This window comes from Indicator indicator, chromosome 8 (genome assembly GCF_027791375.1).
Source record: "Indicator indicator isolate 239-I01 chromosome 8, UM_Iind_1.1, whole genome shotgun sequence".
In the NCBI taxonomy this organism is placed as follows: domain Eukaryota; kingdom Metazoa; phylum Chordata; class Aves; order Piciformes; family Indicatoridae; genus Indicator; species Indicator indicator.
This window is the reverse complement of record NC_072017.1, coordinates 3,911,644-4,046,560: the sequence shown is the minus strand read 5'-3', so window position 1 is coordinate 4,046,560 and position 134,917 is coordinate 3,911,644. Positions and strand designations below refer to the sequence as shown.

Sequence of the window (134,917 nt, the reverse complement as noted above, 5' to 3'; positions counted from 1 at the left end):
GAATGGAAAAAAATAGAAATGAGTAGATTCAGATTGGATGTTAGGAAAAAGTTGCTCCCCATGAGGGTGGTGAGACACTGGCACAGGTTGCCCAGGGAGGTGGTGGAAGCCTCATCCCTGGAGGTTTTTGCAGCCAGGCTGGATGTGGCTGTGAGCAACCTGCTGTAGTGTGAGGTGTCCCTGCCCATGGCAGGGGGGTTGGAACTGGATGATCCTTGAGGTCCCTTCCAACCCTGACAATTCTGTGATTCTGTCCTGTACAGTCAGTTTGCAAAGGAGAAGGAGGGTCCAGCATACAGCCAGGCTGCTCAGGCAGAGCAGAAAGAGTGGCAGCCCCTGCCTGCCCTGCAGGAGCAGGGAGCTCTCTGCACCCACCTGCAGCTCCAGAAGCCTCTGCTTCTTTTCCTTCCTGAACCAAGCAGAAATTCTCATATCATCCAGGAAAGCAAAGGAAAGGGTTTTGGCTTTACATACATTATAAATGCTTACACCTTCATACCTTCAAATGAACTGCAAAAGGGTGTTGTGTAGTTGAAGTTTGCCTGTTACTGACTTCCCTATGATGCATGCAGCAGTTTCTGACAATAAAAGTGTTTCTTCCTCAGAGTTCTGCGCCTCAGAAGCAAGAGGTGCATTGAATCTAATCTTCCTTGGGTGTGGGGAGAGATAAGAGACTTGGAAATACTCTTGCAAACTCTTGCACTTGTATAGAAAGAAATATGATGTGAAGTATTGAAGCCAAGGAAAAAATCATTTCACTAAGCTGAAGGAAGAATTCACTAGAAGGAAACATTAGGAAAACAACCAAAAGCCAAGCCCCAAATCCCCAAACCCTCAAACAAACGAAATTGAAACAAATCAGGTTTGGAAAAGCTTGAAGCTGTAAAGGATTGGAAAAGATCTGGGAAATCCTGATGATAAGGAAGAATTCTTTTCACTGATAGAAGAAAAAAAAAATCATTGGGGTGAAATGTGCTCAGAAAGAACCAAAACCAATTGAAAAACAAAACAAAACAAAACCCCAACCCAATTCACCACATGGAATTCAAACAAGCTGCTGTTGGAAAAAACTATTCCCTACCCCCACCCCCAGTTTGCTTTGAGAGAGTGCAAGCATTTGCTGTCTGACTTTCTGCTAGGAATGAGGGGGGAAAAAAAAGGCATGGAACTGAAATATTTTCCTTTTGATATAAAACTTTCCTTGCCTTTTACATGCATTACAAAGAGTTGAAACAGCAACAACTGCCTTTATCCTGCACAAGTCACCTTGAGAGGTACAATCTAACCCTGAATTTATTTATGGTGACTATCAAGTCTGACTATGAAAGGGATCCATAGCACTGAAGAATGAATATGAAGCACATTTCAGTGGAAGCAATACATTATTACATAACCTCCCTTTTGTTATATAGCCTCTTGTAACCCAACAGAGGGCTGCAAGAACAAAAAGAGAGGCACTGGCAGTAGAAGAAGACTTTTAGAAAGTCAACTGCAACAAGAGCTCCTTCTTAAGTTCTTGTAAGGTATAAATCCAGTACAGCCTCCTCTTCCAAAAAATCTCAATGGCATGGCTTCTGAATGAAAAGCACAGCTAAATGCAAATCTTCCAGGGAAGAAAAGGTCTAAAAGAAGAAAGAGTAACTCACAGAATCACAGAAAACATCTGATTGGAAGAGACCTCAAAGATCATCCAGTCCAACCCTCAACCCATCACTGAAGGGTCAACTCTAAACCGTGTCCCTAAGTGCCAGCTCCACAAGCTGCTTAAACACCCCCAGGGATGGTGACTCCACCACTGCCCTGGGCAGACCATTCCAATGTTTGGGAAGCCTTTCAGTGAAGAAATATTTCCTAACATCCAGCCTGAATCTCCCCTGGTACAGCTTGAAGCCATTTCCTCTGCTCCTGTCACTTGACACCAAGGAGAAGAGGCTGCCCCCTCCTTGCTCCAACCTTCAGGCAGTCAGAGAGCAATGAGTTCTCCCCTCAGCCTCCTCTTCTCTGGACTGAACAACCCCAGCTCCTTCAGATGCTCCTTGTAAGTCATATCAGAGATTTTTTTCCCCTTAAATGTTAGGGAATCTGCATTTCTCTTTGCCCATGCATGCCCATACTGGAGGGAAGCATGCTCAGGTGAGAGCATAGTCATCTGCTGGGGGAAGGAATGAAATCCAGGGTCCCTTGATTCAGATGTGAGTTGTCACACAACAATAGCTATTTCTAAACACTTAAATGCTTGTTCAAAAGTTATTCACAAACTCTTCTTCAGGTAATGATGTTCAATTCATATTGTGCTGAGATAACTTTGAGTCACTCCCTAATCACCTAACTCATGACAATTCCCTGGACTGTTTGTGATTCACAAGGGAAATATACCATGAAATGAACATGCAGCTCTCATCACACATTGAATGTACTCAAATTCAGGTGCATGGGCAGTATTTTGATGCTTTGAAGAGTATGATACAGTTGCATGAGCAAGGAGGATGGAAAAGTTAGAGAGATTTTTTGATTTTTTTGAAAGTATCAGTGATGGTTACTTGAAGAAATAATCCTTAAAGCATCACTGATGTCTCTCACAGAAGACTTCTCTCACTTACTTGGGTTAGAGAGGATTTCCTGTGAATGAGGAACTGTTTTCATGTTCCTGCATACAATGAGCTTTGTGCAAGCTCCATAGAATCACAGAACTGTCAGGGTTGGAAGGGACCTTAAGGATCATCCAGTTCCAACCCCCCTGCCATGAGCAGGGACACCTCACACTAGATCAGGCTGGCCAGAGTCACATCCAGCCTGGATGCAAAAACCTCCAGGGATGAGACTTCCACCACCTCCCTGGGCAACCTGTTCCCATGTCTCACCACCCTCATGGGGAAAAACTTCTTCCTAACATCCAATCTGAACCTACCCACTTCTAGTTTTGCTCCATTCCCTGCAGTCCTGTCACTACCTGATAGCCTAAAAAGTCCCTCCCCAGCTTCTTGTAGCCCCCTTCAGATCCTGGAAGGCCACAAGAAGGTCTCCTCAGATCCTTCTCCTCTCCAGACTGAACAGCCCCAACTCTCTCAGTCTGTGTCCGTAGCAGAGGAGCTCCAACCCTCTGCTCATCCTCATGGCCCTTCTCCAGACATGTTTCAGCACTTCCAGATCCCTCTTGTAACAGAGGCTCCAGAACTGGATGCAGTAGTCCAGGTGTGGTTTCACCAGAGCTGAGCAGAGGGGGAGAATCACCTCCCTTGACCTGCTGGCCACACTTCTCTTGCTGCAGCCCAGGCTCTGCTTGGCTCTCTGGGCTGCAAGTTCTCACTGCTGGCTCATGTTGAGCTTCTCATCCCCCAGCACCCCAAGTCCTTGTCTTCAGGGCTGCTCTCCAGCCAGTCCCTGCCCAGCCTACATCGGTGCCTGGGATTGCCCTGACCCAGCTGCAGGACCTTGCATTTGGTCTTGTTGAACTTCATGAGGTTGGGCTTGGGCACACCTCTCCAGCCTGTCCAGGTCCTTCTGGGTGATGGACCACTTTTAACCCTAGTTTAACACCTTACTAGAATGCTCATATTTCTGGACTGGCAAGAAAACTGTCTGCTGTGCTTTTTACTGAATTCCTGTTAAAACCAATGTACATATAAATCACAGGGGTGGGGGTGTTATGCAGTCAGGTATTCTGAAGTTCAAAAGTAAATTGAAAGCATCAATTCTTTAAAGGTAAGGCAGGATGGAAGCCTGTCTGGATTAGAAATCAGAACATTTCCCAAGATTTCCCCCTTTAAAATCCAGTCCAACTATTTAAACATACAAATAGGAGACCAAATTTCCAGGAAATTTGTGACTTGCCATGAAAATAGTTTGAGTTGCCTTCTGAGGTATTCTTGGGTGATTTCCCTCCAGTTAAAGTCATTATTTTTCTTAGCCACTTCCACATTTTCCTTCTCTTTGCTTTTCTGTGGTGGCATAAGCTACAACAGATGTGATTTCCATAAGTTTTTGCTCTTTCCCTTACATGATTTTCTTTTTTCCTTTCCTGCTTTGTGTAGGGATTTCTCCCAGATACCATTTGAGTGGGATGCTAAGCAGACATCCAGGTTATTTTACAGCCTCAACATTGAATTATATTTTTAAAGCTTTTGCTCAAGATGGCAAAATATGAACAAAGATGGTCCCTGAAGACTAAATAATGCCTTCAGGATTAACTGTTAGCACCATTCCTCCATCAGGTAGATGGAAGACAGTTCTCAACACAGTTGCTGTGAAAAAGATCTTTGTCTTTCCTGCAACAAGACCTGGCTATGACCCATTGCAGTGGGAGGACAGAACAATGGCCTGACATGGGACAGCAATGTGCCCTGGTGGCCAAGAGGGTCGGTGGCATCCTGGGGTGCATCAAGAAAGGTCTAGGGAGGTTCTTCTACCTCTCTACTCTGCCCTGCTGAGACCACAGCTGCAATCCTGTGTCCAGTTTTGGGCTTCCCAGGTCAAGACAGACAGGAATCTGCTGGAGAGAATCCAACAGAGAGCCAGGAGGATGCTTAGGGGACTTGAGCATCTCCCCTGTGAAGAGAGACTGAGAGCCCTGGGGCTGTTTAGTCTGGAGAAGAGAAGATCTGATCAATGTCTATCAATAGCTGAGGGGAGGGGGCCAGGCTCTTTTTGGTGGTACAGAATACCAAGATAGGGAACACTGGATACAAACTTGAACATGGAAGATTTCAGCTCAACATGAGGAGAAACTTCTTTCCAGTGAGGGTGACAGAGCCCTGGAACAGGCTGCCCAGGGGGGTTGTGGAGTCTCCTTCTCTGGAGACTTTCCAAACCCACCTGGATGCAGTGAGGTTCATGCATCCCTCATGATGCATGTGGGGACTACCCTAAGTGATGCTGCACTGGCAGGGGGGTTGGACCTGATGATCTCTTGAGGTCCCTTCCAATCTATGTGCTGCTTCCTCTGGGTCTTCAAGCAAGTTTATAAATGAGCAAGTCAGTCAGGAGAGAGGAAGGACCTTCCCTTCCTGCTGTGCACCTGCACCATCAAAGGGTGATCTGCAGGGTGCTTACCTTCCTCAGCCAATTTTCAGTGCCTCACTTACTGTGTACCATGTCACAGATCCCCAGGACCCCACAAGATGCAAGAGACAGAGAGCCATTAAGCTTTGCTCTCCTACAGTGGTCCTGCAAATTGCCTGCTGGTGTTGAAGGGAACCACACAACCTGAAGGTGAAAACCAAAGCCACTTAGCAAATCAGACCTGAAGTGAGTACCAAAAGGTTTTGCCTCAAGAGAATCCTGCTCTGCATTTGGGTTGCTGTGAGTTTCCCTTAAATCCAGGCTTGACTGGTGGCTGCCTCTGGAGAGTCTTCTGGTCACTGCCCCTCAGAGCCTGAAATGACTCCATGGCAGAAAGCCTTGGAAGTTCAGCAAGGTGGGAATGCAACCCACACCAGCCTTCTTCAGCTGTCACCTAGGAGGGCTTGCTCTGCAATGCAAACAGAAGTCTGAGCTGCTGAGGCACAAGGTACTGGCAATTACCAGTGTGATCAATAAGGGTACTCACAAATGAAGCCATTAATCCATGTGAATAATACATGGATCTTGTACGAGATGTGTTAGATCTCTTACATGTATCTTGTAACTACAGGTTCAACACCTGTAAGTTCCTTCACCTTTAAGAAAGTTAAAAAAAAAAATAAATTTGAGATTTATGAATGTTCCAGGCAGCAGTATTTAATCTGTGGTTGCATCATGGCCCACAGTGAAACAGAACAAATTATTTGTTACAGGAAAATGTAATTGGATGCAAGGATGTAATAGTCAGCTGGTGCTTGAGCAGTTCTAAGGGATTCAGGTATAATTATTACCATGAGAAATCAAATGCCAACAGCCATGAAAAAAACCATAAATGCCAGAAGTAATTATTTTGTGTGGAAAGGGAATAGTTTATCCACCTTCATGAAAAAAAAAAAAATCCAGTCAATAAAAATAGGTAGAAACTCTGGACAGAAAAGGTCAAGATCTGTAATGGGAGCTAGGGGGGGAAGTAGTAGCTGAGATGTACTTCTGATCATAACATGCGTACACTGAAATGTTACTCACAGCAAACTCTAATCCAGTTGGGATTATTCACAGAAGCACAGAATTAACCAGGTTGGAAAAGACCTTCAAGATCATCAAGTCCAACCTATCACCCAACACCATCTGATCAACTAACCCGTGGCACTCAGTGCCTCATCCAGGCTTTTCTTAAACACCTCCAGGGATGGTGACTCCACCACCTCCTCAGGCAGCCCATTCCAATGGCCAATCTCTCTTTCTGGGAAGAATTTCTTCCTAACATCCAGCCTGAACCTCCCCTGGCACAGCTTGAGACTGTGTCCTCTTGTTCTGCTGCTGGTTGCCTGGGAGAAGAGCCCAACCCCCACCTGGCTGCAACCTCCCTTCAGGTAGTTGTAGACAGCAATGAGGTCACCCCTGAGCCTCCTCTTCTCCAGGCTAAACACCCCCAGCTCCCTCAGCCTCTCCTCACAGGGCTGTGCTCCAGACCCCTCCCCAGCCTTGGTGCCCTTCTCTGGGCACCTTCAAGTGTCTCAACATCTTTCTTGAACTGAGGGCTCAAGAACTGTTCACAGCACTCAAGGTGTGGCCTGACCAGTGCTGAGCACAGGGCAGAATAACCTCCCTTGTCCTGCTGGCCACTCTATTGCTGATCCAGGCCAGGATGCCATTGGCTCTCTTGGCCACCTGGGCACACTGCTGGCTCATGTTCAGCTACTATCAAGAGCACCCCCAGGTCCCTCTCTGCCTGGCTGCTCTCCAGCCACTCAGTCCCCAGCCTGTAGTGCTGCAAGGGGTTGTTGTGGCCAAAGTGTAGAACCTGGCACTTGGATGTGTTAAATCTCATGCCCTTGGACTCTGCCCATCTGTCCAGCCTGTCAAGGTCCCTCTGCAGAGCCCTCCTACCCTCCAACAGATCAACACCTGCTCCCAGCTTGGTGTCATCTGCAAACTTACTGATGATGGACTCCATCCCCTCATCCAGATCATCAGTAAAGATATTGAACAGGATGGGGCCCAGCACTGATCCCTGGGGGACACCACTAGTGCCTGGCTGCCAGTGGCACCATTCACCACCACTCTCTGGGCACAACTCTCCAGCCAGTTCCTAATCCAGTGCAGAGTGCTCCTGTCCAGGCCACAGGCTGCCAGCGTGGCCAGGAGTTAGCTCTGGGGGATGGTGTCAAAGGCCTTGCTGAACTCCAGGTAGACTACATCCACAGCCTGCCCAGCCACCAGACAGTCAACTGATCCTGGAAGGAGATTTAGCTCTGATGATGACTGTTTCATTCCCAGTGAAGTGATTAAAGCAATGTGGATATGTGTGCATCATGCTCACTAGCTTTGAAACATGAGGTGCTGTCAGCATTGTCACCTGGAGACAAAGCAGCTACACCTCAGGCACAAACACTTCAGCTTTAGCAACAAGTGTAAGGTGTGAGCAGTGCAAGAGGGGCAGTCCTTTCAGTCAGCTCTTTATCACAGTCTGCTAGGATCAGAATAAATGGAAATCATCTGTCTGGCAGGCAGAATCCTAACAGAAAAAGGACAGAAAGCAGCTCTGAGGAGAGGGACTTGGGGGTGCTGGTGGACAAGAAGCTCACCATGAGCCAGCAGTGAGCACTTGTAGCTCAGAAAGCCAACCAGAGCCTGGGCTGCATCAGGAGAAGTGTGGTCAGCAGGGCAAGGGAGGGGATTCTCCCCCTCTGCTCAGCTCTGCTGAGACCCCACCTGGAGTACTGCATCCAGTTCTGGAGCCTCTGTTACAAGAGGGATCTGGACATGCTGGAAGGTGTCCAGAGAAGGGCCACCAGGATGAGCAGAGGGCTGGAGCTGCTCTCCTATGAGGACAGACTGAGAGAGTTGGGGCTGTTCAGTCTGGAGAAGAGAAGGCTCTGAGGTGACCTTCTTGTGGCCTTCCAGTATCTGAAGGGGGCTACAAGAAAGCTGGGGAGGGACTTTTTAGGCTATCAGGTAGTGACAGGACTGGGGGGAATGGAACAAAGCTGGAAGTGGGGAGATTCAGACTGGAGGTGAGGAGGAAGTTCTTCCCCATGAGAGTGGTGAGAGCCTGGAATGGGTTGTCCAGGGAGGTGGTTGAGGCCCCATCCCTGGAGGTGTTTGCAGCCAGGCTGGATGAGGCTCTGGGCAGCCTGCTGTAGTGTGAGGTGTCCCTGCCCATGGCAGGGGGGTTGGAACTGGATAATCCTTGTGGTCCCTTCCAACCCTGACTGATTCTATGATTCTATGATTCATGCAACTTTAGGCTGATAACCATCAGATACTGAAGTGGAGCAAGGGACTTAATCCTGCAGTCAGGGAGAAACTGCTGACAACACGAAACATGTACATGGTACTTTGAGGCTGTGCCTAGGAAAATTTTCCGCAGATCTTGAACAGAAAGTAGTGGAATGTAAATAAAATTACTATTGGATGTAAAAAAAGGAAAATAATGACAAGGTCTGACTAATCCCACTGGTCTGGAATCTAACATGCAGTTTTCCTCTCAGCTTCCTTCACTCTAGCAGATACTCCAACGTGACCTGGACAGGCTGAGAGCAGGGTGCAGGCAAACCTCATCAAGTTCAATAAGGACAAGTGCAGGGTCCTGCATCAGGGGAGAAATAACAACAGGCACCAGGACAGGTTAGGGACTGCCCTGCTGGAAAGCAGCTCCACGGAGAAAGACCTTGGAGTGCTGCTGGACAGCAAGTTCTGCATGGAACAGCAATGTGCTCTTGTGGCCAAGAGAGCCAAGGGGATCCTGGGGTGCATCAAGCAAGGTGTGTCCAGCAGGGCTGGGGAAGTTCTTCTACCTCTCTACTCTGCCCTGCTGAGACCACAGCTGCAATCCTGTGTCCAGTGAGGGTGACAGAGCCCTGGAACAGGCTGCCCAGGGGGCTTGTGGAGTCTCCTTCTCTGGAGACTTTCCAACCCCACCTGGATGCATTCCTGTGCAGACTCCCCTAAGTGATCCTGCTCTGGCAGGGGGATTGGACTGGCTAATCTCTGGATTTCCCTTCCAGCCTCTGATATGCTGTGATACTGTGAGTCCCTGCCCTGGGTTGAGCAGGGACAGAATGTATTTTACCCCAAAGGAGTACATAGAAACACTTGCATAGAGTTGGAAGTTAAATGGGAATACTATTTACAGAAGCAAACAAAGGTCCAAAAGGCATCAAGGTGTAAGAATATATATGATCAGAGTAGACCTCAGCTATGCAGCAAGAAACAGCTTGCCAGCAAGGCTCCACTTCCACACTGCCAAAAGCAATAGCAGCAGCAAGGATGGAGGGAGAGAGCTATGTCCAGAAGGTTTGCTCCTTGTATAGGGGGATGCAGGATATAAAAGGGAATAAATAATTACAACACCCTGTTTCCTCCCTCTGGGATGTACTGCCCACCCCTTTGGGACTATCTAACCCTCTCGAGAAATTGATCTCTTTAGTAGGGACACTTAATCCTTAACCTACATCAGTCCCTCCACAGGAAAATGGTTGCTGTTAGGGGACAAGATTCTGTACTGTTAATAAGAGCTTTAAAAGCACCTACAGAAGTTATTAGAAACAAGTTCTTCTTTGCCTTACAACCTGCAAGACTCAGTTGTGTGTGATTCATAGCAGTGCAGCACTGCATAAATCTGCTTGCTCCTCTTTTATCACTTCCTTTTCTCCATCTCCAAGGCACTGTAGACCATTAAAAAATGTATTTGGAGCCTAGCAGAGGAAACAAACGTCCTCCTTGCTTGAATTACTTAAATCACCTTAATTGGGATACCAATTAAATGATTAGCTGATTAGTCCAGAGCACAGTGAAAATGAGACTTCTCAGAAGTGATCTATGGAGTCACATTGTCTGCTGGAAGGTTTGAAGTCAAGCCTGCAGCTCTGAGGCTTTCTTGGCTACTGCAAGGAATAGAAGCCCTTGTTCAAAGGGAAAAATGAAACATCAGCATACAAGGTAAGAACCAGGGCAATAGTGGTGGCCTGTCTACTGTGCTGACTAGGTAATTTCCTAGATAATTAGCTAGATCTTTTTATTTTTAACTACATTAAGCAGATTTAGGAAAAGCTGTCTGCAGAATTAGCAAACCTTCATGCAGCCCTAACAGTCACATCCAACTGCATGCAAAAAAGATCTGGACATGCTGGAAGGTGTCCAGAGAAGGGCCACAAAGATGATCAGAGGGCTGAAGCTGCTCTGCTGTGGAGACAGGCTGAGAGAGTTGGGGCTGCACTGTCTGGAGAGGAGAAGGATCTGAGGAGAGCTCCAGCAAGGCTGGATGTGGCTGTGAGCAACCTGCTGTAGTGTGAGGTGTCCCTGCCCATGGCAGGGGGTTGGAACTGGATGATCCTTGAGGTCCCTTCCAACCCTGACAATTCTGTGATTATGAGCATTAAAACTCTATGTTTGGAAAAAATGCAGTCTTTGACACCACATTTTGATGTGCAGTGTGACAGTCACAAATTGTCCCTGGAGCTCTATGGATTTGCTACCATAAGTGAAGTAATTCCTCTCTCTAGCAGGATGTGGGCCATGGAGTTTAGCAGAACACTTTGCTTTTCTGGCTGGCTAACCAAGCAGGCTAGGGGGGCAGGCCACTGAATATCAGAAGATCTCTGCTGATAATGAAGCTGCTGAGTGACAGGAAAGATGAAAAACACCATACAAGTCTGGCATTGACCACAAGGCTAAGTTACAAACAAAAGAACATGCTGGGAACAAACCCTGGAGCCAAAAGGAGCTTCCAAACTTGCAGGAAGCAGGGCAGGATTTTACTCCAGGATTTGAAGTGCACCACAGCAGGCAAAGCTGAAAGATGTGGCCTCACAGCTATGCTGAGCCCTTTCCTCACCTAGGGATGCTCATTCCCATTCTTTTCTTCTAGCTAGCACTTCCTCTTTGCTTTAGCTCAGCTGCTTAAATTCAGAAACTAAGCTGGAAGTAATAATAAAATAAAAAATAAATACATAACAATAATAATAATAAAAAGAAATATTTTTTTAATAAAGAAACAAAATAAAACCACAAAAAATCCTTTTCCACAGGGTTGCTTTCTAACACCTCATCCCCCAATCTGTATTGACAGCTGGGATGTAAGGAAATCCACCACCTCCCTTGCAAATTTATTCCAATGTTCAATAGTTTGAATGGTGAAAAAAAACTTTTCTGGCATCCACTCCAAATCTCCTCAGTAGCAACTTGGATGAGATCAGTAATAAATAATAATGCCACACACCAATACCAGCTCAACCTAGAGACTAGTGATAAAAATCACACCATAATTCAGCATTACCCAATGCAGCAACCTGATATCCTGATCCATGTCCCTGAGGTGATCAACATCACCGCAGGGAGCATAAAGAATCATTGGAATCACAGAATGCTAGACAGATGTATGTGGAGTCTGTAAGGATTTACAAGCACAGCCATGTAAGCAATCAGACCAACACTGTAAGCATGCAGGATTTAGCTCATAAATACCAAAAAAAAAAAAATCACAGAATTAACCAGGTTGGAAAAGACCTTCAAGATCATCAAGCCCAACCTATCACCCAACACCATCTGATCAACTAAACCATGGCAGTAAGTGCCTCATCCAGGCTTTTATTAAATACTTCCAGGGGCAGTGACTCCACCACCTCCCTGGGCAGCACATTCCAATGGCCAATCTCACTTTCTGGGAAGAATTTCTTCCTATCATCCATCCTAAACCTCCCCTGGCACACCTTGCCTGGAAAAAGAGACCAACCCTCACCTGGCTACAACCTCCCTTCAGGTAGTTGTAGAGAGCAATGAGGTCTCCCCTGAGCCTCCTCTTCTCCAGGCTAAACACCCCCAGCTCCCTCAGCCTCTCCTCACAGGGCAGTGTTCCAAATGTGTATGACAACGTTATTTCAAGAGGTTTTGCTCGCATTTCTCATTACCTCAGCCCATGCTGGGCACCCCAAAGGACTGCTGGTTCATGCCCAGACAGCAGCATCTCACACAAGTGTCCCCTACCCCCCCACCTCCTCCCATGGGATGGGAAGAACAACCAGGAGCAAAAGGCAAAGCCCTGTTGGCTGAGATAAGAAGAATTTGATAGAAGAGCACAAAGAGAGAACAACCACCAGGGAGAACAATGCAAATAATGAGAGTGCATACAGAGAGTGATAAAAAGGCAGCACTGACCTCAACAGCCAAGCCTGGCTCATCACTCAATCCTGCACTGCCATGTCCCAGCCGCCTGCTCACAGCAGGTGGTGCCCTGGCCCTTCCCTTATGTAGTGGGCATGTAGGCTATCAAATACCCATTGGCTAGTTCAGCTGCCTGTCTTGGCTCTGGGCCCTCCCAGCTCCTTGCAAAGGGTGGAAAAAAAAAAGAAAGAAAAAACACCACACAAAAAAAAACCAAACCACCAACACCAAAACAAAAACCAAAATAAAAAAACCACCACACCAAGCAACCAAACACAAAACTTGGTTGCTTCAGACCTCTCTATATTCAGTGGCCTGTCCCCATAGCCTGCTTGGTTAGCCAGCCAGAAAAGCAGCCCTGTGGAAAAGGATTTTTTATGGTTTTATTCTATTTCTTTCTTTAAAAAAATTATTATTGTTGTTGTTATTTATTTTTTATTTTATTATTACTTCCAGCTTAGCTTCTGAATTTAAGCAGTTGAGCTAAAGCAAAGAGGAAGTGCTAGCTAGAAGAAGAGAATGGGAATGAGCATCCCTAGGTGAGGAAAGGGCTCAGCATAGCTGTGAGGCCACATCTTTCAGCTTTGCCTGCTGTGGTGCACTTCAAATCCTGGAGTAAAATCCTGCCCTGCTTCCTGCAAGTTTGGAAGCTCCTTTTGGCTCCAGGGTTTGTTCCCAGCATGTTCTTTTGTTTGTAACTTAGCCTTGTGGTCAATGCCAGACTTGTATGGTGTTTTTCATCTTTCCTGTCACTCAGCAGCTTCATTATCAGCAGAGATCTTCTGATATTCAGTGGCCTGCCCCCCTAGCCTGCTTGGTTAGCCAGCCAGAAAAGCAAAGTGTTCTGCTAAACTCCATGGCCCACATCCTGCTAGAGAGAGGAATTACTTCACTTATGGTAGCAAATCCATAGAGCTCCAGGGACAATTTGTGACTGTCACACTGCACATCACCAGAACAAGAGGACACAGTCTCAAGCTGCACCAAGGGTGGTTCAGGCTGGATGTTAGGAAGAAATTCTTCCCAGAAAGAGAGATTGGCCATTGGAATAGCTGCCCAGGGATGTGGTGGAATCACCATCCCTGGAGGTGTTTAGAATCAGACTGGATGAGGCACTCAGTGTCATGGGTTAGTTGATCAGGTGGTGTTGGGTGATAGGTTGGACTGGATGATCTTGAAGGTCTTTTCCAACCTGCTTAATTCAGTGATTCTGTGATTAAAGTGTGGTTTCAAGGCCTGCATCTTTTCCATCTTTTCCTAACCCAAGCCAGGAGAGCATGGTTTGTAACTCATATCCCCTCTTCAGTATGCATCAGGTTCTGTGGTGCAATCCATTTTACCATCATCTTACACTCATGGCTTGCTAAAAGTACAAACTTGCACAACCCAGTCAGGGCTGTACCATGTGTATAAAGTGTGGCTGTTGCTGCTGGTGAAACCCACATGGATCTGTGCTGAGCTGCAGCTGTAGCACAGGAGAAAACAAATCACTGGCTGGATTGTAGTGATCTATGGCTGTTGCCCTGCAGAAATAGATGGAAAGAGTGGACAGAAAAGGAGTGCAGCCAGCAGACAAGAGGAACTACTGAAAAGGGTCCAGCAGGAAGCCATTAAGATAATGAGGGACCTGGAACACCTACCTTAGGAGGAAAGGCTGAGGGCTGGGTCTGTTTAGCCTGGAGGAGACTGAGGAGGGGAGGATCTCATTAATGCTTATAAATATCTAAAGGGCAAGTGTCAGAAGGATGGAGCCAGACTCATCTAAGTGGTATCTAGTGACAAGGGGCAATGGGCACAAACTGGAACACAGCAAGTTCAATGGCAAAATAAGGAAAAACTTCTTCACTTTGATGGTGGCAGAGCACTGGAACAGGCTGCCCAGAGAGGCTGTGGAGTCTCTGTGTCTGCAGGCATTGCAAATCCACCTGGATGTGATTCTGGGTGATTTCCTCTGGGTGATCCTGCTCTAGCAGAGGGGTGGGACTTGATGATCTTCAGAGGTCCCTTCCAGCCCCCACCATTCTGTGATATTCCCTCTGTGGTGCACAACCATTTCTTTCAGTGTTTTAGAATTAGAAGACTGAAATACATGCAGACAAACTTGGTTTTATCTATACCCGTATAAGCCTTCCTAGCTTCTTTTTTGTTGCTTGTCTTTATTTGTTTGGACTTACTTAAAGTTTGAGGGTTTTTTTCTTCAATCAAGTCTATTCTTGACTTGTCTTATAATTCAGCAAGAACCAAACTGAAATTTTCAGAGCAGTTAGGTCACTTGGAGGGCAACAGAAAACAACATCAGACATATACTGGAAGAGTGGTCAGGCACTGGAATGTGCTGCCCAGGGAGGGGGTTGCGTCACCAACCCTGGATGTGTTTCAAGGTGGTTTGGATGTGGTGCTTGGGGGATGAACCTTGTAGAGTAGGGTCTGGGTTGCACTTGGTGATCCTGAGGGTCTTCTCCAACCTGAATGTTTCTGTGATTCTCTGCAAATATTACTCAGGCCACCTGTTGGCTTCATATTTATACACAAAGCATTCTGCTGAAAAGAAATCCTCGTTTCTTACAATCTGACTTGTGCATCGAAAAGCTTCCTGAACAAGAACTCACTGTATTATGAACCATGTCCTGCATTGTTAGGAATCCCTCAGCATTTCAAAGAGCATAAAAATACCCTTTGATACTGCTGAAATATTCAGGGGAAAATAATACATATATATAGTAAGTGAGGAAAACCATTTTCCAATGGAGTAATAGCTGTCTATGGGCAGTTGCTAGTAAGAGAGCACTGCAAATATATTTCACCCTCCAACCATATTTTGTCTGCATACATTTTTGCATCCACAAAGAAGGAATTGTATAATGAGGCAAGCCAAACAGACTGCTGCTTCACCAGTAGCTTGAGCCTTACTTTTATCTTGGCTTTAGGATGCTGCCTTGCTTTATATTAGCAAAATATATTTATATTATATATTAGCAATCCCAAGCACAAATCCAGGCTGGGCAATGACTGGCTAGAAAGCAGCCCTGAGGAGAGGGACTTGGGGGTGCTGGTGGATGAGAAGCTCAACATGAGCCAGCAGTGAGCACTTGCAGCCCAGAGAGCCAACCAGAGCCTGGGCTGCATCAGGAGAAGTGTGGCCAGCAGGGCAAGGGAGGTGATTCTCCCCCTCTGCTCAGCTCTGGTGAGACCCCACCTGGAATACTGCATCCAGTTCTGGAGCCTCTATTACAAGAGGGATCTGGACATGCTGGATGGTGTCCAGAGAAGGGCCACCAGGATGTTCAGAGGGCTGGAGCACCTCTCCTATGATGACAGACTGAAAGTGTTGGGGCTGTTCTGTCTGGAGAAAAGAAGGCTCTGAGGTGACCTTCTTGTGGCCTTCCAGTATCTGAAGGGGGCTACAAGAAAGCTGGGGAGGGACTTTTTAGGCTATCAGGTAGTGACAGGACTAGGGGGAATGGAATAAAGCTGGAAGTGGGGAGATTCAGGCTGGATGTGAGGAAGAAGTTCTTCCCCATGAGAGTGGTGAGAGCCTGGAATGGGTTGTCCAGGGAGGTGGTTGAGGCCCCATCCCTGGAGGTGTTTGCAGCCAGGCTGGATGAGGCTCTGGCCAGCCTGATGTAGTGTGAGGTGTCCCTGCCCATGGCAGGGGGATTGGAACTGGATGATCCTTGTGGTCCCTTCCAACCCTGACTGATTCTATGATTCTGTGACTACAAGGTGCTTTCTGAAAGGGAAGAAATGAAAAGGGAGTCAAATTCATCCAGTGGCTCCAGGAGGTGTTATTTGCTGCATCCAGTTCTGATGCTCCCTCCCCCCAGTGTCAGAAGGACATTTTGCTGCTGGAACAGGTCCAGAAGAGGGACACAAAGATGGTCAGAGGGCTGGAGGACCTCCCCTATGGAGAAAGGCTACAAGAGTTGGGGCTGTTCAGCCTGGAGAAAAGATTACAGGGGGACCTTATAGTGGCCTTCCAGTACTTGAAAGGGGCTACAAGAAAACCAGGAAGGGACTTTTTACATTGGCTTGCAGAGACATGACAGGAGGGAATGGATTGAAGCTTGGGGAGGGCAAATTCAGACTGGAGATTAGGAAGAAGAAAATTCTTTACTGTTGAGGGTGGTGAGACATTGGAACAGGTTGTCCAGGGAAGTGGTGGGCTTGTGCTGTCAAAGCATTAAATACCAAAATACAAAATGTGCTATATTTAAATTAACTTTAATAATAAGAGGTACAAAAAGATAATGTTGAGCAGTATCTTTGCATGTGGTTAATAAATATTCTCGAAGAGCAAGCAGTGACACATTCAAACAGAAATCCAGTTATCTCTTTTACATTTTAGAAAAGTTAACAACTTCTTCCAGTTAAAACAAGGTCACAAATTACAGAGTAGTATCATCCTCTTTGAATTATTTATAGCTATGAAACCTACTAAATAAGTGAACTGTCACCCAAGAAGGTTGGCTGTGACGTTGATGTTTGAGGTTAAGTATACTTACATTTATCATGCAGGTTCTTGCTCTGTGCATATTGGACTGGTGGTTGATTTTCTTTAAAATTATTGGTTCCATTCTTCCTGGTTTCAATTTTATATATGTATTTTTTTTTAATTATTATTTTATTTTTACGTGTTAACATACTGGAAGCATCTGGTCTCAAACTCCTATTCAAATTCATGTCTAAGTGACTCACTAAAGCAGGTTTGTCATACAATGCATAAATGCTCTCTGACTCCAGCCCAGCTGAGAATTTGCTACCAGTGTCTGAATCAGACTCTGAAGTGTTTTTCCTTCTTCTTCTTTTTTTTCCTCCCTTTATTTTTTTTTTTTTTTTGATCAAGCCTAACAAGGTTTAGTGTAATCACTTCCATTAAAGTGCCTTCAAAGGTTTCCTAATGAAGTGACTCTTTGGAGGGGAGAGGGTTGAAGGGGTGCTGTGTAGGACCTGATTCTTTAGCAGTTTATAGATACAGTGCACATTGTACATATGTATTCTAATAGATGTAAAGTACTACATTGCATTCCATGCTAATGCTAAGCTACAGTAGCCTAGAAACTGATAAATTCAGCCAAAAAAATGAACATCTAAGAAAGAATATCAAAAGCAGGTGATCAAAGAAATATCTTCTTCCATTCTCTACTTCCATCCATCCTCGACAGCATAGATAGATGGATGAAGTACTGGAAAACCAACACACCACTTCAACCTGTTGAAGCTCACCTCTTTAAGTATCAGATGAGTAGAAGTACTCAGTGCAGTCATAAAAAACCTTGAATGCACAAAGACACCCTCCAGGCCACCTGGTCAAGTGAAGTATTCACAACGTTATGTAAGGAATTAACATCTGAAAGCAAAATATAACTTTTAAATCATTCAACCACAAAAAAATATATTCATATATATTTAGGTAGACACTGACACTAAAGGAAGAGTAGACATCATCTGGCATATTTTAAAACACCCTCCAAATTCCTTTTTGAAAGTGCTGTCACCTATTCCTAACTCACAATGTTCTTAAAGGCATTAACCAACACCAGGAATGGATCAGACACTACATCCTTTAGTTCAGTATGGTTAGCTCTTCTTCTAAGGGCTTATTTTCATGGGTTAAAGCACTGAGCATCTCTGTCCCAAGGAGAGCCCAGGGCTGCTCTCAGGGGTACTCCACTTCTGTCAAATAACCTTACTGACTTCAGTGACAGAGATGACCATCCTAGGGATGCCAATCAGCTTGGGTTTAAATCCAGTGCAGATTTTGCCCTGATCTCAGTCAGAAACACCAAGCCTTCAAAGTTTGGTCTCTTACAGTAAGATGTAATCACAGATTCCAAAACGTGAGTTCAAGGATTCACCTAGAAAGAGCTGAATCTAGAAAACTGAATGGTTTAAAGTAGAGGAAAACAAACTTTTAATGTGATTAACATCTGCCATTCATTGAAATCTACTTTTGAGCTTTTAGCTTCTGCTACTAAAGGTCTAAAGGGATGAAGTATTCTAGCAGAGTGCTTGTCACTGGGAAAAAGTGGAAGGAATCCTAAAACTCTGCTGCTTTCTAGAGATCCACCCCTTTACTGGAGGCTGGAGAGCGAGCCAGCTTTCATATAAATTTACTTAATTACTTTTTTCTAATGTCTTCAAGACAAAAACTTTATATATGACATCAAATTATTACACATCAAGGGATTCTGTTTAGATGTGTTTAGACATTTGTATATTCCTCATCCGCTGTGTTTTTTGAATGAATTATCTGGGCTCATTTTAAAATGATTTCTTCCTCTGCTTTAAACCTCATTGCACTGCTTTCTAAATCTTAACATTATGTGTCTATGCATAATCAGGCATAGGCTGATGATAGCTTCATATTCCATACTGAGATCCATATGCCATACTGAGATCCATATTCCATACTGAGATCCATATTCCATACTGAGATCCATATTCCATACTGAGATCCATATTCCATGTCGATGCAAATTTGTTAGGGAATGGAAATGTTCAGAAGCATAGAATTCATCTACTTAGTGAAAGGCCAAGGCAAAAACTTGTGCACCACCAAGTAGGAATGAGAGGGATGGAGGAGAGATGCTGACTATCTGTGCTTAAGTGAAAGTCACATCTCTAAACAAAAACTGGAATTAATAAAGTTCTACTTAATTCCTGAAGCTTCTTTTCCTTCTCTGCCCTCGAAGGGCCACATGGTTGGAAGCACACAACATTGCATGGTTTTCACAAAGCAGGCAGCAGAAGCCTCAGTTTCGAAGGCACAACTCATGTCTCTCAAATTCAGCACGATTATACAGGAAGCATTTCAATTTTACACTCTGAGTTAGTTCTCCTACAACTCACATATAGCAATGAAGGCTCAGAACTGAAGCTGAGACAAAACCACACATTACCTGCCTCAATGGCTTCTTCCTCAAACATCTCGCAGTCTACCGACACTAACAAAGCCATTTGCTGCTTCTCTTTCCTATTTCTTACCTCACACATCCCTTCCTCCTCCCACCTGCTTCTGGTTCTTTTAATGCAGTTTATGCTCAGCCACTTCTGAAAAGCCTTGCTACAATCACAGGGAAGGGAAGGAGTTTCAGCAAGGCTCCTGCTTGGGGTCAAGTGAAGCTCTTTCCTTCACTTTTCTGTGCCTACAGGCAGACTAGCTCCTCCAATTAGCATAATGCTCAGTGGTACAAGTAGTCTCCCACACTAAAGCTCCTCCCTCAGAACATCCACCAATTAACTTTTTAAAACAGTGCAGCAGTTACAAGTTGAATTAACCTAGATATGGAGAGCAAAGATAATTCCATCGACTACAACAGAACTGAGAGGTTTGGAAGCCACAGTTTGTCAACTGTCCAGCAGACAGCCCTGGCTGATGACCCCTGCTGATCTCTACAGCTCCAGGCTGATTTGTAATTTACTCTTAACTTCCTGACCACATGCTCTCAGTACTACACTGGAAATTGATTTCATAAACCTCATTCACAACTCTGGTCCTCCCAATCCAAGTTTACCCCATAGCATTATATCATTCTATTTATTGTACTCATTTCTTAAGTCATGTGAAACATGACACTCTGACCCAAGAAAAATAAATTACATTAACATGTCAACAAAAAATTTCACTGGTAGATTCCATGTGCAAGCCTTTGATTAGTGAAGTGACTTACATTTGCTCACTCACGCTCTCTCTCTCTGCTTGAAGTAGTTAAAACTTGGAAGTTTTGCTCAAATTAACTGAGACTTGGCACACTAGGTATTTGGCACATGAATTTGTGAGACCAGCTCTAAAATCCAATTACACTTCTACAGGAAGAGAAGGCCTCACTCTTGCAACCCGCTGTTCCCTGCACAATGCATACTCAAATTCACTTAATTTGCAACCTATGCATAGTTTACTCCCTCTGAGTGTTTTCAGCAGGGAAACAATAAAGCAGGCTCCTTCCTCCCGCAGAACTGAGTTTGCTTTAACACAGACCAACTAAAACTAAAGTAAAAGTGAAACTTCTCTGGAGCTAAGGCATTCAGAAGCCCTGCTGATGCCCACGATAACCATGTTTGGGTAATTAAAATGTCTTATTTCCAAATGAGTGCATTTAGATAGTATTCAGATGCTTTTCTGTATTAGTGAGCAATAAAGGTAACTCTGCAACACCTGCTTTCTTGTCTGACTGACTCTAAGCATAACACAAGCATAGAGGAAAGGGTCAGTGAGTGAGAAAACAATTGTACTAGTAGCAGCAGAGCTGCCTAACACGAGACAGCATCAGCCTTCTTGTGCAAGCTGAAGATATGCTTTCTGCATGCAGCTCTGAATTACACAGATGTTCTCTTCCAGAGAAGAAGTCTCATTGGAGGAGCCTTGTATTGGTAAAACCTTTGAGGGGTGCCTTTCTTGGATTAAGGATGCAAAATCCTGCCTTATCAGGTAATCTACCATGCCTCTGAGCACACTCACGTCTGTAGAGGGGAGTTCTGACTATAGAGTGCCCTGTATGGAGCAACAGACAGCATTGTTGAAACACTGTGAAGGGTTTGGAGTACCTGGGCTGTGGCTGAGGGTGAAACACAACCTCTGTTTCTTCTTAGCCCAGTCCAGTGAGGTTCAGAGAGTCCCTAGATCTTGCTGATGTGACTAGAAGGTAAGAACTCCCACTCGGTCACAGGAAGGAGACCTCAGCTACAAAAAACATAACCAAGCTACTCAAGCTCAGGAGCAGTTTAGCATGGGCCTCCATTAAACTGTACAGTCAGAGCCCTTTGCCAAAAACAGAGTTAAAAGTGAAGGGATTTTTCTACAGTTCTAATATTTACAATTCTTTGTACATATGTACATATTTATATATGTATTTATTTGTTCATACCTAGACAGGATGTGAAGTTAAAGGGATCATTTATAATTTACAAATTAAACATTTTAAAAATACATAACCATACCATGAAAAAAAAAAAAAATCAAAACCCCCTTTTGTGTTGTTTTTTTTTGTTTGGTTTTTTTATTGCTTGCCTTCCAGCCTTATGCTCATAATCAGACTATTGCACACATCTCCATGTTACATGGAAAATCTAAATTTATATATAAATATGTATGAAAATAAGGATATCTTTATATTTTAATGTTCTGAGTAAAGTGCTCTTTTTTTTTTTTAACTACTGTTGATGATAAAGGTTTCATCTGACAGTTTAATTAGATGGACTTCAAGGGATCGACACCTTGTCCATGCTTCTCCCTTTCCTTTATAACTTACAAAATGTCTTTGTTTTACCCATGTCAGCTCTGGCCTTAACTATTAATTCTATTCATAATATGCATTTGTGACCTTGGCATCTCTACTGTTACACAAAGTACAAAAACCAGAACCACATAAAAGGCAAAGAAAAAGCAAGAAAATAAACCAGCGGATGAAAGCAGTGTGTCTCTTGTCTTTTTAACACATTTCCATGTCTTAAGATACTCTTTTTTTATTATTATTATTGTTATTATTTTTTTATTTGATTTTAGAAATATTTGTACAATTCTGTTAAACTCTGAACATCTCTATTTTATGCACTATACTCAAGTACTGTACAAAACTGCAATAAATGACACTATACGACTACATTATGTCTCTACTAGAAGACATCATCATAGAGGTGTATCTCATTCTAAAGGTCAACTAATAACTGCTAATGTATGTGTGAATCAAAAAGAGTTTTGACTGGCCAAGTAGACTGAAATCTAAATACAGTACACAATTCTTACTGATGTCATGATTTACCAGGCCTTCCTTCAGGGGCGTAAAGGATCTTTGCAAAGGCTCAGATGAAAAACAATTTTACTGAGCAGTATTAAATGTTCATAGAAAACTGCAAACGGCAGCTCCAGTTTTGGTTGTAGTTGTGTGTATGGAAATACAGGTGATACCTACTGATGATGCATGACTTTTTTTTTTTTTATTTAAAAAAATAACATTCAAATCTTAGCAAAACCATTTCTAGTATACAAAGTCGTTGTAAAGTCATGTCAGCGAAATGTTGAGTTGCAATTTACAGAAGCAGCAGTAAAATTTTGTTGTATGGACAAACTTCCTGACCTTAAATCATCCTGGGTTTCATTTCCTTTGAGAACAACACTTCCTGGGACAGAGACAGGTAAATATTTGAATGGCAGGTTTCAGGGTGACATTAGGCAAGGAAAAAAAAAAAAGAATGTACTACATTACTGATACACTTAACCCTGAAAAATTTGAGTGCTCTTCTGAACCTGACAATAAACCAGTTAAGGAGAAAACTAAAAAGCAATTAAAAAAAAAAACAAACAACAGACAAAAAACAAAGAACTTTGCTGCACCAGACAAGCTGGCTTAGCAACATAGAATCAGTCAGGGTTGGAAGGGACCACAAAGATCAAGTAGTTCCAACTCCCCTGCCATGGGCAGGGACACCTCACCTCACATCAAACAAAGCAAGCAGTGGAAAGAATAAGAAGCTCACTAGCAGAAGTTGGTTGATATTGGCAATTTGATTTACAGTTGCTTTTCCCTGAAATCAATCAGAAGAGTTCATGAACAGCTTTGAACAGGACGGAAGTAAGAAACTCTTAGCTTTTGCCACTTTGTCAGCCTCAGTAGTATCTGGCAGAGGTGACCTCCGTACTGCATTATGTACACGGGTACTGCTGTTGTATGAAATAATCACACCTCTTGGTAAAAAAAAAAAAAAAAACCAAAACAACAAAACAACACTTTTTTTTTGTTTACATGACAGGCTTCTCTTTCGTGAAAGTAGAATTAGTCACTTCATAGAAAAATATTTTAACTTTAAATTAAAAAAATACTGTCTCTAATTATGTAGGACTGTACCTTTCTGTTCGTCGTACGGAGAGAATATAGTTCTGTCTGGTTGAACCCTAGTTTAACACAACTCCCCTGGGTAGAACTTTTTTGTTTTTCAAGAGCTGGCTGTATTCGCCGTGGGTGCTGTCTGTTTACAGACCCGTGAATCACCACTGTGTCCCTCCTTTGGAGACACGCAGAGAAGACATCTATATACACTCTGTACATAATGGGTCACAGATTAGCAGTTATTAGTCGTACTGTACATAGCGGACAACCTATCTGATTAGAATGATGCTTGAAGTCCTCAGTGCAAGTCAGCGCTTAGGTTGATGGTGCAAAGCCAAGTAAGACGGGCTCCCTGTTTAAATATGTTGCCCAATACACTAAATTGAAAGTACCAAATAAGACTGGAAACACTATTCTAGACATTCTGTCAATTTTGCTAACGCTGTTGAATGTCTTCTTTGCTTCCTGTGGCTTCGCCTCTGGTTTTGCCTTGTTGGGTTCTGCAGTTGTAGCACTCTTGGAGATGGTTGGTAGCACTGAGTCCTTGGTAATATTTGGAGCATAGTTGGCAACAGCCACTGCATAGGCATTGTTTTTCTTAATGACAGATGCTTTTTCTTTTTTCTATTGGAAAACAGCATGAAGTTAAATATTTAATGGGTGTTTGCCAGCAACAGACTTTGTAAAACATCATTTCAAACATTCAAGAAACAAATGAGTCTGCGTGAGCATGTTAGAATAAACACCAGGAACCCTGTGCTGACAAATGCAAACATAAAAGCAAGACACTTCCAGTCTATCCCAAAAGAAGGTAGAGGGAACATAAGAATGCTCTAAAAGCATGGACTTTTCTACCATCAAATGCCCTACTCAAGTTTTCTGAGGAAGGGTCTCTCACAGGAAAACTGGGAAAGAGCTGGTCTTCCTCTAGCTGCTTTGTATCTGGCTCCTTACAACAGAACTGCAAGATCTCTAAAATGTTCTCTGCTAAAAGAACTAGAAGGAGTGAATGCATGGACTGGAAAAGGGAAAAAAAAAAAAAAAAGAAACAGATTACCTGGCATTGTAATAAAATGAAGATTAAGCCATATTTTCCCACATCAATCTAGCAACACTATTATTTGAACACGAGTGAGGAATTCTTGTGACAGATGTACTCCAATTTTTCACTTCCACTGGGGGGTATCTACCCAGTTTCCAACTTTTGGTTTAAATTAGCTCCAGCTTTATATTTTTCAGAGCCAATATACAGATCTTGACATCTTTGTGGTTAGATGTTGTGCCTCAGTCATCTTGTCTCAGGAGATGGGGTCACACAGAAAAAAAAATTGGGATGGGGTGGGAATTCAGCATTGTTTCGCATTGACTGGACTGCAACAAAGAGCTGATCAAATGTGTAGCTTATCCCTGCACCTGTTTTCCTGTGAGATAAATTCCATATTGAAGCACTTAGATGGAAATTTCCATATAGCATGAACACAGATGACTGTCACAGAGGAAACTCTTCATTTGGTGAAGAGTAAGCCTGGCTTTAGGTGCACAGCTGCCTTCAGCAAAAACAAGAGCAAATTACCAAACCAAATCACAAGAGGAACACTCTAACTGATCTATAATCCTTTCCTTTCAGACACACTTAGCATATTTTTTAAAGGCACTTGTAATACCATTACTGAGATCTGCATTGTAAAGATGTATATGTTAAAAGTTAGCTTTTTGTGTAGTCAGGTTGAAGAAAATAGAGAACTGGGCATGTGGATGAGAGATAAATATTAAAATGAAATGTCTCATTTTGTCCTTCCCAGGGAAGGAATTACTACATAGCTGTTAAACAGCTCCCAGTCCTGAGATCATGAGACCACGCTGTTCAATTAATTTAAAGGAGTAGCCAAATGATGATGGGAGAGTTTTTAAGGGCTCTCTACATTATTACAATGCCAGGGCAAGGGGCCAGTCTGAAAAGCTTCACTCATGACATGCTGATAAACTTGTAGTGACTCAGCATCTGCTTCCAGCACAAGGGAACAGATCCTGCAGCTATGGATAGCTCATACCCATTCAGAAATCAAAAAGGTTTATAAACATTGAACTTCTGATTCTGATTTCCCTTTACCATTAACTGAACACTTTGCTTCCTTATGCATTGTGCTTTATCATTCAAAGTGGTGAGAAGCTACCAGTTAATTAAACTTTGCTTCATGACTACTGTTATCATCTCTAGGAAACAAATCATATTCTGTCCTCTTTTAGGGAGAACCACAGAAATCAGAATATTCCTCATCAAGAAAAAAAAAAATTAATCCCACTGGTAGAATCAGGGGCTGGGAAAGGACAAAAATTATATATTACAGTAAATCAGTCAAAACAAGAAGTCAGCTTGAAGATTTGCTCTGTGTTATTAAAATCCTCAGCTGTAATGCTTGACACAAATTTAGGTGTATCACCAGTTCATTTTGTTCACAGAGTATGAAATTCTCTCAGGTTGAAATTTCTTCACGCTCTCATTCCTACACTGCTAGCAATACCAGAAAATTAAGGCTTGACTGTGTTTGTCAGCACTCAAGTGCATCAACACATCATAGGTGAAGTACTCAGAATTTGGTACAACTGCTTTTTAAATTAGTTTAAAAATCAGTGTTGCTTGAGGGTAAGTTTCCAGAACCTTGGAAAGGTTCAAACCCTCTAGATTCTGTTATCAATAGTTTCCACATTCAGTTGTTTTTCTAAGCCTCAGTTACCACGAAAAATCAATCTACATGATATTTTTCTGTAACGTTTTTCTTATTGCCTACTCAGTCAGATTAAGTAATAAAAAAATATCACCAACCAGTATAATCTGGATTCAATTTTTGGAATAACCAGATAAGCAGCTGTATCTGAGGAGTCAGGAAAAAGTCAAGACTGTTGCCAACTAAATCTGGATTATTGAGACCAAGACTAGCTAGAACAGAGCAGATATATTTCTGATCAGGAGAGAAGTTACATCTACATTCTTTCGATTGAATGCATCATGTTTTGGAGGGGGTTTTACCCAGCCAATTTTATCAAAATAATGGAATCCAGCTGGTTTAGTGCCACTGACTGACAATAGGGCTACTGCCTGCTCTGGTAGCGGGGTTGGACTAGGTAATCTTCCGAGGTTCCTTCCAACCCCTAACGTTCTGTGATTCCGTGATTCCTTAGCACTTACCTTATCATTCACTACACTCTTTCCATCCCAGGCCCATCCTCGCTTTGTGAAATAATTTACAGTTGCAAATTCAATGAGTGCAGAGAACACAAAGGCATAACAAACAGCAATGAACCAATCCATGGCCGTCGCGTAGGCTACTTTGGGGAGGGAATTCCGAGCGCTGATGCTCAGCGTTGTCATTGTCAGCACAGTGGTGACTCCTGTGAGGGGACCAAAACCAAAAAATAACAATAATCAGAACATCAACAGTTTTGAATGTGAAGAAAAATGCAGACCAAGAATCCTTATGGTATGGTTGTGAAGCACAACGGAAAATTTGCTTATCTAAGTTTTGGCAAACTGCCAGGGTCATATTAAAGGCTGCATATGGAGTTTCCTTTGAAGTACTTTAGATCGATTTTGTTGTCTAAACTTCCCTTTTTTAATTAGCTGAAGAGTGTACTTACAGGAGATAGATAATATTTTTGGGTTTTTTAACTGTCAGAACAGGTAAGGGATGAAATTAACAATTCCTTAATGGGATCATGCTGGTTTGCAGAATTACAGTAATAATGATGAATATGTTAGTGTCTGGTGGCTGGCTTCAGGTGTGGTACTGACAGCACCACACAAACTGGTCTTTGTTAGTAGAAAAAATGATTTCTTTTCTCTTTGCCAGTAGCTGTCTCACTAAGCATCCAGTGGTGCAGCTGAAGATGCAAACAGGTTAAATTCTCCTTCAGGTAACAAGGATCCTTTCCAGAACAGCATATTGATTTGAAATGCCAGAGCATTCTAACTGTGTATTATGTGTCTGTCAGAAAACAAGACTTGGTGATCCAGGAAGAATGCTCTTTTGCTGTGGCAGTTATTACAAACACTTCACAGTACTTTGTCCATAATAAAGACCCAGTAGGAAGTCAGGGATCACAATTCAAAAAAATCAGAAAAAAAAAAAAGAGAGAGAGAGAAGACAATACATAGGAGGGAAGGAAACAAAGACCATTTTTCTGAATCAGTTTTAGCAAGCAGAAACCCACAGCCACAACTGCAGTCTCCATCCCTTAAGTAAATCTGTTTTCTCACCTCAGGCTGAATCACACTTTGACAAACTAAACTATTCCCTTTGTGGCATGCCATTAAAAATGTCTCCAGAATGAAAAGCAACACAATGTGAAATGCTCAGCACTGATCAGCAAACCTACACTCCATTATGGCAGGCAAAGGAGATGCAGAAGTATTAGTAAGAGCAGATCACAGCTTCAACAATTACACACTCATAAAAAAATTGTTGTAAGAGGATTCTTCCCAAGAGAAAGTAAAAGTCACTCTGCCTAAGCCAGATCCTTCACTGTCACCAATCTGTCATCTGGGTTCAGCGAGATTGACCTAGCTCAAATTTTCCTTCTGCTCTGGGAGAAGCATTTTTAAGCACTGCATCAGAGGGAAGAGAGGCAGCAATTACACCTACTCAGACCTCCTCAGGCTTTGTAATTTCCATCTTTCCTGTAAAGCATCTCCATCTCTGAGGGTGCTACAAAGGATGTCAGAGCAAAGCTGAGTGGACTCAGCCTCAGTGCTGTTCTCCCTTGATGTGCTTCTAAAAGCCTGTGCAGCAGGGAAAACAAGGACCAGAAACACCCTGCTGAGTCACACAGGATCCAGACACCTTAGCAAACATCATTCTGTAATTGCTGGTTTTCAGCCTCTAGAAATTAAAGAAGTGGATTTGGTCTGGAATCAGCCTGTGACACTGTGGTGATCTCCTAGCACACAGAGTGAAAAGGAAGCTATCAGGCCATGCTGCATGACAATGTGGAGCCAATGAATTTGGTAAAGAATTTCTTCTCTCCTAACGCTTACACAACATATGGCTTAATTATTTTCAGCACCTCAGGGAAAAGGCAGTCTATCTTACATTTAAAATTATCACATGCAAATGTTAACACTGTTCCTGAGCTGCAGACTGATCATTTTAATTTATAGAGAAGCATCAGTAAAGTGATTGTCTTCCAGAGATAAGGTGACCTTATCCACATGTAAATATATACAGTTACTGGTCTGTTTAAGTCCTAACTTTTACAATAAACTGATCTTCTGGGAGCTCCATTGCCTCCTCCAGAAATCTAATAGAACATTAACTGCTGACCTATTCTAGTCTCAGTTAAAACATCACAAATTTCCATCTTGTATCTTGCTACCAACTGACAGTTTCTCTAAAAGAGTTCAGTGAGCCACACCACTTTGTGACCCAAATGCTAAGCAACCAGGGCACTGTCAGACAATTGCCAAGGCTCTTTCATTTACTCTTTCATTCCCTAAATTCAGGGATGTTCAAGCTACCACAGTCACTGTACCTGAGCTGAGCAGGGGGGAAATAGGACAGCAAATTGAATCTCTAACATCTGTCAGTTTAGTAATCTATAGCATTTCTAGACTTGCTGTTCTTCAGGCAGAAGACAGAATGGCTTTGCACATGTGCTCTTGGGGCCAAGAAGGCCAATGTCATTCTGGGGTGGATTAGAAGGGCTGTGGTTAGTAGATCGAGAGAGGTTCTCCTCCCTCTCTACTCTGCCCTGGTGAGGCCACATCTGGAATATTGTGTCCAGTTCTGGGCCTCAAGAAGGACCTCAGGGAACTGCTTGAAAGAGCCCAGTGCAGAGCCACAAAAATAATGGAGGGAGTGGAACATCTTCCTTATGAGGAGACACTGAAGGAGCTGGGGCCCTTTAGGCTGGAGACTGAGAGGTGACCTCATTCATGTTTATAAAGATGTGCAGGGTGAGTGCCAAGAGGATGGAGCCAGGCTCTGCTGGGTGATGCCCAATGATAGCACAAGGGGCAATGGTGGTAAGTTGAGGCATATAGGAAGTTCCATGCAAACATGAGGAAAAAACTTTTTCCTCCACTGTGAGGGTGACAGAACACTGGAACAGGCTGCCCAGGGGGGTTAAGGAGTCTCCCTCTCTGGAATATCAAAACTTGCCTGGATGCATTCCTGTGTGATCTGCTCTAGGTGATCCTGCTCTGGCAGGGGGATTGGACTGGATAATCTTTTGAGGTCCATTCTAGCCCCTAACATTCTGTGATTATAGTTCATTTGGAAAAATCAATATTATCAAGTCTTCTTTACAATAAAGGACTAAATCAGCTTCAAATCATTCCCCCTGGTCCTACTGCTAGACACCTTTAGGGAAATTCCCTCTGCAGCCTTCCCATAGGATCCCTTCAGGTATTGGAAGGCAGCTCTAAAGTCCTCCAAGAGTATTTTCTTCTCCAGGCTGAACAGCTCCCTCAGCCTATCCTCATAGTAGAGGTGCTCCAGCCCTTGGATCATCTTTGTGGCCCTCCTCTGGACTTGTTCCAACAGCTCTGTGCCCTTCTTAGGCTGGGGACACCAGAACTGGACACAGTATTTGAGGTGGGGGTCTCAACAGAGCAGAGTAAGGGAGCAGAATCCCCTCTCTTGCTCTGCTGGCCACAATCCTCTTGGTACAGCCCAGCACACAGTTTGCCTTCTGCATGAGTGCCTTGTGTCACAGCACTGCCAGCTCACAGTGAGCTTCTCATCAATTAATACACCAAAGTTCCTTTCTCCAGAGCTACTCTCAACTATGATGATGATCTATTCAGGCCAAGACTGGAGCTATGTGATTACCTAGGATATTTTTTTCTTATGGTTCTGCTTTTCAAACAGCATCTGCTCACTGGAGAGAGGATATCCATCTCCAGAGCTGTAAATTCCACACTTTGCACTGGCACTAAATTTATATTTGTTCTGTCTTGTTTTGGATTCCAGGACAGATGGATACCAATTCAAGATGTGATTAAAGTTAGACAGCCAACTTTGAGCAAACAATTCATATCACTCAGTACATGACATATTGTCATGCAACAGCAGAAGAGGCAAACTGGGGAAAAAAACAGAAATGCCTAACTAAAAACATACACTGGAAACTGGAGGAGCTAGCACATCAATAATGAAGTGATAATCTGTCATGAGGACTGGTTTATGCCCATATTTGTGTGCAAAAGTCAGGCTACTCTTTGACAGGGATACGTTCTTTTTGATCCTCATTTCACCTCTTAACGAAATCACAGAATCGTAGAATGGTCTGGGTTGGAAGTGACCTCTGAAGGTCATCCAGTCCAACCCCCCCTGCAGTCAGCAGGGACATCCTCAACTAGATCAGGTTGCTCAGGGCCTTGTTGAGCCTCACCTTTAATATCTCCAGGGATGGGGCCTCAACCAGCTCCCTGGGCAACTTGTTCCAGTGTTCCACTACCCTCTTGGTACAGAACTTATTCCTAACATCCAATCTCAATCTGCTCCTCACTAGTTTGAAGCCATTGCCCCTTCTCCTGTCACTCCAGGCCTTTGTAAACAGTCTCTCTCCACCTTTCTTGTAGACAGGCCACTATTAGTTCTCCCCAGAGCCTCCTCTACTCCAGGCTGAACACCCCCAGCTCCCTCAGCCTGTCCTCATAGCAGAGCTGCTCCAACCCCCTGATCATTTTCATGGCCCTCCTCTGGACCTGCTCCATCAGGGCTCCAGAGCTGGACACAGTACTCCAGGTGAGGTCTCACCAGACCTGAGTAAAGTGAAGAATCACCTCACTCGATCTGCTGGCCACACATCTTTATGTATCAACTGATTTTTCTAATTTGAACAAGTGTTAATCAACTCAGTCATGTCCCAGCCTTCTCACATTAGAATGTGGACATCACTTTTTAAAATGAAAGGCCTAAACGAGTTACCAAAGGACACTGCTGTAACAAAAGAGGTCCTCCAGCTTTGCAAATTGTACAAAATTCTTAAACTTTGTTCCATTTCATGCTGTTCCTTCCACTATTTTATCTTTCCATCACAGCTCTTTGCAAAGATACACACATAATTGTTGAAGAATGTACCACAAAAGCACTGATAAATTACTTTTTATTCCTCCCTTTAAATTAGAAAGCTAATTCCATTGCTTTATTATTTCACTCTTTCTTTCTTCTTTACAGTAATTACACATATTGTTAGGTAATTGGACTGCTCAACCTGCTCTAAAACTGAATAGATTTATAAACACAAACAACAGCAGAAAGACAAGCCTGTTGTCCCTTTTACAAAGACACAGATTACTATTTCATTTTATCACTACAAGAGTAAACAGTTGGAGGTCTAAACAAAAGCTTACAGATTCTGGTGATAGTGTAATTTGAAAGTATTCTACCAAAACATCTGGCTACACACCATGCTGTTGTGTTTTTTTTTTTCACTTACACAATGCCTATGTATTATTTGGGAGTATGTTGATCCTGCTTAGACACCAGGAGATAATTCTCAACAACCATTAAGAGAAAGATTGTAGCAAATAGCTGAAGTGCTCTGTCTACTGGTTTTGTTTAAAAAGATTCCCCAACCAAAAGACAAAAGGCCAGATGTCTTTTTAAACAGCATGAGAGGTCAAGGACAGTGGTCGGTTTGAACACTCAGCTCTACAAGGTGCTGGGCTATCTCATTTAAACTCCACTGTCACCTAAAGGTTGGACCAGATGATCCTTTGGGTCCCTTCCAACCTGGCATTCAGTCATTCTGTGACCATGACATACTCTATTTCCAGAGAAGTTGCATCTAGTCAGTCAGTTAAGCTACACAAAGCTGTTGTGAAGTCAGAGCTCATGTTGCTTTCCTGTACATACCAGTAAGAAGCAATGCAACAGTTCCCCATCAATTGCCAGCCAAGTGAATTCCAAAGCTGAACAGCAAGTGCTATTTACCCCATCTCCAGTGAAAGCTGCACATCATTATGCCACTGCTGAGCCCAAGCCAATCTCATGAACTTCAACGAGGCCAAGTGCAAGGTTGGGACAATCCCAAGCACAGATACAGGCTGGGTGAGGAGTGGCTTGAGAGCAGTCTCAAGGAGAAGGACTTGAGGGTGTCAGTTGATGATAAACTCACCATGAGCCAGTAATGGTCACTGGCAGCCCAGAAGAGAGCTGTGTGCTGGGCTGCATCCAAAGCAATGAAAGCAGCAGGATGAGGGAGGTGATTCTGCCCTACCCTGGGTGATTCTGCCAATGAATTTGGACTCAATGATCTCAGGAGGTCCCTTCCAACCCCTAACATTCTGTGATTCTGTGAAATGGCTTTTTGCTTCAACATATAAATTAATTAATTGATATATGTAGAGAAAAATTAAAGCAATAACTAGCAAGACACAGGGATAAGAATGAAGCATAAGAATGGATGATCACAGTGTCTTGGCAAAAGAACATAGCTACATGAATTTAAAGTTCTGTGTCTTGGACAATGTACTAAAAAATAATACAGCTATTCATTTTTGTTCTTGCCTGCTTCAGGTGTCAAAGAAGATATAGATATAGGTGAAACAGATACAGGTGAAACAGATATAGGTGAAACAGATATAGATGATATAGATATAGATGATATATAGATACTCAATCTAAGATTCTCATTCCTACTCTGTGTGAGTTGAAAACCACAGGTAACTATAACACTAAGAAAACTAATTTGTGATTTTTCTGCCACCTGCATCTAATCCTGCTATTCAAATATATGTGATGCTTCTCAATGTTATGACCCACTGAAAAACCAAGCAAGAATTCAATAAGCTGCACAAGATTAGTTTTGCTAATACTGCTGACACCAAATGTGTAACAATAAACACATAACTAAATGAAAGAGATTGTAATCTTGCACTAAATGAGGGCATTACCAATCAGCCTTATTTCCTTTCATTAAAAATGCAATCAAATGCTTTTCACATTTATCTGCTAGAGAAAACACATTCAGGAGTTATTTAATTAATGATGATCAAACTTCCTTCTCCCAATAATTTAAAGCAAGGTTGAAACAATATAACATTATGCCATCATTCATTTGGGATAGCTTAGGTCAACAATATTAAATAGAGGCCATAAGGAAAGGGATTAAAGAGCTCAACTAGAAAAGAAGCTTCATTATACCAAGCCCTTAATGTTAACCTAGAAGTTGAAACTACAACGTGAGAGAGTAGAAAGGGGAAACAAAAGTAACTCCTTTCAAACATGAAGTAATAAATGCCAAGTGATGCTTTGAATAACTAGGAGAATGTTTCTTTGAAAGGGACACTGCTCCAGTAGTTAGTCCCTTCCAGGACTTGGGAGCTCTCAAGCAGATTTCCTGGGCAGTATGGTTTTGTTCTTGAGGCCATTCTACCTACTTTCCTTCAAGACATCCTGAAAGAGGGTACTGTTCATTATCCATACTATGCTAAACTCACAGGGATGTAAATCACAGAATCAATCAAGTTAGAAGAGACCTCCAAGATCATCAAGTCCAGCAGCAGGCTAGACCTCTAAGATCATCATAAAGCAGCAGGCTATCATGGAGATAGCACTTATTTAAACAAACAAACAAACAAACAAATAAACAAAAAAACCCACAAAAAAAACCCACAAAAAACAAACAAAAAAAAAACCCAGTGAAGTAACCCCATAAATAAAGTAACCCAATAAAGTACTTATCTAAAAAAAGAATAATAAAGTGAACAAAAAAATATGAGCAAGAAAGATGCATTCAGGAAGAGACACAACATCCCAGAAAAAATTATCCCAGTGCCTTGTCACTGATGTAGTGTGGTACTGTTATGGACAACACAGGTACAGAAAGTGCATTTTTGGAAGAGAAGATCCGAGACTTATTTTGGACAAAGCAGTTAGAATGGCCTAAATATATAGGAGGGGGTACAGAAAAAGGTAAAGGTAAAAATATGGATGGATTTAACAGTGTGTACTTGCAAGGCTGGAAAAAAGAAACATGCAGTTTGATAAGCAAAATTGGCCAAATTCATCCAAGATTTTCATAGAACCATAGAATTGTTAGGGTTGGAAGGGAGCTCAAAGACATCAGGTTCCAACCCCCCCTGCCATGGGTAGGGACACCTCACGCTAGATCAGGTTGCTCAGAGAAACAATTTTGAAGAAAGTTAAAAAAAAAGGGGGAAAAAAAAATAATCCAACCCCCAAATCTGCCTGATAACTGCCCAGGCAAACGTGGCAGAATCCTAGTCCAAATAAAAGCACTGATCCCTTTCACCTGACTCCCATAAAGCTCATATTCTAACCTGCAACTTTTCCACAGTACTTTGTGTGGCATTTTCTCTACCAGGAGAGCCAGCAAATGTTTTGCTGTGCATCATGTTTGGCCTATTTTTTTGAAGTGTTGCATGGTATTTGCTGATGACTAATCAGATGATTTTATGCAGCATTTCTGATGGCTGAATTCACACAGAAATTGCTTTCTTTTGGTTCTGTTAGTCTTTTTTTTTTTCTTTAAAAGCAAACAAAAGGATTTAAAGTTATGTAAGGAAGATGTTTGTTACTTTGCTTTAATATGGAGCAAAACCTTATTGGAGGAGACAAATTAAGTATTTTGAACTGCTGAAGATGTTTGCTGGTTTTAGAGTACACTCCAGTTTGAATTAGTGAGAGTTTTGTCCAGATCCCCAGAAGAGGGTTTCTTTTAAAGAAGTGCAGCCTGCAAAGTTTAAATAATTCTACAAATTAAGATGTTCAAATAATTCTACAAAATAAAATGTAATTTAATTTTCAAATATATTTTGAAATGAGTTCATCTACCAAGGACCAGAATGTCTGGGTAATATCAAGGTAAGTAACACACTGCAGAAAGTAATATACATTTACTTTTTAAATAGAAACACAATAATCTTTTTCCAACCTGTGAAAATATTTTCCTCTTAAAAGAGTTAAGGATTATGACCAGCAGGTCAAGAGAGATGATTCTTTTCATTTACACTGCTCTTGTGAGACCCCACTTCAAATACTGCATCCAGTTCTGGTGTCCTCCTCATAAGAAGGACACAGAGTTGTTGGAGCAAGTCCAGAGGAGGGCCACAATGGTCCAAGGGCTGGGGCACCTCTACTATGAGGATAGGCTGAAGGAGCTGGGGTTGTTCAGCCTGCAGAAGACTCCTGAAGGAACTTATAGTTGCCTTCCAATACCTGAAAGGGTGCTGCAGGAAGGCTGGAGAGGGAGTTTCCATAAGGTGTCTAGCAACAGGACAAAGGGGAATGGTTTGAAGCTGAGGGAGAGTAGGATTAGACTGGATGTCAGGAAGAAGTTCTTCAGTACAAGGGTGGTGAGACTCTGCAATATGCTGCCCAGGGAGGTTGTGGCTGCCTCCTCCCTGGGGATGTTTAATGCCAGATTGGATGAGGCCTTGGGCAACCAAGTCTAGTGGAGAGATGTCCTCCACCCATGGCAGGGTGATTGGAGTAGATGATCTGTAAGGTCCCCTCCAACCTAAGCCATTCTATGATTCTAAGACACATGGATAATTTTCTTGAATGTGCCAATTTGCAAAACCTTTGGGATTCTCACAAGATCCATAATCTGCAGCTGGGAGCTGTTTGGACTAGTGGCATCACATTCTACAAACACAGTAACCAGAATGAAAAAACAGCCTTCAGAAAAGCTGCCTAACAGCTTCAGAAAGCTGATGTTATTCAGTGTACTCACCAAAGACTGTCCTGGCAGGTACAGATTCTCTGTTCAGCCAGAATGACACTTGAGAGAGAATGACAGTCATGATACAGGGGAGGTAAGTCTGGATGACAAAATATCCAATTTTTCTCTTCAGGTGAAAATGAGCTGTCATTACTGTATATTCACCTAGGTGCCACAAACAAACAAAAAAAAAAAACAGTGAAACAAAATGTTATCATCTTAGAAAGTCCATTTCTTTGGTACAAGAAAGTCTGGTATTTTTATGTGGTCCAAATGCACAGAAAGTATTTTGTAGTATAAACTATTTTGCCTTACAGCAGACAAAAAAAGTTTTTCAGTTCAGCTACATCTTATTTCCACTGAGCTCCAGGAAATAGCAGCAGTCAGGAACTTAAAGGAATTCTTGTATGTCCTGATAAGAACTTCAGTCCTGCAGGCTTCTATATGAAAGCAACTCTTTGTGTTAACACAAAGGCACCCTGAGAACTTAATCTGCAGCCAGAAGAGGGGGGTCCGTCACAGCCTGACACATGTAGGAACACAGTCTAGAGTCTAATTCAGTGCTTAATGCCAAAAACATAATGGAAGGAAAAATGGTTGCACACTTCACCATTTAATAGATGAACATTGTCATTTACCATAGGAAATGAAACCAGCCTTGGGTTACAAACATTAGAATTCAAGACTGAGCTCCAGACAACATTAAAAAGAGTCACTGGGGACAAGTTCACCTCTGTGAACACCAGTTATTAACTCCAAAGAACCAGTAAAGTGCTGCTATGTGTTACTTGTACCAAACAGTAAGAGACCATGTCTGATATCTCACATTTCACAGCAGTTTTTTATTAGTAGCCTTCTAACACCACCAGCAATGATCATGGTCTTCACAGCTGAGTGCTTTCTTCATCAGATTTATCTTTTACCAACCTGTACTCGATTTAACTGTCTCTTTTCCAATTGTTTGGCCTAAAAGATCATACTGATTCAATCTTGAGCCATCTGGTGCCACCTGCACCGAATCTGAAGCATTGTAAGTCCAAATGTATGTCACTTCTGAAGTTGTGTAGGCATCTGTGGGAAATAAAATAAACTACTTTGTCAGTAATTTAAATTAAAGGGCTTTCATCAACACTCATAGAATTAAAAGAGCTACTTGTTTTTCAGAAACAAAAACCTCTAAATGACATGGTTACAAATACATTTGTCTATTTAACATAGCTTCAGTGCAGGGTAAATTCCTGTTGCAGCATGGGAAAGGGGAACTCATTTGTGATCTCAAGCACAATTTATTTCTATTAAATTGCAAGCATCCGTTCTACACTGTTAAAACACTTGTTAGAGATTAATTGCTATATGCACCCTAAAAATCATGGTAACCCACATGAAAAGAACAATTTGCAAGATTTAGGACACAAAACAGTGTTGTCCTCACTCTCCATTGTCCTCACTTTGCACTTCAAGAGTGTATCACAAGCATTTTATTAGCTGAAGTTCACACCTAAATATGGGAAGCCAAATGCTGTGACAATGCCTTTCACGAACTTGTAGTGGCTCTGTGCCTTGCCCTGCATACCCTCTTAAATGTCACTCAGTGGCATCCTTTTGTGGGACATGCTGACATGAAATAGGCTGCTCCCAGTGCATTCATGAGCAAATTTAGCCTAGGGTTTGTCAAAACAAACTAGAGTGAAAGCAAATCAACACTGTATTTTAAATAGCATCAATGCCTCTCCACTAAGTGAGAATGAAACAAATCGAGGCTGTCCTGCAAGTTTTTCCACTTCACTACCTTACTAATATCTAATGAAAGGAAAAAGGTAAACCACTGATGTGTGTTCATTTTCATTACATTTTAAGTCTTATAACCATAATTGTAGTGAAGCAAAAAAAGAAAAGCAACATGTCTGTTGGGCTGTAAACATTTTCATTTGAGAAATGTCTGGAGGCCCAGAAAGAAGCTTCTTCATGCAAGCAGCCATACCTGCATGACTAGCAAGATCTAGCAAGTGAGTAGCATGCACAGATTTTTAACAGTTCCCTTCTATCTTTCCAGCTTCCCACAAGAAGACCTCTGTTCTAATGCAAACCAGCAGTGTTGCCATTTGTCATTTGATTTGTGCCCATCTTCTCCTGTGTTGGTTAGACTTTTTCATAAGGATAAAGAAAGGCAACCTATCGAAAGCTACAGCTTCTCCAATACATTCAGATTGGCTTTTGTGTATGCAAACCAAAAATAAAAAATTGAGGCATCTGTCCAGGTCAACAATCTTCCTAGCAGTGTAAGATTAGCAGCACATGAAAAGCTGTGATGAATATATACCACTGGCAGACTTGTCTTAGATAAACCAAAATCCTTGAGTTTCTTGCATATTTTTTTCTATCACTATTCATCATTCAAATTCTAGAATAAAAGATGAAAGAGGTCTAGAAATGAGTTCTAGGTAAAGAGATAAAATGAGTGTGAAGCTCTTCAAAATGCACAGAAATAAGTCTCCTGGATGTGCCCATAGGCTGGACCACAGGTTGACTATGGGGGAAATTAAAAACAGCTTTTCTAAAATCACTTTGCTCACAGTCTGAATTCTCCTGTCTGCTAGAAAACCAGAAACCATGGGAAGATAACAAACAACAAATTAGTAAGGGAAGGAGCACTCATCAAAACAAATCAGAGATTTAAAAAAAAAAAGTAGAAAGAAACTGTTTACATGAAGTCTAATACACCTAGTCAGAAGGGTTTCCAACTTAGGAATGCAAATGAAATCATACTATAAAGTAGCCTCTTAGCCTAAAAAGTGCCAGTTTCATCATTACAAGTTTTTTAAGTTGTTTTGAGGCTACATAGGAGGCTTTTTAACTCCCACACCTTATAAATCAAACATACCTCTCTGTGCACATGTATGTAAACATTATTAGTCAGGAGCTGATTTCAGTTGCTTCTCTGATGTGGGTTAGTTAAGCTGTATTATGTATTTCAAATATAATATTTAAGGGGGGGGAAAGGCTTCATGACAGAAATATTATTAAATCAAATGATTTTGTATTTCCATAGCTAAGTTTTCCCTCTAGTGTGGAAACATTGTCCAAAATAGGCTTGATTTAATTTGCTCCAAACTCCAAGGAAAAGGGTAAGTCAGGGTTCTGGAGAGAGCATGCACAGTGCTCTGACAATGTTCATCTGGTTCATAATGTCCTCAGTGGCAGCACATCACCTGTTTTGTAACCTGTGGTGGCTGTAATTGATGTAAGATCAGCCAGAATGTAAAGGTATCAACCAGTTTCCTCAAAAAACAAAACAAAATCCTTTTTTTCCTGGGCCCAGCAGGGAACACAGGCTACAGCCAAAGCAGAAAAGAACCCCTTTTAGTGTACAAAATGTAGGCAATATGATGTGATACTAATTCACAAATAAAAAGAATCAGGGCTGTATTATAGGAAAATGAAGTTATGCTGCTGTTAAAATAAGACTAGTGAGATCAATGTCCACCTGTCTATAACATGAGTGATTTTTTTTTTTTTATCACAAGAAGCCATTCGTTACTAACTTCATTGACTAAGAATGTAAGAGCCACAGCATCATTAACAATAAAGAGAAAAATGTTTCAATAAGTGAAAACAAACATTCATTTAAATCCTTAATCTGCTCTTCATTAATACTACACAGGCCAGGTGCACCCAATTCTGCATTCATCAATATGGTTTGCATGCTGGGATTAAAAGCAGATCAGCACAGTGGTAGATAAGGTGCATAGTGATTATTGGGAACTGGAGTCAAGAAAGCTTTAAAACACATTAGAAGACACAACACTGATAGAGAAAAGAGATTTTGCTGTGCCAGCATAGAATTTTACTTTTTTTTAAAGTACCATCCTGTGTTTTCAAACAAAGTTTTCCTGAAACAGAGTAATGCTGAGCAATGTTAGGTATTGACCAGTCAAACTCCAGACTTCTTGTTACATACTTACAGCTGCCAAATTTCAGTGGGCATGAGTGAGCATCCATAGGGAAGTCCTCCAAGTGCATTGGACATTCAGCTTGGACTGTAAGCCTAAAAGGCATTTAAGTCAGTTAGAAGGACAAGAAAATCAATTCCACGGAAATGAACAGAGTTCATGCTGATTTAGGAGATGAAACTGAAATGCTATATTAAACTAATTAAAATTTAAATCAGCTCTTGCTTCTTCCCTTTTATGTGTTCCTTTGGAAGGCATTGACTTATCACATCAAAAAAACCTGAAAGAGCTGACCTCGAAACTACAGCAAAGGCCATTTAAATGAAAAGATAAATTATGTAACTGCAGGTTGTTAAGAACAGTCATTTTATTCTCATAATATCCCGAGGTACCTGTGTGATTATAAAGCTCTCAAAGGCTCATTACAGAGGCACATACAATGCAGTTAATTTGACAAAAGACTGCTCCACAGTTTTCTGAATTCACTCTTTTTTTCACAGTTTGAATGGAAGATGTAGGGGGAAAAAAATAACATTTGTGTTCTTTCAAAGATTGCTCTAACTCATTCTCAGTGAATGTTGTGATTCTTATTTTATGTACAGGCATGACAGCGTGTTAACTTTGCACTCAGTTTTCCTCATTTGCTGAAAAAATCCCAGCAATTTCCTCCTATCAAATATAGAGATTAATATGATTAAAATTATTTTGAAACAGATTGAAGAAAGTTTTGGCCAGGATTTTCTTTCCCTTTTTTAATTTAAAAATCAAAAAGAAAAAGTTAGAGAAAGGAAAGAGAAAAGGGGAGAGGGGAGAAGGGAGAGGGGAGAAGGGAGAGGGGAGAAGGGAGAGGGGAGAAGGGAGAGGGGAGAAGGGAGAGGGGAGAAGGGAGAGGGGAGAAGGGAGAGGGGAGAAGGGAGAGGGGAGAAGGGAGAGGGGAGAAGGGAGAGGGGAGAAGGGAGAGGGGAGAAGGGAGAGGGGAGAAGGGAGAGGGGAGAAAGGAGAGGGGAGAAAGGAGAGGGGAGAAAGGAGAGGGTGCTGTACAGAAATCAGGCTTAAGAGATGCTGTTGAGAGTTTAGGTGCTGTAATAGAGGTAGAAAACTCAGGAACATGTAAGAAAACTGATCTAGCTCATAATCAACCAAAAGACTTTAACAGAACTGGAAGCAAAAAGCACCATTTCCAAGCTTTCTTTCTGAAACAAAGGAGAGTCCTCCTGGGACATTATTCAATCATTATCTGGGAAAATCACACTGAGTAAAAGCTGGAGTAGAGAGCAGAAGACTTACCTCATGGTGTACAAGAGAGTGCCATCATCTTGGATTCGGAGAAGCTTGTTTGGCATTGTCATGTTGTGAGCCACTGACTTTTTCCCATTGTGAAAAAATGTATCTGGGGTCCAGATTTTGCTGGCCATTAAATTGTTCAATCGGAGAATGTTCATGGGGCCCTTAAACTTTAATCTCTCATCCTTCCACCGCTGACGGAAGAAAACATCTATTGTGTATTCCTGTCGGGAAATAAAGAGAGGCTTTTGGTGACACAGGGAAACACCCTTTGTGAGGCTCAAAACAGCAAAGCAAAAAGTCCCTTGGTAAAATGGTCAAGGGAAACCAACCACCCACCACATGAAATTGTATCATACTGAGAATAATGAGCAGGGAGTCAACTTGTTGCTCTCCTTCCCGATTGCTGATTAACGTTTCCAGTATTTAGATTTCTGTACCTGATGCACACAGTATCACAGTATAGCAGGAAGGGACCTCAAGAGATCATCAGGTCCAACCCCCCTGCCAGAGCAGGATCACACAACAAGGGATAGAAAGCAGTTGTGGTTGAGAACTGTGACAGGTGCTCGGGGAGCTCTTTTGTCAGTGTTGTAAGGGAATACTCACAAACTAACCTAACAAGCACAATTGTCACAAATCCTACATTTCCACACTAAAACTTGCCATTTTTCTAATGAAGGTTATAGTCACTCAAACACACGTTAAAGCTTTACAATAGACTGAAAATTAATTGCTTGGGTTTCTTTAATGCCAGTTGCTACTAGCTCTAATAATGTTTTAGTAAATATATGTGGGAAATACAAAAGTATGCCCTTCCAAAACATGTATTTTTTGGCATTAATTTTGATCCTTGTCTCTCATCTCTGCCAGAGGCAAGCAATTTGCCCATTTCTCTATGACAGATCACATTCCACTCTCCTGTTTGATTTGCTGAGTTATATGTTGTTTTATTTGCTAAATATCGTGTGCCTTAAAATCTGGTTTACAAATTCCAAGTTATCCATCTGGTCAGCTGCAGACCAGGGAAAATTACAAGATATAACATCGTGGAGGATCAGGAGCAGCAGGAAAAGTGCTTGAAGCAGGGGGTTTATATGAAATCTGGCTAGAAATACTGGGTAATTCAAAGGGAAAAAATTGCCCTAAAAATCTCCTCCTGGTTTCTGTCTGAAGATCTCTGCCAATAAATCATTGCTATGTATGGTTGAGACTGATGTTTGAGGTATAAAAAAGTGGAAAGAAGATCCTGATGGAGTAAGACACTGAAATCCCACTGAAATTCAACAGGAGTGATAAGTCCTACAGTTTCCTTTGACAAATACCCCTGCACATGAATGATTAGGATATAAATCTGAAGTTGTTGTAACATTTCCATCAATTTCAAAGGTTCTGGCTTCTTCACTGTCGTCCAACATATCAAAAAATAATTACAAGAAGCATGAACCAGGAAGAAAGCAGACAGGAAATGCCACTAAATCAAAACAGCAACATTTCAGCCCCCCAAAAAATCATATCTGATGCATGGCAACTACTTAGGAAGTGAAATAAGCAGGGACGAAACTGAGCTGCAGCCTTGAAGGATCTCTCTGATAAATCTCTTGCTGATCCACAGGTAATTCCAATCTCTCCAGCCAATCCATGCAGGAAACCTTTATTTGCAGCCCACCTCATTTAGAAGATGGAAACAGAGAATAAACCAAGGCTTGGTGTGAAAGATCATGAGCACCTTCTCTTTCCATTCAGCACAACACCAATACAATCTCAGATAGTTCTTAAATATCTTTCTACAGACCTCACTGCATTTTTCAAAGGCAGTACTGGAAATTCAGTTTTGTTTGAAGAGAAACCAAAGCACAGAGATGAAATTAAACTTGTCCTGGTCCATTTACAGAGTGATTTTGAAGAGCAAAATGCAATCCATACCATTTGCATCCCAGTGTTATATTCACTGGTCCTGTGAATTTATCTCCTGAGATAAATGCATTCTACTTATGATTCTTCAAATCCCTATGATGATTATTTTGCAAAACAAATTAAAATCAAGGAAATTATGAAAGTATTTTCAATATTACCAGTGTCACAAACCCAGCATTTATCAGCATAAATACTTTTTAACTACTTCTTATTCCATGTATGTGCCCCTTTGTGGTAAATGCTGTATGATGTTTACTTTCCATGCAAGATTAGCATTCTGTTAGAAATGCAAATCTGGAGTCAAGAAAAAAGAATTCGATTAATACTTCTAATAACTATAACTAAAGAGGTCAATTAGTAATAATTAATAATTCAATCAATACCTGATAGTCATTTCACAGAACCTGCCAATATTCTCATATATAAGAAAGTCTGTGCTGTCTCAGGACATTAGCAAACCACTCTCTAGTACATAGTGCAGTATCTCTACAAAATCACAATAGGATACTTCCAGAACTATAAAGGATTCCTGGGATCATTCCTAGACCAGAAAATGCTTCCTACTGATTTATACTTTCATAGCTGGACTTAAACACAGTAAAATTAAACAATCTTTCAAATATGTATTCATCTGGCATGAAATTTTAAGTACAGTGATAAGAAGGACTTATGTCAGAGATTCATAGAATGGTTTAGGTTGAAGAGACCTTAAAAATCATCTAGTTCCAACCCTCTGCCATGGGCAGGGACATCTTGCACTAGCCCAGGTTGCTCAAGGCCTCAACAAACCTGGCCTTGAACACCTCCAGGGAGGGGGCATCCATGACCTCCCTGGGCAATCTGTGCCAGTGTCTCATCACCCTCTCCCTAAAGATTTTCTTCCTTTTCTCCAGTTTAAATCTGCCCTCCTCAAGCTTCAATCTATTCACTGTTGTCTTATCACAACAAGTCTTTGTAAAAAGTCCCTTCCTGGCTTTCTTGCAGGCCCCTTAAGGTACTTGAAGGCTGCTGTAAGATCTTGGAGCCTTCTTTCTCCAGGCTCAACAGCCCCAACTCTCTCATTCTGTCCCCATAGGGGCAGTGCTCCAACTTTCTGATCATCTTTGTGGCCCTCCTCTGGACCTAGTCCAGCAGTTCCATGACCCTTTTGTTCTGGGGACACCAGAACTGGACACAGTGCTCCATGTGGGGTCTCAGCAGAGCAGAGTAAGGGGCGAGAATCACCTCCCTTGTCCTGCTGGTTACACGTCTCTGCCCGGAGTGAAATTCCTTCACCATTTTATTCTTTGACCAAAGAATAAAATGGTGAAGGAATTTCATTCTTCTCTTAATAAGCAGTTGTTGTGCATAACAGTAAAAAAAAAAAAAAAAGACATTAGTACCTCTGGGACAAGTTCTGTCTGACCTAAGTATAAGCAATCTCTCCTCACAACACAGTAGCTGTGATTTTTTGCTAAGGTTAGATTTGCATGAGAAAAGTTCAAACAACAAAAAGTGTTCCCTAATCCTCTCAGCTCATGGTTGGCAGATCTTGGCAGTCTTTGCATCTGGAGTAAAGATGGAAGTGTTCCAAAAAAATCTCAAAAATTGTGAGTGTCCATTAGCAAGTGGTATGGTCATGGAGCAGACCAAACATTTTATTAATCACTCTCTGGAACACAGCACTTTTTTTTTCAGTGAATAGTTCCATTCAGAGTTCTTCATTCCCTACTTGTAAAGGTCTTTTTCAGTCAGTTCTCTGAAGACAAAGTTTGCCTTTTCCTTGACCAGCATTAAAACTACTAACTCACACACAGACATAAGCACAGCAGCAAATTTAAAATGCTGTAAAACATAAAACTTTCATAAGGCAAACACAAAAATTTAAACCCTAAGGAAAGGGAAATAAAACATACATCTTTTTATTGATTCCTTAAAGACAGTCAGAAATTCATTTCCAAGATAAACACATAAGATTCATAGACCTAAATCTCACCTAGCTCACAGAGGGGCTGTATGTTAGGATTTATTTTTACAGGAGTGCAATTTCTTAATGTTAGTTCTTAAAAAACACATTCTTGGTGTCATATCTACAATAAGGCAATGTGTGATTTTTCTTTCTGAACTCATGTATTTTAATTTATCAAACTTTCTCTAAGATTTTGGAACTAGCTTTTGAGTGAATGCTGAAAAAAACTTTATAGTGGAAGTATCCAATCACAGGATCACAGGATGTTAGGGACTGGAAAGGACATCTGGAGAGCTTCAGGACCAACCCCCCTGCTGGAGCAGGACCATAGAATCTAGCACAGGTTGCACTGGAACAGATCCAGACAGGGCTTGAAGGTCTCCAGAGAAGGAGACTCCACAACCTCTGGGCAGCCTGTTCCAGTGCTCTGTGACCCTTACAGTAAAGAAGTTCTTTGTCCTGTTGGGGTGGAACCTCCTGTGCTGTAGCTTCCATCCATTGCCCCTTGTCCTATCCCAGGGCACAAGTGAGCAGAGGCTGTCCCTTCCTTCTTGACACCCAGCCCTCAGATATTTATAGACATTTATTAGATGCCTTTTCAGTCTTCTCCTCTCCAGACTAAACACCCCCACGTCTCTCAGCCATTCCTCATAAGTGAATGCTCTAGTCCCTTAATCATTTTGTACCCGCTCAAGGGACTTCAGTCCTTGTAGCTCTCAAATCATTAGTTTGTTGTCTTGGTCACTTCAGGACAGGTTTAAGGATAGAGGCAATGGCATACACAGGGGCTAACACACTTTAGTCTGCAATAAAAACCCAAATAGCTCTTGAAGTACACCATTGGATGGCATGGCTTTATCTAGGCCTATACACTAGACAGGACAAATAATCTTTCTTCCATCTCCATCTGACTTTCTACTTCTGTCTTTCTGCTGAATGAGTTCAAGGACACAATTCTCCTCTCCTTAAAAATCCAGCATTCCCAAATGCTGACTGCTCCAAACACTGACTACTCAGGCTCTGTAAACACCTTCCCTAGCTGTGTATCTAACACCAAATCTCACAACACACCCAATATAAACTGAACCTATTTCTTCTTTTCCAAAACTTGCCTTCTGATGCATACAAAACACAAACCATGGAAGGAAATAACTGATGGCCAGAAATTACTTTCAGGTCTTTGGGAGGTGCAAATCTTACACATTGGTGAACAGAATTCTTGAAAATATTCTGAATACACTGCCTTATGAAGGAGGGTTGTGGTTTGAAACTGCACTGCACTTCTGCTTACTTTTTATCAAAACCCTTAACAACCCTGGAAAAAACTGAAACTCTCTCCCATCCTTGCATTTCAAAGGATTATGTACTCTTTTTTAAATACAGAAATAATGTCTGCCAGATAGATATGACCTTTATTACTATAAAGAATATGTGGTAGATTTCTAGGGAATTGTAGCATGATTTTCCTCTATTTGAGGAACTCATTTTGAGCCTTTTATTTCTGCTTTTGCCTGCCAACTTCAGTCATTTTTGTCTAAGCATTTAATCTAAACATGAGGCACTTGGAAAAAAAAATCTGGAAAAAATGTGCTCAACCAGCTTGAATGATGGTGTCTAGGGAAGAGAATGTCTTCCTATTTATACCCATTTATGAAAAGGACCTTCTCTGAATGATTTTTTTCTCCCTTTCTTTCCACAGACCTGATGTAGAGTGAACTCTGAGTCCAAAATAAACTCTGTGAAGGGATAAGAGAGGAATGTGAAAGATACAAATGGGCATCACTTAGAAAACAGGATCCAGGATGTTATTCACACTGCTGCCACTGAAAATACAGACACTTCTCATTACCCTTTTTGATTCAGACATGGAGAACAAACAACCCTGAAACACAATGGGTGGCTGGTGCCAGGGACAGGAATCAAAACAGGAGGCACACTGACAGCTGTTGTCAGTGAAGGGCTTGGAGACAATCTCTGACAAATCAATCTCCAATACTGATCCACTTAGCAGGATGCTGCACAAGGGAGCAAGCCTTCCCAACAGAATAAAAGGACAGAAACTCTGCAAGAGATCATGTGAAACATTCTCCTTAAAATTTCAGCCTATGGATTTAACTTGCAAATGCAATGCCCTGAGTTTACAATAAAAGGGACAGAGCAACCAATTTATTGACTTTTCAGAAACATATAAATGATAAAAAGACAATTTAGAGGCTGCCCAACAGCCAAGTAAGCCAAGTGTATCATTTATGTGTTTTTTGCTCTCCAGTCTTGTGTTACTCAGGTAAACTAAAAGCTACAGTAAAATCATTGTAGTGCTTTTTATTTTAATCTTTGTGAAAAAAAAATCAACTTGGTGAAACCCCTTATTCTGTTGTGACTTACACATCATACAACCCCTGTAAAGATTCTCTCCTGTTCAGGAGCCACAGCTAATAATTAGACTTTGACACAGGGGAAAACAAAAAAAGGTTCATACAAAAAAACCCAACCCAACCCAACCCAACCAAACCAAACCAACAAAACCAAACCAAACCAAACCAACAAAACCAAACCAAACCAAACCAACCAAACCAAACCAAACCAAACCAACCAAACCAACCAAACCAAACCAAACCAACGAAACCAAACCAACCAAACCAAACGAAACCAAACCAACCAAACCAAACGAAACCAAACCAACCAAACCAAACGAAACCAAACCAACCAAACCAAACGAAACCAAACCAACCAAACCAAACGAAACCAAACCAACCAAACCAAACGAAACCAAACCAACCAAACCAAACGAAACCAAACCAACCAAACCAAACGAAACCAAACCAACCAAACCAAACGAAACCAAACCAACCAAACCAAACGAAACCAAACCAACCAAACCAAACGAAACCAAACCAACCAAACCAAACGAAACCAAACCAACCAAACCAAACGAAACCAAACCAACCAAACCAAACGAAACCAAACCAACCAAACCAAACGAAACCAAACCAACCAAACCAAACGAAACCAAACCAACCAAACCAAACGAAACCAAACCAACCAAACCAAACCAAACCAAACCAACCAACCAAACCAAACCAAACCAACCAACCAAACCAAACCAACCAAACCAACCAACCAAACCACCAAACCAAACCAACCAACAAACCAAACCAACAAAACCAACCCAACAAAACCAACCCAAACCAACCCAACCAAACCAACCCAACCAAACCAACCCAACCAAACCAACCCAACAAAACCAACCAAACCAAACCAACCCAACAAAACCAACCAAACCAAACCAACCCAACAAAACCAAACCAAACCAAACCAAACCAACAAAACCAAACCAAACCAAACCAAAACAACAAAACCAACAAAAATACCCCCCCAAAAAATCAAATGTAAAATGGAAGGAGGAAAACTGAAAAATTGACATAAAGAAAAGCAGTTCCCAGTTCAGTCACTCTCTCTAAAGAACCATCTTAGGTTGTACTGAGAGATGCTGTAACAATGCTTGTGGTGATTTCTGGATTTGATCTTCAGCCTTCACTGAAAATTTCTGTTCTGGCTATATTTGAAAAATCAGAAACACTTCTTGAAAGTCTAATTGAAAGCTGAAAAAATGGAAGTGTCTGTAGGCATGAGCTAGCTGAGTATGACCACGTCCAGAGAGAAATGTTCATGTTTCTTGACTGTAGAGTGGAAAAAAAAAAAAAAAAAAAAAAAAAAAAAAGAGATCCATCATCAAGAAACTATGGAAAATCGTTGGGTAGAAAGAAATAGGGCAAACCTGTTTTTGTAACCACAGTAAACAGAACTCCCCACAGACAATGAGAAGCTAAGGTTGCAAGCTGAAACACAAAACTTTCAGAAAGTTTGTTCATTTTAACATTCAAGCAAAAACAGTTCAGGTCCTGCCACCTACTACCTGTGTGTTGTAGAAAAGCAGGAAAGACTGTTCCCAGTGACAGTAAGAAAGCAAGCTGTGAGGCAAAATTTAGTGAAGTGTTGGCAAGGCTTTCTTCATTGCATACCTTAAAAACCTCTCAGTGCCTAAATGCGTCATCTTACACAGAGAAACTATTCCTTGAGGAGTAAAAATGTTTTGCTTTTTACCTTTTCTTTTGGGGGGGGGAGGGGGAGTTTGGTTTGGGGTTTTGTTTCTTTGTTTCTTAGTGTCTTTTGTTTTTTTTCTGGTTTTGTTGTTTCATTGTTTTCTATCAAGAACATCAGCACTTAAGGCCATCTGGGAAATTTTAGAAGCCAAAGTGTCAGGGGAACCTATTAAAAAAAGCAAGTCTGAGAAAAAGCTGTATAAGCACCTTCCTTGCAGTGCTAAAACCAGAGTTAGCAGCATATATATTTATAAAGATAAGTCAATTTCCCAGACCAAGTAATTAATATTGAAAAGACAGTCTAATTATCACTTTTAATGTTTAAATTAAATTATTTCCATTTTGGTATCTTACAACTCAGAATCATAGAATGGTTTGGGTTGAAGGGACCTCCAAAGATCATCCAGTCCAACCCCCTCCCCCTCCCTGCAGTCATTTGCTGTCTGCCCTCACACTTCATAGAATCATAGAATGGTCTGGGTTGGAAAGGACCTCCAAAGGTCATCCAGTCCAAGCCCTTCTGCAGCAAGCAGGGACATCCTCCACTAGATCAGGTTGCTTAGAGCCTTGTCAAGCTTGACCTTGAATATCTCCAGGGATGGGGACTCCAATTATCTCCCTGGGCAACCTGTTCCAGTGTTCCACATCCCGCATGGTAAAGAGCTTCCTCCTAACATCCAGTCTAAATCTGTTCTTCTCTAATTTCCTCTCATCCTATCACTCCAAGCCTTTATAAACAGTCCCTCTGCAGCCTTCTAGTAGCCCCCTTCAGATACTGGAAAGCTGCTACGAGGTCTCCCCAGAGCCTTCTCTTCTCCAAGCTGAACAACCCCAGCTCCCTCAGCCTGTCCTTGTAGGAGGTGTTCCAAGCCAGAATTACCATTCACCTTAGAATATTCAAATATTAAATATTTTCATTTAATTAGCCCCTTTTATAATAATTCAGCTTCAGAATTCATTAGAAAATTCAGATATTCTGTGTTATTCAATTGTTGAGTTCAATTTTGGGGTTGTTTGTTTTTCTAAACAATGCAGCTTTTCTTCTCTTAGGCTAATGTCAAAATAAATTTGTATCACTGATCTGTTTGGAAGCCTATAAGGCATAGCATCATCCTACTGAACTTAAACATTTCAGAGAAATAACAGCTCAAAAAAAGACACAACAGCGCAAGTAAAATCTGATCCTGTGTTTTGGGTTGCTTTCCTTGATTCTCATTAGTTTGCAAAATGAAGTTGACATTTTCTCTTGTATATTGGCATTTCCTTGGACATTAAACACGGTGGCTGACACACAATAGCATTTTTATAGCACAGCTGATATAGATACAGCAATATTTTAGTCACAGCAGTTCATGTGAAGTGCAGTTTGCAGCACAGTTCTGGCCATGATTCAAGGTAGCTATTTGGGGCAGAACAGAGAGAGTGGTATCTTTTTAACTTAGTCATATAACATTAGTCCACAACAAAGATGAAAAGGTCTTGACTCTTAACACACATCAAAAGGTTTTGGCTCTTAACACACATCTAGAGAAAAAAAAAAAACAAAACACTCAGCTTTTCGTTCCTAAATTCACCAATCAGATTTCCCTAGACTTAATTATGATGGGACTTTTGTGTTTTGGTTTTTAGTTGGTTGGTTTCATTTTTTTTTTTCAAAATAGTGATAGTGTAGAACTGCAGAGAAAAAGAATAAAACCCCTCCATTCTATAAATCACACTAAGGCATGAGACAGTATGCTACCATTAATGGGGACTACTGCACTTAGTGAGGAAAGCAGGACCCTCACAAGCTGGTATCAATTCAACAACAAAGGTTAGAATGACATTTCATCAGCTTTGTGATTCAACACTGCTCTGCAACAATCATGTCCTTAGCTCCCATCCACTCATCATTTTCAGCATGCCACCTCCCTCTGCCATACTGTAAACATATTCCTCATCTCCCATGGCATTGAGTCCCCTTCTCATTTCCAACAGGCTTTTCTCCTAAGCACTGTTTATTCTTCACAGAATGCTAACCAAGGGGAAAACAAAAGAGCAACAACAAAAGAAAATAGATAATGCAAAGGGGCACAGTCATGCATCTACTGACTGTCACTGCTATGAAAAATCCCGGGGGAAGGAATCCTGCTGGCAGCGACGACTATGAGAGTCTGGGGCAACAGCAAACTCAGAACCTGATGTGACTGAGAGCTCTCACTACTCACACTGTGAAAGCAGAAGACCTCAGAGGCTGGGACCCTGCTTTCCTGAAAAGATCAGAGATTTGGGATTCTTTGCAAATGTAGGAGGACATGGACAAGAGCCAAACTAATTCTTCACAGAATTACAGAAACATACAGGTTGGAAAAGAGCCTCAGGATCACCAAGTCCAAGCAAGAACCCTACTCTACAGGGTTCACCCTGAAACCATAGCCCCAAGCACCACATCCAAACCACCTTGAAACACGTCCAGGCTTGGGGACTCAACCACCTCCCTGGGCAGCACATTCCAATCCCTGACCACTCTTTCTGCTTCCAAAGAAGCCTTTTACAGAGGAAGCTTTAAAATGAGAATATTGCAGAGCTTCCAGCACTAACAGAATAAAATATCTGTAAATCCTCTGTATAGTAGTTTACATTATCAATTCATTACTGCAATATCTAGAACATGGGATCACAGAATGGCTTAGGTTGGAAGGGACCTTACTGCAACCTACCTGCCATGGGCAGGGTTGCTTCTTAACTCAGTTTGGCTGCTCAAGGACTCGTCCAACCTGGCTTTGAACACCCCCAGGGAGGAGGCAGACACAGCCTCCATGGGCAACCTGTTCCAGAGTCTCAGCACTCTACTGAAGAACTTCCTAAGATCCAGACTAAACCTGCTCTCCTTTGGCTTTAAACCACTCCCCCCTTGTCCCATTGCTAGACACCCTTATGAAAAATCCCTTTCCAGCCTTCCTGTGGGATCCCTTCAGGTACTGCAAGGCAGTTCTAAGCCCCCCCTGCAGTCTTATCTAGGCTGAAAGAGTACTGATGGTAAAAATTGTCACCTTCATGTTCAACAGAATATGTGATAATTTGGAAGCTATTATTTCAAACCTCACATGTTGAAATTTTCTAATTGACTGCTCACATGTTTCAAAATGATTTTATAATTATCAACTGAACAAGCTAAATTAACACTGAAACTTGTCATAGTAAGCATTAAACTGCTGTTACTTACCTGTCTACTTATCTGGAAACAGAGCTAACTTTTACAGACACAGCTGCACTGTGTCCTGTTTCTATCAACACCTCTGCACAGAGCTGTTGGAGCTGTAGCATTAAACCACCTGGCCCCTTACTGTGCTGTCATATCTGTCTGTGCAAATGGGCACACAGAGGTCTCCACACATTTACACATTGATGTCAAAACTGCTTCAGGAGCTAAGGATTAGGCTCAGGAAGCTTTGCATTAAATTCCCATTTGAGAAGAGGTGACTTGCACAGCCTTGGGTAAGTCTCTTTGTGCCTCAGCACCATATCTTTAAAACTGGGTTAATATCATCTCCCCCTTCCACAGGAATACTGAAAGTGCAAACACTGTGAAGTCATGAGCTACTTGACTAACAAAGTCAAGATGTTCAAATCACCTTTGTATACAGCTGTGCATACTTGTTTTTTATAATCAGCAATAAAATAAGAACAATTTCAGAAATTAGGGAAAACTCCTCAAAAGAATCAGCAACATATACACTGATTAAAAAAAATAATAAAAGAAATAAACGTCTATGGAGTTAAGGTGCTGGAGAGGGTCCACAAAAGGGCAACAAAGCTAGTGAAAGGTCTGGAGGACAGGTCTGGTGAGGAGCAGCTGAAGGAGATGGAGTTGTTGTCTGGAGAAAAAGAGGCTGAGGGAAAATCTCATTGCAGAATACAAGTTTAAAGGAAGTGAATTGCACACATTACAACATTTACCATATATGTAAAAAAATTCAGAAACTTACCATATCAGTATCTGAAACAGGTCCAAAACTGGTCACATAGATGTTAGTGAAGACTTCAGTAATACTATCTGATATAGAAAGAAAAAAAGCAAATATTTTAATTTTATAGTACTTCCTCAAAATTATTGGCCATTTTGAACAAGTTTCTCTCCTTATTTGCTTCTCCTAACCAGTATCCTGTTGTAAACACTGGTGGTCTCCACCCCACTTAACACAGAGGTTATCATAGACTCATAGACTCACTGTTTGGAAGAGACCTCTAGAGATCATCTAGTCCAACCCCCTTGCCAAAGCAGGATCACCTAGATCAGGCCACACAGGAACACATCCAGGCAGGTCATCAGGCAAGAGTTTGTCCCACCAAGCAGTTTCTTTCAGTTAAAGGACTATGGAACCCTCAGCAACTACACACAGATTTCCCATTTCTCCATCAGCAAAACCAACCACACTGGCTTGGACTTAACACAGTAGTACAGTTCTAAACATAAAATGCCTTTGCTGCAGAGGTGTTACCTCTGTTGTTGGTGATCATTCCTGTTAAAGCCTCTCTAGTCCAAGGCTGTTTTCTCATCCTGAATAGCTTTTCAAAGCCAAAGACAAGAAAAAGCTTACAAAGCAATTATTGACTCCACCAAAGATAGCATTGGACAGCATCATACTTTAGAACTGGGTATGTTTAGAAGTGGCACATATTTTAACATAATAATTCCTTCCCTTCATACACAATGCTCCTGATGCATTGTTGTGGTACTGTAAAGACTATAAGAAAACGTTCTCCCCAGTCATTGCAGTCAGACAGCCATGAAATCAGACTATTAAATATTGTACTGATGGGAAAAATAATTGCTGAGTCTTCTATCTTCAGCTTTCAATTAGGCTCAAAATGGAACCATATTCACTAAGAGGGATAGCACTCACTTGCAGGAAATTTCTTACAGCAGTTGCTAAATACTGTGAGCATTTGTGGCAGTGAATACAGAATTACAGAATCACAGAAGGGTGGGGGCTGGAAGAGACCTCCAGGGAACATCTTGTCCAAACCTCTCTGCTAGAGTAGTATTACCTAGAGTAAGTCATACAGGAACCTGCCCAGGTGGGTTTTGAAAATCTCCAGAGGAGACTCCACAACCTCTCTGGGCAGCCTGTTCCAGTGCTCTGCCACCCTCACAGGATAGAATTTTTTCCTCCTGTTTAAGTGAAACCTTCTCTGCCTTCAAGCCAGTTGCTGGTTAGAAAAGAAATAGTTAAATACAGCTAGCTGCAATTGGACTCAGCCCATCATTTGCCATTCCTAAAAATAATAGAGTTGCCTGCTATATGAGTGATGGGGGTGTTATGATTTCCATATTTAATAATCATTTAATATGGATACTTCATAGTTTCTGTATTCCTAAAGGCTACCTTGTGACAAATATGCGGCACAGGCAGATTTTAATTGCATTGATGCCAACAGTATAATCACTCTCCTCAATTAGGAGAAATCAGCAGTGCTCACTCATGATGGCAGAGGCAAGACTTTACAGCTGCATGTGTGTTTTCAAAGGGATGTAGCTGCACCCAAAGCAGAGATGGGATGATACAGTACTTTAAGAAAACTTCTGGAGTAAGGATGAAGCACAATCCTAATCTCTTATCTTTAAAGAAACTAGCATTTCCTTCTCCAGCAGAACACTAGACGTGATTATTAGAATATACCACTTTGTAAAGCCTTCATTGCCCAAAAGAATCTTCTTTCCAGGTTCACCTCTGCTTTTTTAAGCAAACAAATAAAGGCTGACTCTCACTATGTGTCATTCTAAAAGTTCAAGAGCACATTTCTTTTGAGAGATGTTGATTTATGTGACAGGGACTTCTCTAATCTCATATGCAGCATCCATAAACAAGCTGAGTTTATTTCTACTCTAAACACCTTACAAACTAATTTCAAGCCAGTGGGCAGCAAAAGGAGCTGAGTCTGTACTGTTCTTAACTTTCAACAAGGATAAAGTATGGGTCTGGATGAAATACCACTCGGAAACCACAAGTAGAGTTCAGAAGCCTAGTGACTGCATGTCGCCTGTGGGAGACTTCCCAGAAGAGAAGAAAATTCTCTCCAAATGGTTATCTGGCACAGGCTGAGATGAAATGGAAAAGTGACAAGACAGCTACTCTTCAGGGGGTAAAACAGTGCTGCAGGTACTAACTGTGAAATCTGGCCTGCACTGGGAAATTTGGCCTGTGCTATACTGTCAACAGAAAATCTCAATTACAGAGCCATGGCAAACACTGGTGTTATAAAAACTTGACTGACAAGTATCCTGACAGCAGAAACCCAAGGTTAATATCAATTATACTGGTATCATCTGAAGGAACCACACAACAGGTAGCAAAATCACTTGGCAAGTATTAACCTGCACACACATACCAGCCCACCCCCCACAAATGGCTGGAAGCATGGTCCTCATCTAACCTCAATCTACTGCTATCAGCTGTTTGCATCAAATGTGTTACTTCACACATGGGATTGACTTTACAATTGTATATAGTGAACTGCAGGACATGGAATCATCAGGCTTGCCTTGCATTTAATTTGCACTTAAACCCAAAAAGTCTGTAGTAAAGCAGGCCACTTTGTCCTGCTAGTAACTTAGTGCAAACAATTCAGAGGCTCAAAGTAAAATTTCACATGGACTCTCTAACCATACTTCATCCAGCAGGCACCATGGTTACAGGCTTTCTGTAACTCACATTCTGTCAAGAACAGCACAAGCCATCCCATTTAGCCCACTGGAGATTCTAACAGCTCTGGATTCTCAGTGCTGTGGACTAGCCAAAGGAATGTACTCAGCTAGAAAACGTTAAATGAAGCCTGTTGGTACACAAACCTAGAGTCTATTATTTTTTTTTTTTTTTTGGAGAAAAATTAAGGACAAGTTTTTTACAGCAGAATCACAAAATCTGTTCATTCACTTGACATGTAAACACATAACTAAAAGGCTTGGTTTTCCACAGTGCTCAAAGCAGCCTAGTGCTTCTGAAAAACAGTCCAGTTTCTGTTGGGAGGAGGGGTGGCTGACTCATTTATACTTGTGAGCTCTTAAGTTATTCTGAATCATTTCCTTTGAAGGCTAAACAAAGGAACAAGAAAGAGTAAGGATATAGTTTCTATTTCTGATGCTTCTTTTAGGGGAAAAAACCAAAAGCTTGGCAAAGAATACGACATGCAGATGCCATCACAACCACAACATGAAGTGCTCTGAAATTCAGCACAGCAAATGCTATTATAGCAGCATTTCTAATTTGCCTTGGTCATAAATGCATAAAGAGAAGCTTTAGCTGACTTAGTTTAGGCCAATTTCTCAGAAGATGGAAGCCAAAGGTAAACTGACCAAAAAAAAAAAAAAATCAAGAGATTTTAGAACAGAGGAAAAATCTCACATCCTATAGAAGCAGTAAAAGCAGTAACTATTAAGGATCATGTTTCATGTGGTTCTGATTCACTTTCCTTACTTGAACTGTCATGCTAGCAGTACTGAAAATAAAAATAAAAGTAAGAAAAAGCAATAAATGCACCAAATTGCACAAGATTTATGGATCCTTATCTATCCATAGCTGGAAGTTTTACTGTATGCTTTAAACACATTTAGGGTGTTATAGACATTATTACAATAACCTCTCTCTGAAGACAATAATTTTATTGTTTTCCATACATGGGAAGCTGAAGCAGAAGAGTTAAGTGAAGTGTAAGTAATGTGAAGTTCATGTGTTTACCAAATCTGGCTCCAGCTGTTCAACACTGAGTAACTGTACTGGAAAATTTAATCATTGACTCATCAAAAATTAGGCATTTAGAGCTTAGTTAGAGTTGGTGTCAGTGCCTTTATCCATTCCGTTGTGCCAGCTCTCCTGCTGCTGGGATACCCTTTCTGATGGTTGGAAGCCCTGCTGACTTGTTCCTCAATACAAGCTGGCTCAGCTGAAGGAGGCTGCTTGGCAGAAAATTTGCAGTGGCTGAATCAGTCACAGGTTGAGTAATAGAGATGGTCAGAAACGTCGGATGAAAAGGTTCCTCGTCAGCATTTACCCATTTGTCCATACTGGAAATTTCCACAGAGGCAATTTAATTAAGAGTTTGTTCCTTTGGGCTGCTACTTGCCAGGCAGATTTCAAAGCTTCTCTGCTTTCTTTCAAATGTTTTTTCTCAGCTGCCTGCATCTGAAGGGGTACACATGGTTCCAGAGTCTGCAAGGTTGGGTAGACAGACATGCAGGGTTTGACACACCTGAGACCTCTCCCTTTCCTGAAGAACTCTGAGGAAGGATTATCTTTCTGGAAATCAATTTTCTGAGTATTTCTCAAACTAGAGAATGACCTGTGTTTTGCTCACTCCTTCTCTCACCAAAATAATCTACACTCCTTTCTCCACAAAGAGCAGGGACAAATCAAATATGACTCATTCTAGGAATCTTTATAAGAAGAGAGGAGTGTGATGATCCACTCTGAAGAATTCATGATGATCAGCAATAGTCCAGATGTTCATATGTATGAATTATAGAATGGCTTAGGCTGGAAGAGACCTCAGAGATCATCTAATCCAACCTCCCTGCCATGGGCAGGGATACCTCTCAACTACACCAGGTTACTCAAGGCTCCATCCAGCCTGGCTTTGAACATCTCCAGGGAGGGGGCATCCACAGCCTCTCTGGACAATCCATTCCAGAATCTTGCCACCCTCATACTGAAGAATTTCTTCCTAAGAAATTCCAATCTAAACCTCTTCTCCTTCAGTTTAAATCCATGTTCCCTTGTTTTATCAGTGAACACTCTTGTAAAAAGTCCCTCTGCAGCCTTCCTGTAGGGTCCCTTCAGGTATTGGAAGGCAGTTATGAGGTCCCTGTGGTGTCTTCTCTTCTCCAGGCTGAGCAATCCCAGTTCCCTTAGCCTATCCCACAGCAGAGATGTTCCAGCCCCTGGATCATCATTGTGGCCCTCTTCTGGGATTGTTTCAATAGCTCTGTGTCCTTATGGACACCAGAACTGGATGCAGTATTTGAGGTGGGGTCTCAGCAGAGCAGATTAAAGGGGGAGAATCACCTCTCTTGATCTGCTCTATTAATGTGTCAAAGCTATCTTCACAAGAAAAGAGTAGATGGGGACAGCCTTTTAAAAAACATTTATTTGAATTTCCAGGCAGTAAAACTGTAAATCCAGGGTTTGGGCAGCCAAAATAAAAGCCAATCTGTTTGTGGTAATCCAAACCCATCAGGACAGAGCTTTTAAAATGTATATACACAATTCTAGTGCATAGTGTGAAACAATTTCCTACAAACGTTATTTAAATGTAAATAGTACCCAGAAGAACACTGCAAGGCTGGAACTGAAGGGTTGCTACAGCATGCAAAACAAAAAAACAACTGTGAAAATAAAATTCTGCTCTTTAATTTTGTCAACAAAAAAATAACAAAGTAGGTCAAGTTGCGGTGCTGTGAGAGCCTTAACTGAGGATTTCTGAGGTTTTGTGGAAAGGCTGTCAAAAGCTTGATGCTATTTTAATTATTTTGCTACAAAAAATTAAAATATTTAACTGGAATTGACATTGTTCTGACATTGTAATGTGGTCTCCAACTGCAAGCCTGGCAAAGTTGGCCAAAGGCTTTGTAATTTTCATTCATAATACAAGTCAGGAATTGCACAGGTGAAACAGCCAGGGTCTTAATCCATCAAACACTGTTCCAACTCAACATGCTGCCCTTATCTGACAAGCTCCTTAGTGTGTCTGTTGACAGCTCAAGACACTCACTGTCTGGCAGGGAATGGGGGCCAGAGGAGGTCATGCAACACGGAGCCATAACAGCAGCAAAATCCATAGGAACGCAGCTATTTCAAAATACTCTTCTGCCAGTTCTTCTTTATATTTGGTTTTGGTGCTTGAAGTGACAGTTTTAACTGCCCAACAAACCTGCATTTGTAATCCACTGTTAAATTAGAGCCACCAGGATGCTTAGGGGACCTGAGCATCTCCCCTGTGAAGAGAGACTGAGAGCCCTGGGGCTGTTTAGTCTGGAGAAGAGAAGACTGAGAGGGGATCTGATCAATGTCTATCAATAGCTGAGGCGTGGGTGTCAAGGGGAGGGGGCCAGGCTCTTTTTGGTGGTTCACAGTGATAAGACAAGGAACAATGGGTTCAAACTTGAACAGAGAAGATTTCAGCTCAACATGAGGAGAAACTTCTTTCCAGTGAGGGTGACAGAGCCCTGGAACAGGCTGCCCAGGGGGGTTGTGGAGTCTCCTTCTCTGGAGCCTTTCCAACCCCACCTGGATGCCTTCCTGAGCAGACTACCCTAAGTGATCCTGCTCTGGCAGGGGGGTTGATCATCTGGCAGGACCTGATGATCTCTGGAGGTCCCTTCCAACCTCTGATATAAAGTGATACTGTGAAATTACAAAAGTTTCAAAGCCACATGTGCCTACAACTTCCAATTTGTAAACTGAAGCCAACTAACAAATTCACTTTACTGCCCTCCGACATCAGTGCTTCACTTCCAATAGCCTCAAGAAAACTCTTTCAAATCTCCATCTTTAATGAAGCATATGTAGAGTAAGCTTACCATTAAGATGTGGTAAGTGTACACTTTGGTGTAAATGAGACCTGAGGTGGATACTGAAATAGATTTCTCATGGTGTTAACTGATACAAGAACATACTCTAGAGAGATACAGGAATTGAAAGCTAGAAGGCTAATAGACCTCAACTGATTTCCGTCTGAAGAGCTTATATCTACTCTCAGGCATTATATCACATACAAAATAGACAGCTTCATGTAAAGACTATCAGAGAGCATCCAAAGGCCTACAAAGAACTCATGAAGTAGGACTTCCCTGCAAAGTAACATCATACTCTTGAAATAAATACCCTATGTCGTTTAAACTAACATCTGGTCCAGTGCATAAGCCCATTCTTGAACATTTGTTCCAGAAAAGTAATATTTATTATTCTGAACTTTCATATAACTGGTCCAAAATATCAGGGTTACAAGTTTATATTTTATTTTATTTTATTGAGGGAGAATTTGCTGTAATACAACAGTTCAAAGTAGGGCTTTAGAGACAAGTCAGACTTTCTGACCATTAAAAAAACCACACATTAACCTGGAAAAAATAAAAATTTTAGCTTAACTGTCAACATTTTCTTATTCTGTAGCAAAAAATATGACTTGGGAAGGCATTTTCAGATAGGTTGTTGGCTGAGCTAACATCATTTTTAGGTGTAGCCTACCCACAAAATGTGCCTAGTGTGAAATGTAGGCATAACTGCAACACAGATAATGTAATCTATCTCCATGGTTGGGTAATTACTCAGATTTGTCCTGTATGCAAAAGACAAACTGTTAGAGCACTATTTCCAGCTAGAAGAGGGAACATTAAGAAGTTGTCTCTCTGCTGAGTGATACATTCACCTGTTGCTAAGATAATTTTCACATGTATGTGTCAGATTTGGAGGTTATCTCTCACTCCAAAAGAAAGAGTGCAGATCACATATGTAAACATCTTGACTGATTTTTCTTCTCTCTTAAATTTGCAAATGCTATTTCAGCTAACAAAATTAAACATGTTTCCAAAGGGTCCTATGAATGAAGAGCCTTGGATACAAGTGACATATGAGATGCAGCTTTCATAGGTTTCTTCAGTAAGTTTTGAGAAAGTCACACAAGGGTATGGTTTAAAGACTGATTTTGGTGCCTAATTATCTCTGTAAGTATATTGGACATGCTCCACAAAGTTATTTAAGCTTCAGGTTTCCACTTAAATCAATACCAGTTAATCTGAATGTCTCTGTGGTCCAGATCATAATGACTAAATTTTGCACTTATTTTTGTCTGAAACCCTTCTAGTCCCAAATTCCTGTCCAACATTGTCAGTACCTAAAATTCCCTAGCTGCTTTGATTTCCACCTTAAGGCAAAAATATCCTGATGCTGCCAAGCAGCTTAAATCACTGGCTCTCAACCAAATCCCAATGAGTTCCTCAAACTATAAATAATTACAAAACCTACTGGGGCGGGAAGACTTTGAGAGAGAAAGCAAGAAAACAACCAAGAGACTGATTCCACAGCTTAGCAGTACTCATGGGATGTAGCAGACATAAATTGAAGTCTGTGCTCAATATCTAATTATTTACACAAAGCAGAACAATTCCTTACAAAGACTGAGGAAGCAGGCCCTGTCTTAGAAAATCACTTTTGTGGTCAAGGCAGACCCTGGCACATAGTAAGATGAGTTCATGTCTCTGCTTTAAATCAGAGCATGCACTTGACAAGAGGGACTCTGTCTCTCACAGGTTTCCATCATGCCAGATTATTAGCTGCTCTCAGGGTTCTTTACAGGAAAGGAGGAATGGTATGAGCTCTACAAGGGGGGGGGGGCACACCACTGCAAACAGCTGAAGTGGAGACTGGTAATGTTTTCCCACCTGAGCTTGGATGTTCCACCTGTGTTGGCAAGAAAAGGCTTCAGCTGCATGCCCCTCTTCAGCATATTTTAATTACTTAGCCTGACTGATTCCCATTCAGTTTATTGACTTTATGAGTCACTTTTGCAGACAGCTAAGGCTATGTCCATGCCACTTCTGAGCCACGCCAGCATGCCTAGCTTTCCCAATGTGCCACAAAGGAGAGCTGGATGTTTGAACTAGTGAAATAAATTTCACTACGCATGGAGTCCAGGAGATTTAGGCACAACCAAACCTAAGCCCTCAGTCTGGATGGGGCTGGTTAGCCAAAGACTGTGAATGGCTTTACAGTCCAGCAGTACTAAACAGAGATCTCAGTCCATATTCTGACACATATGTAGATATGTGTAGATAAAGTATCTCCAGTGGAAGAAAACTCTCTCCCAGAATGATCAGAAGCCCTGAGCCTAGTTAACAGAGTTGGAAAGTGGAAGACATGGATTCAGATCCATTTTCCAAATCAGGTAGAGAATAAATAAAATGCTTAAATTAGAACATGCACTATCCCTGAAGAGAAAGCAAGTGTACTGACTGCTACAGCCCATATCACATTGGGCTAACCAATCAACCAGTGCCTAGCTTGAATCCTGACAGTACTTAAACATAAGAGACAGTCTGAAGCAACACAAAAGTGCATAACTTTTTTTTTTTTTTTTTTTTTTTTTTACACCAAGAAGAAATCTAGATATTCTCAGTCATTACTGTTGGACTTCATAGATTTTTAACATCTGAAGCAACATTTTTACAATCTCAGAGGTAACAACTGCTAAGTGATAAAGACAGAAATTAACTGTCTAGACACCTGGAAACAGAGTATTCCTCAATTTATAGGTTCATTGCAAAGATATTAATACAAAATTGTTGGTTGGATAAACATTTGAGACAATTCAGCAGTAGTCTTGGCTATGGTATAATTAACAGAGAAACAAAATGTGGAAAATAGGAACAAGTGAATGAAATCATAGGGAAGAGCAATTTAAACACATGGGTAAAATGAAATCTGCTCCCATCAAGCCAGACTACCATAAAATTCCCCAAATTTCAATTTTTCCCTTTGCATTACATCCTCACACTCCAGGAGAAAAAGGGAAAGTAATTAAAAAGCAGTCAGCTCTAAAACAAACACAAATGTGAATAATTTTTAGTTGGAGTTGCACAAAATGTTCGATAGAAAGATGAAAGTGAAACACAAAGTTTGGCTGGAAGAAATGTGATCTTACTGAGATGGGTTACTGAAAAGGCTGCAGTAAAATGAACTTAGCTAACACACAACACATTTGGCAGCAAACCAAACCTACGTGGAGTTTGAATGAAAAATGAACCATCAGCACTAAACCTTATCCCTTTTAGACACTAGAGCTTCCATCAGGATGCAAAGAGATTATATATAATAACCAGGCAGAGTAACAAATGGGACTGCTGCATTGTTTAAATCAACTGGATGAGCATGATGAAGCTAAAATGAACCAGACTTCCCCAACGCTGTCTAAAGAATGAGACAGAGCAAGACAAAGTGAACAAGAGCACTCAAGTCTGGAAATGGAAGGGAGCAGACTTTGATAAAGTGGAGTAACCAACCTGAATCAGCATCACCACACAAGTATGGATGGCAAAGTTATTATTCCCATGCAACCATATTTCCATCTACTCTGCTTAGAGGCTTGTGCTATCAGAAAGGAAACTATAACATGTGTGTAAATCAGAACAATTCCCACAATCATTTCAGCTTTTAAAACCTTATCTTTAGAAGTCTTTTTCTCACCTTTTTTTTTTAATTCAGGTTTGACATTCATGACTTCGGAACTCTGTCAAATTCTGCTGCATTAGCCTCCTCAGCTAACTTCAGGTTTAATCTCTGTGCTTTATTCCAAGTCACGGTATTTGGAAATCATCCCATTTGATACAGTCACTCTGCCAGTACCTCCTGTGCTTCAAAACACATCTCCCCCTACCAGTATCATTTCAAAAAATCAGCGGCTTCGAGTTTCTCTTTGCAGTCATGAAGTAGCCAAGTCTGGGCTTCTTAAGACATGCTTTTATTGCACAGTGCCCCCTGACTCACCTGATTTTAGTTGCTAGCTGATTTGCTTATTCAGCTCTTCTCACACAAGCCCAGGTGCTCCCCTAACCAAGATCACTCAGCCTAGATTTTCTACCTGTGGTACTTCAGAAGCCATTTGGGTTTATGCTGGTAACACCTTGCCAGGGAGAAGCACAAGTTATGAAAGGCAGTCCTGCTTCAGAATCTTCCCACATTCCAAACATTATAAAACTCCTGAAATTCTCATAATTCCCTGGAAAAACACCAGGAGTCAAAGTCCTTCTGCATCAAGGACTTGTGAAATGGCCTTAATGCAGAAGGACCCAGGGGTGACCAAGGAACTGTGAAAATCCATAGATGATACATAGAGGATTTCATCTTTGGCTACACACCACTTTCTCTAAGCTAAACCAGGCACTGACACAGGGCTTATTACTCCTGTTAATTATTTAACAAAGATTTGGGTAGCATGCTAGAGTCCACTTGAAGTCAGTGAAAAAGATTCCCCCTGGTGAAGTCCAACTTCAGAGGAAGACTTTGGAGAATGCCTGTCTCTGTGGTCAGGCATGGAAAACAAACAAACAAACAAACAAACAACAAAAAAACCCCCACAAGTTGGCATCCTGGAGCTGACAGAAACCAGGATGAAGCTCTGGGAAGAACAATCTTGCTTGCTCTGTGGCACACCCTCATTATCACCAGAGATCAGCATCTTCCCAAAGCTTGTTGCTGTCAGAGCAAAGTAGGAAATTCACATTCTAAAATCCCAAAGGCTGCTTGAGCTCATCTGAAGATCAACAGACTATAGAAAGCACTGGAAATTATGATCCTTTCAGACAGATTAATTTTAGTGTCTGTGTGTAGTGCCTGGTTACTACAGTTTTGGATCATACATACACCCATTAAAAATGGAGCTACAGGGTTTTTATCTCTTGCTAGCCTTGTACTTTGCATTCAAGCATGACAGGAACCAATGGTAGGAAAAGGTAGTGCCTTTATTTAATAGAGTTGTGCATTAGTGGGAAGTCTTCATGTCATTTTGGTTTGGTTTTTTTTTTTTTTGGGGGGGGGGGGGTCAGCAGGAGCAATCCTGTAAGAGCATCTCAGAAGATTGTAACACACTGTCAAAAAACAGAGATATTCTAAACCTTCTATCAACCAGCCAGCAGCTCCTATTTGAAATCAGGTGAAATAACTATGAAGTACAGGAAATTAATGTTTATCCAGACTCCTCTAATGTTCTCAAAAAAGCTGGCATGGACTTACTAAGGTCAACTGAGGGCTCTGTGTGTGTTAATACCCTAAAAACTCAGGGTGCATAAGAACAGGTAGGCACACTTTTCTCTACACTTCCCTGATCCCCACAGCTGTTGAAATGCAGGCAAAGGAGGAATAGAGGTATGAGGTTTGACACACAGCACAAATCAGGGTGGCTGCCAAGCTGCCTTTTTCTTTATTCTTAGCATCTTTTTGTTTGGCAGGACAACCAGTGGGATGGTCATGGGTAATAAGCTTCAAACTAGAGAAGAGTAGGTTTAGATTAGATGTTAGGAACAGATTCTTTACCATGTGGGTAGTGGAACACTGGAACAGGTTGCCCAGGGAAGTACTTGAAGCCCCATCCCTGGAGATATTCAAAGTGAGGCTCAACAGGGCTCTGGGCAGCTTGATGTAGTTGAGGATGCCCTGCTGACTGCAGAGTGGGTTGGACTAGACAACCTTTGGAGGTCCCTTCCAACCCAGACCATTACATAATTCTATGATTCTTGCTAAACAGCAGTCATGACAAACAGCAAGTTCCTGGTTCGACCCAGCAGAGAATCATATTGATACTTAAACAAGTACATAAACAAGCAAAGAAAAATAACATGCACAGTAATGGGGCAACCTTTTTTTTAACCCCCATTTTAACATGTTGCCAATTACTCTTCTGTTATCTGGTTAATAATAATAATTAAAAAAAATAAAAAGTCTTAGATTATGGCTGTGTAATGTGCCTACAAGAAGTGCACTGTAGCATTCAAATGTCCCTCAGCTGAGTCACCTGAATGTCTCCCAGCAACTCTACACATCACAGTGTTTCCCAGAATCTCTTCTCAAACGTACTCCCAGAGCTTGGATTAAGCAGCCTCAAATCTGTCTTTTACAGTTGCCTGTGACAAGAGAATTCCCCTCTGGCTGTCAGTGGGACTTTCAGAACCCATCAGGCTTCTGTATCTGGAGAGGCTATATATTTGGGACAAGAATCTCCTTTTAACATTAGAATAACAGTTTAGTTTTTTTTTTTTTACAGGCAGAAAATATGAAAGAGTTTTAGTGGTTTGGGGTTTTTTTCTTTGAAATGATTCCTACTATGAGTTTAATTAGAATTCAGTTTCTTAAAGTAAAGAATACTATGAATACAGATACTATGGCTTTGTGAAAATGCAGGCAGCATCTACCACAGAATATTATTTTTAAACTATTGGTTATTTGTAAAATAGCTTATTATGCAGGAGCAAACAAGATGATCTGGTTGGGGTTTTTTTGTTGTTGTTTGTTTGGGTGGTTTTGTTGGTGTTTGTTTTGTTAGGTTTTGGGTTGGATTTGGTTTGGTTTTGTGATTTCTTTTTTGTTTTGTTTTTTCATGGTCAAGTAAAGACAAAATGCCTGAGGGGAAAAAAAAATTAAAGAGTTCTCTGACAGCTTTTATTACCCAGCAGACAGAAAGGGATTATTAAGGATCTGACCATTCCCTTATCTCAAACAACTCCCTTTTGGTAAGAAATTGCATGAGGCAATGCAGCACTGACTTCCCATTTAAAGATCTAGTAGAAAGAAGTTCACTGTGTGGTACTCAGCACCATGGACAGTCTGTGAAATGTCATGGCATGCCCTCAGGATATCAGAGGGGATTTTTCAACACAGGACTCAATCTAAGGCTCAAATTTCTGATTTTCTTCATACACTACAACTGCTCCTCAGCCACTTCTCATCCAGAAGGACTTCATTCCTCCATTAGTGAAGCCATAAATTGTGAAAAATATAAATTACTTCAAAGAATGAGAATAAAAAGGCATCCACAGCAGCCTTTAGATTGTCAATCAGAAGGAAATATCTAGAACATTAGCCTGTTGTATTCAGGGCAGGAATTGCCCCTTTAACCCATCCTTAAATCTTAAAGACAAGTGTAGACTCCCTTTCCATTCTACTTCTGCTCTCTGGTGTTGTGCTGAAAGGCTCACACACTTGAAGAAATGGAAAAGAATGGTTCTAATAACTCCTAGGCTCCTGACAGAAGTGGTCTGAGGAACCTATTATCTTAGGAAAACTGAGAATGGATACAAGAAAGAAAAAGCAGGGAATGTGCTGGAAGACAATTACCTCTCCTGGATCAGAGAAGCAGAATCAAGCAATTGAGACCAGCCAAGAGAACTCCTAAGGACAGGGCAATCTTTCAGTCTGCTTTTCTGACATTCATGTATTTAAGAGATCAAGAGGATGCAGTTTTTAAAAAATTAAAAGAGAAAATGTTACATGCAGATAGGTGACTCTAGAAAACTACATTCACATGAAAGATCAGAAATGTAAGAAGCATATAAACACTTCAAAAAAAAAAAAAAAAGACAAAGGCCTTCAAAAATCAGCTTGCTTAGACATCATCTCTCCAAGTGGAATTTATCATCTGTATAAATATCTCCAGTCAGGTCAAATCTGTATTAGGAATTATATGACCTGTGAAACAGAGCACTGTACTAGGGCTTGGGGATATGGATCTATTCCATCACAAATGGTGGATCACACCTCCCAGTTGATTCACCCTCATGTACCTTTTTTATTTACTCAGATATAAAAGCCACCCCTTTTGCAAAGTAGTTTGAGTGCTGCAATAGATTTTCACTGCTCTGAGCAAAGTTGTGATTTACATGTAATGGATATGGAAGTTTTACAGCCAAAAAAGTCAGGTTTTCACTGATTCCTCATGAACTATACATGTCAGAACATACTGAAGAACAGTGATCTAGGGCACTGAATTTGGATTGCAATCAACTCTATTAGTCATAACACTCCAAGACTATAAAAAACAAACAGTTTGGGAAAAAAAAAAAAAAAACAAACACAGAATGAGCAGATGGAACACAGGGCAGCCATGTGTTTCCCAAACAAACTGCAGATTAGGATGCATGATTTCTACTGTCTCAACAAAAAGAAATGCATGTGCAGCACCAAGTAGGTATGGACATAAAACACAAATGTCATTTGGTAAGATGCAACTAAATCCAATCTCTGACTGCAGCTACACAACCCTACTAAAATGTTTCATGTCCTCTGACGTGCACTGTAATCCCAGGTAAAACAGAAATTGATTCAGAGTGCTTCTGCTGCTTCAACAAAAAGAAATGCAAGTGCAGAACGCAATATATGTAGGGACATAAAACACAAATGTCATTTGGTAAGATGCAACTAAATCCAATCTCTGACTGCAGCTACACAACCTTACTAAAATGTTTCATGTCCTCTGATGTGGACAGTAGTCCCAGGTAAGACAGAAATTGATTTAAACTGCTTCCACAGAGTTAACTGCTCTAATTATTAAATAGCCCTCAACATATGGCAAAGAATTAGAGAATGCAAATCAAGAGCCATGTGCTACAAAGTAATCACAGACAGGGTTCCCAAACAGCAACACCACTTCCAGGAGGTTAGCAGAATCATACTTTCCTGATGTACAGGGAATTTCAGAAAACCAGTGCTGACATACTCTGCAAACTATTAGTAGGCTGACAGTGGTAAACAAAACTTCCTTTGGCTTATGAGTAATTTAATTTGAGTGTTAACCTGCAAAAACAGACACAAAAATGTGTTTAAAGATTAATCCTGGCATATTAAAGTGCTTTGGTTCTTATCATTAAAATTTATTAGACTTTTGACAGCATTAATTCAGAATCTTCTGCTGATGCTTTAATTTAGGAGGCTGGCGAATTGTACAGCAGCACAAAACCTTATCCGATATATCCTCTACAGCTGCTTTTTGAGACAGATGACTCATTGTTGAAAAACATTAATGTCATGCACATACCAGAAGGATAAAACTGCTTATGCTCAAGTTTCCAAAGGGTATTTGGAAAAAAAAAAAAAAATCATTGAGCTGTCTTAACCTGCCAGTTGTTTAAAAGTGGCCAACATTTAGTACCATCATTTTATCTCCCTCCTTCACACTCCATCCCTTTTGTCCTGCTTTCCCCCCTATTCCTTCACCTTGGCTTTTATTGCCCTAATGCTAGGCTGTTGAAAAATAATGTTCACATCTGTTCCTTGGAGTCTTTAGAAGCTACTGGTTGCCAGTAATAAGGGCTACTAATACTAACAATAAATACAGACCAAAATACTACAGAAAGCAGATGCAGTTTTAAGGTATGGCAATTACAATGTCCTCCTGCATGATCCTTGTTGATAAAATACCTCTCTCTACACACTACAACTACTAAAAATTGGATGCAGCAGATGATGCATTGTTGTTAAAAGTGGTCATGAAATGGTGGCACTGCAAGGAAACAGAAGCAGGAGTACACAGGCAGGAATACTGCCAGAAGCAGCAGATCGACGTCAGACCACTTAACCACCAAACTGTACTGGCACAAAAGGAAGGCCATACAATCTGTGGGTAGAGAAGGAGCTCTATACCTTCCTTCTTTCATTCTTTGGTTAATTCTGTCTTTGGTACACCTTAGTAAAGAAAAGATTTGAAACATGATTTTTTGTCTGTTGCCTATACAAAGAATATAGGAAACCTGAAGGGGGGCTATAAGAAAGCCAGGAAGGGACTTTTGACAAGGGCTTGTAGTGACAGGATGAGAGGGAATGGATTGAAGCTTGAAGAGGGCAGATTTAGACTGGAGATTAGAAAGAAATTCTCCACAGTGAGAGTGGTGAAACAACAGAACAGGTTGCCCAGGGAGATTGTATATTCCCCCTCCCTGGCAGTGTCCAAGGCCAGGCTGGATTAAACCTTGGGTAAAATGGTGCAGTGGAGGGTGTCCCTGCCCATGGCATGGGGTGTTGGAACTAGATGATTTTTCTTCTCCCTTCCAACCCAAACCATTCTATGAATCTGTGAAACTGAGTAGTCCCCAGTTACATCATAGCAGCATACATTAAAGGATTTACCTGATACTGTCTATGAGCACATTTTTTACTGTAACCCAGAATAATACTAATTTTGTGTCTTTGTTGCTACAGAATGATTAACATTTTTTTTTTCATTGTAAGCAACATACACATTGATATCTACATTTTAAAGCCACTTTTTTGCTTGGTTAAAATCCAATGCTAAACATCCATTAAAATCCCCCAAAAGATATCCTGGCTGAATTTCTATTATGCTTAAATATTTCTGAAAATGTTTCAGAGAGAGATTATTTAAATAATAATTATCTTTGCAATTTAGGTGGCATTGCAGAAATTGCACCATTTAACAAGGGTAATAAAAATTTTGGAATGGTAATATTCCAGTCCTTTGGCACTTGGCTGTTAAGACTAGAAAGCCAGTGTGAGAAGCAGCTCTATATTTGGGATAGCAAACTCGTTGCAGGATTTATGTAACTTGGTAAGAGTCCTTAGTAGGAAACAGTCAACAGTAGAATGCCTTGGACAGCAGCAAGGCCACTGCTTTTCAACCAGTTTCTAAAAAAACCCAAAAGAAACGTATTGATGAAAAAAACCCAAAAAGTCAATGTTTGTGTTAACCCATCAAACCTGGCTGGAGAATGAAACCACCTAGTCAGGCTGATTTACAGGGAACTCCAATGAGCTCCACAAAAATCTGTAATATCTGCTTTCATGTCTTCCTTGCAGCTAGGATGAAAGTAAGCAAAGCCTTAATTCAGCTTTAGTATCATCAGCATTTCTAGCATTTTGAAGCAAATTCTGATGCTTTGCCAGAAAAAAGAAAAAAAAAAAAACAACGCTATTTCCCAGTCAGTGAACTGGGAAATCCTCCCAGACACAGCATATAAACTTCTCTGTACAGCACCAGCACCTAGAATTTTGTTAACCGTTGTGAAGCACACAGCGTTTTGCCACTTTGCACAGCACACTTTCCTTGATTGCAATACTCTGCAGAGTTAGAACATTAATCTTATTTTGATATATTCACTGTTGGTTTATCCACAGACTCACAATAACCCAACAAACAAGTAAATAAGCTTTGTTTAGCTGCTCTCAGCCACTTTCCTACCCTACATCATTTGTTCTGTTAGTGGTTTGTTTGTTTTTTTTTTTTTTTTTATTTCCTTCAGTTTCACAGCAGTTTCTGAGGCGTTTTTATCCTTCCACTTCCCTAATGCTACATTCCCTAGAATGCTTACAGCTACTGAGTTAGTTCTGCTCTTGGATTTTAGCACCATCTGCATGACCTGGATAACTAATTAAACATGATTTCCATATCCTCCTCTCTATTGCTTTTCCATTTTGCACAAAGAATGCTTTTTGCCAATAATCATTATTGACAACTCTAACATAAATTAATCTGAGTTTCTCACTGACTGCTCTGAAAACTCTCTTCCAGCCCAAGAAAGAGCACACAGTATCTTACTCCTTTGCATTCTGGCATAACTACATCAACAGAGGGCTTTCAGAGAGTGCAAATGCTGCTCTGAATTGCTCTGCACTAGCTCTGGCAGAGAGATGTTACCATTTCCAAAAGATGAAACCAGAGCAAAGAAGGGCTAAGGAAGCAACCAGAACTGAGCAGGTGAACTGCATTGTTTCATTTAAAACCAGTAGTGAAAAACTTTCCTGTTGTGTACTGCCACAAAACCAGTCAAAGGATCTTCTTTGGGATATTCTGAATGTGTACTAAGCATGGTGAGGGTGACAAACACCACTAAGTTTTTTAATGCCCAGAGCTAGGGGACAGGTACAGCAGCAAACTCTTCTAAAGCTGATTAAAAATTCTGAATCACAGAGATACATAAATACACTTGCCTGAAGTTTAACACATTCTTGATTATCAGCAGATGATTATGGCCTTGTTTCCTGGCAACTGAAGATACGCCACTCTGATAAACACACGCACACACACACACACACATATATAGCTGTCCTGGTGTGTGGGCAAAGTTTTCTGTGGAAAAAAAAATATCTTTTTCCCTTTTAGCTTATATTAGCGAGCACATCATAGAAGCTTTAATCACAGACTCTCATGCCACCATACCGACTCTAGGCAAAGATATATTCAGAGCTGCAAAGATGCGTGATCACATCCACAAGTGCTCACTGCTCACCATCTCTCTGATAGCAATAATCAACAACAATCCTTCCCAATTTCCTTCAGTTTTCCTGCTCAATTTATTTCCAAAATGTTGTATCATGAATATTCTTCTTTAAAGCAATTAGAACATCTGAAAATCACCTTGCAGTAGAGGTGAAACCTTAAGGGTGGAACTACAGTTGCATTAAGTTTTCACCTGTTTACTCTCTGATCTTCCTCAATTTTTTCAACAACCAACATTCACCTCTTTGGTTACAATGAAGAGAGTATTCATGAAGCTGGTGAGACTGACCACAGCTTCTGGAAAGATTCTCAAATTGTATAAATTTGCTCAGCTCTTTTAAACCTCAATATGTCAGCTGAAAACATGGCTTTCATTCTGTGAAATCCAGTCTTCTACCTTTTTAACTCCCCTTCATGGGTTTTGTTGTTTGTATGTTTTGCCCCAAGATTTTAATTTTATATTTTCCAAGGTTTGTATTCAATTATATTTTATCACTTTGAGAGAATAGAACAGAGGGAAGTTCTGTAGCTGCTGGCAATGACCAGTTTCAAATGTGAGATATCAAGAATATCAACATATTAAAGAGGAATATTGCCTTAATCTATGTCCCATTTTCCTTTAATCATGTGGTAAAGTAGACAGAGAGATAGGTAATTCAATCACTTCTATATTTAATAGCAGCTGTATTTCAGCTTCCACTTCCTGTTGTCTCATTATATGAATATCTAAAATCTCCTTGCTTAGGTTTAGTGTCCATAGTTTTGGGGATTTCTTTTTCTATATGTTAATTAAAAAAAAATCAAATTATTTATGGAAAAGTGCTACCCTAAATGTTTTGCAAACATTACAGCAAATACCTTCATGATTTTGAAGAAAATCATAAGTAAACTCTTTATAACTTATCATTTACATGTCTGTCTGTCATACGAATTAGTGCTAAAGACATAGGGAAATTGTTTTGAAACTGAACTTGTAATTTACTGGATGTCTAAACAGAAAAGGCATGGAATGTTTGGGTAAAACAGTTCATGTCAGAACTGAAAGTGCAGTCAGGTGTGTTCCAGCTGCAATCCTGTGCTTGCCATAAAATAAATACAGAGAAAATTTTATCTCCTCTTGAACACTTCCAAGCCTGTCCATATCAGCACAGTAGGTCGGGGTACTATCTAAGTCATAGGAGATGTTTCTGGCTTCAGGGGACATTGCAGTGTTGTCTCTTCCCCACCCACACCCATTTTGCAGGCTATTTCATCACTCTGGTGTTGATACATCATTCAAGGATCCCAGCTGCTAGGACAACCAATAGCCAACAGCCAAAACTTGTTTATACAACAGAGCTGCACCACCAGTAAAAGCTAAAGCTGCCTTAACAGTCTATAGAACATAGTGCTAGGTTCTGAAGCGTATCCATGTACCAGTAAAGCATCATTACATACTCTAAGTACTTACACCAAGTCTCCCAGTAAAATTAATTACAGATCTATCCGTACATTCAGGAATTAATTCCAAAATAGACTACTACTTAGTTGAATGTATATACAATCTTTGATGGTGCCAATATGTTTCCACTTTGTTGGTCAGCAACTCCCTAAAACACCAGTGATAAGCTAACACTTTTCATCGTTACAAACATTTTTGAGAGAAATTATTATCTGCACTGAGCTGAATTTTTGCTGTGAGACACCTCTGAAAATGTCTTCCACAACAGGTGAAAAGTGGGCTTGGTGAACAACTCTGGCTTTCAGAGGGGTTTAAAAGAATTAATCTCAGAACCCAGACTATTTCTGTTGTAGCACACGTTAGACCAGACTGTGATCTCAGTCATAGTAGAGTAGCAGGATAATGACAGCTGCTATGCCTAAGTGAATGCTTTACTGCCTTCAACTGAATTATTTCAGAATCATATAAATGAAACAGAACTGAGACTGAATATATTAAATTCATGACATGTGACATGGATGAAATGCAGTAGTCTGTGCAAGAACACTTTCAGAAACTACCAGGACTCACTGGGTACATAATGTTCAAAAAACAAAAAGATGAAAATTTTCCATTTTCCAGAGTACAGATTAACAGAAAAAAAGGAAAAAACTGCTGCAAAATTCCTGAAACATTACTCCATAATTACTAAGCATTATGTGGAAAAGGATTGTTTGGTATATTTCATATCATGGATCATCACCAATGGCTTTAACAAGTGTTCTTTTAAACTGTAAGAATTCATCCATCCCCAAGTGAAGTATTTTTGCATTAGATTAATGTATCATGAATCATCACGCTTTAATATGCATGACACAGTTTCATTTCACACATGTTCTGCATGGGTTGATTGCCATGTATGCCAATATCAAACAGATGTTAATTCTTTATTTTTTATGCTCCCAAAGTATATTTTAATTACCTCGGAGGCTTGACAAAGAAAGAGGGAAATGTTTTAAAGTAGATATGGTATGGAAAGGAACTGCAGACTGCTCTCATTAAATGGCAGATTGCTTTTTGTAAAGAAGAAAAGAATTCTGCATTATTTTTCCAATGAAAATCACGATTTTAAAAGCCCTGACAATTAAACATGAGCTTTGTGATATTAAATGCTCCTGCAACTCACCTGCAAGGCATTTTATGATTATACTACATCTAAATTCTTAAACTCAGGTATTTCGCAAAGAAATTGAATCTCCATGTGAGACATCACTATATAAATTCTCAAATCAGTAGTGTTCTATGTCTCATTTTATGGATCATCTAAATTAAAAAGTCTCTTAATAGAAAATATTTCACAAGTGTCCACTGTACAGAGCCCAGAAATGGAAATGAAAAAATATCCTAGGCTACGATTAATATCTGATGAAAAAGCTGTTTCCAGCTAGTGTCAGCTCCCACTTTATGCTGTGTCAGATGCAAGTCAAGATTCTCCAGAAAAGAAACATCACCAGAGCCACAGGTCAGGATGGAAGTCTTGGATAAAAACTGTGAGGCTTAACTAATTCCTAGTTTGAGCAAACAAGAGTTGTTAGAGTAATATCTGTAGAGTTAGAGCTGGTCTCTAATTTTGGCCCTGATCTTACCGAAATCAACAGGAACATAAATGGCTCCCAGGGATTTTGCACTAGAATTAGTTTCAGCAAGCTGAAACAGTTGCCAGGTTGAAAATGGCAATTATAAAACAATAATAATAATAACAATAACAATAATAATAATAATAATAATAATAATAATAATAATGGTATAAATAGCAGATAAAACATAATAGTAGATAAAATATTACCTAAACCAAGTTATTCTGCCCCTCCCAAAACCATAGAGATACTGATATTTTTTTGCACTGTAATACTTCCAACATCAATCAATTCATTATAATTCTTGCTTACAGACTTACATGACCTGGCATACAGCTTTAAAATGAAAAAATGAACTGACATTTGGAAAAATAACTGACAGTTATGGCACAAAAGTGCAGTGATCTCTGTCCTCCAACATACCCTTTCGCTTTTTTTTTCTTTCAAATATCCAAATACATGCAAAGTACCCAGAAACAAAATGCTAATTACCAATGAAATCCTAACTCCAAGAAAGCAAAAAAATACAACATTCTTATTGGATTTACCAGGACAAGGAATGAGTCTAAAATGTGGATTTTACACACACCACACAAAACACTTGTTCAGATTTCTGAAAACACAACTCATCACACTGCAGGAATCATGCCTGCATTCCTTCCTCAACCAAAATTCTTTGACTGGAATAACAGCTTTAGATGTTATTTTTGTTCTCATTCTGTTTTACTATGGTAAATCACCAGATTTCTTTTTTTTTTTACTTAAGATAAATGTGTGAAAGTGCCTCCTTTCCATTCATAGATGTTATCTCCCTCGAACTTCGAATGATTCAGCTGGGTGAATACAGAGTTATAAATAATTTATCAAGACACATACCAGTTGTTAGGGGGGAGAAAAAAAAAAAACCCTGAAGGAAGAACATCACCGCATAAAATCTGAACATTAAAACTGATTTAACGCCCCCCCCCCCAAAAAAAAAATAAATCAATCTTTAATTGTTTTTATTACCTCCTAATCCAGGTCTGAGACGATTATCATAACCATCCAGAAGTCTGTCTAGAATTCTTGTAAAGATGGTGATGTTATTCTTAGCTTCATCTTCCAGGGAGTCAGCCAGCACTGATCTAAATGGACATTTTTATGTTTTAGAAAGTGCTAAATATGTTTTAATGTACAGTCAATATGCAAGTTTTTTTGCAAGCTGGCCTTGAATATTTACTTGCTGCCCCCTAACAGGAAAGGTATAGGTATGAGTATAGGATGCACAATTAATATGTAACATGTTCAGAAACATGAGTCGATGATACACCACTTAAAATTTCCAGGAAGTTGTTTTCCAGTAGCCTGTCCTTCAAGACAACATGGCATCACTACCAGTGCTGCTTAAAGCTCCACTAACACATTTGGCTGTGCAGGTGTAAAAGCCAAAGAGAGCTTCCCAGGCCTCGATGGCATGTCACTCCCAGGCTGATAACACGGGTTCCCCCATACAGAATTGTCTCCTTTCAGCTCTATCCTGTCTGCTCTCACCTAAGTATATCTCTGGATAAATCCTGTGGATATGCTTCCACCCAATGGTCATGTAATGTACATGACCAGAGGAACTGACATGAGGGAAAACTCCAGTGATCATGCTCAGGGAGTCCTCTGATGTCAGTATTTGGTAAGTGGGAACAACAATGCTAACCAGCAAGCTGCAGGATAGCTGTGGATAGCCTTCATGTTTCTAAAATTCTCTTTCATTCAGCACTGTCTGATATTTAGATGCAGCTGCATCTGATATCTAGATGCAACCAAACCTTAGAGAAGTTAGATTTAAAAAAAAAAAAAAATCCTTAATGAAGTGTCAAGAAGAATCTATAGATCATCTACTGTTTCAAACTTCCCTGATAAAGAAAGAGCTGTTACAGCCTTTATGGGTTCATACCTCTGTGGAAAACACCAGGGGCTGGAACATGAATCTGATTCCCTGTCAGCTCTGCTGCTGAACAGTCCTCCCGGACCTAGACACCCACACCAAATGTTTTCTTTTCTAGGGAAACACTCCATGCAGAAAGCCCTACGCATGCAAATGTCGCTCTGCCAACAATTTCAAGCACCATGCATGTGAAATACATGAGCTCATCAGTCCTGTTCCTACCATAATATTAGTATAAAGCATCATTTGCTAGAGGCATTGTCATTTATACAATTTTCAGCCATCTACACGTTTGAGTATTTATCATGTCTCAATGTACTACTGACCAAGGCACCCTGGATGCCATAAAACCAAGCATGTTTTCTTCCTCCTCCAAACCAAAAGTAGGTTTAGATGACATTTTCTGACAAGCAAGCCATAAAATGATTAAAGACAGGGTATTTGGTTGGTCCCCAGTTCAACAGCATGGAGGAAGTATTTAAATGTAAATCATTGCAGTCTGTGCTTTCCACCCCTAAATCGCAGACTCGACTGAAATGAGGGAACTTACAAAGAACATGCCAAGATATCATGTGTGGGTTTACTGGTATGTGAGGGGTTTCTGAATTCTGATCCCTGGATGGCTGGTTTTTTTTTAATGTGCGTTTCTGTAAGTCTGTAAGCCCTTTTTTTCCAAGCTTCTTTTTGAAACAGAACAGATTTTTTAAGTCAAGACACCACTGAAAAATTAGATCACACAATTATATCAAATTAGGGTTGAATTCTGCAAACTTTGCTCAGGCATGCACTCCTTAATTACGCATGTAGTCTCTTTGACGTCAGTGAGATTACTCACTTGAGTAGGGTTTGCAGGATCTGGCCCACTGTGACTCAACTAATACTGCACCATAGTTAGGCATGAAATGAAGCAGGCAACATAGTTTCAGGAAACACTTCAATCACTAGGAAATAGATGAAGATGAAGGCACACTTCTGAAATCATAGGAAGCTTGCATTATTTATTTTACAAGCCTTGTCATATTAGGGCAAGACCTACTGCAGTCAGAGGCAAAGCAAGTAAACTGAAGTTATGAACTACAATTAACTTCATGCCCGGGGACTGTGAGCAACACAGAACTGTCAGGTGATTAAAACTGCTTTCTCTCATGTTGCCCCTTTAGAATGGAGAACTTCAAACAGCATAAAAAAAGTTGATTAATAAATGAGGCTATTGTTTTAATATGTGTGACTGTGAAGTTGTATGCTATCTCCACCTAGAGGTTTAAAGCTTAAGCATCGTTTTGAATTCTGTTATGTTGTACCAAAAAAAGAGACACACAGGGGAAAAAAAAAAAAAAAAAGGCATGCCTGTATTAAAATCTATGTGAGCATTATTTTAGAGACTGATTTGCTATTTGTCTTCACGTTGATCTTTTTCTCCATCTTAACTGTTCTGCACGGTACAGAATCACAGTGATCTGTAACTCCAACAGATCTTTAAGACTCAATAAGGCATTTAAAGGAATGGATTTAATTAACAGTGAAATAAAACATCAATTCACAAACAGTTAAGGAGAAGAGCAAAGGTTTATATGGTCTCTGGAATACCTTCTACTGCCTGTGCTCTGGAAACTATATCATACTGCATTCAAACAGCTATGAAAGATTTTTTTATTGCATTACTACGTACTATACTTTTATAGCCTCTTACACCAGCTTCCCCTTAGCAGATCCCAACACACACGTTTGTACCAAACGACAAAACGAAACATCCTCTCACCTTGCTGGTAGCCACACCAATAAAACGAGCAGAACCAACTGCATCTCGGAGGGTGCCAGCTTCCTCTTCATCGCTGCTCTGTGCAAAACCTAACCGCGCAAGAAAAAACACAAACCCACTCTCAGCTACAGTCAGTCTCTGCCACGCACCGCTTGCAACTTAACCCGAGGGGAAAAAAAAGAAAAAAAAAAAAAAAAGGTCACTTCAGTGGAGAAAGGAAACCACTGGATTTCTGCAGCACTTTCCACTACTAGCAACTTATTGTATCTCCATCTTTCCCAGCGATCCTGCTCTGTGCAAAGAGGCAACGTATGATCACAAGTGGCATGTGAGCAGACGCATCAGACGCTTTCCTTTTCCGTAAGCCCCAAGACGAAAAGGAACCCAAAAAAAATTAAAAAAAAAATAAAAACCGTATGTATGTAAGAAGAGCGGGGTTTAACCATTCCTCGCTTCACTACGGCACACCGCAGCCGGGAGGGGCGGGCAGGCGGAGAGGGAGAGTCATGCCATTCGCCGGGGGCTCGTTGCGGGGACCGCGGGCGAGCCGCCCCCAGCCGCCGCCGAGCGCCCAACACGTTTGACAGCTGCTCAGCAAAACACCGGCCGGCAGCCGCCGCCGCCGCTGCGGGGGACGCGGGGCGGGGCGGGTGTGGGTTGCCCCCCTCAGGGCGACAAGTTGCGGCCCGCGGCGGAGCCTTGCCACGAACAGGCTCTGCCCCTCGGCTGTGGGGGTGAGGGGAAGGGAGGGTGGGGCACATCGCCGGTGAGGACCCCCGGGGACCCTACCTGGGAGCATCCACCAGGGCGGGGAAGGAAGTAGTGGAAGGAAAGAAGGGGAAGGAAGAGGGGGAAGGATGGGAATCAGGGCACCGACGGCGAGCGGGGCAGGAAGGCGACAGCGAGCGCGGGGCCAGGACGGAGCCGGTTCCCTGGGCGGGCGCGGGCGCGCGCGCGCGTGGCTGGGCGCGTGTCGGGCAGCCGCGCGTGCCGGTCGGTGCGCGGAGGCGGGCGCGGGGAGGAAGGGGCGCGCGGGCGGCGGCGGCTGCCCCGCGGTTGAGGCGGGGGAGCGGGCGCGGAGCCGGTGCCTGCTGCCCCCCAAAGCCGGAGACGGGGTGAGGGAGCGCGGGGATATGCGAGGGAAGATGCAAGTCACCTTATTGCTGAACGGCCGCCCCTGCCAGAGGTGCTGCGCTGGCGTTACCGCTCTGCGCGGAGCGGGCGGCCGGCCGCGGTAGGTGCGCCGGTGCGCGAACAATGGCCAGGGCGTAAGGGGACCTCCACCCCCAGAACCATAAACCGCGTTTGGCGTGGCCCTTAGCAACCCTTGCCGTCACCTCCTGTTAAGTGCGGGTCGTGGTAGGGCATAACCTAAAGGAGCAGCCTGCGCTGTGCTGGGGCTGCTGAGGGGATCACAGCCAGCACCGGCTCATTAATATTCCTTTCCCCACTCGCCCATTGGCACAGTCTAATTGAAATGCAGAGAGAAGAAAAGTCTGTCATTTAAAGTGAGCTCAGGATGCTGGCAGCCAGGAAAACAAACCTTGCCTTTTCTATTTTTTTTTTCTTTTTCTTTTCCCCTATGCTCAGGTTGCATTACTTGCTGCTGTGTTGCCTTTCAAAGCACGTCGCCCTCTTTTCCTGTGGCCTAGGCCTTCTGGGGTAGGAACTGGACAGCTGCTGGGATTCATTCCCATTGATGTGAGGTTTTCTAGCACAAGTAGATCAGGACACGCTTGACAATTAAAGGTTTATATTTAGTGTACTCCCATTTTGCCTTGTTAACTCAGAAATAGAATCGTTTCAGTTGAAAAAGATCTTTAAGATCATCACCTCCAAACATTAATTAATTTCTTAATGCCAGCAACATTGCTGCTTTAAAAAAAAAAAAAATACATATTGCCATACCTTGGATCTCCATCTATATCCTTTGCTTCCCATCTGTCAATTGCAGAATACCCAGCTCCCAGGTCTGGCTTACCTGGGTATAGTGTTGATGAAGTTTGCTTCTGAGTTACCTGTTCCAAAATGAGCATGTGAAGCTGCATGTGAAGGCTTGGTGGGGAAAGAAAAATGAGAAAAAAAGGGGAAAAAAAAATACCCACCACATTTTCATCAGTTAATTGTAGAATCAACTACAAAAATGCAGTGATTTTTTTTTTTTTGTTCTACTCCTCTTCCTCCTGTTTTTCCTTTGCTCTCTGTTTCCTAATCATTGCTGCTTGCAACTGGAGGACCCTTTGTTTTCTTTCTCCTTTAGTGACTTCACAGCTGGGCATGAGAGACAAGCAAGAAAAGTGCTTGGGCTGTCAAGACAATTTGGTACTTCATATTTTGAGCTATTTCGTAACTCTCAGTAAGACTGGGAAGTGAGAGGGACCAGGATGGATTTCTTTGTTTTTAAATAGCCAGTGAAATGACAGCCCAGACTGTGGGAAATGACAAAGATAAGGACACAAGTGCATGAACTGAGAGCCAAAGAACACTCATTCAGCAGCCATCTAACCCTGGCCATGTGTAAGGTAGAAGGCTCTCATCTTTCCTGGTCCAGAGGTCACAATATACTCTGCTCACAGTTCTTCATTGTCTGATCAATTAAGCATCTGTGGTCAGGCTGAAATCTTTGGATCAGCCTCTAAGTCCCCATGTGCTAGGAGTTAACAACTGACACTAAAGGCTGAACTAACCCTCCCAGTAAAGAAAACTGCTTGTCCTAAGGAAAGGTAACTTCACAAATACCACTGTACAGGAAAAATAAATCTTTAAAAGTTAAGAGCCTTTGTGATATATTCTTAGGTGAGACATATTACATAATAGAAAGAGATGTTTTTTCTTTTTTCCACAGGTACTGGCAGTATTTCTTCCCAAAAGATACTTCAAGCAACCCCAATCCCAAAAGTAGAATCTGCTCTTTGCATGTGAATTGCATCAAAACATAGAAACCCACCTTTTGCTAAGGAAGGCAGTCACAGTGGCTCCTTGTTGCTGTGATAACATAGTGTCATTCTTCAAAAGCCACATGGGGTAGGCATGTATTTATAATGAGCTTTTGCTCAAAGCCTTTCCTGAGAAAAATGTGCTGCATTTTAGGCTCTAATCACAGTTAGTACCTGTGATGTTCTTTGAGGTTTACCATAGCTTCGTGCATTGAAGTTACACTTCAGATAAACCACGTACCTTGAAAGTATCAGAAACTTGAAAATAACTCCTCATTCACATTCTCAGGCAAGTTGGACAGCCCTGTGGGGCATCCCAAACCACAGGGAAGCTGAGCACAGGAACAGATTACTGAGGCGACGTGTGAGAGATCAGAGGCGATATAATCACTACCAGAGAGAAGGTTCTTTGTGATCGTCCCACAACCTTGTAACCCACACTAAAGATGAACTAGAACACATTTGAGGAGGAAAAAATGATTTTTAAAAAAGTGTCATTGCTGGGGTTTTGGAGTTTTTTTCAGTTGGATTACCTGCATGCATGTCTTACAAATGCTGGATGGTTAGAAAAGTGCTAGAGCCCCTTCAGGTGCAGAGTCAGCTGGGAACTCCTCACTTCTGTGTTATTTGTGGGGTTGTATTGAATGTTGTCATTCTTCACTGCATTTCAGTTCTCTCCAAGACATATATAGCATCCAACGTGTCACCTGGGTTTGTGAGACTTATCCTGAGGCCTGATATGAGTGCTCTGGAAGGCAGAGAGTCATTGCAATGGTTTAAATCAGAACAAAACAGGTCAAAACGAACCAGCAGGTTAACCTCTCTGTTCCCCCAGTACAAAAGTGAAGGAAAAGTAACATACAAAAAAACCTTGGGAGTGAGAAAAGAGTGAGATAAGAATAGATTTACTGAGCAAAATCAGACAAACATAGTACAAAATGCATATTACCTGGTGCCTGAGAGGTGGAATTGAACCACCCTGATGCTGGACAGCTGCAGGTTTGAAGCCTGCACCCCAGACCACTGAGGGTCATCAGGTTATGGCATGAACAACAGCAGCAGATTCAACTCAATCCATGGCAGTCATGCCTTTGGTTTGAACAGGATTGGAAACAGTCAGGGAAGGCAGCAGGCCTACAAGTTGTTACTTCTGAAGTATAAACAAATTATTTTACTTAAAAGATATGTTTTCAGGATATATTTGCTGAAATATATAAATACAATTCAATCCATATCTTAAAAAAAAAAATACTTTACAATCCTATTATCCCCCTTGGCAGTGATCTCAAGACCCTGCACACACTGATGCGTGATGTTTCACAATACTTCCATGAGATTGAAAGTACTTCCTTTGTGAGGACAAATTGAATAGCAGGGCAGGTATGTGACACTTCATACACACTTCTTCCACTTTACAGCATCACAGGAGAGGTTAAGCCCAGGCTAGCAATTTTCCCTTCTGCAAAATGCTTCCTTTAACATTTTTCTTCATCATTTCAACGATGAGGTTACACCATGCTTGAGGCAGAAGAAATGACTCAAAAACAACAGCTCTACTTCTCACCATGAGTAAACAGTTTCTATCATGGATATCATCAAGTAATGCCAAACAGAACTTACTACAACATGGTGATCCTGGAGTATATGTTCTGCAGGATACCCAGACAAGAAGTTTGGCAGATTGAGGTACTCATCACATACTTTGTGCTTTGAAGAGCAGGAGAAATGGCCAGTGCCAGCTTTATTTCAACCCTCTGTAATCAGCTTGAAGATATTTGCTGGAGTGCACTGAGAAATTCAGCAGAACAGGAACTTGAAATGGGTTTTCCCATCTTACATACTGATGAGGGGTTTTTCTTTCCCAGGATTATACTTCTGCCAGATCTGAACCTTGAAAACCACATGAGGATTTTTGCTTCTCCAAATACACCAAGACAGACAAAAAGAATGACTGGAGAGTCTTTGCTCTCAGGAGTAGTGAGACTTGCATCATTTTATAGTAAGGTTTCCTTGATGGGACAAACAGAAGGCAAGCAGCAGAGGACAATGCAACACACACACCAGCCGGGACAGGAAAGCTCAGACAGCATTGGCTTGTAACTTGGTTTGAGTGAGATGAAGGGAGATCTGCTTTTATAAAAGCAACAGTTGCCTTCAGCTTGCAGATTCCAGTTGCCTTCAGCTTGCAGAATCCATTTTTCCTCAGTTTGCAGATTCCAGTTTTCTTTCCACATCTATGGGGAACTCATGTATCACAGCAGGCTGAGAAGGAGTTTACACAGAAACAAGATCTTGGCTCTGGGTAGACAAGAGAGAGTGCAGAAAATGCAAATATCTGTTAAATATGAATAACTTTACATTAGTGTTACTTGTACAAATGCAGTCTGTCGGATTTCTCAGCTGTTCACTCAGGTATTCCTTGGACTCTGAAGATGGTTTTTTCATGTAAGACAACACAGATCTGTGCTGTTTCATGTTCCAGGTGTCCAGGTTGGGGCAAGTAGATCTCATTTATTAGAGGAATAGAAATACACATTTCTAAAAATCAGCATTATAGCACAGAACTATTTTGAGAGTCAATTTGTTTGAATATATTTTGAAGGCAAATTCTCTTCTATTGCTACCACAAGGCTGATATTTTACAGACATAGGGCTAGTTATAATAATTTTTTTTCCAAGGATACAGAGAAAGGTGAGGCACAAGATTTCTGCCACCTTGTGTTGCCTGCAGCCTTGGACCTGATGATCTCTGGAGGTCCCTTCCAACTCCTAACATTCTGTGGTTCTGTGATGTGCTGACTTGGCAATCTGGAAATACCTGGAGTCATTCATAGAATGCTTTTGGTTGGAAAAGACCTGCAAGATTATCAACTCCAACCACTGACCTAACAGCACCAGGGCCACTAAAACACCTCCCAAAGTGCCATGGCCACACATTTCTTGAACACCTCCAGGGATGTTGACTCCACCATCAATGTCTGTCTTTGCTTCTGCAAAGACCTCATCTCCCATCTTTCCTAACTAATTTTGGCCACCCTAAATGATGTTCACTGCACATCAATTTATCAGTGACCAATGGATATGCATAAGCCTTAAGGCTTCTGAGAGGATGTGCTCCTGTACATATTCTTTCCTCAACCATAATACAGTCCATAGGCAGAAGATACAACTGAGCAGTAATATATATTTCTAAGACTAAAATATTTAATTACTTAAAGTCTGCTTCTTGAGACTCAGTAGCATGAAAGATTAGCAAAAACAAGCAGAAAGTTAAATGGAATTTAGCATGCCAAATGAAAGGGTTTATCAGGGGGTGAGTTTTCCAAACAAATTGGTTTCAAAGGTCTTTCTTTTTTTGGGGGGGGTGAACAAGAAAACATCTCTCTGGAACAGAAAGCATGATACAGACCTTCAGACTGCCTGAAAACTGCTGAAAAGGGCAGTTCTGACAGGTTTTGAGCAGGAAAAAAAAATCAGGGGGTGTTATTCCTACTAAGAAGGAACTGAATATTGAATGTAAAAAAATCTCTGAATTCTAAAAGGCTTTTCTGAAGGCCTAATAAAAAGTTTCAGCCTTTGTCCTAATTTCAGTGCACAAATGGCCAGAATTCACTTAGTCTGTTCAATAACTGCTCCCAGCCAGGGAAGCTTTTGTTGCTGATCCAAGATTGACTTATCTCAGGTGGAAAAAAAAAAAAAAATCTCCATTTTAAAAATTATTCTGCCTCCCAGGACTTCAAAGAGTTCCCTTCTGTTGGTGACTAATGTTAGCTAAACCACACACAAAGGTGTTCTTGTCTCACAAACAACAAATAATCCAGAGACAGTTCTTACATGAAATGTCTTGTCTAGGTTCAACAAGAACAACAACAACAAAAATAATCACATTGTGGAGTCTAGACAGTAAAATTTGTGTTATGTCCCATGTTTGTTAGGAAAACAAAAAAACATAAACCAGACTCTTGCTTATCACAGAATCACATGTTGGACATGACCCTCAGGATCACCGAGTCCAACCCAGAACCCTACTCTGCAAGGCTAACCCCTAAACCATAGCCCCAAGTACCACACATCCAAACCACCTTGAAACACATCCAGGCTTGGGGACTCAACCACCTCCCTGGGCAGCACATTCCAATGCCTGACCACTCTTGCTGGGAAAAAAATAATTCCTTATGTCCAGTCTAAACCTACTCAGTGGCAGCTTGAAGTCATTCCCTCTTGTTCTATCACTAACTACCTGTGAGAAGAGACCAGCAGCAGCCTCTCCACAATCTCCTTTCAGGTAGCTGTGGAGAGCAATGAGGTCTCCCCTCAGCCACCTCTCATGGGTGTAGCTATAGCCTGTGACAGTTTGTTCACATTTGCAAAAACATTGAGCTATTTATAAATATATCTGGGTTAAGCAACTGCCATTAGAGTGTTTTTATTCATTTAAATGAATTTAGCTTTTTTGCACGCTCCAGATGATGTATTATGCAGGATGACAATTAATAATAAAGACATTTGCATCAAGAAAATGCTGCATTTCAGTACTTGCTCCATCTATTAGTGCTTCTTAATCTGCTTCTTGCTGCTCCAACAGACAGAAAGATCAAGAAGCTCCCTGGCTGGCCACATGATGACCACCTCAGTTCCCAAGGAACTACTTAGATTCTCAGCCAGCCCTGCTGGAGGAGGCTGAAAAACCCCAAGTACACACAAATCCAGAATGCCCCTAACATGCACCTAAACTGGCAGCATAAATCCTTCCCTGCCTCTTTTATGCCTCAGTGCAAGAGATCTTTACATGAGCAAAGGTGCTTCGTTTCATCTGTACTCACTTCCATACATGCAGGTGCAACAAAAAGCATCAGGCTTTGGGAGCTGTCAGTCCAACCTCATTCCACTGCTTTGAGAATGCTCTGAGCTTAAATAAATAAATGGGGGGGAGGGGTGGAGGGAGAGGGGGTGGAAATAAATAAAAGAAGAAAGGAAAATAATATATAAATGGATGACACTTGGTTTAAACAGGCCTGGTTTGCCTTCCTCTCAAGCAATTTAACAGCAGTGAGACAGAGATGACTCACTAAGGGAACCCAGAGCTTGCTTTCTCCTTCACATGTGAGCCTGCAGGAGCCATCCGTGCTCTAAAGGGGGAGAAACCTAAGCTGCATTTTAACATCCATTTCCACAACGCTGAGTCAAAACTGCCTGGAAGTACAAAGGGATTTTTAAGGCAAGCCAGAGCTGCCCTGGTGTCTGGGTAACACAGTAAGAAAGTATCAACAGCTGCACTTGGCAGGTAGTTTGTGTCAACACAGTATTGTACTTGCCAGCATCTGGGTAGCAAGTGTTGGATGAGAGAGAGCAACCGAGTGGCTGCTAGCAGAAGATGCTGCTGCTGTCTATAAAGTGAGTGCTGTGCTACCAAAAGCTCTGGACAGTGCCATTCAAATCCACCACATACAGAGGTGTCCAGGGCAAGAGTTTATTGAACATCACCAAGACCATTTGAGAAGAGAGAAGTCCCTTCTAACCGTTTCTGTGGTACCTAGCTTTGTGCTCTGAGCTCTTGCCGATGGTCCCTAGCCTCTTTCCTTCACCTTCCTGAGGAACTGAGCACCACAGCTGATGAAGGAAGCTTCTAGCTAACCCCAAATTACATCTCTGTCTGAAAGCAGGCATGGGCACAGCCAGAAGTCACAAACACACCTGTTAGCCATGGCAAGGTGCTTTCCAGTGCTGCCACTCCCTTAACCCCTGAATCTGTTCTTGTAAACACCAGAGGCAAAGGAGCAGCCATCTGGGATGCAAGAGACTGCAGAGAAACAGGGGGAGAAAAAAGGGGGAAAAAGAAAAAAAAAAATTTAAACTAATTTACCAAACCACCTGTCTCCAACTTCCAGCTCCACACTCTCCACAGAACTCCCACCCCTTTCTTCTGCTTCCCATCTATCACAGGCAAGAGTTCATCAAGAACCTCATATCAGCGTATCCTTGTCTATTTGTAGGTTGTTTGAATTTTCTATTTGCTCAGCAGGATTACTTCCCAGGATTACTTTTCCCAATCACAGGGGAAAAAAAAAAAGAATTTGTAGCTGAGTGGATTCTTATTTAATTTTTGCAATTTTAAAGGACTAGCAGGGGGGCTCTGTTTGCCTAAGGACCTTTCTATTGCTCTGAGCCTAAAGATTACATTATAAGTGTTCAACTAAGAGATCAGTCTACCAAAAAACCCAAACCAAAACAAAACACCAACAGCTCATGTGCAAAAAACCAAACCAAACCAAACCAAACCAAAAAAATAAAACAAAACCAAAACCAAAGCCCCAGATAAAACCTGAAGAACATATGCAAAGTAGTTTTCATGTGCTGTTTATACCACTCTGGTAGAGTTGTACCTGCAGCTCACTTTGGCAGACTTGCAGCTTTCACACATTTTTCACTGGAGTCATTTGGATTGCAGAGAAGCAGCTCCCTTCCCTGCTTTTATGTTGCTTAATCCAGCTCCTCACAAGTACATTCAGGATATGGGGGATATTAAATTACCTTATTTTTTGCACAGCAGGAGACCTGTTTTTAAAATCAGGTATAAAGACAGTGTTTCCTCCAACTCCTTCTTACTGTATATAAACCCAACCAAACAAAATCAAAATCAAGTGGATTGAGCTACCCAAAGAGATCAGAAAGATTTTTTTTTCTTTAAATATATGTCTCTAACCCAACTGCCTTCCTCCTTCAGGATAACTTTTTTTCTCAGCTTTCTGTATTTTCTACCAGCGTGTTCCATCTTCAGGAAAAGAAAAACCCCACAGGCTTCAAGTTGTTTCTCTGTTACATCATAAATATCTTGCAAGTTCTTCACTATGAGGGTGGTGGAACACTGGAACAAGTTGCTCAGGGAGGTGGTTGAGGCTCCTTCCCTGGAGATATTCAAGGTGAGGCTCAACGAGGCCCTGGGCAGCCTGATTTAGTTGGGGATGTCTCTGCTGATTATGGTGAACTCAGCTTGGTTGACCTTTGGAGGTCCCTTCTGGCCTGGACCATTCTATGATCTTGGGGAAAAAAAAAAAATCCAAGTTAAATTTTATTCAATAGTTTTCATTTAATTTTGTGTACATAGTTTTAAATAGAAAATGAGGCTGTGGTGTTCCATCATTTAAAAGAAACTGAAAAAAAATATTCTTGCAAGAAAAAAAAAATGTTGTACTTCATTAATACACTGACAACATCTCAACAGCTGTGAAGAGGGCTTGTAAAGCCATGTAACTCTCCTCCCTCCCACCACAAAACCTGGGTTTATGTGTTTGAGAATTAAAAATGAAATGGAAGTTGGTCTTGGATACTATTTAAACTCTCCCTGCTTGCAATTCTCATGGCTTTCCATGTTGAAGTCTCTCATAAATGCACTCTGTAAAATATTAATCATCTGCATCCAACTGCACATTGCTGCTATGTCTCCTCAAGTTCTTAGGTATCCCCGAGTTTCAGTCATCCACCAATCCAAGATGTAGCCTTAAAATCCCAACCAGTGCTCTTGACTTCCACGGGGCCCATAAGGCTTTCCAAGAGTTTTCACTTCAGAGACTGATTTGAAGGTGAGTCCCTTGGACTGAGAGGTGACCTCATTAATGTTTCTAAATACATGAAGAGCAGTGTCAGGAGGATGGAGCCAGGCTCTACTCAGTGATGTCCAAATATAGGACAAGTGGCAATGGGTGCAAGCTGGAGCAGAGGAGGAGCCACGTGGACACAAGGAAAAGCTTTTTCACTCTGAGGGTGCCAGAGCCCTGGAACAGGCTGCTCAGAGAGGTTGTGGATTCTGGATACCTTAAAAACCTGCCTGGATGCTTTCCTGTGTGACCTGCTCTAGGTGATCCTGCTTTGGCAGGGCAGTTGGATGGATGATCTCAGGAAGGTCCCTTCCAAACCCTAACTTCCTGTGATGACAGATGGAAGGGACCTTGAATGACTCCATGAAGTCATGGTTTGCCTGCAGATTGCACTGGCTGTATCAAGACACTCAGACAGGTTTTATGATAGATATTGCAGGTCCCAAGTTTTGCCTATGCTCCACAATCTCATTCCTATACCTGGCATCCAATGGACTATGCAAAGGAAAATTAATATATTGTTAAGTTCCCCCAAAATGGGATTTTCTACATGTATTGGTTTAGGAATAGTCCTGTAGTAGTATGAGATCATGGAAAGACTATTAGCATAATATATTTATACAAGGACAGTGTCTATTTAATCTGTTCTTAATGGTGATATAATAATAGGTTTCCCCATAGAGAATGACAACATGATTTCCAACTTCCTGAATTAATAATCTTGCAGAATACTGAAGACCATTATTGCAATTCACTCACACGCAGAAGCAGGATATTTTTTTTTTTCTTTTTCACGTGCAAGTGAGGAAACCTCTAAAACAAATCAAAGATGTGGGCAGACAGTAGAGAGAACTAACTAACTCCAGGCAAGTAACCCAGGAAAATTAATGTTGAATTGAGGGTAGTTCAAAGCCTTCAGGGGTGAGAGGAGAAAATGCAGCATGTATGGCCTTGAGTAGTTAAGACCTTGTAAATTGCTATATTCTTTTCAGAAGGCATGAAACATCAAAGGAAAGGGGAACTGGAATAAATCTGTGTATACAAAGCAATAGGAAAGGGAAAGGAAGAGCTTTCATTGTATTCACAGAAGGGCATCCTTAAGAGCTTCCAAGTCTACACAGGAAGCAACCACAGAATCACAGAATGGTCTGGGTTGGAAAGCACCTCTAAAAATCATCTATTCTGACCCCCTCTGCAGCCAGCAGGGACATCCTCAACTAGATCAGGTTGCCCAGAGCCCTGTCCAGCCTCACCTTGAATATCTCCAGGGATGGTGCCGCAAACCCCCAGGCAACCTGTGCCAGTGTTCCACTACCCACATGGTAAAGAATCTGTTCCTAACATCCCATCTAAATCTGCTCTTCTCTAGTTTGAAGCGTATTATCCACGACCATCCCACTGGTTGTCCTGCCAAACAAAAAGATGTTAAGAATAAAGAAAAAGGCAGCTTGGCAGCCACCCTGATTTGTGCTGTGTGCCAGCCTCATACTTTTACTCCTCCTTTCCCTATATGTCAGCAGCTGTGGGGATCAGGGAAGTATAGAAAAAAAGTCTTCTACCTGTTCTTATGCACCCTGAGTATTTAGGGTATTAACAGCTAGTTTGAAACCATTGCCCTCATCCTATTACTCCAGGCCTTTGTAAACAATCTCTCTCCGTCCTTCTTGTAAGCTTCCTTCAGGTACTAGAAGGCTGCTCTTAGGTCTCCCTGGAGCCCTCTCTTCTCCAGGCTGAAGAGCCATGGATGCAGTGAGATTGTCAAAGGAACATGTGCAGGGGTCCAGGCATGCCAAATTCTCCTTAGTGGCTGCTCTCCTGTGACAGGTTCTTCAGTGTGCAACCTGTCCTATGTCTCTCTAAGGTCCTCTTTCTGTAGTACTGCTAAATTCAGTGTTCATTAATCAGAAACAGGGTTGTGAATCACTGATGTCAAGTGGCACTGTAAAGCAAATGTGATCCTAGGACATGCCAGGAAGCTTTCCCCAGGAGAAATACAGCTTCAGTACCTTGGTGTGACTCCTTGAGGAATAATAAGGATCAGCTTTTAAATGAATGTTTTGGAAGAAGGAATTGAAACTTAGAATGTGTCCAAAAGGGCCACAGAAATAACAGGGCCGCTTGTACTGCAGAAGAAATTTGAGTCTTGCTCTTCTTATGCCTGCTGGAGTGAATGCTGAAGAAGGAGGGGCAAAGAGAGAAAGGAAACTCTCATAAAGTGTCTCTAGAAAACATCAACAAGAAAAAGAGATACTGCCACGGAAGGACAAAAGGAGTAGCTATTGACAAGCCCTGAACAGATGCACCCAAGAAACTAGAGAGCTTCTAGCAAAGTGGAATAGCTGCAACAAGAGAGGGACAGAGGGACAAACAGAATACCTGGTGAGCAACATGGAGCAAAGCAGCAGTGTGAAGAGAAATCTCTTTCCTGGATGTTTGCTGCTTTGGGTCACATTTCTCATCATTTGTTTAGGTATTGAAAACATTGACTGAAAACTCTTTCATCACCTTCTGTGGTCTGGTCTGCTGAAAGAGTGTTGACTGGGAAACCTTTAGGCAGAAGAAGAGTAAAGTATTTCACCTCTTTACACCTGTGTTATTTCTTGGTCAGAGAAGAAAAATAAAACCTGATAAATGATAGCAATAACATTAAAAATACATGGTGCAAAACTGAGGAGCACACTTTATCATAAGAGCCTGTAAAGGCTTTTGATGAATGCCAGCCTGCCAACAATGATAACTTCTGTTGAACAGGCATTTACATACTACCTCTCTCCTGGTTTTGGACGGAGCTGTCTCTTCAGACAACTTCATAGAACAAATCATGTGCATTGATTCCACCTCAAACATGCAGATGAAAGCTGCCCTTTTCCAAGCAGCCTCACTCTGCCTGCTCTTTGTGGTTAAGGAAAACATAGAGCATTGAAACATGTTGGTAAATTTATTATGCTAAATGTTTACCATGTCTGCTCTGGAGTTTTTAAACATAGAATATGTTTGTTTGTTTTTCCAATATTCCTTAGCTGGTTGTGACAAAGTCTCCCTTCTTCCAAAAGATGGAGTAGAAGAATTTTAATAAGGTTGTTTAACAGGCTTAGGAGTTTCCCCTTAATACTGAGAATGGATTCAGGGACATCACAGTTGTTTTCTAGCAACAGATATTCTGAATGCCTTGGAAGGGTAAAATAAATGTTACCATAAATCACAAGTCCGGAAGTTTTCTCAAGGGCCATGAAAATGTATGTATGGGAGAAGATGAAGTGTGGGGAGGCTTCCTGCCACATGACAGATTTGTGTTTTTACAACGCTGTCAAAGTATTTCTAAAACAATATTTTATTTGATATAACATCATTTTTACTGTCCGGTAAGAGTTACTGGCCCTACAACTTCTCTGTAATTTGTTTTAAATGCTACTCCCTCAAATTTTTTGTCTTTCTCCATCAGAGAGAGTGAACCATCATCTTTTAATATATATATACACTCTGCAAAGCTGAGGGTGATAAGGCCTGAATTTGATTAAGCAGATAGTCATTGTTCCTTTCCATCCCAAAAGGGATCAAGAAAGTAAAACCAGATGGAAAAGGTTAGCAAAGTCATTAAAGAATTGATGTGATTAAATTCCACATCCCTCTTGCTATGCTCAGACCTTTCAAGAGCAAATGGCAAATATATTCCAGCCACTGGCATGCAAAGAATAGATAATAAAGCTCAGGGAAAAGAAAAAGGTTAATGGAAGACCATACCAAGGAAAGAAAATTATCTCCATGAATTCAGTTAGCCACTTTGATATCTAAGGTTAAAAGTAGAAACCAGGGGCCCAGAGATACCTGGATGTGGAATTATGTCATTGAAACAAGAAGATATAGAATACAAATGGTTTTTGGTGGAGACAAGTCAGTTTTACACAGATGGAAGAGAGCCAGAAGTATTTACTTTGTTGGAAAAGCTTCTTTACTAAGCTGGGCTGGCTACTGTTGTTTTGCTGTATTAAGGTAGCTTTACCATTTGCAGATTTCCTACAGTGGGATCACCTGACAAAGCCATTCTCAACAGTCAGAAATCCCCTCTTTCTTCCTTTCTATAAGGGGATTATTCCCCAAGGTAGTCTAGAGCCTCCTTTTCCACCATGAGTAGTCAAACTAAAACAAAGAGGTAAAGCTAAAGACAGAGAACAAAACAGTTTGCAATGGCTTTGGGCAGTTATTTACACAGAATGCACTTAGAGTAGCTTGCAACCACCACCACCAACACACTTTCAGTTCCTTATCCAGAAAGGAGTATCAGAAATACAGGAAAGTTTGTGCAAAACGTGATCTGCTGATTTTAAGGAAGAAAACCAGGGTGATAAATGTAGTAGGGTTTTCATAAAGCTTGAAGCTTTTCTGCAGAACATGTATTTTTTAAAAAGGCAATTAAAACGTCAGGATAAAATAGAGGAAGTGTCTGCTGAAGCTGAGGGAATAGTTGTTCACACATTCGGCCAGGAGAGGGACTGCTGAAGTCTGAGTCATGCTCTGCCCAGCAGAAGCTACCTCAAGTTATGCAGTAAAGGCAGCTCCAGGGCACTGCTGCAGCCAGGTAAAGAGCTTTGCTTTAGTTACTAAACGGCAGCACGAAAGCTGACCTCCTGCAGACGCAGTTAAGTGCTCAAGATTTCAAAATGTATCACAGTCTCACAGGATATCAGAGGTTGGAAGGGTCCTCAAGAGATCATCAGGTCCAACCCCCCTGCCAGAGCAGCATCACTTAGGGGAGTCTGCACAGGAATGCATCCAGGTGGGTTTGGAAAGTCTCCAGAGAAGGAGACTCCACAACCCCCCGGGCAGCCTGTTCCAGGGCTCTGTCACCCTCACTGGAAAGAAGTTTCTCCTCCTGTTGAGCTGAAATCTTCTCTGTTCAAGTTTGAACCCATTGGTCCTTGTCTTATCACTGTGAACCACCCAAAAGAGCCTGGCCCCCTCCACTTGACACCCACCCCTCAGCTATTGATAGACATTGATCAGATCCCCTCTCAGCCTTCTCTTCTCCAGACTAAACAGCCCCAGGGCTCTCAGTCTCTCTTCACAGGGGAGATGCTCAAGTCCCCTAAGCATCCTCTTGGCTCTCTGTTGGATTCTCTCCAGCAGGTCTCTGTCTCTCTTGAACTGGGGAGCCCCAAACTGGACACAGGATTGCAGCTGTGGTGTCAGCAGGGCATAGCAGAGAGGAAGAAGAACTTCCCTAGCCCTGCTGGACACACCTTGCTTGATGCACCCCAGGATCCCTTTGGCTCTCTTGGCCACAAGAGCACATTGTTGTTCCATGCAGAACTTGCTGTCCAGCAGCACTCCAAGGTTTTTCTCTGTGGAGCTGCTTTCCAGCAGGGCAGTCCCTAACCTGTCCTATTGCCTGTTGTTATTTCTCCCCAGATACAGGACCCTGCACTTGTCCTTACTAAACTTCCTGAGGTTTTCCTGCACCCAGCTCTCAGCCTGTCCAGGTCACATTGGATGCTGCACAGCCTGAGGGGTGTCAGCCAACCCCCCCAGTTTTGTATCATCAGAACTTGCTGAGGGTACTCTCAATGCCCTCAGCCAGGTCATTGATAAAGATATTGAACACACCCCCTAAAATACTGCAGCTTTCTCTAATGGAGGAAGGGATTGATTTAGATTTAAAATGGCAAAGAAACTTCTCCAAGGCTTAAATGAATTAATTAGACAGCAATTAAAATACAATTAAGTGTCAGCAGTATTCAGGTTGTCTACAGGCAGGCTGACACCAGAAGTCAGGCAGTAGCTAATCTTCCTCTTCCTTTCTCTCCCTTCTCTCCCCACCAGACAAGCCTTTGGCTCTCTCCAGACATGTTCTGTTTTATTTAATGAGTATAAACTGGGCCACTAGTTCTTCTGATCCCTATGAAAACACAATCATCACCTTTCTGACTTCTACACTTAAATGTTTCCAGTTACAGGGCCAGGTTTCCAAATAAATCTCTGAAATACGTATTTTTATCATCCCTCTGTCTCTCCTTTTATTTAATGACCCTAATGCAGTTTGGTTTCAACCTTCCTCAATTTACAGACCTCTAAAAACCTCCCAGTGGAAATATAGAGTGAATTTAAGCCTTCTAACAAAGTACTTTTCATAGTTCCATTTCTCAGATCCCCTGGGGAGGAATCCACAGACTTTACAAATGAAAACCCACCCTAGTGTCCAAGCCTTGTCTTGACTGCAACAAGCCAGGGAATGTGTCCTGTGGCTGTCATTGTACCAGTTGGGTTTACAGATCTCCCTGGAGGCCAAAGGACGCAATTCCCATTTAAACAGCATGAAATGGGTGAGAATTGGCTTACACACATTGAACAGAATTGTGTATTTCCTCATCAGAGCTTTGCCAATGGTGATTCATTTTGAAGGGATACACCTATTAGAAAGCCTTCCTTCAGTCAGCTATAATCTTTATTCCTACCAGGGAAGGGAAAACCTATCAACACACTCAAGAAATTACTTTGACTCTATGCACATTCTTTGAGACCACACAAGTAGTGTTCTGGAGAGCAAATCCCTCCTCTGCATGTGCAGTTGTCACCTCATATATGGCAAGTGGGAGAAAAACAGACCTGTCATGGTCCACCCTGACCCTCATTGTTGCTTTTGTTGGTGTGTGCAGGCACCAGGTTCTCAGTTCACTGTACCAAGACATGCAGTTGAGGTTCTAGCCAGACTAGGACTCAAGTAAAATCAAGAGTCCATATTAGATACCTCAATGCATAGGGCATAGAGAAAGAGAGAGAGAGAGCTCAAACAAGGTCCAGAACAGCCACCTGGTAATTACATCTTCTGGGCTTATGGCTACTTCAGAAATCAATCTGGGTGCTGTTTTTAGAAAATATCAAGGCATTTAGTTCTTAACACTCTAGGAAGATTTATCAAAGACATCCTGACCCATCTCTCCCATGCTGAATCATAGAATTGTTTCAGCTGGAAAACACCTTCAAGATCATTGTGCCCATGCAACTCTACCAAGGCTGGTGCTAAACCATGTCCCTCAGCACCACACCTATGGCATGCCAGTCACTGTCCTATTTCTGTGACACCGGGGAAACTTGTCTATCATCATGCAACAGCAGAACAAACCCCATCTCAGCTGTGGGCCATCATACTCTTATGTAGAAACAGGAGTGACCAAACAAGGATGGAGATCACAGGTAGCTTCCTTAGCACTGCTGTAAAAACATGACCAGAAGAGAGCCTGTAGAAACCCTGCTGGTTACTTCCAGAAGCTACATGTTGTGGAAAACCAGATGCAAGCCAAGCAGATCCAAGCCAGCCAGATCCAGACCAACCCAACCAGATGCAAGCCAAGCAGATCCAAGCCAGCCAGATCCAGACCAACCCAACCAGATGCAAGCCAACCAGATCCAAGCCAGCCAGATCCAGACCAACCCAACCAGATGCAAGCCAGCCAGATCCAAGCCAGCCAGATCCAGACCAACCCAACCAGATGCAAGCCAGCCAGATCCAAGCCAGCCAGATCCAGACCAACCCAACCAGATGCAAGCCAGCCAGATGCAAGCCAGCCAGATCCAGACCAACCCAACCAGATGCAAGCCAGCCAGATGCAAGCCAGCCAGATCCAGACCAACCCAACCAGATGCAAGCCAGCCAGATGCAAGCCAGCCAGATCCAGACCAACCCAACCAGATGCAAGCCAGCCAGATGCAAGCCAGCCAGATCCAGACCAACCCAACCAGATGCAAGCCAGCCAGATGCAAGCCAGCCAGATCCAGACCAACCCAACCAGATGCAAGCCAGCCAGATCCAGACCAACTCAACCAGATCCAAGCCAACCAGATGCAAGCCAACCAGATCCAAGCCAACCAGATCCAAGCCAACCAGATCCAAGCCAACCAGATCCAAGCCAACCAGATGCAAGCCAGCCAGATCCAGACCAACCAGATCCAGACCAACTCAACCAGATGCAAGCCAGCCAGATCCAGACCAACTCAACCAGATGCAAGCCAGCCAGATGCAAGCCAGCCAGATCCAGACCAACCCAACCAGATGCAAGCCAGCCAGATGCAAGCCAGCCAGATCCAGACCAACCCAACCAGATGCAAGCCAGCCAGATGCAAGCCAGCCAGATCCAGACCAACCCAACCAGATGCAAGCCAGCCAGATGCAAGCCAGCCAGATCCAGACCAACCCAACCAGATGCAAGCCAGCCAGATGCAAGCCAGCCAGATCCAGACCAACCCAACCAGATGCAAGCCAGCCAGATGCAAGCCAGCCAGATCCAGACCAACCCAACCAGATGCAAGCCAGCCAGATGCAAGCCAGCCAGATCCAGACCAACCCAACCAGATGCAAGCCAGCCAGATGCAAGCCAGCCAGATCCAGACCAACCCAACCAGATGCAAGCCAGCCAGATGCAAGCCAGCCAGATCCAGACCAACCCAACCAGATGCAAGCCAGCCAGATGCAAGCCAGCCAGATCCAGACCAACCCAACCAGATGCAAGCCAGCCAGATGCAAGCCAGCCAGATCCAGACCAACCCAACCAGATGCAAGCCAGCCAGATGCAAGCCAGCCAGATCCAGACCAACCCAACCAGATGCAAGCCAGCCAGATGCAAGCCAGCCAGATCCAGACCAACCCAACCAGATGCAAGCCAGCCAGATGCAAGCCAGCCAGATCCAGACCAACCCAACCAGATGCAAGCCAGCCAGATGCAAGCCAGCCAGATCCAGACCAACCCAACCAGATGCAAGCCAGCCAGATGCAAGCCAGCCAGATCCAGACCAACCCAACCAGATGCAAGCCAGCCAGATGCAAGCCAGCCAGATCCAGACCAACCCAACCAGATGCAAGCCAGCCAGATGCAAGCCAGCCAGATCCAGACCAACCCAACCAGATGCAAGCCAGCCAGATGCAAGCCAGCCAGATCCAGACCAACCCAACCAGATGCAAGCCAGCCAGATGCAAGCCAGCCAGATCCAGACCAACCCAACCAGATGCAAGCCAGCCAGATGCAAGCCAGCCAGATCCAGACCAACCCAACCAGATGCAAGCCAGCCAGATGCAAGCCAGCCAGATCCAGACCAACCCAACCAGATGCAAGCCAGCCAGATGCAAGCCAGCCAGATCCAGACCAACCCAACCAGATGCAAGCCAGCCAGATGCAAGCCAGCCAGATCCAGACCAACCCAACCAGATGCAAGCCAGCCAGATGCAAGCCAGCCAGATCCAGACCAACCCAACCAGATGCAAGCCAGCCAGATGCAAGCCAGCCAGATCCAGACCAACCCAACCAGATGCAAGCCAGCCAGATGCAAGCCAGCCAGATCCAGACCAACCCAACCAGATGCAAGCCAGCCAGATGCAAGCCAGCCAGATCCAGACCAACCCAACCAGATGCAAGCCAGCCAGATGCAAGCCAGCCAGATCCAGACCAACCCAACCAGATGCAAGCCAGCCAGATGCAAGCCAGCCAGATCCAGACCAACCCAACCAGATGCAAGCCAGCCAGATGCAAGCCAGCCAGATCCAGACCAACCACCAATGCAGCCAGCCAGATGCAAGCCACCAGATCAGACCAACCCAACCAGATGCAAGCCAGCCAGATCCAGACCAACCCAACCAGATGCAAGCCAGCCAGATGCAAGCCAGCCAGATCCAGACCAACCCAACCAGATGCAAGCCAGCCAGATGCAAGCCAGCCAGATCCAGACCAACCCAACCAGATGCAAGCCAGCCAGATGCAAGCCAGCCAGATCCAGACCAACCCAACCAGATGCAAGCCAGCCAGATGCAAGCCAGCCAGATCCAGACCAACCCAACCAGATGCAAGCCAGCCAGATGCAAGCCAGCCAGATCCAGACCAACTCAACCAGATGCAAGCCAGCCAGATGCAAGCCAGCCAGATCCAGACCAACCCAACCAGATGCAAGCCAGCCAGATGCAAGCCAGCCAGATCCAGACCAACCCAACCAGATGCAAGCCAGCCAGATGCAAGCCAACCAGATCCAGACCAACTCAGCCAGATGCAAGCCAGCCAGATGCAAGCCAGCCAGATGCAAGCCAGCCAGATCCAGATGCAAGCCAGCCAGATCCAGATGCAAGCCAACCAGATCCAGATGCAAGCCAACCAGATGCAAGCCAGCCAGATGCAAGCCAGCCAGATGCAAGCCAGCCCATCCTAACCCAATCCACAAACCCTCACCCACATTCCTGAACAACTTGCTTTAAAAAAAAAAATAATCAATAAAAAATGATGAGAAAAATGAAGTCAGTGTTGCTTTTCCCCTATATGCTAATGTGGGCATAGAGTATAAGTGTTTGCCATGGGTTTTCAAGAACAGTTGCTCCAATTCTACATGAAAGCTCAGAATCAAAGAATGTTAGAGGTTGGAAGGGACCTCAAGAAATCAACCAGTCCAACCCCTCTGCCAAAGCAGGATCACTTAGGGTAGTCTGCACAGGAATGTATCCAGGGGGGTTTTGAAAGTCTCCAGAGGAGACTCCACAACCCCCCTGGGCAGCTTGTGAATCTGTTCCTTTTTTTTTTTTTTTTTTTTCTTTTTTTTTTCCCCCCCAGAATCTATTTTTTTCCCCACAGAGCAGAAAGTGTTTAAGCAGTTAGCAAGGTAGAAACAGCAAAATCTGCAAATGCTTTCTTCAGCTTCAACCTACAAACGTCTGCCTACAGGTAACAGACTCCATCCCCCATTGCCACAAAGCCTTTTAATCAATGCATTGCCTCTAAACAACAGACACCTCTAAAATTAAAGCATTTCTCTTTCCTTTGTGCTGAAGGGAAACTTTATTCCCTTCCCGTTGCCAAAGGTGTCTAACACCTTTGGTGAGTTGAAATTACCCCTCCAAAATAAAATTGCCAGACTAGCTCAGATGGAAGCAAATGAAGCTATACTTAACTACAATCTAGAAATGTGAAATGCAATGAATATGTACAAAATATACAATGTTTACCATTTATAATCAACACAGGAACTCCCCTGGACAAAAGCAGGGGGTTACCAACAGCTTCCTCCCCTTCCCCCCTGTACACAGGACAAGAGAAAAAAAGGAGAAAAGCAGAGAGTAGCTTATTAGTACTTCGCCACAAGAAGAATGCAGCCAAGGCCAGCAACAGCCAAGCAAAAGCTACCAGCTAGTATCTGCTAGAGCAAAGAGGTCAAAAAGAAGCAAGAGTTACAACTAATTATATGTTAATTATCAGCCCCATGGTATTAGTTGGACCTTATGAGCTGGACATTAGTTTCCTTTTGCATCCAATGGTAATTTATTGACATTCTGCCACTTTTCTACTCAATCTGTGGAAAATTTTTCCTAGGCACAGCCTAAAACTGCCACACCAAGTCAGAGGAAACATCTTTTGGAGAAAAAACTAATAGTTTCTGTGACATAAGGCAGAGAAGTGTCAGAGGAAGATGCCCGCTGTGCTGTGCAGAGGGGGATCGCAAAGTTAAACACCCAGCTTTTAAAACTAGTTCACTGGAGTACTTAAAAGAGCCATTAAGCCAACTTCTCTTTCTCATGTAGGAGTTTCATTAAAAAAAAAAAAAAAAAAAAAAAAAACTCATTTTGCAATATAAGCAAATGTCTCCCCAGCCATTTCAAGCAGGTTTTATCCCTGGCTATTTTAATATGTGAAGATGCTGTGCGTGTGATTTTATGTAAAGCTTTAATATGCCTTATCAGGTTGGACTTGTGTGTTGAATAATCAGCCTTGAAAAGAAGTGAGGGAAGAGACAAAGTCAGCAATTGCTGTGTTCTTCTGGTGTTGGATTTGTATAGACAGTTCTGCTCTTAATCTCTAAGGATTTTGTGGTGCATTTGTGAGAAAGAATTTTTAAGGGGTGGGGGGAAAAAGAAATAAAACTTTAAGCAGTGTTCCAATCCTAATAAAGGCTTAAACAGAGTTTGAACAGCTCTTAAATTTCACAGAGTGATAGAATGTTAGGGGTTGGAAGGGAAGAAAGAGAAAAGGAGGAGAAAGGAGGAGGAGGAGGAGGAGGAGGAGAAAGAGAAAAGGAGGAGAAAGGAGGAGGAGGAGGAGGAGGAGGAGAAAGAGAAAAGGAGGAGAAAGGAGGAGGAGGAGGAGAAGAAGAAAGAGAAAAGGAGGAGGAGGAGGAGGAGGAGAAGAAAGAGAAAAGGAGGAGGAGGAGGAGGAGGAGAAGGAGAAGAAAGAGAAAAGGAGGAGGAGGAGGAGGAGGAGAAGGAGAAGAAAGAGAAAAGGAGGAGGAGGAGGAGGAGGAGGAGAAGAAGAAAGAGAAAAGGAGGAGGAGGAGGAGGAGGAGAAGAAGAAAGAGAAAAGGAGGAGGAGGAGGAGGAGGAGAAGGAGAAGAAAGAGAAAAGAGAGGAGGAGGAGGAGGAGGAGAAGGAGAAGAAAGAGAAAAGGAGGAGGAGGAGGAGGAGGAGAAGAAGAAAGAGAAAAGGAGGAGGAGGAGGAGGAGGAGAAGAAGAAAAAGAAAAGGAGGAGGAGGAGGAGGAGAAGAAGAAAGAGAAAAGGAGGAGGAGGAGGAGGAGAAGAAGAAAGAGAAAAGGAGGAGGAGGAGGAGGAGAAGAAGAAAGAGAAAAGGAGGAGGAGGAGGAGGAGAAGAAGAAAGAGAAAAGGAGGAGGAGGAGGAGGAGAAGAAGAAAGAGAAAAGGAGGAGGAGGAGGAGGAGAAGAAGAAAGAGAAAAGGAGGAGGAGGAGGAGGAGAAGAAGAAAGAGAAAAGGAGGAGGAGGAGGAGGAGGAGAAGAAAGAGAAAAGGAGGAGGAGGAGGAGGAGGAGAAGAAGAAAGAGAAAAGGAGGAGGAGGAGGAGGAGAAGAAGAAGAAAGAGAAAAGGAGGAGGAGGAGGAGGAGAAGAAGAAAGAGAAAAGGAGGAGGAGGAGGAGGAGGAGAAGAAGAAAGAGAAAAGGAGGAGGAGGAGGAGGAGGAGAAGAAGAAAGAGAAAAGGAGGAGGAGGAGGAGGAGAAGAAGAAAGAGAAAAGGAGGAGGAGGAGGAGGAGGAGAAGAAGAAAGAGAAAAGGAGGAAGAGGAGGAGGAGGAGAAGAAGAAAGAGAAAAGGAGGAAGAGGAGGAGGAGGAGAAGAAGAAAGAGAAAAGGAGGAGGAGGAGGAGGAGGAGGAGAAGAAAGAGAAAAGGAGGAGGAGGAGGAGGAGAAGAAAGAGAAAAGGAGGAGGAGGAGGAGGAGAAGAAGAAAGAGAAAAGGAGGAGGAGGAGGAGAAGAAGAAAGAGAAAAGGAGGAGGAGGAGGAGAAGAAGAAAGAGAAAAGGAGGAGGAGGAGGAGGAGGAGAAGAAAGAGAAAAGGAGGCGGAGGAGGAGGAGGAGAAGAAAGAGAAAAGGAGGAGGAGGAGGAGGAGGAGAAGAAAGAGAAAAGGAGGAGGAGGAGGAGAAGAAGAAAGAGAAAAGGAGGAGGAGAAAGGAGGAGAAAGAGAACAGGAAGAGGAGAAGAAAGAGAAAAGGGAAAAAGAGAAAAGGAAAAGAAAAGGCTCAGTGTTTCTTCAAACATATTTTGGCTCTGACATAGGGAATGCTATGCAAAAGTGTTAAGTGTATGGTTGAAGTATCTTCTACCCTGTGTGTTTTGTGAGGATTCTCTTAAGGATAGCAAGGCTTTTCTTTTTTGTCATATGAGAATATTTATCAATTTTTTTAGAGCTGTAAAAAGATAACTTCAACCCTTTGAAACTTGAATTTCATCTCTTAAAAGAGCCCAAAGAGGCACCTAAGATATTTGGAGCCTATATCTTTGTTGCACTTAGCAGCTGTTAAAGCCTGCACTGCTCTGGAACATGTCCTCATTTAATGCTCAGCTCTGGTGACCAGTCTTGGGTTCCCTCTCATCAGGGATATCTGCTTTGGCATCTTAAAGGAAATGGATAAACAACTGACTCTTGCAGAAAGACAGTCCTGTTGTATGTCTATCGGTCAGCTCCAATAAACATATTTTTAACACTGACAATTAATAAAAAATAAATAACAACTTGGACAGACTGAGAGCTGGGCAGAGAGGGGCCTAATGAGATTCAACAAGGATAAGTGCAGAGTCCTGCACCTGGGAAGGAAGAATAAACTGCAGCAGTACAGGTTAGGAGGCAAACTGCTAGAGAGCAGCCCTGTGGAGAAGGACCTGGGAGTGCTGGTGGATAAGTTCTGTATGGGACAGCAATGTGCCCTGGTGGTCAAGAAGGCCAATGGGGTCCTGGGGTGCATTCAGAGGAGTGTGGCCAGCAGATCCAGGGAGGTTCTTCTCCCCCCCCTAATCTGCCATGGTGAGACCTCACCTGGAATATTACATCCAGTTCTGGGCTCCCCAGTTCAAGAGGGACAGGGATCTGCAGGAGAGAGTGCAGGATGATTGTGGGACTGGAGCACTGCCCTTTAGGGAGAGGCTGAGAGACTTGGAGCTGTTTAGTCTGGAGAGGAGAAGGCTGAGAGGGGATCTGATTTATAAATATCTGAGGGGTGGGTGTCAAGTGGAGGGGCCAGGCTCTTTTTGGTGGTTCACAGTGGTAAGACAAGGAACAATGGGTTCAAACTAGAACAGAGAAGATTTCAGCTCAACACGAGGACAAACTTCTTTCCAGTGAGGGTGACAGAGCCCTGGAACAGGCTGCCCGGGGGGTTGTGGAGTCTCCTCCTCTGGAAACTTTCAGAACTCTGGGTGCATTCCTGTGCAGACTACCCTAAGTGATCCTGCTCTGGCAGGGGGTTGGACCTGGTGATCTCTGGAGGTCCCTTCCAGCCTCTGCTATACTGTGAGACTGTGATTACCACTGGAAAGCCATTTAAAAATGGCTTTAAAAATGAACAGAGAAAGAGTAAATCAGCAAATTGCTGGTCTCCTAAGCTCATGCTCTTGAAACAGCACTAAGGGACTGATTTGTGGCAGTCTGGTTACTCATTGCAAAGGGCTGAAGGAACAATGTCCCCCCTGTTGACCACCATAAGCAAGACTGAGGTTTATTCTTACTGCTGATGCACCTGCTGAAACTACTACTCAGGTACTTTCTGCTGTTGCTGGTTTTCCTTCTGCTGTAATTAAAGTAACATCAGAGGAACACTGCCTTCTGCTGTGTCTCAATTAACCCAAAGTCAGCCTCTTCAAGCAATCCTACCCAGGGGGTTCACAGAAGGAGCAGCAGACAACAGGCTACTGTTTCAAAGTTTCTAGTACTTTGAGTATTTAGTGGTGCCTTTACTTCAGAAAACTGGCACTCACCAGGACCTAGATGGTTTCACTCTTTCTGAGGTTGTATCTCCATTACTAATGTAAACTGGATGAGCACAGAAGTGCCTAGTATGCAGGGGTGCCAGAGCATGACCCAATGGTTTATTCAGCCATGACTCAGATAAATTTCCCTTTTATTCAGTAGCTGATTTAACTGAAAAAAAAATTACGAAGGAAGCATGGAATTATAGTCCATGATCTGATCCCAAACTCCAGCCAGATTCACTGACCTGATGCCAAGATCAGGACTACTAACTACTTGCTGAGCAGCATTCTCATTCCTGGCATACATAAATTGGGCTGGGGTCCTCATCCTAGTACCCAGCCTCTTTATGGCTGGGCAAATGACACCTCATGCCTGCATGGGCAGGGCTACTCACATCAGTCACAAGATGTAGGGGAAGAAGTCTTCACAGACTCCTAGAGTGGCTCAGGTTGGGCAGGGATGCCTCACAACTAGACTCAGCTGCTCACAAGGCTTCAATGTAGCTTTGAACACCCCAGAGAGGAGGCAGCCACAACCTCCCTGGGCAACCTATTCCAGTGTCTCACCACCCTTGTACTGAAGAACTTCTTCCTAAGATCCAGTCTAGCCCTACTCTTCTTCAGCTTCAAACCATTCCCCCTCATCCTGTCTCTAGACACCCTGATGACAAATCCCTCTGCAGCCTTCCTGTAGCATCCCTTCAGGTATTGGAAGGTTGCTATTAGGTCTCCCCAGAGTCTTCTCTTTTCCAGGCTGAACAACCCCAGCTCCCTCAGCCTATCCCCATAGCAGAGGTGCTCCAGCCCTTGCTGGAACAGCACACTGAACTAAGTCCCTCATCAGAGGGAGTAAGAAAGATGATTATTGCTTCAAAGGGCTGGGATTAAATCACTGCTGCGGAATATGTGGAACAACTTTCCCTGGAGATCTTTTCTCTAACTCTAAATCACACAAGCTATGTCTATAATGCCAAATAAAACCCAGACAGGCACTTGCTCACTCTGTGAGATGGGATGGTCCAAACTAGGGCCAGATAGCAAGCCAGCTGTTATCCTTTAGCACTAATTGCTCTCTGTGCATGGTTTGCCACACAGATACCATTCCTGCATCTCTGTATACAGCAGAACAAAGAGCTGCTAGGAGATGTTAAGCCTTGCTACTGCCATGGTAGAGACTTTACCATCACTAGTGTTTGGATGTGCTCCTACAAAGGCTTTTTAAGTTCATCTGGCATTGGGCTGTTGCATTTGCCTAGTCACGACTTCCCCCCCCCTCTACCACCTCCCACCATAGATGCTGCTGCTGCTGCTGATTTTCCATTGAGTGCTGGCATACATTGCAGTGGATCCTCACTGCCAAGACATAGGAGGCACACTCAGCCATTCTGATCAGGGAAAGGTGCCAGAGTGAGGGCTGTCCTCCACCACCATGGGGTTTTCACAATGAAATTTGTTCTAAAGAGGAAATTTGCACAGTGAAAATAATCCCTCAGCACCGAATCCCTTTGCAAAAGGCAATGCCTGTAGCAAACCTTTTCCTCTGCACCTTTCCAAGAGCAAGAATAAGTGAAATATGTTCTTCAGCTACTTCTCTCTGGATAAAATATTTGTATTCTGTTGCTATAACTGCACAATATACTGCAACATACTGCAATAAAGCCATAATGCTACTGTGCTGTGTTCACTTAAGAAACAAAATGAGGTTTGTATCACCAGAGGATGTTCTGTTTCTGTTCTGAGGCTTCTTGCCACTGAGTGACTCCTTCATTAGTCACAGCTTTACTTACAGGCACAAATAATAAAATACTTCCACAAAGGATTTCAGTTAACATTTACAAATATCTTAAGAAATGAAGAAGAGAAGTGATTTCCACTCCCCCACCCCCCTTCCTTGCTACTCTGTTAAAAAATTGCTATAGATGGTGTTATGGAGATCAGCAGATACGGGGATTTCAAGAAAGATTAATAGCAATAGATTCACAAGAGACCAAGCAATGGGATGATATTAGCAGCCATGTGTTTCTGAGGAGAGGAAGAAAGTGATGGGAATCTTGGGGGAGAAAAAAAATAATCAAGAAAGCAGTCTGAGTGGTCATAATGTGTAAGACTTCAGGGTTGAAATTGTTGAGCGTGTTGGAAAAGAGAGAGAGACAAAGCTTTTAGATGAGCTGGAGAGAGGGGAGATAAAGCCAATCATAAGTGGCATCTTGGACCTCTGGATTGAGCAAGCACTGCGGGTCATCTTTCATATTTTACAACCAAGCTAAACAATGCCACTCTGAAAACATTTGGTGCTTTCAGTTTTATTGCATTAAAGCAAGTCACTTCCCCATCAATCAATTAAATAGGCAAGGCTGCAACTTGATTACATATCCCTGAGCTGGTCTGGCATAAATCAAGGCCACAGTCAAATAAGTATTTCAATTATGCGTTCACTAACTGTTGTATTAAAAAGGATCATACCTACCAAGTCGTATTTTTTAACTGGGGAATATGTTTCTCATTAACCAATTGCTGCCCACAGTGAACTGTCTCTTGAGAATGTTAAATAAGAGCCCATTAGCAGGACAGAATATCACAGAGTCCTAGAATGGCTTAGGTTGGAAGGGACCTCAGAGAAGCATAGCCAGCAGGGCCAGGGAGGTGATTCTCCCCCTCCACACCACTCTGGTGAGACCCCATCTGGAGTACTGCATCCAGTTCTGGAGCCACTATTAGAGTAAAGATCTGTAGGTGCTGGAAGGTGTCCAGAGAAGGGCCATGAGGATGAGCAGAGGGCTGGAGCTGTTCTGCTATGGAGACAGACTGAGAGAGTTGGGGCTGTTCTGTCTGGAGAAGAGAAGGCTCTGAGGAGACCTTCTTGTGACTTTCCAGTATCTGAAGGGGGCTACAAGAAAGCTAGGGAGGGACTTTTTAAGGTTTCAAGTAATGATAGGACTAGGGGTGATAGGAAAAAAGTAGAAATGGGTATATTAAAATTGGATATTAGCAAGAAGTTTTTCCCCATGAGGGTGGTGAGACACTGGAACAGGTTGCCCAGGGAGGTGGTAGAAGCCTCATCCCTGGAGATTTTTAAGGCCAGGCTGGATGTGGCTGTGAGCGACCTGATCTAGTGTGAGGTGTCTCTGTCCATGTCAGGGGGGTTGGAACTGGATGATCCTTGAGGTCCCTTCTAACCCTAACAATTCTATGATTCTATGATCATCTACTCCAATCTCCCTGCCACAAGTGGGAACACGTCTCAACAAGACTCAAAAGCCTCATCCAATATGGCCTTGAACACCCCCCAGGGAAGAGGCAGCCACAACCTCCCTGGGCAACCTATTCCAGAGTGCCTCTACCTTTGTACTGAAGAAATCCTTCCTGAAACCCTACTGCTTTATAATATTGAACCTTGGCCACTGGCTGCATAGTTATGTATCACTGCCTGTACAGTAAAGTGTGGGTTGTGACTGCTGTTGTACCAAACACCCATCATTGCAACTAGTTTCTAGAGAATTTTATCAGATCTGGTCCATGAACAAGTTGGTAGATGAGTACAGGCTCATTTAAAGTCCTAGACAAGATTCTTATTTACAGAAACCCAGGATGAGACTTCCCCTACCAAAAACCAACCCACCAAAAAAAAAAATCCCGTATTTTAATTTCCCTGCTATTTCTGTCCCTGCCAAGGACATATTAGAAGTCAAATAAGAGCATTCAACAATTTATTACAACTCCAAGGCTTTGGACTAAGATAAATCACAGGATCACAGAATATTAGGGGTTGGAAGGGACCTCCAGAGATCACCGAGTCCCATCCCCTGCCAAAGAAGGATCACCTAAATCAAAGGTAGATTTTATATTTGAAAGGAATAAGTCCTCAGTATCACTTTGGTACTTGACAAGTATAATATGTTGTGTTTTGTTTGGGTTTTTTTCCCCAGGAAAATGGCAGAGGACAGCATAATTTTTCCAACAATCCAACATGTGTTATAAATTCTTTTCATCTAGAGCAAATAAACACACACACATTTACTCCTTACATGCTGAACTTCGTTCTGATTCAGCAAGGTACTCAAACTGAAGCCTACAAATAGGAATATGGAGTCAGTAGAACTGCTTGTGTCTCTCAGCTAAGGAATGTGCTTAGGCATAGTGAGGAATGCAGACTTAATTGCTTTCCAATACTGCTAAGCACTTTCTAAGACAAGGCAGATATTGAGTGCCCTTTGGTTGCCAAACTCAGCAGGAGTTATCTCAGTGCAGCCATGAGCATCCTAAGTAATTAGGCAGCTTCCTAATGACATTTATTTATGTATTTATTTCAATTTTAATAAGGAAAGGGACTCCTAAATTTGGAGGTACCCTGACAATGCTAAAGCTACAAAGTAAACTGTTAAGGAAAAATGAAACAAAGAAAAACACTGAGACAGGAAAGAAACCACACCAGCAGAAAGGAGGAAGCAACTTCCCTGCTGGTGAAGAATTAATTTAAGTCATCACATTAAATCTCTTTACCTGTTTGTTCTTGCTGATTAAACTGAAGGAGTTGCTGTTTACTTCAAGGTGAAGATAAGAGCTTTAGTAACTGTTCAGACACCTTTGCAAACATCTCAGGGATGCTAATAGGAAATCAGAGAAATGCAGGAAATTGAGCCCTCTGCCTACAGGACTCCAGGACAGAGAACTTCTTTGCCTGCTTGTGTAAGGAGAGAGGAGGCAGCTTCAGTGAATGGAAGGAGCAGGAACACAGGAGGCAAGGAATGTGAATTTTAAGAACAGCCTTCTGAGCAGTTGCTTAACTGGACACCAAACTGATTAGAAGTTAATAGAATAGAGGTTTAAAACATACCTGGGTTTGCATTGCCAGCTCAAGTCATAGCTTTCTGAAATCTTCATTGCCACTTCCCCCTTTCTGGTTCTTCAGGCTGTTGTGGAAATTGTGAGATCTCTGCAAGTATGCATGATGCTTCTTGATTCCCTTCTACTTTATTTCTCTGTTGTTGGGCTATGCATTTTTTTTTTCAGCTTCCAACATCCTTAAGTATAAAGAATGTGAGAGTCAGAAAAATCACATTCCTTGATAAAGATAAATGTAAGTGAATAAAGCAATGGACAAAGGCAGTGCTATGTATACTTTAAATACAGGAGAAATCAGCTGTCTGGTGAATGTTGCTTTCCCACAGCCAAAGCCACTTAGCTTGGATTTAACAAAAGTGGCAAACAGTAAAAATAATTAATAGAAACAGATGTCACTGGGGCTACTTAAGTAAGAAAAAGTAATGGGAGTAAGTACTTGAGGGGATATAACATTTAATAACAGATACTTACAGGGAACTTTATGTGTTCCAGGAACTGCACTTACAGCAATTAATCCTTAGGATACCCCAGGGAGATGACTTGGGAAGGAATAGTCTCCTGCTTGGTTTACAGAAGGGGTTGTAAGTATGGAAAGCTGTTATCATTGTAATATGCCCAAGATTAAACAGCACTTTGATAGGAACAGCAGGGCAAGAGAGCTCCTGAGGTTCTGGATTTCTGTTCTGCATTCACATCATGAGAGGTGTCAGAACCAGAGTGACATGGGAGATAAGCACACACACTCATTTTTGTGTCTCTGTCTGGGCCTCCTGCTGCCTAAAAGTGGATCTCACACACTGAACTTTCGTGGAAAGGTACCTTAAAATATATTGGTGTAAGTATCAGCCTGGAAATCCATAGTTTTCAAGAGCAATGGAAATTTAGATTTAGAATGGAAATGGAAATTTAGAGTTCAGAGAAAGCAGGAGGGAAAAAAAGGTAAGCAAGAAATTGCTTTATTTTCAGAGATAGGAAAGAAGAGTATTTGCTTGCTTATGCTTTGAGGATGGGACATGAGTTGCTCTGAGTTGCAAATGTCTTGTATTTTCCCTTGGGCAGTAGTTTGTTTGAGCAAGAGGATGGAAAACAAATGCAAAACAAGGGCCAAAACAAAATATAGTCAGAAAGAGGAGAAAAGGATCTTAGCTTAGAATTTAAAATTCCTGAGTCACATCCATTCAAAATATTCTCCTTTTGTTTTCTTTTTTTCCCCCCAACAGACTCATACAAACCAATCTTCATCTACCTTACCAAGGTTATTACCTTCACACAATAATTTTGTGTGTTCCCATTTTAAAAGCATCTTATTGGACATCCCAATTATAGCCTATTATTTTTATTACCAAGCATTAGGTAGGAGTAATAGACCAATATGCCATTATAAAGGCAACAACAAAATCATTTCTCCTTCAAACAACATAAAATGCTCTTTTTAATGGGATAAGTAAAATGTTATAATAAAAACCATTTGGAATTGCAGTGATTTTCCTAATTGAATGGTGGCAAGCACAGAACCTTGCCATTTTCTTCTTCTAATTGTTGCATCTAAAATAACCAGAAATTTAAAGCAAGCTTAGCAGTGAATTAATGTGGGCATAGTCATTTTTATTCAGTGACAATTAGTAACATTTTGGTAAACAGGAGTTCAAGGACAAAGCTAAAAAGGAAGCATTATTTTTCTTTTGATATAAGCTGAGTTTCATGCCTATTTAAAAAAAAAAATAAATTGTCCTACCATGAGCACCTGAACTCTATGGACTTCAGTTTGTATGGGCAGGATGTTTACAGTGATGCTTTCACTGTTCCTGCACAGGAGTGATGGATAAGGGTTTTTCATGGATTATATTCTTTATCAGAGATGCTCAGACATTGATTTTTTTTATTTTGTATTCTGCCATTCCAGCTCATAATCCATTCCTGCAATAAAAGCAAAACAAAGATCAACCATCCTGAGAAAGCAAAACAAAGAAAAAAAAAAAGTGATTCTCAAAATCCAGTCAGGATCTGGAGTGTGGCCACTCACTCACCACACTTTTTTCCTCTGGGAAATAAAGTAAGGACACAATTAAATAAATAATTTTGAAAACATTTAAATAAATATTACGATATTATGGTTCTTGTGAGGGCATGGGCTATAGCAAATTCAATCTGCAGTTTTGTGGCCAGCACCTCCCCTAGATAATGCATTTTAATCATTTCATTCTACAATGCCTCTCCTAGGGAGTCCATACTAGCTCACAATTTCCACTGTTGCAGTGACAAAGCCTTTCCCAAACAGACAGAAAGAAAGATAAAAGTAACTCTGGAAAAAAAAAAAAAAAAAAACAAACACTCTGAATGCCAGCTTTTTTTCTTTTTCTGCCCTGTTTTGTTAGATATGGTTTCTGAGAAAGAATTTAATGGTAAACTCTGTTGTGTTCTTCAACTAGGCAGAGAAAGTTCTGTTATAGCCTTAAAATAATTTGCAGAGAGTCAGAAGCCAGAAAATCTGGTTAAGGAACACAGTGGAAATAGCTGTGGGAGGTTGCTTGACTTCTGCTTAATTAGAGGTGGATTTGAAGGGAAGGAGAAAAGAAATGTGATCCCTAGTAGCAAGGAAATGAGAACCCATGTTGCTTACTACCACTGCCCAGGTAGCCTTACAAAGGAAGAAGTAAGGCATATTTAAGCAAATCAGGAAGGAAAGTCTGAGAGCAAAGAGCGAAACTCATTCTAGGGGCACCAAGACCTTTCTATAGGACCTTTTTTAGAACTGCCAAAAGAAAAACACCAAAAAAAACTAAAGGGAAAAAAAAAAAAAAAACCAAGTCTCCCAAGTCTACTGTGGAAGAATGGGGTAAACCCTAACACCCCTCCCAGCTGAGATGCTGAGGCAGGGAAGGAATGAGCTCTAGCAGAATCCATCCTTTAATAAAAGGAACAAAGAGGAGCTGTGAGAGGAAGACCTCAGGGCAAGTGGCACACACAACAACTGAGGTGGCTGCTGTGTCCCCACACTAGGGAATTCAGAGTGATTAAGAAGTCCTTGAAGTGCCAAGACTGATGAAGAACTGCATATTTTCGCATTTGGTTGGGTTCATTTTGGTTTGGGTTGGGTTTTTTTTTTACTTGTTTGTTTGAGGTTGGTTTTCTCTTTTTTTGTTTTGTTTGTTTGTTTTGTTCTGGATTTGTTTCTTCTTTCTTTTTTTGACTTAAAAAGCTGTATTTCAAAAAAAAGAAAAACCCTTTTTTTTTTTTTTCTTTTTTTTTCCCCCAGCATGAACTGAATGTGGTCATAAGCATTTTCAGGTTGCTCAGCAGAAATAGTCAGGGCTCTTTGTTAAGAAATTACCCCAGCTGCTTGCTTTTTATTTATGGAGCAACACATCAAAACACAGCAAGGACTGAGAGGAGAAAGCATGGCTGAGAGAAAGATTCCTACAAGTTGAGCATCCCCTGGAACCATTGGGATTTGTGGTTCACATTTAAAATATCCTGAAGAACTGTGAAAGATCTAAGAACTGCCTTCGCTGAACACAAACTAGGGGAAACTTTGTCTCCATTCCTTTCCACCCCCTTTTCCTCTCCTTTTCTCCCTTTCCACCCTCCCCCTAAGGGAAAATTTGTTTCCATTCCTTTCCACCCTGTTTTTCCCTCTCCCCCAGGGAAACTTTGTTTCCATTCCTCCCCCACCCCCCACCCCTCCCCCTCCTTTTCCTCTCCTTTTCTCCCTTTTCCCCCTCTCCCTAAGGGAAACTTTCTTTCCATTCCTTTCCACCCCTTTTCCCCTCTCCCTAAGAGAAACTTTGCTTCCATTCCTTTCCACCCCCTTTTCCCCTCTCCCTAAGAGAAACTTTGCTTCCATTCCTTTCCACCCCCTTTTCCTCTCCTTTTCTCTCTTTTCCCCTCTCCCTAAGGGAAACTTTCTTTCCATTCCTTTCCACCCCCTTTTTCCCTCTCCCTCAGGGAAACTTTGTCTCCATACGTTTCCACCCTCTCTTCCTCTCCTTTTCTCCCTTTTTTCCTCTCCTCCTCCCTCCCCCCTTCCCTTCTTTTTTTTCCCCCACATATTTTGCATGGGGTTCTTCAGACCCCAGCACTAATTCCTCTTGGAGCAAGGGGAAACTTCTGCTGGCGTCGTGGTGTGGCTCATCGCAGACCTCTTTCCTCCAGCCTTCTTGTACCTTCCAGACCAACAATATCCCTAAATAACGTGCCTGGGGCTGGTGTCAGCTGCAGAAGTTCTGATCCCCCACTCATGTAAAGCATGAGTAAAAATAAGCTCAGCAGGAGCGGGCTGGGGGGAGGGCTCCTGCAGAACGCCTCAGCCCAGCACGCCACCTTTGCTGCTACTTCTATCTGCAGCACTTTGGTGAGGAGTGATTCCTTATCCTGCAGGTGACAGATACCTTTGGGGTTCTTGCTGCTCTGTGGGCAACAAATCTCCCTTCAAACATAAGCCTGGGTCATGCCAGATGACAACTTCTTGACTTATTTGCATCACTGGAAGGCAGCCTGGCAATTATCCAGCAAGCGTGTTGCCAAGGCAACACAGGGAAACTGCAGCATCTCTATTAAAAGAACAAAAAAAAAAGAAGAAGAAAAAAGAAAATTAAGGCTGCAGAATTGTTTAACATTTTATTCCCCACAGACTTGGGTATTCTGAGTTTAAACTTTGACTGAACCATCATAACAAACGGTGCCTATTTGATAAATAGTGCTTCCCACACCTTCTAGAAGTGATTGCTTCTTTTCACCAAAGCTTTTTTTTCTCTTTATTTTTTAATATTTTTTCATCTTTTTGGAATTCCTGACTAGAGAGTTTTATGGGTAAAATATTCCTCCATCCCCTGTCCAGAATAATTTCCCTCTTTTTTTTGGCAACAAATACCACAGAATCAATAATGTTGGAAAAGACCTCAAGGATCATCAAAGTCCAGCTTGTCACCCAAGACTTCATGACTACTAAACCATGTCATCAAGTGCCACTTGATTATTAGACCCAAGACCTCATGACTACTAAACCATGTCATCAAGTGCCACTTGATTATTAGACCCAAGACCTCATGACTACTAAACCATGTCACCAAGAGCCACTTGATTATTAGTCAAGTCAAATACAGTAATTATCTCAGCATGGTTAATGCCTAAGTCCCCTCACACATCTCCCACACAAACAATTGCAGGCAGCTCCACCAGCTCCTCTGTCCTGGTACACCATGGAACAGCTCAAAAGAACAGCTGAGATTTTGCTTTCCATAGCACAGGAAGGGCCAAGCTGTCTGAAGCATGAGAAGGGACGTAGAAAGGTGAGAGGAACACAGCCATCCAATGTCCAAGTCATGAGCTGGCACCCACTGACATAAGGCAACAACCACTCTGGTTTCTAGCTCTGGGCAGCCTGATTTAGTTGAGGATGCCCCTTGCTTACTGCAGAGGGGGGTGGGACTGGATGATCCCATGATTCTGTATCACAGGACTCATTGGGGCTAATGCAAAACCAGATATTCAGACATTCATTGTGGCTAATACAAAACCAGATATTCAGACATTCATTGTAGCTAATGCAAAACCAGGCTCAGATATTCAAAGATGGCTGTGCCACCCAGCTCCCACCAGCTGCACTGGTTGTGGAGTTTGCCTGCCACGATATCATAGAATGGTTTGGATTGGAAGGGATCTCCAAAGGTCATCCAGTCCAGGGCAAGATTCCTTAAGAGCTTCCAAGTCTACACAGGAAGCAACCATAGAATCACAGAATGGTCTGGGTTGGAAAGCACCTCTAAAAATCATCTCTTCTGACCCCCTCTGCACTCAGCAGGGACATCCTCAACTCGATCAGGTTGCCCAGAGCCCTGTCAAGCCTCACCTTGAACATCTCCAGGGATGGTGCCCCAACCACCTCCCTGGGCAACCTGTTCCACCACCCTCATGGTGCAGAACTTGTTCCTAACATCCAATCTAAATCTGCTCTGCTCTAGTTTGAAGCCATTGCCTCTCATCCTATCACTCCAGACCTTTGTAAACAGTCTGTCCATGCCCTTAGACATTTGCTCCCATGGGGGTGACCAGGAAAACAACAGGCAATAGCTTTCTGTCTTCCACATCAGGCTGCTACTGTTGATCACCTCTTATGCCTGGATTTTGTAATCATTTAGTATAAGTCACTGCTGGCCCACTATAAACAGTGTCTATGCAATGAAGTACACATACAATATTCAAATAAACAAAAAAATAAACACCACTATATCCCAGAGTATTTGAAAAATTATTTCATCTCATAAACGTGGTTGAAGCATGCAAAGAGGAAAAAAAACAAACAAAACAATAACCTCCTAGTGGCCTATGAATATTTATGTGCCTCTTTGAATAGAAATGATGATATGCAAATAAATACATCAGGGCAACCTGATCTAGTGTGAGGTGTTCCTGTCCATGGCAGAGGGATTGGAACTAGATGATCCCTGAAGTCCCTTCCAACCCTAAAAATTCTATGATTCTAAGTATGAAGGAGCCATAGCTTTGTGACACCTTTCTCACAAAGGATAGGCAGAGTGCTCTGAGCCCTTTGGGAGGCAATGGAAGCAATGTGACATTTTAGAGAAGTCCATTAATGAGTAATTAATGCTCTTCGCTGAGGTAAATTCTCCAGCTTTAATTTCTTTTTAAATGACTCCTATGAGGAGAGACTGAGAGCCCTGGGGCTGTTTAGTCTGGAGAAGAGAAGGCTGAGAGGGGATCTGATCAATGTCTATCAATAGCTGAGGGGTGGGTGTCAAGGGGAGGGGGCCAGGCTCTTTTCAGTGGTGCACAGTGATGAGACAAGGAACAATGGATACAAACTGGAACAGAGAATGTTTCACTTCAACATGAGGAGAAACTTCTTCACAGTGAGGGTGACAGAGCCCTGGAACAGGCTGCCCAGGGGGGTTGTGGAGTCTCCTTCTCTGGAGACTTTCTAAACCCACCTGGATGCATTCCTGTGCAGACTACCCTAAGTGATCCTGCTTTTGGCAAGGGGTTTGGACCTGGTGATCTCTGGAGGTCCATTCCAGCCTCTAAAATTCTGTGATCAAAACTCCTATCAGGCTAATTTAAAGCTTAATTTTGGAGGAACACCACATCCATCCATCCATCAGCACAGTCAGTAAAGCAGTACTCACTGACTTCTGAAGATGGGTTGGTCTTGCTGTTCAGTGTCTCTGATCCACATTCCATGCTAATTAACCTATATCTTTCAATTAAAAACAGATCTTCATTCCTTAACAAGAAGCTTAATTGTGTTACCTATATTACTTTACTGAAATAGGTGATGACATCCAGCCTCAAATTTAAGCCTTTGCAAACCTCACTCACCAATACAAGTCAAAGAGGGCTGGTTAGGAGCAGAAACTCCAAAAATATCTAAGCATTTGCACAAACAAAACATGCAGAAGTTAACCACCATGAATATTGTGTCTAGTTTTGAGCTCCCCAGTTCAGGAGGGACAGGAATCTATTCGAGAGGGTCCAATGGAAAGCTGCCAGGATGATGAAGGGACTGGAGCACTCCCCTGTGTGGAGAGGCTGAGAGACATGAGGGTGTTTAGTTTGGAGAAGAGAAGACTGAGAGGGGATTTAATAAATGTTAATAAATATCTGAGGGCTGGGTGTTAAGAGGCAGGGGACAGGCTCTGCTGAAATTGCACCCTGGGATAGGACAAGGGGTAATGGATAGAAACTCCAGCACAGGAGGTTCCACCTCAACATGAGGAGGAACTTCCTCACCATGAGGATCATAGAGCACTGGAACAGGCTGCCCAGAGAACTTGTGGAGTCTCCTTCTCTGCAGACTTTCCAGCCCCATCAGGATGCATTCCTGTGTGACCTGTGCTGGATTCTATGGAATCATAGAATCACAGAATCAACAAGGTTGGAAAAGACCTCAGAGATCATCAAGTCCAACCTATCACCCAGCACCTCATGACTAACTAAACCATGGCTTCAAGTGCCACATCCAAACCTTTTTTGAACACCTATGGTCTTGCTCTGGCAGGGGGGTTGGACTCGATGGTGTTTGGAAGTCCCTTCCAACCCCTAACATCTTGTGACCCTGTGATGGTGTTACCTCAGAACAAACAATAAATATGCAAAACAAGAATTCAAATTCAGGTAGAATTCTAGAGCTTGAGGCCAGCAACACAACAACAAATAAAGGAACAGATCAGGAAAAGCTCAGAAATAAAACCAGCAAGGAATTGCTTCTTTTTGTTCATCAGGACTCCTGTTTGGAATATGAACCAAGTTGCCAGGCACAGCAAAAAGAAAATAAAAAAAGCAGAAGCAGTATGAGGAAGAGAGGTAACACAAGGAGATACTTGATGTTGTCAGGGAGCCTACTGCCATGTCAAGTGAAACAACAAGCTGAGAGCTGTGAAAAGAAAACACTACATAAGAAGCAGCAGCTCAGCCATCAAGAAGCAACAGCCAGCTAATAGGAAAAAGACATCCAGCTATCAGGAAGTCAGCTGCTTGGAATAATGCTGCCAACAAAGTGGGTGAAAGAAAACAACAGCCAGTTGCACATACCAACAGAGCTGCTGGAATTATGGAGTGGAAAGAGCAGTGAGAAGGGCAGCCTAAAGGTAAAGCTACAGGAAGGTTTTGGCTGCACTGCAGGCGTTAGTTGAAGCCAGTTTTGGCTGCAGCCTCAAGCAGTTGCAATGCAGCTGCCCCAATGACAAGGAATGCTATCCAGGTGCTGAAAAAAATCTGTGCTCCTGCTGGAGAAAATGAGGAGCAGGATTACTTACCACCTTTGACTTACCCATTTCTGCTTCTGAAAATGCTTAACTGAGTGACAGTTCTGTTCAGAGGACTCCCTTCACACCCTGGCAGTATTTCCCACCATGCCAAGCCCCAAATACACTGCCCTAATCAGACCTCACCTGGAATACTGCATCCAGTTTTGGGCTGCCCAGTACTACAGGGACAGGGAAGTACTCCAGAGAGTCCAACACAGGACTACCAGGATGCTGAAAGGACTGGAGCACTGCCTGTTGAGGAGAGGCTGAGAGACCTGAGGCTGGTTAGTCTGGAGAGGAGACTGAAAGGGGATTTAATCAATGTTTATCAATATCTGAGGGCTGGGTTTACAAATGCCAAGAGGGAGGGGACAGGCTCTGCTCAGCTGCACCCTGTGACAGGACAGGGGCAATGGATAGAAACTCCAGCACAGAAAGCTCCACCTCAACGTGAGGAGGAACTTCTTCCCTGGGAGGGTCCCAGAGCACTGGAACAGGCTGCCCAGAGAGGTTGTGGAGTCTCCTTCTCTGGAGATCTTCAAGATGTGTTCCTGTGTGACCTGTGCTGGATTCTATGGTCCTGCTGTGGTAGGGAGTTTGGACTCAATCTCTGGAGGTCCCTTCCAGCCCCTAACATCCTATGGCACTGTAAAGGGGAAGAGGAAGGAAGAATGGCACAATATCATGGTGGTGGAACCTGAGAACCCAAGCAGGTCCAATTCCCTGCCCTGACACACACTCCTGGAGTAAACTTTTATAAGCCACTGTAGACAAGTCTGTTCAACACTTCCAGCGGACCACGGGTCAGAGAGCCTTGGCATGGCTTTCCACTCAGCTCTGCAGGTGACATGGGATGTGCACATGCTCCTGCAGTCATACTTAGAGCCATGAGGATGCTTAGGGGACTTGAGCATCTCCCCTGTGAAGAGAGACTGAGAGCCCTGGGGCTGTTTAGTGTGGAGAAGAGAAGGCTGAGAGGGGATCTGATCAATGTCTATCAATAGCTGAGGGGTGGGTGTCAAGGGGAGGGGGCCAGGCTCTTTTGGGTGGTTCACAGTGATAAGCCAAGGAACAATGGGTTCAAACTTGAACAGAGAAGATTTCAGCTCAACATGAGGAGAAACTTCTTTCCAGTGAGGGTGACAGAGCCCTGGAACAGGCTGCCCAGGGGAGCTGTGGAGTCTCCTTCTCTGGAGACTTTCCAAACCCACCTGGATGCACTCCTGTGCAGACTCCCCTAAGTGATGCTGCTCTGGCAGGGGGGTTGGACCTGATGATCTCTGGAGGTCCCTTCCAACCTCTGATACACTGTGAGACTGTCATACTAGAAGCCTTATTACCTGTGAAGTGAAAAAGTAAAGATCTTCCCTGTCCTATAAAGATGTGGTCTGGACAGATATACAGATGACAAAGAGGTCATAAAATATTGGGTTTCTATACCCTCTTTTCTCCACTACGTGCCAGCTGTCTGGCTTAAAATCTAGTGGATATAGGCAGAAAGGAATTCACAGCCACCTCTACAGAAAACATATGGCTGAATTCAGTCTTGGTGTAAACAAAAATACTCTGAAGTATCACACAAATTTCTTCTCCTCCTTTCCATTTCACACTGTTCCAATAGCTGCAAACTCTCACCCAAAGCCCATCACAGCCAAAGTCATTTCTGAAGCCAAGCTATGCATTTTTTAACACCATTTTCTCTTTTTCCATATGTCACTCCTCCTATTTCTGTTGCTCTTCTGCACCTGTAAGCCAATTATATATCTGCTAATTCACTCCCCAGTAAAGCTTGATTCATCTCTAACCATGTAAGGACAAATTGCATCATGAAATCTTAAGGCAAGAGGGTTCAGAAGAGGAAAACTTTCACAATTCCCCCTGAAAATATTTCTCCAGAGCATTCATTTTCTAGGGAAAAGCTTTCTAAATCCTGGGGAATTAACATAGTAAATAACACAATCCCTAAGGCCAAAACTGCACAGAGAGAAGCCTCTTTCTGCACAGGTTCTCTTTCATGCAATATTCCCCTGAGTACTTTATTCCTTTTTAAAGGCACCCTTGAGACAGGGTAAGTTATATTTCAGCTTGTCTAGTGTAACTACAGAATTATTTCAACAGACATCTTTCCACGCTGCTGCTCTCATTCTTTTTTTTTTTTTTTCCCTTATATACTCAGCTTTTTGGACTCTAAATCAATAGGGGTTTTTCTACCATGTACTTTGCCTGTTCGTAACTCATGGACGTGTTGTACCTTTTCACAGAATCATAGAATTGTTAGGGTTGGAAGGGACCTCAAGGATCATCCAATTCCAACCCCCTGCCATGGGCAGGGACACCTCACACTACAGCAGGTTGCTCACAGCCACATCCAGCCAGGCTGCAAAAATCTCCAGGGATGAGGCTTCCACCACCTCCCTGGGCAACCTGTGCCAGTGTCTCACCACCCTCATGGAGCAGGGTTTCTTCCTAACATCCAATCTGAATCTACTCATTTCTAGTTTTGCTCCATTCCCCCTAGTCCTATCACTCCCTGACACCCTCAAAAGTCCCTCCCCAGCTTTCTTGTAGCCCCCTTCAGATACTGGAAGGCCACAAGAAGGTCTCCTTGAAGCCTTCTCTTCTCCAGACTGAACAGCCCCAACTCTCTCAGGCTGTCTTCATAGCAGAGCAGCTCCAACCCTCTGCTCATCCTCCTGGCCCTTCTCTGGACACCTTCCAGCACCTCCAGGTCCTTCTTGTAATAGAGGCTCCAGAATTGGACACAGTGCTCCAGGTGGGGTCTCAGCAGAGTGGAGCAGAGAGGGAGGATCACCTCCCTCCTCACCCTGCTGGCCACATTTCTCTTGCTGCAGCCCAGGCTCTGGTTGGCTTTCTGGGCTGCCAGGGCACACTGGCAGCTCATATTGAGCTTCTTATCTACCAGCACCCCCAAGCCCTTTTCTTCAGTCCTTTTCCCTCAGAAATATGCTACTTCAGCTGCTGAACTCTTAGTCCCTACAACAGCTCATTAAACATCTCCTACCTTGTTTGATGTACTGTTATTTTTAATACAGCTGATAGTCTTTCAGCCTTTTTTTTTTTTTTTCCTTTTTGGAACAAGCAGTACTACTTTTGTTCAAGTAAATGTGAATTAATTCTAGTCAGCTGACTTCCCCAGGATGAGGCAAACCTCTGCAATGGAATCCAAAGACAATTTGCCTGCTGCAGTCTGTGCAGCCCCTGATTTTCTATTGTAGTTTCAACACAAAAGAACAATTGAAAACATGCCTGCTGATAACCAACTTTCAAGAGAATCACAATACTTATTCCTCAAAGTGCTTCTAGAGGATGAGAGACACATTTCCCCCACTATTCTGTTATACTTCCAGAAGCAGAAGTTATATGCAAGAAAATCCTGGGACTGTCTTTTCCCCCAGCCCTTTCCTCTCCCAGCTCAGGAATCAGTACAGCTAGATGTGTTTTCCTCCCATTTTTAACCAAATATCAAAGGCTGCTGGAAGAGAGGAGACTGAGACTGGAGATTAGGAAGAAGCTCTTTAGGTTGAGGGTGGTGAGACACTGGAATGGGTTGTCCAGGGAGGTTGTGGATGCCTCCTCCCTGGAGGTGTTCAAGGATGAGGTCTTGAGCAACCTGCTGTAGTGGGAGGTGTCCCTGCCCATGGCAGGGGGTTGGGAACTGGCTGATCTTTAAGGTCCTTTCCAACCCAAACCATTCTGTGATTCCCCTTGCTGCAGAGCCACTTCCACTGCCTTCCTCTGGGCTCCCAGTGCCATGTTCAGGCAGTGTCTGGTGTGCAGGCTCCTACAGCAAGATGCAAGAGATGCAGGTGCTGAGGCAGAGGAAAAGGAAATCCAAGTGAGCAGCTAATGCACAGTCCACATATTAAATTGCCTCTGACAGCTCCTCAAAAACAGGGGCTGGAACATATCTTTGGTTAAGTGCTCCCCCAAAACTGCATGCCACAAATTCTCCAGAGCAGCAACTCCCTCAGGCTGTGCTACTTGCAGTGTTTCATCACTTGCACCCTTGTCCTCCTCTGAAATCCTTTCTGTATGACCTTACCTCCTTGCTGATTTGTGTATGCACGTAGGACAAAGACATTTTGCAGGGGATCTCAATCTTTGCCATTTTCCATACATAATTAATGCACCCCTCTTCATTTATTAATGAACTAATTCCTTGCTGAGGTTAAAGTTACTCAAAAAGGGAAAAGGGAGAAGTTTTTCAATGAATGAAGGCCTCCCACACAGCAGTGAAGGAGAATGTTTGGGTGGCCTGCTGCCTGGAAGAGTTCACAAACCACAGCAAGGAATAACAGAAGCTGCACATTTAGGAAAGTTGGGACTTGGGATTTGTTTTGGAGCTTGTGCTTGTCTCATTTCTAAGCCCTGTAAGTCTGAGGAGGAAACCAAAACCTTCAACTGATCCTCTAGGACAGAAACAGTCAGGTTGGAAAAAACCCTCAGGATCACCAAGTCCAACCATTAACTCTACTCAGCAAGGTTCACCCCAAAACCATAGCCCCAAGCACCACATCCAAACCACCCTGAAACACATCCAGGCTTGGGGACTCAACCACCTCCCTGGGCAGCACATTCCAATCCCTGACCACTATTGATGGGAAAAAATTTCTCCTAATGTCCATTCCAAACCTACCCTTGTAGCTGAGGGCCATTCCCTCTTGTTCTATCACTAATTACCTGTGAGAAGAGACCAGCACCAACCTCTCCACAACCTCCTTTCAGGTAGAGAACAATGAGGTCTCCCCTCAGCCTCAGTGAAAATCACAGAATCACAGAGTTGTCAGGGCTGGAAGAGACCTCAAGGATCATCCAGTTCCAACCCCCCTGCCATGGGCAGGGACACCTCACACTACATCAGGCTGCCCAGAGCCACATCCAGCCTGGCCTTAAACACCTCCAGGGATGGGGCCTCAACCACTTCCCTGGGCAACCTCTTCCAGTGTCTCACCACCCTCATGGGGCAGGGTTTCTTCTTAACATCCAATCTGAATCTCTCCACTTCTAATTTTGCTCCATTCCCCCCAGTCCTATCACTACCTGACACCCTAAAAAGTCCCTCCCAAACTTTCTTCTTCAGCTACTGGAAGGCCACAAGAAGGTCTCCTTGGAGCTTTCTCTTCTCCAGACTGCACAACCCCAACTCTCTCAGTCTGTCTCCACAGCAGAGCAGCTCCAGCCCTCTGCTCATCCTCTTTATTAAAGATTCTGAACATATACACCTCCCACCTTCAAATCTGGGGATAGCCTTAAATTCCGAGGCCCAGGAGAGCACTCATCTGCATCTGAACACAAAATACCTTTTTACCATCATTAGCATCCTGGAATGAGAAGCACAGGATTTCAGGGATGTAGTTCAGGAATTGCAAGAAGGCAGAGCAAACTCTTTGTTCCAGGGCAACATTTCCCATGTTGCAAGCAGCACAATTGTGCAGGCTTGGATCATACTTTGTGCATAGAATCACAGAATAATATGGGTTGGAAGTGATGTTTAAAGGGCATCCTAGTCCAACCTCCCCTGCAGTGAGTAAGGACAACAGGATCTGGAATGTTTCCAGGTATGGGGCATCTGCCACCCCTCTGTGCAACCTAGGCCAGTGTCTCACCACCCTTATTGTACAACATTTCTCCCTTATGTCTGGTCTAAATCAGTCCTCTGTAGATTAAAATCATCATCCCTTGACCTGTTGTAGCAGTCCTGCCAAAAAGTCTGTCCCCATCTTTCTTACAAGTCCCCTTTAAGTACTGAAAGGCCACAATAAGGTCTCCCCCAGAGCCTTCTCCTCTTCTCCAGGGTGAACCCCAACTCTCTCAACCTTTCTTCATGGAGAGGAGTTCTATCCCTCTGATCATTTCTGTGGCCCTCCTGTGGACCCACTCCAACGGTCTGTGTCTTTTCTGGGCTGAGGGCTCCAGAGAGGTGTCTCAAGAGAACAGAGAAGAGAAGCAGGATCACTTTCCTCCTCCTGCTGGCCATGTTTCTGTCCATGCATTCCAGGACACAGTTGGCACTCTGGCTGCAAGCACATATTGGTAGATCATGTCCAGCTTTTCATTCACCATACTGCTGAGTCCTTCTCCACAGGGCTGCTCTCAATCCCTCCATCCCCCAGCATGTATTGATACTAGGGATTGCCCCAGCCCAAGCTCAGGACCTTGACCTTGCTGAACCTCATCAGGTTTAAATGGTTCTACTTCTCAAGCCTGTCCAAGTCCCTCTGGAATGCATCTCGTTCATCAGGCCACACCACTCACCCTGGTGCCATCTGCAAACTTGCTGAGGGTCACTCAGTCATACTGTCTATGTGATCATAGGATCACAGGATGTTAAGGGTTGGAAGGGACCTTCAAAGATCATCAAGTCCAACCCCCCTTGCCAGAGCAGGGCCATAGAATCCAGCACAGGTCACACAGGAGCACATCCAGATGGGGATGGAAAGTCTCCAGAGAAGGAGACTCCACAACCTCTCTGGGCAGCCTGTTCCAGTGCTCTGTCACCCTCCCAGGGAAGAAGTGAGCAGAGCCTGTCCCCTCCCTCTTGACACCCAGCCCTCAGATATTTATAAACATTGATTAAATTCCCTCTCAGTCTTCTCCAGACTGAACAGCCCCAGGGCTCTCAGCATCTTCTCACCAGGCAGTGCTCCAGTCCCTTCCTCATCCTGGTAGCTCTCTGTTGGACTCTCTCCAGCAGATCCCTGTCCCTCTTGATGAAGATATTGAACAGCCCTGGTGCCAGTACAGACCCTTGAGGGACACCACTTGTCACTGATCTCCATCTGAACATTGAGTCACCTCCCACTGCCCTCTGGATACAACCATCCAACCCATTTCTCACCCACCAAACAGCCTCTCCATCAAACCCATATCTCTCCATGTTAGAGAGAAAGATACTGTAGGGGACCAGGTCAAAGGCCCTACAGAAGCCCACACAGATGCATCTTCCCTTATCTGCTGAGGTAGTCACTCTCCATCATAAAAGGCCACTAGAGTTGTCAGGCAGGGTTTATCCTTGATGAATCCATGCTGGCTATCTCCAATAACATCCCTAACTCCCCAGTGCCTTAGCCTAGCTTGTAAGAAGATCTGTTCCATGATCTTCCAAGGCACAAAGGTGAGGCTGAGGGTTTGGCAGTTCCCAGGGTCCTCCTTCCTACTCTCTTTTAAAAAAAAAAAAAAAAATTGTAATATCTCCCTTCTTCCAGTCACCAGAGACTTCACCTGACTGCAAGGACTTACCAGATACTACAGAGAGAGTCTTGGCAACTACATCAACCAGTTCCCATCTGAATGAGGTGAGGCCACGTCTGGAATATTGTGCCCAGGTCTGGGCCCCTCAGTTCAAGAAGGACCTCAGGGAACTGCTTAAATGAGTCCAGCACAGAGCCACAAAGAATATGAAGGGAGTGGAACATCTTCCTTAGGAGGAGAGACTGAGGAAGCTGAGGGCTCTGGAGCTTGGAGAGGAGGAGACTGAGAGGTGACCTCATTCATGTTTATGAAGATGTGCAGGGGGAGTGCCCAGAGGCTGGAGCCAGGCTCTGCTGGGTGATGCCCAATGACAGCACAAGGGGCAATGGTGGAAGCTGAGGCATAGGAAGTTCCATGGAAACACAAGAGAGAGAGAACACTGTGAGAACACTGGAACAGGCTGCCCAGAGAAGCTGTGGAGTCTCCCTCTCTGGAGATATTCCAAACCCACCTGGATGAGTTCCTGTGTGATCTGCTCTAGGTGATCCTGCTCTGGCAGGCAGGTTGGACTGGATGATCTCTGGAGGTCCCTTCCAGCCCCTAACATTCTGTGATTCTGTGAATGCTCTCTCCAGAGTCTCATCATGATGCTGCTACCTATGGGCAACATACTGCAAGGGAAGGGGAGACACAGACAACAAAGATACTCTATCTGTACTACCTGCAGAGTTGTTCTGTGTTGAACATCATCAGACAACAGCTGGAATACAGCTGCCTGCTCCTCTCCCTGCCCTCTTGTGTGACTACATGCCACACACTGAGCTCAGATTAGGTTCACCCTCCTTTCACAAATGTTATGTTCTCATTCCTGTGCTCTCCTAGAAAATAGGTCTTTAGCTCACTCAACTCTGGGGCATGCACATTTTTAAAAGAAAAGGAAAAGGGAAAAAAAAAAAAAGAAAATAAGGTCAACCAAGGTCACCATTACTAACGGAGCCTATTCTAAAATTATGTAGCCCAGATGTTTGGGGCTTTTTGGGTTTTTGTGCCTTTTTTTTTCCTCCCTCTCTTTTCTTTTTTAATGGAATGTAGGACAAGTGTACAGAGCACTCAAAGTGGCACATTAATATAGGAGGCAGACTATGTGAAGATGGAATTAGAATTATAATCAAAGTCTGCTGCATAAGAGCAGGCTGCTGCAGCTCTGTTCAGAGGGGAGCATGATTCAAGCCATCTATCCACGTTTTGGATTTCTTCATTGCTTTCCTACTGAAGGTTTTGTTGTCTTTCTACCCACAGGCACATACAAGCTGTAAGGAAGAGATTACAGCCACTGCTGCTGAAAAAAAAAAAAAAAACAAACCAAACAAGTTACTCAATACTGAAATCCACTTTTCAACTTAGAATTATATTAAGATTGAGGCAGTTCCTACTGATAATTGTCAGCAAGTCTTTGTTTGTATCTGCCTAGAGCACCAAATCATTCATTGGTTTAATATATTTGAAGGAAAATGTTCTTCCAGAATGCAAGAAACAAATTGACATCAAACTGCCTGAGTGGGTCCAGAAGAGGGCTGAAAAGATGTTCAGAGGGCTGGAACACCACCCCTGTGGGGGACAGGCTGAGGCAGTTCAGCCTGAAGTAAAGAAAGCTCCAGGGAGACCTTATAGCAGCCTTCCAGTACCTGAAGAAGGTTACAAGAAAGCCAGAAGAGGATTGGTTACAAGGGCTTGTAGTGACAGGAAGAGAGGGAATGGACTGAAGATTGAGAAGGGCAGACTTGGACTGCAGATTAGGAAGAAATTCTTGAGAGTGAGACACTGGAACAGGTAGCCCAGGGAGGTCATGGATGCCCCCTCCCTGGAGGAGTTCAAGGCCAGGTTGGATGAAGTGTTGAGCAACCTGGGCTGGTGGAAGGTGTCATAGAATCATAGAGTTGTTAGGGTTGGAAGGGACCTCAAGGATCATCCAGTTCCAACCCCCCTGCCATGGGCAGGGACACCTCACACTACAGCAGGTTGCTCACAGCCACATCCAGCCTGGCTGCAAAAACCTCCAGGGATGAGGCTTCCACCACCTCCCTGGGCAACCTGTGCCAGTGTCTCACCACCCTCATGGGGAAGAATTTCTTCCTAACATCCAATCTGAATCTACCCACTTCTAGTTTTGTTCCATTCGCCCTAGTCCTATCACTCCCTGACACCCTTAAATGTCCCTGCCCAGCTTTCTTGTAGCCCCCTTCAGATACAGGAAGGCCACAAGAAGCTCTCCAGACTGAATAGTCCTAACTCTCTCAGCCTGTCCTTATAGGAGATGTGCTCCAGCCCTCTGATCCCCCTCATGGCCCTACTCAAGGCGGAGGGGTTGGAACTAGATGATCTTCCAGGTCCCTTTCCACCCAAACCATTTTAGGAATCTGTGAATGTGTGTCCATTCATAAAGGGCAAACCAAAGGGAAAAGCAAAGGGAAAAGATCAAGCACAAGGAATTACAATACTTTGTTTCCTGCAAGTTTCAGTAATTTTTGAGGAACTGTGACACCAAAACCCAGCATCTTTTGGTTGGTTTCCATGAAATCACTGCTGTAAACTGCACTTGGACTACTTCATCAGCAGGCTGCTTCCCATATTTGCTGCCTGCAAAGAAAATAACTTAAAGTCCCCTTCCCTCCTTCCTTCTTTTCTTATTCATCACACACTCAGCCTTCCTTGTAACCTTCTGTCAAGCTTTGTCCAATTTTGCAACTAATTTGGCACCTCTATTGCACCTTATATTTAAGGGCAAGACAAGAGAAGGTCATGGAAGCATCCACAGGCTTGCATTGTACAGACCCATGAGCAAAACCAAGAGGAAGAATTATTACTTAGGATTCTTCTGAGGGCTTCCAAAAGCAGCCAAGAAGTGGCAGCCTTTGTGTGCCACAGATTGCTAAAATGCTGGCAGCATTCTCCTGCCAAGTACTCTTTGTAACCAGAACAAAGTCCAACTACGTGGTCATGAAATAAATGTCATTGTTCTTAGATGGAAAGATTCAGCACAGCAATGCTTTATCACTTCTTCCTGACACCAAATTCTTATTTTTTCCTTCCATCTAGCAAGGACAGATTCAGTAGGGATTACTGAAAATGTTACTAGTTGATGTGAGAACTTTAAAAGAGAAAGTGCTGGCAGTCTGAGGGCAAAGTGGAACAAGTCAGCATCTTAAGTCTTCCACATATAAATCAGTTTGTCACATGTATCTAATTAAGACATTACAGATGAAGAAACAATAATTCATCTCCCATCCTGACCTCATGGTAGGGCTGGGAATGTATCACAGTGTATCACAGTGCATCAGAGGTTGGAAGGGACTCCAAGAGATCATCAGGTCCAGGTATCACCTCTGCTTGAGCCACCTCTTGTGGGGTTTACCTGCGTTCTGAATAGTGAGAACAAAATTTAATGGCACATTTTGAACGTGGTATTTATGGTCTGTTTATGGCTTCGCAACTCAAGGTCATTTACACTTACTCTGCCTATTCTTTCAATAGTTTGTTATAGCTAACCAATAAGGTTTGTGAAAGCACCAAAGCACAAGCTGCCTTAAAATCACAGAATGGTCCAGCCTGGAAGGGACTTCCAAAGATCATCCAGTCTGACCTCCCCACAGTCAGCAGGGACATCCCCAACTAGATCAGGTTGCCCAAAGCCTCATCAAGCCTCACCTTGAATATCTCCAGGGATGGGGCTCCCTGGGCAACCTGTTCCAGGGTTCCAGCACCCTCATAGTAAAGAGCTTGTTCCTAATATCCAATCTAAATCTGCCCTTCTCTAGTTTGAAGTCATTGCTCCTTGTCCTGTCACCATCAGCCCTTGTAAACAGCCTCTCTCCATCCTTCCTGTAGCCCCCTTCAGGTACTGGCAGGCTGCTCTTAGTTCTCCCTGGAGTCTTCCCTTCTCCAGGCTGAACACTCCCAGCTCCCTCAGCCTGTCCTCGTAGCAGAGCTGCTCCAACCTCCTGATCATTTTCATTGCTCTCCTCTGGACCCTCTCTATCAGGTCCATGTCCTTCCTATACTGATGGCTCCAGACCTGCACACAATACTCCAGATAAAGTCTCAGCAGAGCAGAGTGTCAGAATCACCTCTCTGGCTCTGCTGGCAATGCTGCTTTGGATGCAGCCCAGGCTGCCTTTGGCCTTCTGTGCTGCAAGCTCACCTTGCCTACTCACGTCCAGCTTCTCATCCACCAGCATCCCCAAGTCCTTTTTCTCAGGGCTGCTTTCCAACACCTCATCCCCCAAGTCTGTATTGATAGGAAGGATTGTTCTGGCTGTCAATAAAATAGGTGCCAACTTAGGGGAAAAAAGGGTAGTTTCTCCAAACTAGCTCTGTGCATGTGTGTGTAATTTCAACCCACCACAGGTACTTTAGGAACAAGCCTCTGCTACATGCAAGAGGATGGGTCTAAATATCTTGGACATCTTTCAGCCAGAGATGAGTCAAGCACTTACTTTATGATGAGCTTTATTCCATCTACATAGCAGGAAAAAAAAATCTTACCGATTTGATTTTATTTACTTTGCACAGTCATTGCCAAATTAAAAAAAAATATATATTATTAGGAAGCATTCCCATCTCTAAGGACAAATTCTCCTGCTTTTTTTTTTCCCAGGAAGATGTGCAGAGCTGCCCTACTACAAGTATCAACCTCTCAGCATCTACATTACCCTCCTCCTCTCCTAACAATTTAGGCTTTGAGCACTTCAGTTATTACTTCATACTATTAATGGCTCTTCATGCAAGTCGGGTTAACAGCACTGAATTATCAGTACCCATAACTCCAACAGTGAAACTATCTGGTGTCACATACTGTTCAATACCAGGAAATTAATTATTTTATTATTTTACCTGCAGATGACTTCTAAATAAATAAATAAATAAAAGACTGACTTGACAAAAGGTGATCAAGAGAAAAATTCTGGGCTAAGTTCATTAAACATATACTTTTTTGTTTGGGTTTTTTTTCTAGTAAATAGTAGCAAAGAAGATCTATGAAGAGAAACTATTTGTATTTGAATGTAAAAACAGTCATTGGCTACACTTTGGTTACCATTTCTCCTGCAAAGTCAGGCAAAGAGGTGCTAGACTGTTGAAGTCATCTCGCCTTCTGATATGTTTGTCCATGTGAGCTTGGAAGATCTTCCCTATCTTTAGGCTGGTTCCTTGGTGCACTGAAAGGTATCTCACACCCTGAAGATGCTGATGTTTATCCCAATCAGGTTCTCAAGTCACCTCAAAACACTGAGCTCCATCCATTTCCAATGGATGGGTTTCTCTTTCAGAAATACCTCTAAAGTCTATCTTTACACATTTGCCCAAGCATCCCACTGTTTACAAACACCACTGAACAGAGCACAGAGCTTGGTTAGAGCATGAAGGGATGGACAAATGAAGCAAACACCACTGAACAGAGCACAGAGCTTGGTTAGAGCATGAAGGGATGGGCAAATGAAGCAAACACCACTGAACAGAGCACAGAGCTTGGTTAGAGCATGAAGGGATGGGCAAATGAAGCAAACACCACTGAACAGAGCACAGAGCTTGGTTAGAGCATGAAGGGATGGGCAAATGAAGCAAACACCACTGAACAGAGCACAGAGCTTGGTTAGAGCATGAAGGGATGGGCAAATGAAGCAAACACCACTGAACAGAGCACAGAGCTTGGTTAGAGCATGAAGGGATGGGCAAATGAAGCAAACACCACTGAACAGAGCACAGAGCTTGGTTAGAGCATGAAGGATGGGCAAATGAAGCAACCCACTGAACAGAGCACAGAGCTTGGTTAGAGCATGAAGGGATGGGCAAATGAAGCAAACACCACTGAACAGAGCACAGAGCTTGGTTAGAGCATGAAGGGATGGGCAAATGAAGCAAACACCACTGAACAGAGCACAGAGCTTGGTTAGAGCATGAAGGGATGGGCAAATGAAGCAAACACCACTGAACAGAGCACAGAGCTTGGTTAGAGCATGAAGGGATGGGCAAATGAAGCAAACACCACTGAACAGAGCACAGAGCTTGGTTAGAGCATGAAGGGATGGGCAAATGAAGCAAACACCACTGAACAGAGCACAGAGCTTGGTTAGAGCATGAAGGGATGGGCAAATGAAGCAAACACCACTGAACAGAGCACAGAGCTTGGTTAGAGCATGAAGGGATGGGCAAATGAAGCAAACACCACTGAACAGAGCACAGAGCTTGGTTAGAGCATGAAGGGATGGGCAAATGAAGCAAACACCACTGAACAGAGCACAGAGCTTGGTTAGAGCATGAAGGGATGGGCAAATGAAGCAAACACCACTGAACAGAGCACAGAGCTTGGTTAGAGCATGAAGGGATGGCAAATGAAGCAAACACCACTGAACAGAGCACAGAGCTGGTTAGAGCATGAGATGCATGAAGCACACTGACAGAGCAGAGCTTGGTTAGAGCATGAAGGGATGGGCAAATGAAGCAAACACCACTGAACAGAGCACAGAGCTTGGTTAGAGCATGAAGGGATGGACAAATGAAGCAAACACCACTGAACAGAGCACAGAGCTTGGTTAGAGCATGAAGGGATGGACAAATGAAGCAAACACCACTGAACAGAGCACAGAGCTTGGTTAGAGCATGAAGGGATGGGCAAATGAAGCAAACACCACTGAACAGAGCACAGAGCTTGGTTAGAGCATGAAGGGATGGGCAAATGAAGCAAACACCACTGAACAGAGCACAGAGCTTGGTTAGAGCATGAAGGGATGGGCAAATGAAGCAAACACCACTGAACAGAGCACAGAGCTTGGTTAGAGCATGAAGGGATGGACAAATGAAGCAAACACCACTGAACAGAGCACAGAGCTTGGTTAGAGCATGAAGGGATGGGCAAATGAAGCAAACACCACTGAACAGAGCACAGAGCTTGGTTAGAGCATGAAGGGATGGGCAAATGAAGCAAACACCACTGAACAGAGCACAGAGCTTGGTTAGAGCATGAAGGGATGGACAAATGAACCAAACACTACTGAACAGAGCACAGAGCTTTCTTAGAACATGAAGGGATGGACAAATGAACCAAATCCATCAATATTTCACACAGAGGTTCCTTACAAAAGGTCAAGAAGGGCTTTAGCAAAAAAACAGAGTTTTGGTGAATGTTGTAGCTATGTTTTATCAGAACAATAGCTAATAATGATCTCTCCTTCCTTCCCTCTGCACTGCCAGATAGTCAAAGACATCTCCTGTCTCTCACTTGGGTTTCTGAGCAGGCTTTGTAAGTGGGATGCAGAACCGCATTTAACACTCCCATGGGAAGAGGAGCATCTACAAGTCTGCTGTGCTTTAGAGCCATGGGCAGAAGGGGGGATGCCTGAACAGGCTGAAGAAAAAAGGCTCTTGCTGTGTCTCTAGCATTCAACTTGGTGCTGTTGGTGAGAAATCAAGCCATGTGTTTAATTGAATAGCTAAAAACATATTCCAGCCCTGAAGGTACTCCTTGTTTTGTCCTTACTTTGAACCCCATTCCCAATCCTCCTGCTACTTACCTTTCTCCTCTGCTGTCTGGCTCTCTCTGCTCTCACTACACCTCTGATGGTAACCAGCTACTCTATTTTGACAGATGATTTCATTTGATACTGTTACAGCTAGGAGAAACAATACCTAAGTTGTGGAGACCCTTGCACTCCTGCATTTGTATGCCCATAATGTTTTCCTCTTTTCACTTAACCAACCTTAAAGCCAAAAGGAGGGAATATTTCTGAGGGAGGAAAACAAAATTGAAACTCTATAAATGAATTTTAAGCCAAAAGCCTTTTGAGTCCCCAAAACCCACTGGCAGCTCTTGTGATTGGTGAGCAGTTAAGGGAGACTGACAGCTCTACTTGGGCTAATATTCACAGAAGATCATAGAATCAGTCAGGGTTGGAAGGGACCACAAGGACCATCCAGTTCCAACCCCTCTGCCATGGGCAGGGACACCTCACACCAGAGCAGGCTGGCCATTTATTTCTACAGCTGGAGTGCTCCTATTGAAGTGTAAAACTGCAACACAACCTTCTGATTTTTTTTTTCTCCACTATAAAAATATTTATTTTATTACCTGTTTGGAGCTCTCTGAGACCCTTTCTCTACTTCCTAACCAGATTTCACTGGCATGCCATTCCCAGCACAATGAGACATCTGCCATCCTCAAGACAGCCTTCCTCGCATTTCTATTTCTTTCAGGGCACAGAAAACACAATCCAATGTGAGACACATTTGCCACTGAGTCTAGTCTGTGACTTTCCACAGTGCCTGTCAGAACATCAGTGGTGATGGTGACATAATTGCCCTCAGTGGGGTTGGGTTTGATACTGGGTTTGTTTGTATGTATTTATATATATTTAACTTTATTATGATCACAGAATCAACCTGGTTGGAAGAGACCTCCAACATCATCAAGCCCAACCAATCACCCAACCCTATCTAATCAACCAGACCATGGCACTCAGTGCCTCATCCAGGCTTTTCTTAAACACCTCCAGGGATGCTGACCCCCACCACCTCCCTGGGCAGCACATCCCAATGGCCAATCTCTCTTTCTGGAAAGAACTTCTAAGATCAAACCTAAACTTCTCCCTGCACAACTTGAGACTGTGTCCTCTTTTTCTGCTGCTGGTTGCCTGGGAGAAGAGACCAATCCCCACCTGGCTACAACCTTCCTTCAGGTAGTTGTAGAGAGCAATGAAGTCTCCCTTGATGATTTTCCTTATAGCAGTTTTGGTTTTCCAGCCCGTAAGTTCCTCTCCTTATTCTCTAGTCCCTCTCCTTATTCTCTCTCTTTCTCATAGGAAAGGAGTTAAGAGAGAGAATCTGCAGCTCACCTAGTGGCTGGCCCAGCCCAAACTTTTGACAAGGCAACACCTCTAAAATTTGCTTCCTCTGGTAGTGCAAAACAGCAACCTTCAGGAGAAATTGTTTGAAAGCATTCATCACAGTAAATATTTGCAGGTCTTCCATGAACTCTATCACTGTGCTACTACTGCAGCAATACAAACTTCTGTCTTCTTAAACTTGTGTTCTCCACTCTATCACAAACCAGTCTAACCTTAAAAGTCAGGATTTTTGCCAGATTTATTTCACCCACAGCTGTGCTCCAACTATATGAGTGCCCAAAGTACAGCCAGCCAGCCAGCCAGCTGTGTAATTGCTCCATCAGCAACACGGAGCCCTTCAAACCCCAAACATTAAACTTGATCAGCATACAGAGCAGGGGAAGCTGTTTGTTGGTTAACAAAGGGTGAAAGATATCATTTCCTACCCAGGAAAACAGATGAATTTTTACTTCTTTTATTAGGACTTGCATTGTTGTTTGGGGTTGTTTTTTTTTTTAGGGCTTGCATTGTTGCCCTGCATCCTAATTTATAGCAAGCAGAAATGCATGAAAATAACTAACTTAACATAAACTAACTGGGCTGAATTCCATCAGCCTTTGTCAGGCAAAAACAGTCACTCAGTTAAGGAGTGCTGAATTTGGCTCACAGGCCTTGAGCATGTGGATTTCTCAACCAAAGAAAAGATCAACCTCAAACTAACCAATTTGATTTTGTCTTCCCATCTTGTAAATAACTGGAAGCAGGAATGTTTATATCCCTTCTCTGATCCCCACTCCTACTGCAACTGTAAACATTGTGAAGAAACACCTGAAAGTTGAAGATGTTTTGGAGCACAGAACGTACACAGGATGACACCAAGCTGTGTGGTGCAGCAGACAGGCTGGAGGGAAGGGATCCATCCAGAGGGACCTGGACAGGCTGGAGAGGTGGGCACAAGCCAACCTCAGGAGGTTCAACAAGACCAAGTGCAAGGTCCTGCAGCTGGGTTGAGGCAATCCCAAGCACAAATCCAGGCTGGGCAGAGACTGGCTGGAAAGCAGCCCTGAGGAGA

At 42.7% G+C, this 134,917-nt stretch overlaps 1 protein-coding gene and 1 non-coding gene across 2 annotated transcripts; both read right to left on the bottom strand.

The window, feature by feature from the left end:
- Window positions 1–23,360: 23,360 nt before the first annotated feature.
- Window positions 23,361–78,491, bottom strand: GABRA2 (gamma-aminobutyric acid type A receptor subunit alpha2). Its single transcript, XM_054383283.1, has 9 exons — window positions 78,421–78,491; window positions 75,752–75,867; window positions 52,906–52,973; window positions 40,973–41,193; window positions 39,698–39,780; window positions 36,663–36,806; window positions 35,748–35,900; window positions 26,233–26,435; window positions 23,361–23,669 (listed from the first exon to the last, which is right to left on the bottom strand). The coding sequence occupies exons 1-9, from the start codon at window positions 78,489–78,491 to the stop codon at window positions 23,361–23,363; spliced, it is 1,368 nt and encodes a 455-aa protein (XP_054239258.1).
- A 3,818-nt stretch (window positions 78,492–82,309) lies between these two features.
- TRNASTOP-UCA (transfer RNA opal suppressor (anticodon UCA)) lies at window positions 82,310–82,395 on the bottom strand. The gene has a single exon. It is a non-coding gene; the product is annotated as a tRNA-Sec (tRNA).
- Between the last annotated feature and the right edge of the window lie 52,522 nt (window positions 82,396–134,917).

Bases quoted from the DNA above. Each gene is read 5' to 3' on its own strand.
- GABRA2 (XM_054383283.1), bottom strand. From the start codon at position 78,491: ATGAAGAGGAAGCTGGCACCCTCCGAGATGCAGTTGGTTCTGCTCGTT. The intron at 75,868-78,420 runs GTGAGAGGATGT...ATGTCCATTTAG, and splicing joins TTGGTGTGGCTACCAGCAAG to ATCAGTGCTGGCTGACTCCC. The intron at 41,194-52,905 runs GTAAGTTTCTGA...ATTTCCCGACAG, and splicing joins CTGTTTCAGATACTGATATG to GAATACACAATAGATGTTTT.